We start from the raw sequence: 144,179 nt of genomic DNA on the forward strand, positions 1-144,179 counted from the left end.
AGTTAGGAGTGTTCAAATCAAGAAAATGATAAGGGTGCCCATACTTTTGCACCGGTCAAATTTTGTTTAATTGCAGATTGCACATTTTCTGTTAGTACAATATACCTCATTTGAATCCAGAAATATAATTGAGTCCATCAGTTATTAGATATATGAAACTGAAATAGCTGTTGCAAAAACCAAAATTGTTATAAAGAAAAAAGGTTAACATTAATAGGGGTGCCCAAACTTTAACATATGACTGTATAATTGAAACCGATTACTTCTTTGCAATGTTGATATTATCTCTATCTCCAACACACAAGATTTTAGTATATAACTTATATATTTTTTTTAAATTTGATTTTTACCATCAGGTCTGTTTACAATTTTTTTTGCTTTGGTTTCCTAAGGTCTGGATCACACTTCCGTTTTTTTAAATTCGTCCAAATCTCTTTTCCTTTCTCCATATGTCAACCTTCACTACCTACTCCCCCCCCTTTTCACTTGTCTTTCAACCCAATTTAAATACTGATAACCTAAATAAAAGTATTTTAAAAACTTACGGGCTCAGCTTCAGGAGATGGCTGCAGCGGCGGGCTTGCGTGTTCAGCAGGGGCTGGTGGTGCTGCAGGTGGTGATGGGGCTGGTGCCGCTGCATGTGCCGCTGTTGGAAAAAAATTAATACTGAGCGCTATACCACTTCATCTTGAGTTGTGCAATTTCACATGTGCCAATGTAAAGTTTTGTTTTTTTTTCAAACTGTAAACCCTGACGTAAAAAAAAAAAATCCTCTTTTTAATGACGCCGCCGGCCAATGAGAGCGCAGCAGTGACCACCAATCGGTGCTTGGGGGGCGTTGTAAATGAAACGCTGAAGCACGCCCACCGAGGTCTGAATCGCTTTCAGTTAAGTAATGTGAAAGGTACTCAACGACCAACGAGGTCGCTATGCAGATCGCTGATCTGTCTAGAGTCGTTGATGAGATTGGACTGTTTGAAAGCTATCTAGCGATCATGTTACGACGCACCAGCGATCTATGCCTGGTCGGATCGCTATCGTTATCGCTGGTGCGTCGCTATGTGTAAAAGGCCCTTTAGTGTGAAACCCCCTTAAGACCCAAAGTCAGAATCATTCATACCCAACTCCTTTAAGCAAGTTTTTAAAGTTAATCTGTTTGACAGTCAGCTCTGTAATGCATCAGTGCAAAGATGGCTGTTAGTCAGTGCTCCAGGCATGCCTGCCTGAATGAAAGCTCTGGGAAGAAATAAAGTTAATTTTCTCCTGGGTGTAGCGCTTTCCGTACTGTGGCTGGGTGCCTTCATAATGCTATTAATCTGCAAATTAACACAATACCTGGAGGCTATTAGCATTATCGGACTTAACATGTTCCTTTAAAAACAGAACTAAACTTACTAGAGTCTCGTCAATGGGGACAAGATGTAAATCCTGAATTACACACACCAGGCGCATGTGAGAATGCAAATCCTCACCATATTGTTTGACACTAAGCGTGTAGTAGAAGAAGAAACACCCCGTGAAGATTTCATTATTGCTCAGATATACTGAATTAATGCATTCCTTATGTGTTGATGCTTGATTCAACTGTCAATGTATTATTGTTGCATTATGATACAAAAAAAGTTGAAAATGATATTGACATATTAAAGCGCACAGAGGGGGTACTACTTAGCCAAGCCCTGTAACAGGGAGGAATATCAGGAAGCAAAATAGGAATTTTGCTAGTTTTAGTCTGCTAGGGCTCATTCAGATGTACATTTTTCGCATACAATTTCTGTCCTTTTCAAGGACAAAACTTGTAATTAGTATAATCTATGGGGCCGCTCATACGTCCAACTTTTTTTTTTTGCAGAGACATGCTCGATATTGATACAAGTGTTGACTCAAAATTGCCAGAGCAAGTCCATGAGTCTGTGAAATAAATAGGACAGCAGTCATATGCCATATGAGTGCTGTCAGTTTTTTACAGACTACTAGATTGTAGAATATCTTTTGTTTGTCTGTCATCCTACAAAAATTGATAGAATGCAGACCAAACTGATGAAAATCAGATGAAACTCTGAAACAAAATCATACTTGAAAAAAAATGGACATTTGAATAAGCCCTTAGTTGAAGATAGAGGGAAGGCAGTCACGTGTGTAGTAATGGAATAAGCTACAATCCAAGTGTTTGTGGAAAAGGAGGTAGACATGCAACCCCTGGCAAAAATTATGTAATCAACGGCCTTGGAGGATGATCATTCAGTTGTTTAAAATTTTGTAGAAAAAAAGCAGATCACAGACATGGCACAAAACTAAAGTCATTTCAAGTGGCAACTTAATGGCTTTCAGAAACACTAAAAGAAATTAAGAACAAAAAATGTGGTAATCAGTAATGGTTACTTTTTTTAGACCAAGCAGAGGGGAAAAATTATAGTCACTCAATTCTGTGGGAAAAAAATATGGAATCACCCTCTAAATTTTCATTCCCAAAACTAACACCTGCATCAAATTAGATCTGTTCGTTAGTCTGCATCTAAAAAGGAGTGATCACACCTTGGAGAGCTGTTGCACCAAGTGGACATGAATCATGGCTCCAACACGAGAGATGTCAATTGAAAAAAAGGAGAGGATTATCAAACTCTTAAAAGAGGGTAAATCATCACGCAATGTTGCAAAAGATGTTGGTTGTTCACAGTCAGCTGTGTCTAAAATCTGGACGAAATACAAACAACATGGGGAGGTTGTTAAAGGCAAACATACTGGTAGACCAAGGAAGACATCAAAGTGTCAAGACCGGAAACTTAAAGCAATATATCTCCAAAACAGGAAATGCACAACAAAACAAATGAGGAACGAATGGGAGGAAACTGGAGTCAACATCTGTGACAGAACTGTAAGAAACAGCCTAAAGGAAATGGGATTTACATACAGAAAAGCTAAATGAAAGCCATCATTAACACCTAAACAGAAAAAAACAAGGTTACAATGGGCTAAGGAAAAGCAATTGTGGACTGTTGATGACTGGATGAAAATCATATTCATTGATGAATCATGAATCTGCATTGGGCATGGTGATGATGCTGGAACTTTTGTTTGGTGCCATTCCAATGAGATTTATAAAGATGACTCCCTGAAGAGAACATGCAAATTTCCACAGTCATTGATGATATGGGGCTGCATGTCAGGTAAAGGCACTGGGGAGAAGGCTGTCATTACATCTTCTAAATGCACAAGTTTATGTTGATATTTTGGACACTTTTCTTATCAGATCAATTGAAAGAATGTTTGGGGATGATGAAATCATTTTTCAAGATGATAATGCATCCTGCCATAGAGCAAAAACTGTGAAAACATTCCTTGAAAAAAGACACATTTGGTCAATGTAATGGGCTGCAAATAGTCTGGATCTCAATCCAATTGAAAATCTTTGGTGGAAGTTGAAGAAAATGGTCCCTGACAAGGCTCCAACCTGCAAAGCTGAACTGGCAACAGCAATCAGAGAACGTTGGAGCCAGATTGATGAAGAGTACTGTTTGACACTCATTAAGTCCATGCCTCAGAGACTGTAAGCTGTTATAAAAGCCAGAGGTGGTGCAACAAAATACTAGTGATGTGTTGGATAGAGTTGAGCGAAACGGGTCGAAAAAATTCAAAAGTCGCCGACTTTTGGCAAAGTCGGGTTTCATGAAACGAAACCCGACCCTAGGATGAGGTCGGCCACGAGGTCGGCGACTTACGCGCCAAAGTCGCATTTCAAAAGTTTGTTTTGCGCTCTTTTTCAGCCAATCAGGATCCACGGACACTGTGGGCAACGTGATGACCTAGGCACGGGTCACCACCATCTTTCAGAAGGGCATGCAAGTGATTGGCTTGCTTTGGTGGGCGTCACAGGGGGTATAAAAGGGCGTGCACGCCGACCGCCATCTTACTTCTGCCGATCTTAGTATAGGGAGAGGTTGCTGCTGATTCTGTAGGGAGAGCGTTAGGCAGGGAAGAAGACAAAAAAACTGCTTCTGCTGCTAGCGATTTGGCCTGCACAACACATAAGTCACTGTGTGTGCAGTGCAAGGGGAGGCTATATTGTGGTGTATCAGTGGTGTTGGTTGTTGGGCTGCCTTTTAAGGCTTCCTGACACGCTGGCATTGCTGTTTACCCACTGCTCCGCAAACTGCTTTTTTAAAAGCAATCCAATCTCCCTTATCCTCTAGTCACTTTTGTCACAGCTGTGCCATCGAGCGTGTCACATAGCGCTCAGATATCAGTGGGCCTCACACAATCCACAAGTGTCCAGTGTCCAAAAGTGTGCGCAGAGATTCAAAATCTCCATTATCCTCTCGTCACTTTGGTCACAGGCAGCTGTGCCATCGAGCGTGTCACATAGCGCTCAGATATCAGTGGGCCTCACACAATCCACAAGTGTCCAGTGTCCAAAAGTGTGCGCAGAGATTCAAAGTCTCCATTATCCTCTCGTCACTTTGGTCACAGGCAGCTGTGCCATCGAGCGTGTCACATAGCGCTCAGATATCAGTGGGCCTCACACAATCCACAAGTGTCCAGTGTCCAAAAGTGTGCGCAGAGATTCAAAATCTTCATTATCCTCTCGTCACTTTGGTCACAGGCAGCTGTGCCATCGAGCGTGTCACATAGCGCTCAGATATCAGTGGGCCTCACACAATCCACAAGTGTCCAGTGTCCAAAAGTGTGCGCAGAGATTCAAAATCTCCATTATCCTCTCGTCACTTTGGTCACAGGCAGCTGTGCCATCGAGCGTGTCACATAGCACTCAGATATCAGTGGGCCTCACACAATCCAAAAGTGTCCACTGTCCACAAGTGTGTGCAGAAATTCTAAATCTCCCCTGTCCTATAGACACCTTGTACCTTGTTTTACATTACTATATAGTTTGTTGGATTTTGTCTACATTTCTACCAAAAATGAGGAAGGCTGGTGGAAGAGGCCGTGGAATTGGGCGGGGGTTGGCAGCTGGTAATGATGGTGTTGGTGGTGGATCTGATGGTAGTGGCAAGAGCAAAATAGGACCGAATGCAGGAGGTGCTGACCCTGCGTCATCGTCTGGCTACATAAGGCCTCGAATGCTTAGTTTTCTAGGAGTTGGCAAACCGCTTTTAAAGGCAGAGCTTCAGGAAAAAGTTTTGTCTTACATTGCTGACTCAGCCTCCAGCTCTATCGCCTCCTCTTCTTCAGTTGTAAAAAGTAAAAGCACTGAGTCGTCATTGGAGGCTCATGTTCATGAACCACACCTTTCCTTGTGTCCTTCACCCCAACCAAGATTGAAGGATGACGCAGGCCATACTACTGATTACTCCATGGAGCTGTTTTCACATACCATGCCTGGATTATCAAGTGAAATGGTGAATTACCCAGGCCAAGATGAATCTGACATGGAGTGCACTGATGCACAGCCGCTGATGGATGATTCTGCTGGTACATTCACTCAGAGCACTACATTGTCCTCGCAGTGTACAGAGCCAGATTTTGACCCTGATGAGACTCAGGTGCCCCTTCCCGCACACTATACCACCATACACGGTGACACAGAGAAAGGTGCACATGACATAGAAGAGGAGGTGATGGATGACCCAGTTGTTGACCCAGATTGGCATCCATTGGGGGAAGAGGGTGCTGCTTCCAATAGCTCAGATGAGGAGCATCCACAGCAGACATCGACATCGCAACAGCTGTTATCTGGCAGGCCCGGAGCACTCCAAAGACAGGTTCCAAACATCAAAAGAGTTGCTGGACAGCTTGTCCAGAGGGTCAAAAGATCACAGCGTGCTAGGCCGCAAAATGTCTGCCAAAGTAGGAAGAGTGCAGTGTGGCACTTTTTTGAACAAAATCCTCATGATCAGGCCAAGGTTATCTGTAAGAAGTGCGCAAAGACCTTTAGCCGAGGGAAAAATCTGAAAAATTTGAATACCAGTTGCATGCTTATACATTTAACCAGCATGCACTTGCAAGCGTGGACACAACACCAAACCTCAAGTGCCACATGTGCAACTGATCACAACGAAGGTAGTCAGCAACGCTACATTGTTTCCCCCACTGTAAGCCCACCGGTTAGCACAGCAGCAAATGTTGAGGTGTCGTTGCAAGACCACAGCAGTCAGGGAATCCCACTGTTATATCAACGAAAGACTGATTCTAGGCCATCAGAAAGAACACCAACTCCATGACCATCATCAACCCTCTCTCAGTCCGCCCTGTCCACCGCTACTTCCACCATATGCAGCTCTCAAGTCCAGCTCACCCTCCCAGACACTATGAGTAGGTCAAGAAAGTACTCAGTCTCTCATCCGCGTACACTGGGTTTGAACGCCCACATTGCCAAACTAATCTCGTTTGAGATGATGCCCTTTCGGTTGGTGGAAAGCACAGCTTTCCGCGAACTCATGGCCTATGCAGTACCATGCTATGACCTACCCAGTCGCCACTTCTTCTCTCACAAAGCCATCCCAGCCCTCCACCATCATGTGAAAGACCGCATTGTCCATGCACTCAAGCAGTCAGTGAGCGGAAAGGTGCACCTCACAACTGATGCATGGTCCAGTCGGCATGGCCAGGGCCGTTACGTGTCCATCACTACGCACTGGGTTAATGTGGTGGATGCAGGGTCCACAGGGGACAGCGGTGGTGGGACAGTGCTGCCTAGCCCACGGCATAGGAAACAGTTGGCTGTAGGCGTTCGACCCTCCTCCTCCTCCTCCTCCTCCAGAAGCGAAAGCTCGTCCACAGAGCGCAGTCGTACGAGCACTCCATCTGCAGCTGCCACTGTTGCACACGATGTGTCCCCCTATCGAGCAGCTAGTGGAAAGCGTCAGCAGGCTGTGTTGCAGATGATGTGTTTGGGCGACAGACACACCTCCGAGGTGCTGGCCGAGTACTTGAAGCGACAAACTGAGTCATGGCTGGGCAGTGTACATCTTGAGGCAGGCAAGGTAGTTAGTGATAACGGCCGTAATTTTGTGGCAGCCATAGCCCTTTCAAAACTCAGCCACATACCTTGCTTGGCTCACACCTTGAACCTGGTGGTGCAGTGCTTCCTCAAAAATTATCCGGAGTTAACAGCCCTGCTCCAGAAGGTGCGAAGACTGTGCGCGCACATCCGCCGGTCGCCTGTCCACTCCGTTCGTATGCAGAAGCTCTAGCGATTGCTCCACCTTCCCAACCACCGCCTCATTATCGACATTGCAACAAGGTGGAACTCCACCCTGCACATGGTGGAGCGGCTGTGCGAGCAGAGGCAGGCCATAATGCATTTGTGGGAGGATACATGGCCAGGCACTTTGAGAGCAGACATGGAGTTGACAGGCGTGCAGTGGTCGAAGCTGAAAGACCTTTGTAAAGTCCTTCAGTGTTTTGAGGAATGCACACGGCTGGTAAGCGCAAACGACGCCATCCTAAGCATGAGCATCCCACTTATGCGTCTGCTCATGCAAACTTTGACGCACCTTAAGGAGCAGGCGTCTGCAGCCAATGTTGATGAGGAGGAAGAGGAGGAGGGAATCCTTGATGACATTCAGCCATTGTCTGCCCAGGGACCTCTCCTGGACGAGGTGGAGGAAGAAGAGGAGGAGGATGATGGGGATGATTACTTAGGGGAGGAGGATGCATCTCGTGGGGCAAGTGAAAATGTTGGCGTGGCAAGGTCTGGTACAGGGTTTGTGCGTGACTGGAGGGATGTGGATTTGCCAGAAAGTGCTCCTCCACCCAGCACTCGCAGTGCATCATTGACACCGGGAACATTGGCCCACGTCAGATTATGCCTTGCGGATCCTAAAAAGGGACCCCCGCATTGCCAAAATGATGAACGATGACGACTACTGGTTGGCCAGCATCCTGGATCCACGCTATAAAGGCAAATTACAAAACATCATGCCACAGGAGAACCTTGACCTAATATTGGCTAATAAACAAGCAACTCTGGTAAATCGGTTGCTTGAGGCATTCCCAGCACACAGCAGCGGTGATGGTTCTCACACGAGCCGTACGGGCCGGGGGCAGCTTGGCAGAGGTGTTCGTGGTGCACACAGCAGAAGTGGCGTTGGAGACAGGGGTTTCATGACAATGTTGTGGACTGATTTTTCAAATACCGCTCACACAACTGGTAATACTGCATCGATGGAAAGTGACAGGAGACAGCAGTTGTCAACTATGGTTACAAACTACTTTTCCTCCCATATCGATGTTCTCCCACACAGGTCATTCCCCTTTGACTATTGGGCCGCTAAACTGGACACCTGGCCTGAATTGGCCCAATATGCCTTACAGGAGCTCGCTTGCCCAGCTGCAAGTGTGCTATCGGAAAGAGTCTTCAGTGCAGCTGGATCAATCCTGACAGAAAAAAGGACCCGTCTGTCAACCCAAAATGTGGATGATCTAACCTTCATTAAAATGAACCACGCATGGGTTTCCAAGGATTTTGTCCCACCTTCCCCTGATGACACATAGGGTGACAGAAAAATGGCTTGCTTTGGTCCACCTCTTCCTGGTACTTCACCTATTTCGCCTTTTGCATCAGCTGAATGTCCAACATCAACATATGCCACTTTCTAAAACTCCCTAACTGTGCTGCCTCCCCCCCCATGGCCGGGGTCACCACCTACCGCACGACACCGTGCGAGTGCCGTTGCCCTGGACAGGTGGGTAGGCCGACTCTTGGGCGCAGGCACTGGCACAGGGTCCCTCATAGTGCAATCAAGTGTCTCTGACGGTGGTGGTGCACACCCGCCGTCAGACACACCGCTGTACTATGAGGGGCCCAGTGCCAGTACCGACGCCCACGAGTGGGCCCCCCTTGCTTGGGCAGGGCCCCAGCATTTGCAATCTTTACCTCTCCCTGCTCCTCCGCTGTGTAATCTGGGCCGTCAAATCCATACTGTGCCTGACACCGTCTGAGCCTGCCTCCTGAGACATATATTTTGAATGTGTACGCTATCCATACATGTTATCCAGGGATACGGTACCCTTTCTAACCTTTGTGCAATCACGTGCAATCCATACTGGGCCTAACACCGTCTGAGCCTGCCTCATGCTGTATAGACATATATTTTGAATGTGTATGCTATCCATACATGTTATCCAGGGATACGGTACCCTTTCTAACCTTTGTGCAATCACGTGCAATCCATACTGGGCCTAACACCGTCTGAGCCTGCCTCCTGAGACATATATTTTGAATGTGTACGCTATCCATACATGTTATCCAGGGATACGGTACCCTTTCTAACCTTTGTGCAATCACGTGCAATCCATACTGGGCCTAACACCGTCTGAGCCTGCCTCCTGAGACATATATTTTGAATGTGTATGCTATCCATACATGTTATCCAGGGATACGGTACCCTTTCTAACCTTTGTGCAATCACGTGCAATCCATACTGGGCCTAACACCGTCTGAGCCTGCCTCATGCTGTATAGACATATATTTTGAATGTGTATGCTATCCATACATGTTATCCAGGGATACTGTACCCTTTCTAACCTTTGTGCAATCACGTGCAATCCATACTGGGCCTAACACCGTCTGAGCCTGCCTCATGCTGTATAGACATATATTTTGAATGTGTACGCTACCCATACATGTTATCCAGGGATACGGTACCCTTTCTAACCTCTGTGCAATCATGTGCAATCCATACTGGGCGTGAGAACGGCTGGCGAGCTGTTAAGCAAGCTACAGCACCTGTCCAGACAAGTACAGGGATTCCCTAGTGAGGAGACTTATTTGATTGTTTTCAATGTTGGGACAGCAATTTTTGGGGAGCACTATACTCTGGAGAATGATAGATGGGGCCCAACATACACTGGAACATTCCAAAGGTGGACATCAGACACTGGAGCAGCATTTACAGGGCCCATTATACACTAGAGCATTAGAAATGGGGCCCATTATGTTTGGAGCATTATTTGGGCCCATAAGACAGTGGAGCTTCATCCATGGGGACCAACATATACTGTAGCATTATGTGGAGCTCATCATATACTGTTTCAAACATTATATGGGACCAATGATTCTGTATGGAGAAATAGATGGGCCTCGTCATGAGATGTAAAAAGTGAGGTATTTTTCATTGTACTATACCGCTATTTATCTGCCGTATCGGAGCATGATGAGTTGTGGTATGTGTTAAAGGGGCGCTCTTTCGCCCAGGGCACATGAAAACCTGCAGCCAGCCCTCCCCCCCCACAACTTTAGCCAAATAACCCCCATTTTTCAGTGCGTAACTTGTATTATGAAGTTAATTAAGGTTGACAAGCTTAAGTAAGAAGAATTGATGCTTTTGGCATTCAAATGGGCACTGTAGGTGTGTTTCCTGTCCTCCTCTCACTGCCGACTTTTATTCCCCATTGACTTACATTGGGTTTCGTGTTTCGGGACGACCCCGACTTTTCCCTATAATCGGACGATCTTGCTCGACCCGACTTTTGGAAAAGTCGGGTTTCACGAAACGAAACGCGACCCTAAAAAACCAAAAGTCGCTCAACTCTAGTGTTGGAGTGATTTTTTGTTTCTTTGTTTGTTTTTCATGATTCCATAATTGTTTTACCACAGAATTAAGTGTCTCCATAATATTTCCCCTATGCTTGGTCTAAAAAAGTAACCATTACTGACTACCACATTTTTTTATCTTGATTTCTTTTAGTGCTTCTTGAAGCCAGAAAGTTGCTATTTGAATTGACTTTAGTTTTGTGCCATGTCTGTGATCTGCTTGTTTATGACAAAATTAAATAACTGAATGAACATCCTCCAAGGCCGGTGATTACATAATGTTTGCCAGGAGTTGTAGAGCTGACAAGATGGTAACTGGGTAGTGCCCATGAGAATTCTGAACAAGGAACCGAAAGGCAAGCTCAGCTAAGATAGTATAGAGCTCAAGGTCTAAAAGATGTTGATTAGTGGTGACCCTGATATAACAAAATGGAATAAATGAAAGAAGACGGAATGTTGGCCAGATCTCTAAACTATAGTAAAGGAAGACTTGCCTTGCCAGGCTTCCCTGAAGTGAGCTGTGATAAGAAAAAAAGCAAGTTAGAAATGGATGGACCTATCCATATGTGCTGTAAAATTGATATATTTCTCACACGATATGTGCCGCTATCTGTAACTACAAAGTGTGTGCCTTTGTGTAAAGCAACAGATGTAAAGGTTAAGCGTAATGCCAGCTACCTAATGTAATGTTCCATGTATTACACCCGTAATCTCCAGTTCATTTTTATATTATGGAGTCATTACTTCCTTACTAAGCTATGGAGTCCTAGTTTACGGTACCATCAAGGAACATGTGGTTTGGAGGAAAAATCTTTAAAAAGGACATTGACACACACCCATGGATCCATTTCACTAGTGTATGGGGGTCGCTGCAGAACATCTCGGCCCTGGCAATCCTTACAACATATTGACATCCTTTGCCAATAAATCACCAGACCTCTTCATGCAAGGTATCACAAACACCTCAATACGCAATGCCCCAAAATAAAACAATAGAAAAGGCTACTCTGAATAATGAAAATGTGATCTCACAAGAATTTCTCTACCTACTACTTTCAGAATGCATAATAACCGAGTTAACAGATGAAAATATATTGGGCTCTTGGCGTCTGATCTCACCTTCTTCTTGCAATATTTCACCCCCGTACACCAAAAAACTCTTCATTACATTCCTTAACTGCTAAATTTATAGGCTTTTATCTCTGGAGAGGCATGTTTGATAAATATTAGGTCTAGGTTCCAGCAAAGGAAGGTCGCCTTGTCATGTCTGGTGGGCTTGAGACACTGAGTCACTTCTCATGGCCAAGCCATGAGTCTGGATAGTCAAGTAGTCCGAGGTCAGAAGCCAGGAGGATACATCATAAACAGAAGGAAGCAACAAAGACATAGTCAGGTAACATTCCAAGGTCAGAATACCAGGAGGATAGTGGATCAGAGCTTAAAGGGTTAAATAGACGGATGGTCAGAACAAAGTCCAAGGTCAGGCAATGAAAGAAGATCTACAAACAGGACGCAAAGCCTAGAGAGACAAACCACACACTAGCTGAATGTATGTCTGGCAGAGGTCTTGGAGAAACAGCCCAGTCAAGTAGCCTGAAGATCACTTGGGACAACAAACACCTGGAGACAGCCAATGCCTCCCAGTCTCAGATTGGATGACTGAGCTGTGAATCAATACACTTACAGATCAGCACATCCCATCACCAGACTATACGACTGAGCTGTCAAAGTACTTACAGCTTTAACACTCCAGTGTACCAGATTAGACTGCTGTGGACCAATAAACTTTGGGCGGCACTTTAAGTTTAATGTTTCTAGATGACAGCCAAACATTATCCCAAATTTTATAAACAGGACCCACTGAAAGTCTTTTATCGGCCTTAAGTTGTTGGCAAATCTGAGTATTCCCAATATTCCTTTGAACCTCCCTCCAGATATCCCCAAGTGTCTGTACGGTGACCTCCACCACAGATCCTAGAAAATTCACCAAAATGGGAATGAAAACCATAATTACAGAAAAAATGCTGATGTTACAGTAGACTGATTTATTCAACTGTTAAAAGCAAACTCAAAGAGATGTAAAAACGAATTGTAGTCCTCCTGCTGAGCCAACACTAAGGACCTTAAAATTTGCTCCAAAGATTGATTAGTCCTTACAGTCTGACCGTTGGTTTCAGGGTGGTAAGCAAATGAAAATGCAAGTCAATCCCAAGTTTACTACAAAACGCTCTTCATAATTTAGCGACAAATTGTACTTCCCTATCTGACACAATGTTAAGAGGAAAGCTTGCAACATAAGAAACAAACAACCTGGAGAGTGTCTCTGCATTAGGTAATCCAGACAAAGGAACAACTACCACCCAAATAACAGTTTTCCCACCAGACAGAGGCAAACTAATAAAATCCATGGACAACTGAGTCCATGGTCTTTCTGGAATTGACAATGGAGACAATTTCCTGGCTGGCTAGCTATGATTGTCTTTAGCGCATGCGCAGATGCCACAAATAGATACAAAATCTTTAATATCATTTTATATGGATGGCCACCAAAAAAGTCTAGCAATGGCTTTCCATGTAGCAGTAACCCCAGGATGACCACTCAAGATGAAATCCTGAAATTCCTGTAACACCCGCAATCTTAGGTGAACAGGCACAAATAATTTGGACTCTGGAGTAGCGGAAGGAGCCAATGAATGAATTTTACAAATTGCCTCTTTCAATTCTGAGGTCACTCACCATAGAAAATCACAATACCCTGAGGAGTAATGGAGGATGGAGGTTCTGGAAGAGAAATTGAATTGAGACTATGAGATAATGCATCAGCTTTCACATTCTTAGATACCGGTCTAAATGTAATTGTAAAATTAAACCTAAAGAAAAACAAGGACCATCTGGCTTGTCTAAGGGTCCCATTTCACTTAGTGACGCACCAGCGATCCCGACAACGATACGACCTGGTAGGGATCACTGGTGCGTTGCTAAATGATCGCTAGTAAGCTGCCAAAAAGGCAGATCTCTTCAGCGATGCAGCAACGATCCAGCGATCAAATACAGCGATGCATGCTGGCCAGCAGGACGCCGACGAGAAAAAAATGGCCCAGGACATTCCTGCACGATCAACGATATCCAGCAGGGGGGCCGGTCGCTGCTGCATGTCACATGTAGGGAGATCGCAGCTGAGATCAAAATCGGTGCCGCATTCACGATCTCGCTATGTGAGACAGAGCTTTAAGAATTCATTTTTTAGATGATTCAATGTAAGCTAGATTCCTGTGATCAGTGATCACTGTAACTAGATGAACCGCCCACTCCAAAAAAATGGCCAAATTCATAATCTCTTTCGGCCAGTGAAAAATTTTTAGAAAAAAAAATACAAGGAAGCAGGTACGTCAGAATTTTGGGCCCGTGTGATAAAACTGCCCCCACTCTGACCTCTGAAGCATCCACATCCACAATGAACGGTTCTTGGAGATCAGGTTGGATTAGAATGGGAGCAGATATGAAACACTTAATTTTTCGAAAGCCCTGATAACACCCAGCGATCAAATCTTGAGATTCACTCCCTTACTAAGAGGTTTAGCAAACTGGGAAAAATCCTTGATAAATTTCCTATAATAGTTATTGAATCCCAGAAAACATTGCAAAGCCTTAAAGGGGTTGTCTGGGCTTTTCACATAATCTCAGTACATATCTGGGCCTCAGAATTATGACAATAAGTAATTTACTTTCTGTCACTAGTTTGGATGGTTGGCTAGATATTCTGAACAGAACGTCCAAGGGGGGTGTGTTATGGCATTGAATGAGAACTGGTCGTAACCTCCTACTCTACTCCAAACATGCCCTCTATAGCAACAACCCCACCCTCCATAGCTACAGGCCCTCCCCGTCCACATGAAGAAGCCCTCATCACACAGTAACAAATCCTCCCCCTCTAGCAGCCTCACTGCAGAGAGCAGACCACCCAGCTGGTCCTCCCCCAGAAACACACTGAACACTGATCTATGGAAAGTGAAAGTAGTGAGGAGGGAAAATCCTTAAACTTACTTATTGTCATAATCTCAGTACATATCTGGGCTGCATAATTATGTGAAAAGCCCGGACAACTCCTTTAAGAATACGAGATTGAACCCAATCAACTATTTCCTGCACCTTTCAAGGGTCCACCTTAAACCCTTCTGCTGACAAGATAAACTCCAAAAATGAAATTTCCTGAACACAAAAAAAGCACATTTCTCTAATTTAGCAAACAAAAAGTTCTATATCAATCTCTGTAACACAACATGGACATTTTTCTGGTGAGAGTCCAAATCTGGTGGGAAAATTAGAATATCATTCAGATAAATCCCAAACCTTTCTTCCAATGCCTCAGAGAAAATATCATTCATAAAAATTTGAAACACAGCAGGTGCAGTGGATAATCCAACTGGTATGACAAATTTTTAAAAAGACCCTCTGACATTAAAAATGACGTTTTTCACTCATCATATCTTCTTGATACGTATCAAATTGTTAACCCCTCTAAGATCACAATTAGAAAAGACCCTCAGCCCCAGAAGTTGATTATATAGGTCAGGGATGAGTGGAAGTGGGTGTTTTTAACTGTGATTTTGTTTAGTTCTCAGAAATTGAGCCAAGGACAGAGACCCTAATTTTTTTTAGCAAAGAAAAATCTGGCAGCTACAGGGGAGGAGGAAGGACGGATATGACCCTTTTGTGAACTTCCATTAACATATTTCATGGCGATCCATTCAGGCCCCGAAAAATTGTAAAGGTGAGCTTTAGGCAATTTATTGCTAGTAATAAGATCAATAGCACAATCATGAGGAGAATCGGGAGGTAGTATCTCCACCACTTCAGGTATCCTGGCAGACCCTTCAGACTAGCGGAGCATATTTGTACACTTTTTAGGCATTTCTTGGAAAAACTGTGTCTCCATTTATCAATCTCCTTCGGACACCAATCAATAACAGGATTGTGAATCTGCAACCATGAAATCTAAAGTACCAACCCAGCAGGTTAACTATCCAACACAAAACAGGAGATGGATTCAGAGTGGAGTGCTTACACTTGGAGAGTGAAATCCATTCTTACCCTCTTGACCAAATTCCAGTCTAACAGTGTCGTGTCAAGGGAGAAGATTTGAATTGGACTTTCTAAACTGTCCCTAACCCTAATTTCAAAACCGGTCCCGAATCAATAAAGTTAGCAGCAGACCCAAAAACAAAAAATGTCAGTGTTGATAACACCTGGTTCTTGAAAGATAGCAACGTATTTATCAGTACTTTATCAGAGGAAGAAAAAGGTACCCGGAAATCTGGGTGATCTCCTCAGCTGTAACCCAGGCTAGGACGTTCTCCCGATGGTTTGCTAGCCTGAGGACAAGTTGGAAAATGTCCAGAGAGACCACAGTACAGAGTTCGAGATCTTGTCTACACCTTTTCTGCACAACACGAAGACTGAAAACTCCAACCTCCAATGGCTTCACCTAGGGTACATGGACTTGCTCCGGGGAAGTATTACGGGCAGCCTGCTGTTCATCACGTCTCTCATGAATTCTGCAGTCCATTCGTATGATCTGGGTCATGGTCTCCATCAGAGAAGAAAGGGTGACATGAAGGACCAAAGTATCCTTATGGGTTTTGGAAAGTTCTTTGTGGAACTGGCACCTGAGAGATGCATTGTTCCACAGAACTTCAGTGGACCACTGCTGGAACTTAGTACAGTAGTCCTCAGCTGTGCGACCCCATGTGCTAAGTTCATGGTCTTAGCCTCAGCGACTTGCAACATGTTAGTTTCATCATATATCAGACCTAAACTGTCAAAAAAGCATTCACAGAAAACCATTCTGGGGCTTGTGGGGACAAAGAAAATGCCCAGGTCTGAGGACCTCCTTGCAGTAGGAACATGATTATTTCCTCATGCTAGAACTTCTTCCTTGACAACCGGCGGCGCTGGGTAAAAAATAACTTACAGCTCTCCCTGAATACCCTAAACTGGTCTTTCTCTCACAAAAATTTAGCAGGAAGGGCCATTACAGGTTTGGTCGAGACCAACTGTACATCAAAGGGTACTAATGTTTCAGCCACTGCCGCCATTAGAGGATTATAGTGGGTCTTCATCAATTTAATTTTCTGTCCCTGTAACTGATATTGCGATGACCCCAGACTCAGGCATTCCTTAGCCAGATCCTGAGTTATCTGCATCAAATTCGTCACCTGGTTAGAGTGCGCATGAACAGGTTCCAATCTTGCAAAAAATAGAAACGTATTTGCCAGACATAATGTCTAAGGGGTTAAACAAACAGATGATCAGTACGAGGTCCAAGGTAAGGAAATTAAAGATCTACAAACAGAGCGCAAGGCTCAGAGAGACAAACCACACACTAGCTGATTGTACAACTGGCAGAGGTCTGGGAGAAACAACCTAGTTAAGTAGCCTGGCAATCACCTGGGACAATGAACAACTGGAGACAGCTACTGCCTCTCAGTCTCAGATTAGACAGTCAAGCTGTCAATCAACAAACTGACAGCTCTGCAATCCCCTCGCCAGACTGGACGACTGAGCTGTCAATCAAAGTACAGACAGCTTCAGCAGACCCCGTACTAGATTGGACTGCTGAGCTGTCAGTAACTGCATCTCAGACACACTGACGGGTAGAACCGTGAGAGGGCTTTCATCAGTTGGCCAATTTAAGTGCTAAGTACTGTGACAGAGTCACTGGTGAAGTGATGAAGGGGAGGTACCTGTCACTGCGGATGATCGCGTCAGTGATGTAAAACCAGGATAGTTTCCTCCAGCACACTGCATGTTGGGATGGTTTATATAAAATTATATGATGGGCTGGTTTTAGTGGACCTCCATAGAGCGGGTGGGAGGAGGTCCACATATCTCCACCTGCAGTGTGCTTACAGGACTCTTGTGATGTCAGAATCATGTGATCAGTCACAAGGTCTGGGCTTAAATGGCTGACTGACAGAGCTTCCAGTGTTGAGTGGTTGCCTGGAGAGATAGGACTCCAGGAAGTTGTGTGCTCAATCTGAACCATGGACATTGCTGCCTGTATTATTTAAGTGGAAAAAGCTAATGTAATACCACATTTAGCCCATTATCAAAGGAGGCACGGTCTCTGGATGGAAACACCATATTTTGCTACTGTTAAACAATCTTTCTAAACTTCTAGTTGTGTGAAATTTCCTAACTTACCGCGAGGTCAGGAAGTAAGTACATATGGTCATAGAAAAAGCTGGGTACGCCAAGCTTGTGTTAAAGCTAAGATTTTTGCAGTTTTATTTTTATATTTAGCTTGTGTTAAAGCTAAGGTTTTTGCAGTTTTATCTTTATATTTCAAGCTGCAATATTGACTTCTTCTGCAGCTTTGCCCAACCAGGCCCTTCTCTCTTTAAATTTCCCATAGCTTTTTCTCGGGTGCTCGGGTTCGCTGGCGCTGCTGTGAGAAGCAGGAGGATGGATTGCATCGGCAGATGTGTTTCTATGACAGGTAACCTGATCACACAGCCCCATCTGTCTCATTCTCTTCAATTCACACATCATGAAGAAGGGAAAATAAAATATCAAAGATTTCGGAGAGATCTTACTTTCTACTAGAAAAAAAAACATACATGATTGGCCTGCGGAGCTTGTTAAGCAAAGCAGAATATGGAGAGAGACGATCATTTACATAGGTTCCCACATAATTAAGATTTTAAACTTTGTTTAATGAGAGAATCTCAACACCAGTCTTGGCAATGATTCCTAAAAACATCCCAAATGGAGTCTTACTGTAAAAATAAAAGCATCAAATACCAGTCAGATTACGGAAATACTGCTGAAAAGCGGAGGGCAAAAGCGCTCTTTCTCAGGGTATTTTTCAGATAACGTCTATTTCAGGTCGGCAAACTGGCCAAGTTTTTCAAAAAGAAGGCAAATCAGGAAACTCTGGCTTTTTTTCCCTTGAACTGTCTTTTCAGTGTTTTTATTTTGTTAATTTCTTGGGCACTTATTCAATAATTTTGAAAACTGTTGAGTTTTCCAGTATTTTTGTGGCATCGTTTTTACTGCCGTTTTCCAGACGTTTTTCAACTTCATTCAACAATATACTGTAGAAACCGCGAACACTTTTTTTTCCAAGCAAAAGCACCGAAATAACGCTTAAAAATCAGGATGTCTTCTGACTGAGCCTTCCCAATTACTTCTATGATAACATACAGACAGGGTTGGACTTGCTCAATGGAGGATTGGAGGATTCTCCGGTAGACCCAGGCATTGGCACATGCTGGCACAGAAGAAGACACGTGTATGTCAGCAATCTGTGACATAAAAATCCTTGATGACGGAACAGCACTCTGTTCCTTACTACTAGTGAGCGCCAGTCTGCTGGGAGGAGTCTTGTTTGTGTGCTCTGTTCCCCGGCTGTAGAGTGTGCTCTCCCTTTCCGCTTCCTCACCCACCTCGCAGGAGCAGTGTAGGAGCAAAGGAAGATAGGCTGGCAGGGGATCCTCTGTTTGTCATTGATGTACCAGGGAGCAGCCTAACAGTGAGTAAATGGGTGGCCTTTATTCAGGGTTATATGGGGAAAAGGGGCTAAGTCACTTAGGGATTAATGATGACCTTATTCCCTCATTTCTCCTAAACCATTGACTGCACTCCCTCCCCCTGTGTCACCCTTAACAAACTGTGCTCTTCCCCATTTATCACCCCAGATGGACTATGCCCCCTCACCTTTTATCATCCCTAACGGACTGCGTTCCCTCCTGCGAAACCACTGACTAATTGCGCTCTTATCCCTGTTTCAACCCTGACTTACCAAGCCCCTCTCCCTGTATTACCCCTGACTGACTGAGCCCCCTCTCCCTGTATCACCCTTGACTGACTGAGCCCCCTCTCCTTGTATCATCCCTGACTGACTTACTTCCCTCTCCCTGTTTCACCCCTGACTGACTGAATCCCCTCTCCCTGTAAAACCCCTGACTGACTGCGCCCCTCCCAATGTATCACTGTTGGAATAGTTTTGGTGAAACAACTCCATTCCTGTCTATGAGTTTTTAGTTGCTAGATTTGTATGCCGTTTATAAAGTTAGAACAAAAAAAAACTCCCAGAGGCTCACACAGGGAGAGCATGTGACTATATTTCCTGTTTTTTCTGTGTCTGTGTTTGAGAGAAGCAGTCTGCTGTAGATGCTGCACAGATAGGAGACACACAAAAGATTTATTTCTGATCTATTAGGCTTATCATATATTGTTCCTGATTGCTCCTGAATAAAGAAGCTCTGTTGTCACACGCTTGGAGAGTATCCTGAATAATCCGCTGCCAACAATCACCCCTTACTGACTGAGCCCCTTCTCAATGTACTAGCCCTGACTGACTGAGTTCCCTCTCCCTGTATCATCCCTGACTGACTGTGCCCCCTCCCAATGTATCACTCCTGACGGACTGTGCCCCCTCTCCCTGTATCACTCCTGACTGACTGAGCACCCTTCCAATGTATCACCCCTGACTGACTGTGTCCCTTCCCAATGTATAACCCCTGACCAACTGAGACCCCTCTCCCTGTATAACCCCTGACTGACTGAGCCCCCTCTCTCTGTATCTCCCCTTAATAACTAAAAGTTTTCTTCCCCCATGCCATGACTAATAAAATGAGGCTCTTCATAAAACGTTATTGCCTTATGTAGGGGCAGAGAGATTTCTGTATAATGTGTGTGGGGGGATCATGGGGGAAAGCTATTTGGACATCATTGTAGTGTCATACAGTAGTGATTTATGGCCTCCTCCACTATTATTGGGTACGGTAACAGAATCTATTTGCAACATAATTTCGACAATGGAAATCCCACAGTAGTAATATTCATACAGATATTGTGCAGATATTGCTGAATTTACTGCTACACAATGGTGAACCTTTACCACTGACCTGATCCTTTGTATTGCAGAGGATGAAATCGGTGGTGACTATCCACAGCATACATTGACACATTGTTCATGTCAAATCTGCATCATTGGCCAATTCCCTCCATGTATTTTCTCAGCGTATGGTTGAGATGTCATAAAATCTTACACATTGCTCTAGTGGTATATAACATTGGTTTAGTGGGTAATAAACACCAGGGGACATTTATCATTGAGTTTACACCAAAATGTGGGTGCCAGCTCTTTCTATAACATTAAGAAGTGTAATATTGTATATTATACCCTGACATTAGCATGTTTTACCACACAACAAACGGTCTTGTATTTATTTATATGTAGCTAGATAGTGGGCCCCAAGAATGATTTTCTCTGGTGGTCATGTAGGAATAATGGAGGTGATTTTCCTTTCCATGATATCTCAAATGGTCAATTGTATTTTATATTAATGCATATTGTCAAGGGTAGCACCCACTGGGGCCCCAGTCTAGCCTCAGTAGGGTTAACTGGAATGGCTGGCCCAGTTTGGGGAGGGGGACCTGAGAGTTAGTGTGAAATTAAAGAAGTGATAGTACAGTTGGGGAGAGTAGTGTGAAGTGACAGCAGTAGTCTCACGTACAGTAATAGGCTGCTAGAGACAATGTGGGCCAAATACTCAGGGCAGTGGTTAAATGTATTTTATAGTAACACATATTGTCAAGGGCAGGCCCGGATTGGTAATCTGCCCAACCGGGCATTTTCCCGCTGGGCCGCGATGTTTTCCATCACAGTGGGCTGCGGGCCGGTGATGCCCACTGATCCGGCTACTGGCCAGTTTTTCTGGCCACCGGCCCTTTAAATCTGTGGGCACGAGGGTTGCGACTAGAATGGAGTTGAGAGCATGAGGTAATGATGTCACCGGAAGGGGCGGGACTAGCACCGTCTAGATTGGAGTTGATTTTTTTGTGATCCTCGTCATTTTAGCCACTCCAATCTAGACAGCACTAGTCCTGCCCCTTCCAGTGACATCACTACCTCATAAAATCAACTCCGTTCTAGTCGCTACTGTCCCAGAAGTGGAGCTGCTGCTGCTGCCAAACAGATCTCTGTGCTGGCAGCTCTGTGACTGTCTGCTGGAGATCTGTGCCCCTCAACTAAGTGCCCCCCTGTGATCTATATGTCCCCCTGTGATCTCTGTGGCCCCCCAACTAAGTGCCTCCCAGCTATGTGCCCCCCATGACCTCTATGGCCCCAACTATGTGCCCCCCCTGTAATCTCTGTGGCCCCAGCTATGAGCCCCCCCGTAATTTGTGCCCCATAGCGATATGTCCCCCTGTGATCCCTGTGCCTTTCATGATCTCTTTTCCCCTGTGATTTCTGTGCCCTCCAGTTATGTGCCCCGCGTGTGATCTCTGTGGCCCAAGCTATGTACCCCCCCGTGATATCTCTGGCCCCAGGTACGTGCCCCCCTGTGATCTCTGTAGCTCCAGCTATGAGGCCCCCCTGTAATCTGTGCCCCATAGCTATATGTCCCCCTGTGATCCCTGTGCCCCCCATGATCTCTGTTCCCCCTGTGATTTCTGTGCCTTCCAGTTATGTGCGCCGCGTGTGATCTCTGTGACCCCAGCTATGTGCCCGCCTGTGATCTCTCTGTCCCCAGCTATGTGCCCCCCGTGATCTCTGTGGCTCCAGCTATGTGCCCCCCCTGTGACGTCTATGGCCCCAGCTATGTGCCCCCTGTGATCTCTGTGGCTCCAGACATGTGCCCCTATGTGTCCCCCGTGATCTCTGTGGCCCTAGCTATGTGCCCCCCTGTGATCTCTGTGGCCCCAGATATGTGCCCCCCTGTGATCTCTGTGGCCCTAGCTATGTGCCCCCCTGTAATCTGTGCTCCATAGCTATATGTCCCCCTCTGATCCTTGTGTCCCCCATGATCTCTGTTCCCCCTGTGATTTCTGTGCCCTCCAGTTATGTGACCCCCATGTGATCTCTGTGGCCCCAGCTATGAGACCACGGTGTGATCTCTGTGGCCCCAGCTATGTGACCCCCTGTGATCTCTGTGGCCCCAGCTGTGTGCCCCCGGTGTGATCTCTGTGGCCCCAGCTATGTGACCCCCCATGTGATCTCTGTGGCCCCAGCTATGTGACCCCCTGTGATTTCAGTGGCCCCAGCTATGTGCACCCCTGTGATTCCTGTGCCCCCTATGTGCCCCCCTGTGATATTTGTGCCCCTGTGATCTCTGTCCCCTCCAGCTATGTGCCCCACCAGCTATGTGCCCCTCTTTGATCTCTGTGCCCTCCAGCTTTGTGCCCTCCTGTGATTTCTGTGTCTCCCCAGTGATCTATGTGCCTCCCCAGCGATGCCTGTCCTCGCCAGTGCTGTATATCCCCCTTTTTTGTTTCCTGCTCTACTCACTGTCCAAGCCAGGGACCCACTCCTGTGCACGCCCAACGATGGACGCACCTCAGCTGTTCATCCTCCCCCATCTCAGGGACCTGGGTGAGTCCCAATATGGAAACTTTGTTTTATGTATGTACAGCACTTGCACCTGTATACTGTATATACATTATATAGGTGATACTGGCTGCTAAATCTGGGTATACTCACAGTATCACCTATATAATGTATATACAGCAGTCTATATACATTATATAGGGGATACTGTGACTTATAAATGCAATATATGGGTGATACTACTGTAGATATGTTACATAGGTGATACTGCACCTATACACACCAGTCACAGTATCACCTATATAATGTATATACAGCGCTCACCTATATGATATATGCAACATAATATAGTACATAGTATAATGCTGTCTTAATATAGTGTATAATGTAGAGTTGTTTGTATATACGAGTATATAGTATAGAATGTACAGAGGTTTATATAGTATGTTACTGTGTATATAGTATATAGTGTGGAATCCACACTATATACACTGGCACATCTCTACACTATATACTATATAAACAGCTCCACTCTATATTCCTTAACACAGTATATATTGTGGAGCTGTATATACTTCTCCTATCCTCAGATAAGTTGTGAAAAAAGTGGCGGACTCTTTATTAACCCATGTGGCAACGTTTCAGATCCATAACATAACCTTTCTCTGCTGTGGAACTGAAATGTTGCCACATGGGCTCATAAAGAGTCCACCCCTCCCCGCTTGCTCAGGGCCCAGGCACTTGGGATACTTACCTCTTCCCGCTCCTCCACTGCGGCGTCTTCTGACTGTGACGTTTCAGGTCAGAGGGTACAATGATGTCATGTCTGTGCTCCCTCTGCCTGAACAGTCACAGAGAGCCGGGAAATGCCGAAGTTTAGTAGTCCGGAGCAGAGCAGCGGCCAGCAAGGAGAGGTGAGGATTTAATTTTTTTATGCTTTGACCAATATATGGGGCCCATCATAGACTGTAGCATCATATGGGGCCCAACATACCCCGAAGCATCATATGGGGCACATTATATATGGAGCATCATATGGGGTCCAGTATATATGAAGCATCATATGGGGCCCAGTATATATAGAGCATCATATGGGGCCCAGTATATATAGAGCATCATATGGGGCCCAGTATATTTGGAGCATCACAAGGGGGCCAGTATATATGGAGCATCATATGGGGCCCAGTTTATATGGAGCATCATATGGGGCCCAGTATATATAGAGCATCATATGGGGCCCATTATATATGGAGCATCATATGGGGCCCATTATATATGGAGTATCATATGAAGATTAATATGGGGCCCATTCTGTTTTGATAAATATATAGGGCTCATCACATACTGTATGGAGCAAGGTATGGGGCTCATTTTAACTGTATGGAGTATTATATGGGGCACATTATACTGTTTGGAGCATTATATGGGGCTCATTATACGCATGGAGCAATATATGAGGATCATTATTCTGTATGGAGCATTATATGGTGCTCATTATACTATATGAGCAATATATGGGGCTCATGGAGCAATATATGGGGTTCATTATACTGTATGGAGCACTATATGGTACCCAAAATACTGTGTGGAGCAATATATGGGGCTCATTACTGTATGGAACAATATATAGGGCATGTTATTCTGTATGGAGAGCTATATGGTGCTCACAATACTGTATGGAGGACTATGTGGTGCCCATAATACTGTATGGAGCAATATATGGGGCTCATTATACTGTATGGGGCAATATATGGGGCTCATTCTGTATGGAGCAATATGTGGGGCTCATTATTCTGTATGGAGGGCTATGTGGTGCCCATAATACTGTATGTAGAAATATATGGGGCACATTATGCTGTGTGGGGCAATATATGGGGCTCATTATTGTTTGGAGCAATATATGGGGCATGCTATTCTGTATGGAGAGCTATGTGGTGCCCACAATACTGTATAGAGTACTATGTGGTGCCCATAATACTGTATGGAGCAATATATGGGGCTCATTATACTGTATGGAGCAATATATGGGGCTCATTATACTGTATGGAGCAATATATGGGGCTCATTATTTTGTATGGAGCAATATATAGGGCATGTTATTCTGTATGGAGAGCTATGTGGTGCCCACAATACTGTATGGAGAAATATATGGGGCTCGTTAAACTGTATGGAGCAATACATGGGGCTCATTATACTGTATGGAGCAGAATATGGGGCTCATTATACTGTATGGAACAATACATTGGGATCATTTTACTGTATGGAGCACAATGTGGTACCCATGCTGTATGGAGACATTATATGGGGCTTATTATTCTGTATGGAGCAATATATGGGGCTCATTATACTGTATGGAGCAATATATGGGGCTTGTTATTCTGTATGGAGCGCTATGTGGTGCCCACAATACTGTATGGCGGACTATGTGATGCCCATAATATTGTGTGAAGCAATATATGGGGCTTATTATTTTGTATGTAGCAATATATGGGGCTCATTCTGTATGGAGCAATATATGGGGCTCATTATTTTGTATGGAGGGCTATGTGGTGCCCATAATACTGTATGGAGAAATATATGGGGCTCATTATTCTGTATGGAGCAATATATGGGGCATGTTATTCTGTATGGAGCACTATGTGGTGCCCATAATACTGTGTGGAGCAATATATGGGGCTCATACTGTATGGAGCAATATATGGGGCTCATTATACTGTATGGAGCAATATATGGGGCTCATTCTGTATGGAGCAATGTATAGGGCATGTTATTCTGTATGGAGAGCTATGTGGTGCCCACAATACTGTATGGAGGACTATGTAGTGCCCATAATAATGTATGGAGAAATACTGTATATGGGGCTCATTAAACTGTATGGAGCAATACATAGGGCTCATTATACTGCATGGAGCAGTATATGGGGCTCATTATACTGTATGGAACAATACATGGGGCTCATTTTACTGTATGGAGCACAATGTGGTACCCATAATACTGTACGGAGCATTATATGGGGCTTATTTTTCTGTATGGAGCAATATACGGGGCTCATTATTCTATATGGAGCAATATATGTTGCTCATTATTCTGTATGGAGCAATATATGGGGCTCATTATACTGTATGGAACAATATATGGGGCTTGTTATTCTGTATGGAGCGCTATGTGATGCCCACAATACTGTATGGATGACTATGTGGTGCCCATAATATTGTATGGAGCAATATATGGGGCTTATTATTCTGTATGTGGCAATATATGGGGTTCATTCTGTATGGAGCAATATATGGGACTCATTATTCTGTATGGAGGGCTATGTGGTGCCCATAATACTGTAAGGAGAAATATATGGGGCTCATTATACTGTATTGGGCAATATATGGGGCTCATTATTCTGTATAGAGCAATATTTGGGGCTCATTATTCTATATGGAGGGCTATGTGGTGCCCATAATACTGTATGGAGAAACATATGGGGCTCATTTTACTGTATTGGGCAATATATGGGGCTCATTATTCTGTATGGAGCAATATATGGGGCATGTTATTCTGTATGGAGCACTGTGTGGTGCCCATAATACTGTATGGAGCAATATATGGGGCTCATTATACTGTATGGAGCAATACATGGGGCTCATTATACTGTATGGAGCAATATATGGGGCTCATTATACTGTATGGAGCAATATATGGGGCTCATTATTCTGTATGGAGCAATATATAAGGCATGTTATTCTGTATGGAGAGCCATGTGGTGCCCACAATACTATATGGAGGACTATGTGGTGCCCATAATAATGTATGGAGAAATATATGGGGCTCATTAAACTGTATGGAGCAATACATGGGGCTCATTATACTGTATGGAGCAGTATATGGGGCTCATTATACTTTATAGAACAATACATGGGGCTCATTTTACTGTATGGAGCACAATGTGGTACCCATAATACTGTATGGAGCATTATATGGGGCTTATTATTCTGTATGGAGCAATATATTGGGCTCATTATTCTATATGGAGCAATATACAGTTGTGGCCAAAAGTATTGACACCCCTGCAATTCTGTCAGATAATACTCAGTTTCTTCCTGAAAATGATTGCAAACACAAATTCTTTGGTATTATTATCTTCATTTAATTTGTCTTAAATGAAAAAACACAAAAGAGAATGAAGCAAAAACCAAAACATTGATCATTTCACACAAAACTCCAAAAATGGGCCAGACAAAAGTATTGGCACCCTCAGCCTAATACTTGGTTGCACAACCTTTAGCCAAAATAACTGCGACCAACCTCTTCCGTTAACCATCATTGAGTTTCTTTCAATCCTCTCCTGGAATTTTAGACCATTCTTCTTTGGTAAACTGCTCCAGGTCCCTGATATTTGAAGGGTGCCTTCTCCAAACTGCCATTTTTAGATCTCTCCACAGGTGTTCTATGGGATTCAGGTCTGGACTCATTGCTGGTCACTTTAGAAGTCTCCAGTGCTTTCTCTCAAACCATTTTCTAGTGCTTTTAGAAGTGTGTTTTGGGTCATTGTCCTGCTGGAAGACCCATGACCCCTGAGGGAGACCCAGCTTTCTCACACTGGGCCCTACATTATGCTGCAAAATTTGTTGGTAGTCTTCAGACTACATAATGCCATGCACACGGTCAAGCAGTCCAGTGCCAGGGGCAGCAAAGCAACCCCAAAACATCAGGGAACCTCCGCCATGTTTGACTGTAGAGACCGTGTTTTATTCTTTGAATGCCTCTTTTTTTCTCCTGTAAACTCTATGTTGATGCCTTTGCCCAAAAAGCTCTACTTTTGTCTCATCTGACCAGAGAACATTCTTCCAAAACGTTTTAGGCTTTTTCAGGTAAGTTTTGGCAAACTCCAGCCTGGCTTTTTTATGTCTCGGGGTAAGAAGTGGGGTCTTCCTGGGTCTCCTATCATACAGTCCCTTTTCATTCAGATGCTGACGGATAGTTCGGGTTGACACTGTTGTACCCTCGAACTGCACGGCAGCTTGAACTTGTTTGGATGTTAGTCGTGGTTCTTTATCCAACATCCGCACAATCTTGCATTGAAATCTCTTGTCAATTTTTCTTTTCCGTCCACATCTAGGGAGGTTAGCCACAGTGCCATGGGCTTTAAACTTCTTGATGACACTGCGCACGTTAGACACAGGAACATTCAGGTCTTTGGAGATGGACTTGTAGCCTTGAGATTGCTCATGCTTCCTCAAAATTTGGTTTCTCAAGTCCTCAGACATTTCTTTGGTCTTCTTTCTTTTCTCCATGCTCAATGTGGTACACACAAGGACACAGGACAGAGGTTGAGTCAACTTTAATCCATGTCAACTGGCTGCAAGTGTGATTTAGTTATTGCCAACACCTGTTAGGTGCCACAGGTAAGTTACAGGTGCTGTTAATTACACAAATTAGAGAAGCATCACATGATTTTTCGAACAGTGCCAATACTTTTGTCCACCCTCTTTTTTATGTTTGGTGTGGAATTATATCCAATTTGGCTTTAGGACAATTCTTTTTGTGTTTTTTCATTTAAGACAAATTAAATGAAGATAATAATACCAAAGAATTTGTGTTTGCAATCATTTTTAGGAAGAAACTGAGTATTATCTGACAGAATTGCAGGGGTGTCAATACTTTTGGCCACAACTGTATGTTGCTCATTATTCTGTATGGAGCAATATATGGGGCTCATTATACTGTATGGAGCAATATATGGGGCTTGTTATTCTGTATGGAGCGCTATGTGGTGCCCACAATACTGTATGGCAGACTATGTGGTGCCCACAATACTGTATGGCAGACTATGTGGTGCCCATAATATTGTATGGAGCAATATATGGGGCTCATTCTGTATGGAGCAATATATGGGGCTCATTATTCTGTATGGAGGGCTATGTGGTGCCCATAATACTGTATGAGGAAATATATGGGGCTCATTATACTGTATGGGGCAATATATGGGGCTCATTATTCTGTATGGAGGGCTATGTGGTGCCCATAATACTGTATGGAGCAATATATGGGGCTCATTATACTGTATGGAGCAATATATGGGGTTCATTATTCTTTTTGGGTGGGTTATGTGGTGCCCATAATACTGTATGGAGGACTATAGTGTCTGATTTATGACCTATTGTAGAATGTACAATAGTTATCACTCATGAAATGTAAGAAGTTAAATCTTTTGAATTGTATACTTATATTTTTCTGCTGTATCTGTGCATTAGGAATTGTGGTATTTGTAAAAGGGGCCAACTGAGACTTTCACCCGGGGCCCACAAAAACCTGGAGTCAGCCCTGTATCTACTACACAGTACCACTTCTCCTGTCCTGTTGTCGAAGAGGCGACATTGGACTTTGGGAGGGTCAATGTTGGTTTAGTATTTTCAATATTACTATGGCCAAATAAATAAATAACCTTTATTTTTATATAGCGCTACCAAATTCGGCAGTGCTGTCCCCGATGGGGCTCACAATCTAAATTCCCTAAATGTCTTTGGAATGTGGGAGGAAACCGGAGTACCCAGAGGAAACCCACGCAAACACAGGGAGAACATACAAACTCCTTGCAGATGTTGTCCTTGGTAGGATTCAAACCCAGGACTTCAGCGCTGCAAGGCTGCAGTGCTATCCACTGAGCCACCGTGCTGCCAAATAAAAATAAAATATTGGAAAAGCTGTTCAAATGGATTATCCCAAGTAATCTTCTCTCCTCCGGATAGGGTATAACTTTCCAATTGCTGGAGATCCAACTGCTGGGACCCTCTTGATCCTGAAAATCGGAGCTCTGTAGAGCACCATGAAATTGCAGCTGTGGTCGAACATATGCACTGTGGCGGCAATCACATGTGGCTCTTCAAATATCTCCTTTTAGGAGAGAGAGGGGCACGACAGAGCAAAGTAACATTCACTGATCGGGGTGAGGAGTGTTATAGTTTGTGGGTTGGTGGGGTTTGTGTGGCAGGGCTGCTTTTTTGTCTCAGTCCGGCCCTGGTCAAGGGTAACACCCACTGGTACCGCAGTGTAGCCTAGCTAAGGTTAACTGTAACGGCCAGCCCAGTTTTGGGAGGGGGAACTGAAAGTTAGTGTGAAGTTCAGCAAGTGACAGTTCATTTGGGGAGAGTAGTGTGAAGTGACAGCAGCAGTCTCACGTTAAGGCTGATAGAGACAACGTGGGCCCAATACTCAGGGCAGTGGATTACCAAAAATGCCCTTTTGCACAATTCCATCTACCAGCCTGGGGGAACCTCAAGATTGATGTTGGGGGCCTTGGGTGCACTCCGCCAGTGAAGCTACAGGGAAAGATCAACTCAAACTCTAAAAGGGGGAGGTGATGCAATCTAGATGCATTGCTAGTGGTGGGGAATTCCTAGTGCTAGGGAAGATAGCAAGAGGGACACTCCACCCATACTGAGAATCAGGGCTGAAGTTGTGTCCGGTAACCTGTGGGAAAGATGACACCCCATTGGGCATTATCCTATATGCCTGTCTGTAAAGACTGACGTTTGTCCAGTAAAAGTTTGACTGTTTTTAAAAAACCTGTGTCCCCTGGATTGATTGCTGACAAGGTTCCAGAAGAGGAAAGCCTGGAGCCAATGTAGGCCTGCACGAAAGTAGTGTGTGATACACCCCATACCTCAGCACACCGAGACAGGGACACGTGTTGCCTTTAGAGTGCCAGAGTGAGTGGGAGCAGCAGCTCACCCACAACTACCATGTTCGGGCACTTTACCGGTCCAAGGTAATCCAGTTTTAAACTGCATACAAAGCATCTTCAGAGTGGAGAACACCTTAAGAATAGACCGCTCACTATTTTTATCAGCCTGGTATCTTTGGAAACCTAAAGCATTTTAGAGTGGTTTCACATTAGCGTTTCAGGGCGCAGCAACGGCCTGCGCATGGCCACAGCTAAGCCCCGCCCCTGCCACACCTCCTCCGTTAGCTCCGCCTACGGGCGCATGACGCTGCATGCTTCCTGCGTCCCCTATCTTTATCACTGGGGACGCAGGCCGTACACAGTATGCGTTTGGCGGCGCATGTGTCCTTTTGACGGTGCGCTGACCAGCGCCAAACGCAACCTGTTGCAATTTGGTTGCGCTCAGCGCACCGTCAAAAGGACGCATGCGCCGCCAAATGCATACTGCGCACGGCCTGCGTCCCCAGTGATAAAGATAGGGGATGCAGGACGCATGCAGCGTCATGTGCCTGTAGGCGGAACTACTGGAGGCACGGCAGGGGGCGGGGCTTAGCGGCGGCCGTGCGCAAGCCGTTGCTGCGCCCTGAAATGCTAATGTGAAACCACCCTAAGAGATTTATTTTGTTAGCTGCTAAGTGATTGGCAAAAATGACATAACAGTGTGATTCTACAGGTGAGTACGATTAAGGCAAAACCAAATTTGCAAAAAATGTTGTTTTATTTAGTGGTGACAAAAATTAGATGTTTATAGAAGTCCAAGTGTGGTAAAGTTTTTCAGTTGATGGAGCTGTGTGGAGGCTTGCATGTTGCAATGCGAACGAAACGTTTTTTTTTTGTACCAATTTGGGGCATCTACAAACTCTCCATTCCTTTTTTTTTTTATATTTTTTAGGGATGTGTAGTGAGTGAAAAAACACAATTCTGACATTTTGATCTTTTTCTCTTAACAATGTCTACAGTAACAATTTATTAATATTATATTTTGATAAACCAGACTTTTGTACATATGTTGATACCAAATATAGTCATTTTTTTGTTTCTTAATTTCATTATTTTTAATGCAGAAATAATGGGGGGATTTCATTCTTTTATATTTTTAATGCTTTTTTTGCTTTTTTAACTTTACTTTTTTAGCTTATTTACAGTGGGGAAAAAAGTATTTAGTCAGCCATCAATTGTGCAAATTCTCCCACAAAGGCCGGGATCACACATGCGAGAAACACGGCCAAGTCTCGCATGTTAATACCCGCCACTGCCGCCGACACTCAGATCGGCGCGTGCGGCTGCATAGCAATGCATATAGCTGCACGCTCCGCTCCCGAGTGACGGCGACAGTGCCAGGTAATAAAATGCGAGACTCGGCCATGTTTCTCGCATGTGTGATCCTGGCCTTAAAAAGATGAGAGAGGCCTGTAATTGACATCATAAGTTGACCAAACTATGAGAGTCAGAATGAGAAAACAAATCCAGGAAATCACCTTGATTTGGCAAGATTTATTTTTCAAATTATGATGGAAAATAAGTATTTGGTCATTAACAAAAGTTCATCTCAAAATTGTATTATATATCCTTTGTTGGCAATGACAGAGTTCAAATGCTTTCTGTAAGTCTTCACAAGAAGGCACACACTATTAGTGATATGTTGGCCCATTCCTCCATGCACATCTCCTCTAGAGCAGTAATGTTTTGGGCCTGTCGCTGGGCAACACAGACTTTCAAAGGTTTTCTATGGGGTTGAGATCTGGAGACTGGCTAGGCCACTCCAGGACCTTCATATGCTTCTTACGAAGCCACTCCTTCATTGCCCTGGCGGTGTGCTTGGGATCATTATCATGCTGAAAGATGCATCCACTTTTCATCTTCAATGCCCTTGATAATGGGGGGAGGTTTGCACTCAAAATCTCACGATACATGGCCCCATTCATTCTTTCATGCACACAGATCAATCTTCCTGGTCCCTTTGCAGAGAAACAGCCCCAAAGCATGATGTTGCCACCCCCCATGCTTCACAGTAGGTATGGTGTTCTTTGGATGCAACTCAGCATTCTGACTCCTCCAAACACAATGAGTTTTGTTTTTACCAAATAGTTCTACTTTGGTTTCATCAGACCATATGACATTCTCCCAATACTCTTCTGGAAAATCCAATTACTCTCTAGCAAACTTCAGATGGGCCCTGATATGCACCTGCTTAAGCAGGGGGACATGCCTGGCACTGCAGGATCCTAGTGGGTAGTGTGTTACTGATGGTAGCCTTTGTTACTATGGTCCCAGCTCTAGGCAGTCCACTCACTAGGTCCCCCGTGTGGTTCTGGGATTTTAGCTCACTGTTCTTGTGATAATTTTGACCCCATGGGGTGAGATCTTATGTGGATGCCCAGATCGAGGGAGATTATCAGTGGTCTTGTATGTCTTCCATTTTCTTATTATTGCTCCCACAGTTGATTTCATCAGACCAAGCAGCTTGCCTATTGCAGAGTCAGTCTTCCCAGCCTGGTGCAGGGCTACAATTTTGTTTCTGGTGTCCTTTGACAGCTCTTTGATCTTCACCATAGTGGAATTTAAAGTGTAACTATTTGAGGTTGTGGACAGGGGTCTTTCATACTGAAAACAAGTTCAAACAGGTGCCATTACTACAGGTAATGAGTGGAGGACAGAGAAGCCTCTTAAAGATGAAGTTACAGGTCTGTGAGAGCCAGAACCTTGCAGGTTTTTAGGTGACCAAATACTTATTCTCCACCATAATTTGCAAAATAAATCTTGCCAAATGAGACAAGGAGATTTCTGGATTTGTTTTCTTATTTTGACTCTCGTAGATGTGGTCTATTTATGATGTAAATTCCAGGCCTCTCATCTTTTCAAGTGGGAGAACTTGCACAATTTGTGGCTGACTAAATACTTTTCCCCCCACTGTACCTAACTTGAAACTTTGATCTTCCGATCGATTATACTATATACTGCAATACCACAGAATTGCAGCACATAGTGAAAATTACTATCTCCTATGAAGATAAGTCTGTTGCTTAGCTTCACAATAGTACCAACACGGCAGTGAAGGGGACAGCAAAAATTATAATTAGAAAAATGAAAAATGTCTTACTTACTAAATTCCCTACTAGTTCAGTAGCAATACATTGATGGTCACTAATGATATGTTACCTCAGGAATGGCAACAAACACTGGGAACCACTGGAGCATCAGCACAACGGATGCAGATGAATGACTTTTTTTCTGCTGTTTTTAACATGTCAAGAATTCATGTAAAAAAGTCTCTTGAAGAAGCATTAGAGTATTTTCACAAAACTTGCTTAAATCATCCCTTACAGATGTCCAGTTTTCACTGCAAATATGGTGGCTTTAACCCTATATAGTTTAATATTATACATCTCTTCAGTCCAACCAACTCCTGTCCTAAAGGCATCCGCCCAGGCGATTAGTCACCACATCTTTCCTTCCCTGTTCTGGCCCACTGCTATGATGCACAGTGGCTGTGGATAACATGGTCTGCAGTGATTTAACGTTACGTGGCTGCCGAGCTGTCTGGGCCTATAGCCCATGTGGACACTTGGGCACCCTGGCCCCGTCTGACCTAACTTCCTAGAAACTCCTGTCTTACCACCCGGCAGCCTCTCCTACACTTAAACCTCTATAACCATCCTATACACTATACCTACAGTGCACACTAGTATGCCCCCATCTAGTGGCCCACAAAGGAACTACAACTACCCTTGCTATAAGAACTATATACTAAGGAGCCCTCCTCTAATGTCCCAAAAGAAAGCACCTTGCTTTCCCTAAACTGTACATGAGCATTAGTACACATCACATATATTATACCCAGTATTATACTAAAGGAACACAACACAATATAATACAGTTATCTGAAGAATGGTAACACATGTATGAATGTGGCAGTACCATAAATGTGAGCGATAATACATCTTACCATGTAGCAGAACCGCAAATATTTCATAGACATTACCAACATTAGAATATGTAAACAACAAATGGAAGACAATTAGAGGAAGGGAAGCAGGGAGGTAATTCTACTCCCTTACAGCTCTATAGAGAACGGGGCTCATATAATGTTCCATACAGAATGAGCCCCATATAATGTTTCATAGAAAATGAGCTCCCATACACACGTGGTCAAAATTGTTGATACCCCCCGTTTAATGACAGAAAAACCCACAATGGTGACAGAAATAACTTGAATCTGACAAAAGTAATAACAAATAAAAAAATCTATGAAAATGAACAAATGAAAGTCAGACGTTGCTTTTCATTCATGCTTCCACAGAATTTAAAAAAAAATGGGGAATGGGGCTCTGCAATAGTGATGTTTGTTCACAAATGAACCAACACAAAGAGCTGACTCCCTGATGTAAACGATGGGAGTCAGCACCCCAATGAGAGCCACCAAATTCTGTTAATGGCTCTCACTGGGCGTAAGGTTGCAATAATCGGGGGACAAACCCCTGCTCACTCAAACATTCCTCCCCCCACTCATCAAATTAATTGGCTGGCTGCAAGTGGCCATGATTTCAACTGCGGGTGGGCAGAGTTTCAGCCGCATTAACGTCATCTTAAATATGTGTTTACTTGGGATTCATTTAGGATCCAAAAGAGCCGGCTCTTTTTGTTGAGCAGAGCCAAATAAGCCATATCACCAGAAACAGCCAGACTACCCATCACTGCTTTGCAGCCCCATCCAGAACGGAATGGAGGGGCACATTCTTAATGGACACAAGGATTTGCAGAAATTGTGTAGCCGTTTACAATAAGTAAATCATTTGTGATTACTTTCTAATGTTACAAAGAGGCTGTGACTTTTATGAAATTGTTAGCAACCATACCTCTGACACGAGTGCCACTTGAGGCCCGAGCCTAAGGATGGGCCATGGCACTCATGAGCCAGTATTGTGCAAGTCTCAAGTTTTTTCATTTTTTTTTTTTTTAAACCGTGCTTTTATGGCATTTTTGACACTGTGATTCTTGTCTCTTCTTTGTATCTCATCTACTATATAATTGCCAATCAGCTATCCCACAATCCACCGCAGCCGGGAGCTGTGACAGAGCCGAACGCCATATTGGAACACCCAAGCTGGGACGTATCTACTGCGGTCGCAGCGGTCATAGGGGCCCGGAGTGCTTAAGGGCCCGATCGCGGAGCTGCAGCCGCTCATTGGCTGTGCAGCTCCGTGGCTGCTAGGCTGGAATTGGCCTGACGTGATGGCTGCTCTGTGCTCACAGGATCTGTGATGAGGTCACAGGAGGGGAGGGGTCAGGGTTCACATGATCAGGGGCCTCGGTGTCTGCAGGACTCTGCTGTGCTGGTTGTGGAGAAGTTTGTGTGGGGTCAGGAGGGGTTTACAGGGTGGATGTAGCAGAGCCGTGCGTGTACAAGGTGTACAGTACGGAGTGCGTACAAAGTGAATGGAGCACAGCCACGTGTCTATGTGTACGGAGTGGAGCCGTGTGTGTACAAGATGTACGGAGCGGAGACTTGTGTGTACGAGGTGTACAGAGCGGAGTTGCATGTGTACGGGGTGTGCAGAGCACAGCTGTATGTGTACGAGGTGTATGGAGCAGAGCCGTGTGTGTACGAGGTGTATGGAGTGTATGGAGCGGAGCGGTTTGTGTACAAGGTGTAAGAGCAGAGCCATGTGTGTATGAAGTGTGTGGAGCGCAGCCGTGTGTGTTTATGAGGTGAGCAGAGCCATGTGTGTACGAAGTGGGGTCGCGTATGTGTGAAGTGTACGGAGCGGAGCTGCGTGTGTACGAGGTGGACGGAGAGGAGCCGCGTGTGTACGAGGTGGACGGAGAGGAGCCGCGTGTGTTATGAATGGGTCACCGAGGAGGAAAACAAGACCAAGCCAAGTAACAGAAAACCAGAGAGGTTGGTAACTACGCGGATTGCAGACCCCTGATCCTAACCACACAACTAACAGCAGCCGTGGAGCGTACCTACGATGATTCTAAATGCCTCATCACAGCCGGAGGACTAAATAAGCCTAAAGCAAGAAAAAGGGAAATCTAAAACTGCCCCAGAGCAGACCCCAAAGGAATAGACAGCCCCCACACATATATTGACGGTGAGACAATGTGAAAACACAAATACAGGTAGGAAAATAGGCTGAGCAACCGATGGGGCCCACACTAGCTGGAAAGGACAGGAAAGGAAAGATACTGTCTGCAATCACGCCAAAAAACCCTGCAAAAATGTCCAACACTTCTGATAGTAAAAAATACCCTGAAGTCACTAGACTTCTCCCACTATATAAGCACTCTGGCATATTCTGAGAACAGAGCAAAAAGAGGCCAATCTAATAAGGGACAAAAAGCAAACTGGCACATACAGTGACATAAGAGTGGAAATTCAGCACAGCTCCAGCTGGGGCTGGCTGACCGCACAAAAAACGGAATAAACCAAACCAAATCAAATGTGAACATTAGCAAAGACAGCTTAGCTTGAGAAGTCAGGAACTGAGCTGGAAGCTAAGACCTCAGGAGGCAGGAAAAAATCACCAACATGGGAATAGGGAGTCGGCTATCTTAAATCCAGTCTGAGACTTCAGATGTCCAATCCTCTTCCTCATTATCAGGTGGCAGGTCTCTGTTAATTAGATCAGCTTCACTACCTCCTGCCACCACCAGAGGGAGCCTGGAAAAAGAACTCACAACTCCTCTGTCAGCACAACCAGCTCCCTCACCAGAAACCAGAGGCAGACCAGAAAATGAGTTCACAACAGTACCCCCCCTTGAGGAGGGGTCACCGAACCCTCATCCACGCCACCAGGCGATCAAGATGGGCCCGGTGAAAAGCATGAACCAATCTATTGGCATGAATGTCAGAGGCAGAGACCCAAGAATTATCCTCCTGGCCAAAACCCTTCCATTTGAGCAAATACTGGAGTCTCCGTCTAGCCAAACAAGAATCCAATATTTTCTCTACCTCATATTCCACATTGCCTTCAACCAATAATGGGTCAGGAGGCGCAGCCACAGGAACTACTGGCTCAACAAACCTCTTCAACAGAGATTTGTGAAATACATTATGGCTCTTAAGCATAACTGGAAGAGCCAATCGAAAAGAAACAGGATTAAGAATCTCCAAGATCTTATAAGGTCCAATGAATCTTGGCTTGAACTTTGGAGACGCAACCTTCATAGAGATATTCTTTGACGACAACCAAACCATATCACCCACTTTAAACCAGGGACCAATGGTCCTATGCCGGTTGGAAAACCGCTGGGCCTTTTCCTGAGAGAGTGACAACTTATCCTCCACTTGGTCCCAAATCTGCTGCATTCTCTCTACCACAGTGTCCACACCTGGGCAGGCTGAAGATTCCACTTGCCCTGAAGAAAATCGAGGATGAAACCCAAAGTTAAAGAAAAAGGGCGACATCAAAGTGGCAGAACTAGCTCTAATGTTTAGCGCAAATTCGGCCAAGGGAAAAAATGAGACCCAGTCATCCTGATCAGCAGATATAAAACATCTCAAATAGGACTCCAAAGTCTGGTTTGTTTTCTCAGTCTGCCCATTGGTCTGAGGATGAAACGCAGAGGAGATAGATAACTGAATTCCCAGATTGGAACAAAAAGCTTTCCAGAATCTGGAAACAAACTGGACTCCTCTGTCCGACACAATGTTCTCAGGAATCCCATGCAACCGAACCATCTGTTGTAAAAACAAGGGCACCAACTCTGAGGAAGATGGCAACTTTGGGAGTGGTACAAGATGGACCATCTTAGAAAATCTATCACAAATCACCCAGATAAGTCATTCTCTGAGAGACAGGAAGATCAGAAATAAAATCCATTGAGATATGGGTCCATGGCCTCTTGGGCACCGGCAGGGGCATCAACAACCCACTAGAACGAGAACAGGGTTTAGACCGAGAACAAGTCCCACAGGACTGCACAAAATTCCTGACATCACGAGATAAGGCAGGCCACTAAAAAGACAGACTCACCAAATCTCTGGTACCAAAAATACCTGGATGACCAGCCAATGCGGAGGAATGAACTTCAGACATCACTCTCTTCCTCCACTGGTCAGGAACATACAATTTTCCCATAGGACAACGCTCTGGTTTATCCTCCTGAAATTCCTCCAGGGCGCGTCTCAAATCGGGCGAAATGGCAGAAAGAACTACCCCCTCACCTAGGATGGTAGTAGGCTAGGTCACAATAAGAGAATCAGCAAAGAAACTCCTAGAAAGGGCGTCTGCCTTAACATTCTTAGTGCACCGGAAGAAAAGATACCACAAAAATAAAACGCGTGAAAAACAAGGCCCACTTAGCCTGTCTAGGATTCAAGCATTTGTCCGACTCCAGATAAATCAAATTCTTGTGGTCAGTGAGGACCACAACTTGATATCTAGCTCCCTCCAACCAATGTCTCCACTCTTTGAATGCCCATTTCATGGCCAACAATTCCCGATTCCCCACATCATAGTTGCATTCAGATGGGGAGAACTTTCGAGAAAAGAAGGCACAGGGATTCATTTTAGAAGTCACAGGATCTTTTTGGGACAAAACAGCTCCCGCACCAATCTCAGAAGCATCTACCTCCACCTGAAATGGAAGTGAGACATCAGGTTGCCGTAAAACCGGAGCAGAAGTGAATCTCCACTTAAGTTCCTGAAATGCCGAGACAGCCTCTGGAGACCAATTCAGCACATCAGCGCCCTTCTTGGTCAGATCAGTTAGTGGTTTGACAATAACAGAAAAATTACCTATAAATTTACGATAGAAATTAGCAAAACCCAAAAACTTCTGGAGAGCCTTCAAAGAAGTGGGCTGAACCCAATCATAAATGGCCTGTACCTTGGACGGGTCCATTTCAATAGCTGACTGAGTCCAAATAAATCCCAAAAATGAAATCCTCTGTACACCAGAGGCATTTCGATCCCTTAATAAACATGGAATTCTCCCTCAAAATCCGGAACACAGTTCGGACATGTTCCACATGAGAATCCCAATCACTGGAAAAGATCAAAATATCAGCCAGATAGATGATCAAAAGCTTATCCACAAAGTCCCGGAAAATATCATTCATAAAGGATTGGAAGACAGAAGGGGCATTAGTGAGCCCAAAAGGCATCACCAGGTACTCAAAATGTCCCTCCGGAGTATTAAATGCCGTCTTCCATTCATTTCCGTGCTTGATGCGAATAAGATTATACGCCCCCCTGAGGTCAAGCTTAGTAAACCAGCAGGCACTTTTAACTCTGGAGAATAAATCAGACATCAGGGGTAACGGGTAGTGATATTTAACCGTCATCTTGTTAAGGGAACGATAGTCAATACAAGGTCTTAATGAACCATCTTTCTTGGCCACAAAAAAAACCCAGCACCTAAGGGTGAAGAGGATGGTCTAATATGACCCTTCTCCAACGACTCCTTAATATAGGATCGCATAGCATCATGTTCGAGTACTGATAAGCTGAAAAGCCGACCCTTGGGAAATTTACACCCAGGCATCAACTCAATTGCACAGTCATAACTCCTATGAGGAGACAAAGACGAAGACTTACTATCACTAAATACATCAGAAAAATCAGCCAAATAATCAGGAATATCATGAGACTGAGGAGAGGTGGAGAAAACAGGAGTGTCTCTAAGAACACACTGACAACCCCTACTCACCACAGACACAGATTTCCAATCCAAAACTGGATTATGAGTTTGCAACCAGGGAAAACCCAGAACAATAGTATCATGCAAATTGTGCAGCACCAAAAATTTACAATTTTCTTGGTGGTCTGGGGCAACTCGCATTATCACCTAGGTCCAAAACTGAGGTTTATGCTCCGCCAAAGGAGTAGCATCAATACCCCTCAAAGGAATAGGCATCCACAGAGGTATCATAGGAAAACCACAACGTTTAGCAAAGTCCAAATCCATCAGATTCAAAGCTGCTCCTGAATCTTCAAAAGCCTTAAAATGCGGAAAAATGTGGATAAGGAGCAGATCAGAGAAATTGCCAAAAAAAACTTATTGTGAGACTTTAGGAGGTACTCCTGAAGTGGACCCACTGGACCGTGGCAACGAACCTCCCACAGGTGAGCTGACCAGGTGGACCACCCCCTATACAGTTATTGTTAGGGGCAGACCCGCGGGGAACTATCACCACTGCAGCTAGTACCCAGGGAAGGACACAGGAGTCACAACGGGAGGCCGGAGAGGCTGGCAGAGGACCACCCAAGGACAGGAACACGGATGGCGGACAGGACTGGAAACACGGACAAGATGGCAGGGTCCAGGCACGGACTGGAGGACACAGCTGGGAGACCAGAACAGGACGGGATGGAGCCACGGACTCCCAGGTCCTAGGAGAGAGGAAAGCTGAGAGAACGGATAAGGTACACGCAGGGAAGCGGAGGCTGCAGGCAGGGACACGCTCAGTGGGACGTGGGGCCAGAATCACTTGATAGGCACAAATGATAATCAGGCACCGCTAGGAGGGAGAGGCGGCCTGATATAGGGAAAGAGCCAGAGACTTCCGGGTCATGACCACCCCGGAGCAGAGTGAGGAGAGCACGCACTCTCAGGGAGGAAGGAGGGCGTGCGCACTCCTGAACACATTTTGAGCGCGCACCCGTCGAGGAGCAGGAAGCCAGGCAGGAGCGCTCACCCGTCAGAGAGCAGGAGACAGAGCAGGAGCGCGCGATGGGTAAGTGTGCTGGGGAGCTGGGAGCAGCAGTGAGACCTGGGGCGGCCACGGCAGCAGCGTGGGAGCCAGTGGCGACAGCGGCAGTGACCGGGACGGCCGCGGCAGTGGTGTGGGACCCCTCCGCAGACTGGAAAGAAACTTAACCAAGATTCAAGGAGCCTAGACATTCTCCCGAGGCTCCCAGGATCTCTCCTCGGGACCAAAGCCTTTCCAATCACCCAGGATAAAGGTCCTCCCTCTTTGCTTCTTCATGGCCAAAATGTCTTTAACCTCAAACACATCATCAGTGGAGACAGGTGGAGGTGAATGGATAGTAGAGGCATGGAACCGATTGAGGATGACAGGTTTTAAAAGGGACACGTGAAAGGAATTAGGGATGCGGGGCGAGGCTAGAAGCCGCAGTTTGTAAGAGACATCGTTGATGCAAGCCAAGACCTCAAAGGGTCCAATGTACCGGGGTCCCAGTTTATGCAAAGGGATCTTTAGGCAAATGAACTTGGAAGATAACCAAACCTTATCACCCGGATGATATAATGGGGAATCCAAGCGCCTCTTGTCTGCATGTCTTTTCACCCTGTCACGTGCTAACTCGAGAGCGGTCTTGGTCTCCTGCCAGATCCTGGAGAAATCCCCGGCCAGAAGATCAGCCGCCGGTACACCCGAGACAAGAGGAACCAGTAGGGGTATGCCTGGATGTTGCCCATAGACGACAAAAAAAGGTGACTTGGCAGAAGATTCGCTGATGTGATTGTTATAGGCGAATTCAGCGCACGGGAGTAAGTCAGACCAGTCATTCTGGTGGGCATTAGAAAAATGCCGGAGATAGTTCACCAAATTCTGGTTAGTCCGTTCTGCTTGACCATTGGACTGTGGGTGGTACGATGAGAAGTCAAGTGTGAAACCATAGACCGGCATAGGGCTCTCCAAAATCGAGAGGTGAACTGGACTCCTCTGTCCGAAACAATATGCTGGGCAATCCATGGAGACGGAAGATATGATGGATGAAAACTTTCACCAAGTCAGGCGCTGAGGGTAACTCAGGGAGAGAGAAGAAGTGTGCCATCTTGGAGAATCTGTCTACCACCACAAGGATGACAGTGCAGTCTGCAGACTTAGGTAGATCGATAATAAAATCCATGGCAACGTGTTGCCAGGGAGCCGAAGGAACTGGGAGCGGGTGTAGAAGACCAGAGGGCAGCTGCCTAGGAACCTTGTTTTTGGCACAGGATGGACAAGAGTCGACAAAACTTCGGACATCCTGGAGAAGAGTAGACCACCAGTAGTAGCGGGACACAAGAACAAGCGTCTTCTTAAGGCCGACATGACCTGCAAGTTTGGAGGCATGCCCCCAGTGTAAGACCCGCCTCCGGTCTTTCTCTGGCACGAAAGTTTTACCAGGAGGTGGCGAAATTAATGTGACAGGTGCCACCGTGATGAGCCTGGAAGGGTCCAAGATGTGCGTGGGTTCTTTCTCAATATCTGCAGACAAGAAAGACCTGGACAAAGCGTTAGCCTTGAGGTTCTTTTTGCCGGGACGGAAGTGAAGGTCAAAATCAAATCGGCCGAAGAACAGGGACCACCTGGCCTGCCGAGGGTTGAGTCTCTGTGCCGATCGAATGTAAGCTAGGTTCTTATGGTCCGTGTAGATTGTAAACGGATGTACGGCTCCCTCCAATAAGTACCTCCACTCCTCCAGGGCTAACTTGATGGCCAGTAGTTCCCTGTCTCCAATGGAATAGTTCCTTTCTGAAGTGGAGAATGTCTTGGAAAAGAAACCGCATGTAACAAGCCGACCGGAGGGGAATTTCTGAGAAAGCACTGCTCCGGCCCCGGTTGCCGAAGCATCAACCTTGAGGATGAAAGGTTTATTAGCTTCTGGGCGATGGAGCACGGGTGCCATGGCAAAGGCTTGTTTTAGAGACAAGAAGGCATTCTCGGCCTCGGATGGTCAGATGTGAGAATTAGCTCCCTTGCGGATCAAGGAGGAGATGGGACAGGTCAAAGAGGAAAAATGAGGAATGAACTGCCGGTAGTAATTTGCGAAGCCAAGAAATCGCTGAATTGCCTTAATGCCGTGGGGGCATGGCCAGTTGAGCACGGCTGACACTTTCTCTGGGTCCATGCGTAAGCCTGAGTCGAAGATGATGTAGCCTAGGAACGGAAGGGAGGACTGTTCAAAGGCGCACTTCTCCAGCTTAGCATACAGATGATTCTCCCTCAGGCGCAATAGTACTTGACAGACATTTCTCCTGTGGGCGGACAGGTCAGGAGAGAAGACGAGGATATCGTCCAGATATACTACCACACTGGAGTACAGAATGTCACGGAAAATGTAATTTACAAATTCCTGGAATACGGCAGGAGCGTTGCACAAACCGAAGGGCATGACCAGATATTCATAGTGCCCATCCCTGGTGTTGAAAGCGGTCTTCCATTCATCTCTGGAGCGAATACGGATGAGATTGTAGGCTCCATGGAGGTCTAGTTTGGTAAAGATTCGCGTCCCTCGCAGCCGATCGAATAACTCAGGAATGAGAGGTAGCGGATACTTGTTCTTGATTGTGATTTCATTAAGACCCCGGTAGTCGATACAAGGACGAAGAGACCCATTTTTCTTCTTGACAAAGAAGAAACCTGCTCCAGCGGGTGAAGACGACTTCCGGATAAAGCCTCTGGCCAAATTTTCCCGGACGTACTCGGTCATGGCTTGGGATTCAAGGGGATTCAGAGGATAAATTCGACCCCTGGGTGGAGTAGAACCTGGAACAAGATCGATCGGACTATCATATGGCCGGTGCGGGGGAAGACTCTCTGCCTCCTTCTTGTTGAAGACGTCGGCGAAGGCCCAATAGGCCGAAGGCAAACCTGCAGGCTGCATGGCAAGTGGCAAAGTTTTGAGAGGCTGCACAGGAAGGAGGCACTTAGTCAGGCAGGACTGACCCCAACGAAGAATGTCTCCAGATCGCCAATCCAGGACAGGCTCATGTATCCTTAACCAAGGAAGACCTAAAAGACACGTATGGGATAATGAAGGTAGTACGAAGAAGGCTATCTTCTCTCGGTGCAAGGCTCCAATCTGTAACTCCACCTCTTCGGTGACCAATGTAACGGTCTCGCGCAAGGGAGCACCGTCGACTGAAGCTAACTGCCGGGGAACCTTCAATGACCTGACAGGTATCCGCAATTTTTTTACCACCTCGAGTTGGATGAAGTTCCTTGCTGCCCCTGAATCAATATAGGCCACCTCAGAAAAATGCTTAGATCCCAGGATCAACCAGACAGAGAGGGTCAAGGGTAGAGAGGTATCACTGACACCTAGGGAGGCCTCTCTTACCTGTCCTAGGCATAGGCGTTTTCCGGCCTCAACGGACAGGAACGCAGGAGATGAGTGGCGCTGCCACAATAGAGGCAGAGACCTTGTGTGAGTCTTTCCTGGTGACACTGCTCCGCTGGTTTGAGTCGGTCCACCTGCATGGGCTCCGGTGCTGAAGCCGTGGTGGAAAATCGCGGACGAGGAGGACTGCATGGAGAGGAAGACGAACGAGGAAGTCTTCTCTCCCTGGCGGCTTCACGGGAACGCTCCTGGAAACGTAGGTCGATACGCGTTGCCACAGAAATGAGGTCATCCAAGGATGTAGGTGTGTCTCGCCTAGCCAACTCGTCTTTAATTCGAGCGGACAAACCGCGCCAAAAAGCTCCTACCAGAGCCTCGTTGTTCCATCCTAGCTCGGAGGACAACGTACGGAACTGGATGGCGTACTGCCCCACAGAGAGAGTACCCTGGCGGAATTGAACAAGGACTCGGTGGTTGAGACCAGGCGACCGGGCTCGTCGAAGACTTTACGAAAAGTCTCCAGAAAGGTTGCAAGCTGGGAGACCAAAGGATCGTATCGCTCCCACAAGGGATTTACCCAGGCCAGCGCCTCACCCTCCAAGTGGGATACCACAAAGGCTACTTTGGCTCGGTCGGTGGGGTACTGCTGAGGCGACAATTCGAAATGCAGCTGACATTGGTTAAGGAACCCCGACACAGCTTGGGATCTCCGCTATAGCGCGGAGGTTTAGCCAAACGGCGTGAAGGATGCGGAACCGCCGCCTGAACCGGGACTGCAGCTGTGGGTGAGGGCCTGAGTGTCGCGCTGCTGGGCGAGCTCCTGCTGGAGACCGGCGATTTGAGAGGCACTCCCCGGATCTGAGGCCTGCAAAGACGACAGATGGGACTCCATGGATTTGAGGAACAACATTATCCTCGCCTGATTTTCCCGGAGGAGCAAAAGTTCCTTTTGGATCGGGGTCGGGGTACCAGCGGGATCCATGGCTTGATTATTCTGTGAGACTTTAGGAGGTACTCCTTGAGTGGACCCGCTGGACCGTGGCAACGAACCTCCCACGGGCGAGCTGACCAGGTGGACCACCCCCTATACAGGGAGTGTTAGGGGCAGACCCGTGGGGAACTATCATCACGGCAGCTGGTACCCAGGGATGGACACAGGAGTCACAATGGGAGGCCGGAGAGGCTGGCGGAGGACCACCCAAGGACAGGAACACGGATGACAGACAGGACTGGAAACACAGACAAGACGGCAGGGTCCAGGCATGGACTGGAGGACACAGCTGGGAGACCAGAACAGGACGGGATGGAGCCACGGACTCCCAGGTCCTAGGAGAGAGGAAAGCGGAGAGAGCGGATAAGGTACACGCAGGGAAACGGAGGCTGCAGGCAGGGACACGCTCAGTGGGACGTGGGGCCAGAATCACTTGATAGGCACAAATGATAATCAGGCACCGCCAGGAGGGAGAGGCGGCCTGATATAGGGAATGAGCCAGGGACTTCCGGGTCATGACCCCCCCAGAGCAGAGTGAGGAGAGCGCGTGCCCTCAGGGAGGACGGAGGGCGCGTGCACTCCTGAACACAGTGTGAGTGCGCACCCGTCGAGGAGCAGGAAGCCAGGCAGGAGCGTGCGCCCGTCGGAGAGCAGGAGACAGAGCAGGAGCGCGCAATGGGTAAGTGTGCCGGGGAGCAGTGGTGAGACCTGAGGTGGCCACGGCAGCGGCGTGTGCGCCAGCGGGGACAGCGGCAGTGACCGGGACGGCCGCGGCAGCGGCGTGGGAGCCAGTGGTGGCCACCGCGGTGTGACACTTAGGTTGTACACTGCCCACAGCAAATGTGTGTGCAAATTGTTTCTCTCATTTAGAAAAAAACACAGCTTATTACGCTTTCTAAACTCCTGGCGTCCCTAGACAAAACCCTATCACATTGCATAGGTTCAGACGTTTGTTCAAAAGGTGGCAACGCCTCTCGAGTAGTTTTACGTTCACATAAGCGCCGATCAACTTGAATGGCTAATGACGTAGAATCATGAAGATCAGCGGGAACAGGAAATCCCACCCTCATATCTTTTCTGTCTCTGATAAACCCTTCCGAAAGAGAGCTGCCAATGCACCATCATTCCATGTAGTAAGGACCGCCCACTTTTGGAATTTTTGACAGTATAACTCTGCAGAATCCTGACCCTGGTTCAATGCCAATAGGGTTTTCTCAGCTTGATCAATAGCATTAGGTTCATCATACAACAACCCTAAGGCTGAAAAAATGCATCCACATTAGTCAGAATAGGATTTTCAGGTGTCAGAGAAAAAGCCAAATCCTGAGGATCGCCGCGTAGCAAGGAGATGACAATTTTAACCTGCTGCACAGAGCTCCCCGATGAGTTACGTTTCAAGGCAAGAAATAATTTACAATTATTCTTAAAATTCAAAAATTTAGACCGATCCCCAGAAAACACATCAGGAGTAGGGATTTTTGGTTCAACAGCATGTGACTGAGCAAGATAGGGGGAAATTCCCCGCACTTCAGCAGCGAGCTGCTCCACATGATCAGACAATTGCTTAATCTCCATTAGAAAAAAAATCTTCCTACGGCCCCAGAGAAAAAGAGGAAAAAATACATATAAAAAAAAATTCTGACACTTTTTTTTTTTAACAACTTTTTCCTGCTTTTGAGTTCCCTAGAATCTGTGGTATGGCTGGTGATTCTGTTATGAATGGGTCACCGAGGAGGAAAACAAGACCAAGCCAAGTCACAGAAAACCAGAGAGGTTGGTAACTACGCAGATTGCAGACCCCCTGATCCTAACCACACAACTAACAGCAGCTGTGGAGCGTACCTACGCTGATTCTAGACGCCTCGTCACAGCCGGAGGACTAAATAAGCCTAAAGCAAGAAAAGGGGAAATCTAAAACTGCCCCAGAGCAGACCCCAAAGGAATAGACAGCCCCCACACATGTATTGACGGTGAGACAAGATGAAAACACAAACACAGGTAGGAAAACAGGCTGAGCAAACAATGGGGCCCACACTAGCTAGAAAGGACAGGAAAGGAAAGATACTGTCTGCAATCACGCCAAAAAATCCTGCAAAAATGTCCAACACTTCTGATAGCAAAAAATACCCTGAAGTCACTAGACTTCTCCCACTATATCAGCACTCTGGCATATTCTGAGAACAGAGCAAAAAGAAGCCAATCTAATAAGGGACAAAAAGCAAACTAGCACATACAGTGACAAAAAAGTGTGGAAATTCAGCACAGCCCCAGCCGGGGCTGGCTGACCACACAAAAAACTGAATAGACCAAACCAAATCAAATGTGAACATTAGCAAAGACAACTTAGCTTGAGAAGGCAGGAACTGAGCTGGAAACTAAGACCTCAGGAGGCAGGAAAAAATCACCAACATGGGAATAGGGAGTCGGCTGTCTTAAATCCAGTCTGAGACTTCATATATCCAATCCTCTTCCTCATTATCAGGTGGCAGGTCTCTGTTAATTAGATCAGCTTCGCTACCTCCTGCCACCACCAGAGGGAGCCCGGAAAGAGAACTCACAACTCCTCTGTCAGCACAACCAGCTCCCTCACCAGAAGCCAGAGGCAGACCAGAAAATGAGTTCACAACACGCGTTTGTGCGAGGTGGATGGAGCAGAGCCGATTGTGAACGAGGTGGATGGAGCAGAGCTGCATGTGTACGAGATGGACGGAGCAGAGCCGCGTGTGTATGAGGTGGATGGAGCAGATCTGCGTGTGTACAAGGTGGACAGAGCAGAGCTGCGTGTGTACGAGGTGGACGGAGCTGAGCCGTGTGTGTACGAGGTGGATGGAGAGGAGCCGCGTGTGTACGAGGTGGATGGAGAGGAGCCGCATGTGTACGAGGTGTACGGAGCAGAGCTGCATGTGTACGAGGTGGACGGAGCTGAGCCGCATGTGTACGAGGTGGATGGAGAGGAGCCGCCTGTGTATGAGGTGAACGGAGAGGAGCCGCGTGTGTACGAGGTGGATGGAGCAGAACTGTCGTGTGTACGAGGTGGACAGAGCTGAGCCGTGTGTGTACGAGGTGGACGGAGAGGAGCCACGTGTGTACGAGGTGTACAGAGCAGAGAAGTGCGTGTATTTTGGCATGGAGGGCCCCATTTGAAAGTTCGCACTGGGGCCCATAACTTTGTCGTTATGCCATTGCACCCCAGTTATGGGTATTCCGATATGGCGGCCGGGATTCATATACCCCACCACGCCGGCTGAGCCAGTGAGCGTTGCCACGCAGGATTTGAATCCCCCACCAAGCCACGCCCCTGGCCTCAGCCAATGACCGGTGCGGGATTCAAATCCCCACCAAAGCCACGAGGCTCCGCTCATTGGCTGAGTGGGGGATTACTTACTTACATACTTACCTGACCGGGAGGAACGTTGCCGCGGCGCTTCTCTTCTCACCGGAGACCGGGGCAGGAGTGCGGTGTCAGAATCGCTCATGCGCATAGTGCTATCAGGCGCCATTTTACTGAAGACACATTTGCAATATGGCGCCGGACAACACGGTATGGGCATGTGTGTACTCCGGCGCTCCTCCTCCAGCAGAATGGAACAGTGCTGGAGCACAGGGAAGAAAGGTGAGCATAAATGTTTTTTTTTGGATGTGTGCAGTTTATTAGGGGTGAGAGGACCCTACATATCAGGATACGGGGGTGAAAGGTAGCATGCATACCAGGATAGGGGGTGAGGGGACCATGCATACCAGCATTGGGGGGTGAGGGGACCATGCATACCAGGATAGGGGGGTGAGGGGACCATGCATACCAGGATAGGGGGGTGAGAGGGCCATGCATACCAGGAGCATACCAGGATTGGGGGGTGAGGGGACCATGCATACCAGGATAGGGGGGTGAGAGGACCATGCATACCAGGATAGGGGGGTAAGAGGACCATGCATACCAGGATAGGGGGGTAAGAGGACCATGCATACCAGGATAGGGGGGTGAGGGGACCATGTATACCAGGAAAGGGGGGTGAGGGGACCATGCATATCAGGATAGGGGGGTGAGAGGACCATGCATACCTGGATAGGGGGGTGAGAGGGCCATGCATACCAGGAAAGGTGGGTGAGGGGACCATGCATACCAGGATAGGTGGGTCTGAGGACCATGCATACCAGGATAGGGGGGTGAGGGGACCAAGCATACCAGGAAAGGGGGATGAGAGGACCATGTATATCAGGATAGGGGGTGAGAGGATCATGCATACCAGGAAAGGGGGGTGAGGGGATCATGCATACCAGGAAAGGGGGGTGAGGGGACCATGCATACCAGGATTGGGGGGTGAGAGGACCATACATATCAGGATAGGGGGGTGAGAGGGCCATGCATGCATTCAAATCCGCTCATTGGCTGAGCTGCCCGCCGGCGGATGTTCACTTCACCGCACTCCCGATGCAATAGCATCGGGCCTATTTCTACTGTTTTACATAAATCGGCTTTGATTATGATACTTCCTCTTATTGGGCTTTGACAAAACTTTATTAATACAGTCATGTGCGAATATGCATGCGTTTTTTGATGCATTTCTGCCAAGGAAGCGCACTAAAAACATGTGCTTTTTTACTTGCGGATTTTCTGAATATAATGCAAGTCTGTGGGGAAAAACCGCACATAAAACAGAGTGACATGTTGTATATTTGAAACACTCACCGCAGGTCAGTTTACACTGAGTAAAATAAATGCACAGGAGGCAGGAGATTTCTTTAAATCCCAACCATTTTGACACATTGAAAATTTGCAGTGTCAAAAAATCACCAGCACTCATCGCGGGCACACAGCCTAAAAGGGCTAAAAAGTAAAAATGAAAATAAAAAAATTAAAAAGTATTAAAGTTTAATATTACCATCGTCTTTTCCCCCCTTCAAAAATAAACTAATACAATTTTTTTAAAATAAGCTAATTGTGCCAAAAAAGTCAGATCTATCAAAGTATACAATTATTTAAACTGTAGATATCGAAAAGAAAAAAAATCAGAGTTGCCATTTTTCGGTTGCTGCACTTCACAAAAAAATGCAAAAAGCAATCATATGTGCCCCATATAAATCAGTAAAAATATCAGCTTTGAGAGCAAGAAAACCCAATTTCCCATAGCTCCATCAATGAAAAATTTAAAAAGCTCCATTGACGGCTAATTGTGACACATACAATTTTTTTTTTTAAATATTCTGATTTTTGTTTTCACTACAAAAAGATTGGCATTGCCATAATCATGCTGACCTGACAGGTTATTTTTTTGCCACAGAATGAACTCTGTAAAAACAAAAACCCCCATAAAATGGTTATATTGGCTCATAGATATCCTTAAATAGGAGCAGAGCTGAATTTATATGAAAATGAACAATACATGAGCTCAGCTCTACCTGGACTCATAAATTATTCATTTTAAATATTTGGATTATACAGTTGTTGCAAAAGTTTAAGTACACCAGCCTCATCAGGTCAAAGTGATCAATGTTAATAAAGTATGCAGTCTGTATTGTGAAATCCGATGACAGATAGGTGACCAATTCTCATAAGATGAAGGTCAGATAAAAAAATATATTATCCACGTCAAATAGTTTTAGTTGCTTAGTGATATGCAGCATTAAATAACACCCAAAGTTGAACGCCCAAAAACAGAACATGGTGCTCATCATTGAGATGGGGTTGGCTGAAGCTTCTCACCAAAGACGATTTGAGAAAGTCATCTTTTAGTCAGCTTTTTCAAAGTGGTGAAATTGCCTGTCACATTTATAAAGCCCATCTGTCTGTTTACACCCGAAAAAGTTTTGTATGAACAAGGGTAGGTGGTAGCTTTCACATTTGGAAGGTGTAGGAAAAGCCAAATCTCACTTTTTGGCAAGCAAAGATAAAGGCTTTTAAGAAACACACCCATACATGAGCCATAGCGAGAAGACAGATGTCCTGTTAATATTCTCCAAGAATTAGGGCTGGGAATTTACTCTAGTCACTGACTATGAAATCCATTCCAAAAAAAACAAGTAAAACAATTGTGACTTTTAGCAAGACGGCTAAGTAATGAGGCCTCATCTGTCTGCTACATACAGTGGAGAAGTGCTAATATAATAATAGAATGGCAGACGTAATTATGATAGAGAGATAGAGAGATAATAGACAGACAGATAGATAGATAGCTAGATAGATAGATAGATAGATAGATAATATGCATAGATACAGTGGGTACGGAAAGTATTCAGACCCCTTTAAATTTTTCACTCTTTGTTTCATTGCAGCCATTTGGTAAATTAAAAAAAGTTCATTTTTTTCTCATTAATGTACACTCTGCACCCCATCTTGACTGAAAATGTAGAAATTTTTGCAAATTTATTAAAATAGAAAAACTGAAATATCACATGGTCATAAGTATTCAGACCCTTTGTTTAGCATTGAGTAGAAGCACAATTTTGAGCTAGTACAGCCTGGAGTCTTCTTGGGAATGATGCAACAAGTTTTTTACACCTGGATTTGGGGATCCTCTGCCATGTTAAATCGCGGTGTGTCCACTAATTAGCATCACAGGTGTCTATAATTTTGGAATCAGTGAGTGGGTCTGTATAGAGGCATACAGATACTCACTGTGCTGTTTGGTGACATGGTGTGTATCATACTCAACATGGACCAGAGGAAGCGAAGGAAAGAGTTGTCTCAGGAGATTAGAAAGAAAATTATAGACAAACATCTTAAAGGCAAAAGTTATAAGACCGTCTCCAAGCAGCTTGATGTTCCTGTGACTACAGTTGCACATATTATTCAGAAACTTAAGCTCCATGGGACTGTAGCCAACCTCCCTGGACGTGGCCGCAGGAGGAAAATTGATGACAAATCAAAGAGACGGATAATACGAAAGATAATAAAAGAGCCCAGAAAAACTTTCAAACAGATTAAAGGTGAACTTCAACCTCAAGGAACATCAGTGTCAGATCGCACCATCCGTCGTTGTATGAGCCAAAGTGGACTATATGGGAGATGACCAAAGAGGGCACCATTGTTGAAAAAAAATCATAAAAAAGCCAGACTAGAATTTGCCAAACTACGTGTTGACAAACCACAAAGCTTCTGGGAGAATGTCCTATGGACAGATGAGGCAAAAATGGAACCTCAGACCTCAGCGCCATCACCTTATCTTCTGGAAGACAAAACTCCCATTTTTCAGAGCCGATATCAATGCCCAGAAAAAAAGACACGTAGTTGGCCCCTCCATCTTACCAGGAGCCATTGATACCCCAAAAAGCCTAGCAACCCATTCCATGGTCCAAAAATAGATCTACACAGTGGGAAATCCTTAGGGTCGAAAAGGCAAAAAATTGTCTAAATAGTGCATGGATTCAAAACCTGAAAAATTGTGGACTACTCACTCCAAAAAGGTGCTAAATGCTTCAAACAATGAGGAAAGAGAGAACATCCCTTCAGTAAGCAGTGATCAACAAAATATCCCTCGTCCCAATTACCACACACTGTCAGGATGAACAGGCAACAATCTAAAGGCCAATTCCACATCTGTTTTAGCCTTTAAATTGTCTTTTCCAAGCCCCTAATCCACTTTGTAACCTCATCAAAGGACATGTATACCACAGAACAAAGCTCTGGATCAATACCATCATTAACTGACAAACCCGGAGAACAGGAAAGATGATGAATCAGCTGAAACTTGCTTGGCTCCTTTTTAGGGACAATTCCTATTGAAGAAATTACTGTATCTGACAGCAAAGGAGTACCACTAGCCCAGACATCAGATTCAGGACAACCTCCTTTGCCAGCTTCTCTGATACCACCGCTGAATTCTGATACACGGAGTTTAATTTCTTAAGAAGGCAAAGAATTTTAAATGGGGGTCAGAATCCTAAAATCCACATCGAAACCCATTGTCAACAAATCCATTTTCTCCCGATCGATAAACCCTATTTTGATAAGGGAGCTTTGCAGTTAACTTCACCGGAGTTACTATCAAGTCTCTGACTTCCCCATTGGCTGGTAGAACCATCCCCCCTTGAAAGGAATGGCTGAACTTAGTTGGCGCCATCAACTGCAACCAAAGGTCAATGTCCTTTTGGTTCCAAGGTATGGCCAGCAAATGGCTTTCCTCTGATGAAACTGTTTGTCATATCTCAACCATGTATGATGTGACATGCAGAAATAGTGCTAACTGATGTTGCTTCAAAAGCATCCAGCAACTAGAGTGGTTAACACAGTCACAAAAGACAGGGAGTGGTTAGGATATCCCCAGGGGGATTGTTGGCAACTTGTTTACATTTTGGCAGCAGCCAAAAGGGATGAGTGGTGTATGATCTGTCTCTAAAATATGTTCAGGCAAGTGAACCATAGGTACCCAGGATTCCATTACAGAGTGGAGCTGAGCTAATCCCTAAACTGCTACTGGAGAAAGTCTATCAGGAGCAGGAAGATAAGTATGATAAGAAGTTGTGTTAAGCCCCCTTCACACATAGCGATATCGCTAGCGATATCGCTAAAGCGTCACCGATTTTGTGACGCAACAGCGATATCGGTAGCGATCTCGCTACATGTGACACTTACCTCCGACCCGGCTCCCTGCTGGATATCGCTGATCGCGCGAAAACGGGATGGTCCATTTCTCGTCGTCGGCTTCCTGCTGGCGCCGATGAGCGACTCCATGGACGTGGGCGGAAGACGTCGCACTCGCTGCGTGTGACAGGTAAGTATCGACTGCCGACCGCTGCTGCATCGCTGGTGAGATCTGCCTGTTTGGCAGCTCACTAGTGACCATTTAGCGATGCGCCAGCGATACTGACCTGGTCGTATCGTTGTCGGGATCGCTGGTGCATCACTAAATGTAAAGGGGCCTTTACAGGGATAATCTCCCTCAGCGAACCCTCCCCCTTCCTCCATATCACTATGCTAGAAGAAATGCTGTATACTGCTGTGCCTGGGTAGAGTCTTGATCTGTGCTGAACTGTGCTAACAAAAGAGACTGTTAGTCAATGTGCCTCTAAGAAGCAGCTGTACTGATATAAAGCCTGTGCTTAAGAGGCTTGAATTGTACTGAATGTGCTGTGACATTAAACTACACCGTTCATCTGTTCAAGAGGACTCTATCAATTGTATCTGTGTGAGCAAGTGGATCCTTCTTGTGCCTGAGGAAGCTGCAGTACATGGTCATCCTGAGTAAGAGTTCCCCTAGAGTTCCAAAGAATTCATGAGACCTGTTCCGCCCCTATCTGAACCGATCAGCATGCACGTAACAATGACCCCATGCACCTTGTGTGCCTCACCAACGGAATTCATATCTCAAAAGGGGGGGAAATGATTTTCAAGCGCTTTCTCACCAATAACATTAGCTAAGATCGCAAAAGCTTGCAACTAGTTAGTAAAAGTTTGTGAGATCAAGTACCGTCTGAGCTTCTCTTCCTGTTCCTTTTTTATATCATCCTTTTTCCACTTATCTAAATAAAAAAATTTCCAGCGGTAACAGGGAAAACATTTCAACATATTAATCTTTCTAAATTTTTTTCCCTTACCTCTTTTTAAGGTGAACACCCAGGGGACCTTTAAAGTAATCATTTCTCCCGGTGCCCTATCGATCAAATGAATGGGAGGGAAGGCCACTGTCCTTTGGATCATTAATGCCACAGAGCGCCTGTGGAGAATGGAGCTGTAGATGGGAGTTGACCATTGTTTTGCCGGTGCCGAGGACACCCTGCCAAGCATAACACATTGTCCGAACCTGGCATGCCCTGCATCAGGGAAAGGTCATAAGAGGGTGCAAGAGCGGCCCACCCTACAGCACCATCGAAACAACAGCCTGCCATTAATATGACATGTTCTATAGAATTAGCAGCCACAGGCACTACCCTCGTTGCGGGTTGAGGCCTACTAACTGCTGCTGAAAATCAGCCGTGTGCTTGGATTTCTCCCATGCCGAGGCCTGACAGAGTGTCTCGTGTGCAGCACAATCAGCCTGAAGGATGCAAGCCCTCAGCTGTCCTCAGATGCTCCAGGAGCAGGTCAACTGATGCCATTGGAGGTACAAAATGAGGGGTTTGGGCACTACTACTAAGGGCCCAGAGAGCGGGAGAATGAGTAGCTCTGCCTCCAACCAGCCTTATGAAGTCTAACAGTCACCTCACCCCTCCCTCATGAAACTTAACTCTACCTCCTTCCTAAACCTTCATCATACCAGCCTTTGTTCACTACCCAGTCCTGGGGCTTCAGTCTTTCTATATACAAAGATAAAGTTTTTTATTTTGTTCCCCTGACTTTTAAAGGTCTCTGGTGGAGGGACCAATTTTCTAATCATGGAAACTATATTAGTTAATTTTCCAACATACTCACTCATTGCTGTACTGTCTCCACAAGGGCTTCCAAATTTTATACTACTGGTGTCTCATTAGATAAATCAGGGTGATGTATTTGTGTCACCAGAAAGTCCAAGGTGATTCTTGGCCATCACCATACAGACAAAGTTGATGAGTGAGCCTCACCAAACAGATCATGGTGATGACTAGGTTTCTCCAAATAAACCAACATGAAGAATGGGTCTCACCAGAAAGTCTAAGGTGATTCTATCTTGGGCACCAATTAACAGACAAAGTTTATCAGTGTATCTCACTAAAACAGATCATGGTAAAGATTAGGTCTCTCCAAACAAACCAACATAAATAATGGGTCTTACCAAAAAGTCCAAGGTGATTCTTGGGCACCACCAAACAGACCATGGAGATGACTGTGCATCGCAAAACAGATCATGGTGATGACTAGATTCTCCAAACTATCTAATGTGAAGAATGGATCTCACCAGAAAGTCAAATGTTGTTATTCTTGGGCCTCACCAAATAGACCAAGTGTCATGTCCACCATGTCTGCCATGTCTGCCATGTCTGTTATGCTGCAAGATGCCTGGAGCAGTGTGCACACACGCCTTACCTCATAGCTGCACGCTGTTGCTGGGTAATCATCCATCTCTGTCTGACTCTGCAATCTGCTGTATTCCTGAACCCCTTATGTGACCTTTCCTACGCTCCAGCCCTGCCCCGACTCTGCAATCCGCTGTATTCCTAAACCCCTGATCATGTGACTTTTCCTATGCTCCAGCCCTGCTCTGACTCTGCAATCTGCTGTATTCCTGGAACTCCTGATCATGTGACTTTCTCTATGGTTCTACCTAGGCTGTTCTAGCTATGCACTCTATGATCCTGGAGGATCTGAACCCAAGGTCGCTCCCTGGTCCTGACCCGGAAGTACTGGTGCTATGGTGCTATATCAAACCGCCCCTCCCTATGGTCAGGGCCTGAGTATTGTGTTGCTTCCCTGCATAGCTGCTTGGTCTGCTGGGTCACTCCCTCTATTCTGTGCCCCTGCACTCTGCCCTGTCGTGCGTCTCTGCACATGCTCCGTGCTTGTACTTCGTCTCTTGTCCCGTGCCTTGTCTTATGTTTGTCCGTTGTGCTATGTTTCGTCCTTGTCCTGCTTGGACTTGTTGTCCTTCCGTTGTTCTCTGCCTTGCCTGTTTCTGCCATGTCTTGCCTTCGCTATACTCTGCCTTGTGTTCCTTCCTATGTTCTCGGTCTTTGCTTGTTCTACCTCGCTCTCTTCCTATGGTGCTCTGTAGTGCCTCCTGGCACACGCACCATTCCTCCTCTCTTACATTTTGTGCTCTCTTGCACATTTCTATGTCTAGTCCCAAGGCTCTGCCTTGGCCCGGCTCTGGGTTTCGGCCTACGCTCCGCTGCTAGACTCTTTCCTCTGGTGCTCTCTAGCACACTCCCTGACTAGTCCCAAGGTTCTGCCTTGGCCCAGCTCTGGGCTTCGGCCTACGCTCCGCTGCTAGCTCTATGTCTCATTTCCTGGCTAGTCCCAAGGCTCTTCCTTGGCCCGGCTCTGGGCTTCGGCCTACGCTCCGCTGCTAGCTCTATGTCTCGTTTCCTGGCTAGTCCCAAGGCTCTTCCTTGGCCCAGCTCTGGGCTTCGGCCTACGATCCGCTGCTAGCTCTGTTCTCTCTCTGACCTGAGTTGTATTCTGCCTTGCTGTGTTGTGCCTCCTGGCACCCTCTTCTTTCCTGTACTCTCTCTAACCCCGCTCTGTGCTTCAGTCTAGGTTCCGCTCCTTGCTTTGTCTTTTCCTTGCCCTGTCTGGTTTTCCCTTCCCCCTGTCTTGTTGTCTCAGTACCGACCGGTTGGTCATTTCATACAGGACAGGCATACGTGACAGATTGTCCCTTGTCCGCCTCCTGTGCCTTAGTAGTGCCGCGTGCTTGTGTCTCAGCCGTGTGCACTGGCCAGTGAGGCGTGTCTCCTGCCTCAAACCCTGGCGTGGCTCCTAGCACGCACCCTGCCTCGAACCCTGGTGTGGCTCCTAGCACGCACCCTGCCTCGAACCCTGGCGTGGCTCCTAGCACGCACCCTGCCTCGAACCCTGGTGTGGCTCCTAGCACGCACCCTGCCTCGAACCCTGGTGTGGCTCCTAGCACGCACCCTGCCTCGAACCCTGGTGTGGCTCCTAGAACGCACCCTGCCTCGAACCCTGGCGTGGCTCCTAGCACGCACCCTGCCTCGAACCCTGGTGTGGCTCCTAGCATGCACCCTGCCTCAAACCCTGGTGTGGCTCCTAGCATGCACCCTGCCTCGAATCCTAGCGTGGCTCCTAGAATGCATCCTGCCTTGAACCCTGGCTTGCCTACCGGATTCCCGAAACCTTCAGACCGCTGCCAGAGGTCCGGAACCAGATGACTGCGGTCTGATGTCCGGAGCTGATTTCCGCAGCCTGATGCCTGGATCCTGTCGGTTTGCCAGTAGTCCGTAGTCCAATGCCATGGCACCCTGCCTTGGACCGTGGCGTGTCTTCTAGCATGCACCCTGCTTGGACCCTGGCATGTCTTCTTGCACGCACCTTGTCTTGGACTCTAGCGTGTCCTAGCACGCATCCCTCCTAGGAACTCTGGTGTGACCCTGCCCTGGACCCTGGTTTGTTTTTCGAGCACGTGTTATTTCTGGAACATTTGGCGTGCCCTTGCACGCACCTTGCCGTGTGTCACTGTTTTTGCCCTGCACCTGATTCTCTGTTAATGCCTGGTATCTGATTAAAGTGTGTAACCACGTTTGCTGAAGAAACCCTGTGGCTTCGCTTATGTTTCATACCCTGTTCGTCCTGTTGCTAGGCACTCAATAGAGTCTCCCCGAGTAGGCCGTCTGGTCCAGCTGCCATGGTGGCTCACCCCCTTGGTCTTGCCCCTGACACTCCCTGTACAGGGGGTGGATTCTCACTAGGTCAGCTCGCCCTAGGTGGGTGGGTGCCACGGCCCAGAGGGTCCACTCAAAAAATCGGCTCAGCAAAAGCTGAGTCCGTCACACCAAGGAGATGACTGTGGTTTATTAAACAGTTTAAGGTGATGATTGGGCTTCACCAGAAAAGCCAAAGAGATTAATGGGCCTCACCAGACAGACCAGGATGATGGCAAGGTCTCAATAAACAGACCAAAGTGATGACTGTGCCTCACTAACCAAACCAAAGTGATGCATGGGCCTTTTAAGATAGATAAGGGCAATTCCTGGACCTAACCAAACTGATCAAGGTGATGACTAGACCTCAGCAAACAAAGCAAGGTGATGCTTGGGTTTCATCATAAAGTCCAAGAAGATCCATGGTTAAAAAAATAAACACAAGTCACTGTTTAATAAAACCATCTTTATTTTGGATACTATTTCTCAGTTCAGGGAGCTAGTTACTGAATGTATGTGTTGTTGTTGACATTGCTCAGTTCTGGGTTTGGTATGTATCACTTTTGTAAGTTTTAGGCCGGTGTCAGACAACAGTATGAAAAATCAACTGTCATGGAGTGACTGGCCCAGTGTGACACAAACCAACAATTGGTCGGTCACCAAACAATACAGGAACACAACGCCGATGGAATAAGGGAGAAGGAGAGCCTGACAATATGGAATCAGGGACGATCACCTCCTTGAGCTCCAACCTGAGCCTGTCCCTGATCTCACCTAACCCCCTATGCAGGTCCTTCCCCCTGCCGACATCAGTATGCCTCGACCCTAAACGGTCACCTTAAACTGCCCTTGGTAGCTCACTGGCCGGCATAGGACGCTAGCCTAGCCACTACTGATAAGAAACACAGGGGGAGGGGAACAGACACAGAAGGGACGAGGTAGCAATAATACAGCACTTAGCTTATATGCATCGCTGCAAACCTCCACACCGCAGATATCATTAGCAACAGGACTCTTAACACCAAACATGGTAGACACCGGAGAGCTACTCCTGCTAGGTTGGTCTCCAGAAAGGACCTGTATCACCAACAGTCAGTTGATGCATGAGGTGACCTTTTAAAGGATGTGAGAGTGGTCACCAAACATCAGCAAACCCAGCAGCAATGCAATTACACCAGCATGCCAGCGGGGTGAAAAAACTGACATTAACCCCCGATGGCCTGAAATGAAAAAGTTTCAAACTGAGAGGAACCAGAGTTGCCACAAATCCAAACATGGATCGTGACATGGGTTTCATTCAGAAAATTTAGACGATTTTCATCTGTATTGTCATCCATGTGTCAGGTTTTTTTTTATATCCGTGTGACATTTGTATCACATCCATTTTTATACATCACCAGTTTATAATGTACACCATCAAATGCAATTTTTTAACTTCACAATTGCAATGTGTTTGTAAGCATCGTATGCTTCACGGGTGATTTGTATGAGATCCATTTTGTTATGTGCACTCATAGACTTGAATAGGCGAGTTTCATCCAAAAAATGAAAGAGACTAGTGCTACAATTTTTTCTTGCCAGTCCTTGTGAACAAACTATCATCTGAATAGCCTTATTGATTTGAGTGTGGGATCAGATTTTTACTAGGACAACACATGTCTGAACAAGACCTAAAACTAATATAAAACTACATCCACTTGTATCGGTTTAGTCAGCATCAGTCTGCGGAATCTAAAAAAAAAATTATATTTAAGTCTTTAAAAAGGATCCAGATGCTAGAATCTGATTAACACAGTTTTTTTTTTTGCTTCCTACTAAAGGATAGAAGGTAAAATGCCCTCAAAAAATCATTTTGTGTATTAGTTTATATCAGCGACAAGGAAAAAAATGCTTTTGAGTAAAAAATCCGATCGATAAAAAATAAAATTAAAATGAAGAAACTAACTATGTATTATTTCTTCCCCCTGAAACTAATGGAATATAAGAAGTTTTAAAGCAGACTGACAATTGGATAACCTATTTGGATTTGATGTGAAAACAACATCCCACCCGACTCACCAACGTGCGGTGGTTAATGTAGCCTAAAGCGCAATACATATAGGAACAACCAGTTAGTGAAGAATAAGCTAAATTTATAGTAATCAATGGTAATTATAGCAACATTTCCAGTAAACATGCAAAATGATTCCCATACCCCACTGTTACATTCACACCGGACTTGCTATCTGTGTATAGGAGGATGATTTAAAACCACATAGTCTCAGTTAGGCGTTTTGCGCTGAACTTAGGTCACGGATGGTGATTGGATAATGGTATTTGATTGTACTGTAAGTCAGAGAAGAGAACCGTGGCATTGTCACCAAGGATCTCCCAGGGAATGTGAATACATTCTAATGAACCATAAAACTATAGAAATGTTATGGATTGCTATACTGTAGCTTCAATCAATGAGCATCTCCTGCTGTGATTATTGGTGGACTGATGGGCATCCCGACTCGAATTCACAACCCCGAGGATCAGAAGGGAAATAAAGGAACATCAGTGTCAGGGACCATTCATCTTTACTTCCATTGTGGAGGAAAATGCTATATAATGTATTCAATTGCAACACCACTATTCTCTAATAACATTTTGACCCCCATGAATTGAGGCCATCCAGTGATTGGAGTTGAGTTCCAAGGATGCCAGGTGAATTATGGATAAGATCTTGAGTGCAATCAGCGCTGATACTGTTATCCTGTATTATTTCATTTTTTTGTTTTTTTTAAGTGCAAATGGCAGTATGATGTGGGGTGGTATTTGAGGGGTTAAATAGGCAACATTTTACTCTTGTTTTATTTAGTGTTTGCTAATAAGGGAAAAGAACAATGAATATTTCAAACAATGCAATGCAGATAGAATATACTATCTACGCCGACATTCTTATACATAGGGAGAGGGATATTGACCCGGTGACTTAACAACTTGCCTAGGGTTCTGTGATATTAGCATTCCTGCGCTTTCCTCCTACATAACGCAGCTTCAGCTCATGGAGCCAATGGGAAAGCCACTTTCTTCTTCACATTACTATCATTTTAGTTAATTAATTGAGCCCCTGGAAGAGTCTCAGTGTAAATATCATTTTAGCAGTTTAATAACAGCGCTGACTCACTTTGGACTCCCTCTGATGCCTCGCACTGCGGATTTCTCGTTGGCAAGTACGCCACCTACTGGTCCAATGCTCACAACGCAGGAGATATTGATTTTAGGAGTATGAGACAAAAGGATCGACTTCATTGTTGGTCATTGATATTCAAGAGATTTCTTTCTCCCTGGTGAAATATTGAGAATTCCAAGATGTGATTGTGATACAACAGAAGGATTCACCGAATATAGAAACAATACCATCAACTGCTAATTAGGATTTTTTTTTATTATTTAGCTTATCATAAGGTTTATCCTTTTCCATCACGTTATTTTTATACATTAAGAATCTGTAAAATAAAAAGGAACTATATTAAGAATATTGTATATTTCACTAATGACAGAGATCATATCATCTTTCCTGTCTACCTATTTCATGCTACACTGATAGAAATAATGATCTGAAATTATAGGGATTTTCACAATGGAACATAACCGTCATTCAGTGACTAAGATTTCACCAAGCTTGCCAAGGCACAATTGGGAGGATTTGTCAAGTTGCAGTGAAAACAAAAAGTTTTGATTTTTCTTTTTTGTCGTTTTATGCTTTTTCTCATAAAGTGATCAGAAAAGTGGGAAAAAGTTTAGGAGAGGATATTCATGGGCTGAATAATTTGATATAATTTATACCAAAAACTTGCATAAATTCTAGAACAAATTTACAACAGACAAAGATGAGCCAAATTTTGCTAGGCATTAGAGATGACCGACTTTGCCTTTTTCCGGGTCGAGTCGGGTTTCATGAAATCCGACTTTCACAAAAGTCCGGTCGAACGAAATCGGCCGATTATCGTGAAAAGTCGAAGGCCAACTGAAACACGAAACCCAATGCAAGTCAATGGGGAAGAAAAGTCGGCAGTGAGTGGAGGACAGGAAACACACCTAGAGTTCCCATTTTAATGCCAAAAACATCAATTCTTATTCCTTAAGCTTGTCAACCTTAATTTACTTTATAATAATAGTTAGGCATTGAAAACTGGGGGTTATTTGGCTAAAGTTGGGGGGGGTAGGGCTGGCTCCAGATTTTCGTGGGCCCAGGGCCAAAGAGTGTCAAAGGGCTCCTATAACACATGCCACAATTCATGATCCTCTGATACGGCAGAGAAAGAGCGGTATAGTACAATGAAAAATACTTTACTTCTTACATCACATGACTGATATCCATTTTAAATTCTCCAATAGCTCCAAAAACGGACAGTATATTACTCGATACAGTTATTATGGCCACCGCACAGTGCGCTATACAGAGTCATGAGGCCCATATATTTCTCCATACAGAATCATTGGTCCCATATAATGTTTGAAAAGTATATGATGAGCTCCACATAATGCTACAGTATATGTTGGTCCCCATGGATGAAGCTCCACTGTCTTATGGGCCCAAATAATGCTCCATATATAATGGGCCCCATTTCTAATGCTCCAGTGTATAATGGGCCTTCTAAATGCTGCTCCAGTGTCTGATGTCCACCTTTGGAATACTCCAGTGTATGGTGGGCCCCATATATCATTCTCCAGAGTACAGTGCTCCCCAAAAATTTCTCCCAACCTTTAAAACAATTAAATAAGTCTCCTCGCTAGGGAATCCCTGTACTAGTCTGGACTCCTCGTTGTCCCTTCCATCTCTCTGCACTTGGACTGTTTAGGCAGAGGGTGTACAGACATGATGTCATCGCGCTCTCTGACCAGAATGTCACTGTCAGGAAACGCGGAAGACGTAACGGCGTTGGAGCAGGGAGAGGTAAGTATTTCAACTTTGCAAGTGCTGTGATCCTGAGCAAGCAGGGGGGTCCACTCGTTGGCAACAGCACTGACACAGGGCCCCTCATAGTACAGCGGTGTGTCTGACGGCGGGTGGAGGGCCCTCCCACCGGCAGAGACACTTTTGCGTACTATGAGGGGCCATGTGCCAGTGCCGTCGCCCATGAGTATGCCCCCCCACCTGCTCAAGGAACCTGCACTTTCATCTGCATCTTCCTCTTTGTCACCTTGTAAGGTGGTATAGTATGCGGGAAGGGGAACCTGAGTTTCCTCTGGGTCAGATTCTGGCTGTGTAGAGTGCGAGGGGAATGTAGTGGTCTGGGTCAATGTACCAGCAGAATCATCTAGCAGTGGCTGGGCATCAGTGCACTTGTGGCGCCCCCAGGAGTACGGTCGCCACAGTGGCATTACCTTCCTCCTAGGGAGTGTGATGCATGCTTGGGAGCAACGAAGGATCTCTCTAGCAGTTAAACCAACACACAACACAGTTCGCACTCCAGGCCAGCAGGGAGAGTTCTGAACATGACTGCTGAGGAGCTGCTTCCTGTGGTCGGGAGGAGGGAAGTTAGGGCAGTCTGTGAAGGGAAGGGGATGTGTGTGGATGTGAGAAGGGGAGCTGGAGGATGAGCAGAGTTAAGGCTCACTCCTAGCTGGAGCGCATGGTCCGGATTCTGGTCTCTGAGTTTGTAGGGACACTGACGGTCCTGCAGCAGAAACCGGAGGAAGTAGCAGCCGTAAATGCTCTGTTCCCAACTAAGGCTCGGAGGCCCCAGCAGTGACTTGTGTGAGCCAGATGGAAAAGGCTACGGCTTCCTGCCATACGAGAAGTTTCAAAAGAGAGTCAACAGGGGGAACTTCAGTGAACTCAGTACTGCGAGTACCTCAGATAAGCGCTAGAACAGAGGTCACACTACCTATCTGCAGAGAGTGACAATTCCTAATTTGCTTCCAGGCTGACCAATTCCTTCTCCATCTGTACTCTGGGTCCTGTACGGCACTTACCAAGTACAGATAAAGGAACTGCACGACTGTGTCTGTCATCTTTCTCCTGCGCCTGGCGCACGGCTCTCCTACATCCTGCACTGCACCTTCTACCAACTCTTTCATCTGCCCTGCGACTACGGCCCTATCTCTGCAGGGCTTCTACATCTTAGCTGCACCACAACATCTGTCCCAGAGAAGCGACACTGCAGCGCTGGTCAATCTGATCAGAAACCACAGGTGACGTCACGTATCATTCACCTATAAACATTATTCACCCCTTTGCATGGACGCCCAGGTCACCACCACCGCGACACATCCCTCTGAGACACCGGCCCGGTACCGATTAATCCCACTGCCCTGGCTGGCCACCCACACTCCATGTCAGATTCATCTTGGACTGGGGAATTCACGATTTGACTTGATAACCCAGGCATGGTATGTGTGAAAGAGCTACATGGACTAATGTGAAGTGTGGCCTGTTGCATCATTCACTTTTGGTGGGGGTGAAGGACACAAGGAAAGGGGTTCTTACTGACCAAGAGCCAGCACTTGATGACTCAGTGCTTGCATTTTTGAAACTTCAGAAGAGGAGGGCAAATTTGCTGGAGTCTGTTTCTGTAAGCCAAAACCAGTTCCTGATGCTTCGGCTTTAAAAAGCGGCTAACCTACTCCCAGAAAAGGTAGCCTTCCAGACGTTCCGGAGCCAGACCATGATGCAGGCTCAACACCTCCTGCCTTAGCTGCTATTGTGCCTTTGCCACTACCAGCAGTACACCCAGTAAGTGCAGGTCCATCGGAATTCCGGAATTAGGCCTAATCGGCATTCCAGAAAGAATGTGAAAAAATTAAGTGTACAAACCACAGGTGCTGTAGCTTGCTTAACAGCTGGGCTCCTCTGCTGAGTAGCACACAGTTCTTACATAAACAGGCGGCATAGCTTGGTTCATGGGTGGGCAACTCTGCTGAGTAGCTGACAGTGCTTACATAGACAGGCGGCATAGCTAGGTTCACGGGTGGGCTCCTCTGCTGAGCAGTAGACACAGGTACTAGGCCCAAAGTATTCACTGGGCTAAATGGAGTTAAAAAATGGTTCTTACATAAACAGGCAGCACAGCTTGGTTCACGGTTGGGCTCCTCTGCTGAGTAGCAGACACAGTTACCAGGCCCAAAGTATTAACTGGGCTAAATTCAGTCAAAAACTGGTTCTTTCATAAACAGGTGGCATAGCTAGGTTCACAGGTGGGCTCCTCTTCTGAGTAGCAGACAGTGCTACAAGGCCCAAAAGGATTTTCTGGACAAGATGCAGTAAAAAATTATTAGAAACACACACGGTGTAGCTCCTTGACAGGTGCACTACACCGCTGGCTACCAGACACCACTACTATGCCATGAAACTGTCTATTAACATTGAAAACCATTATTAATGTGAAAATAAAGTTACGCTTTTGGTGAACGAACAGTTCTCGAACAGCCGAATTTTAAGCAAAGTGTTCGAGTTCGACGAACGGCTCCAACACCGCCCAAAACAGCTCGAATTTGAACTTGGCGGACAGATCAACTAAAACACCGCTCATCTCTAATCAGGAGGCAGACTCAGACGGTCTCAGGCCCAGTATGGATTCGACAAGATTGTATAAAGTTGAGAAAGGGTACAGTATCACCGGATAACAGGTATATATGTAGCATAGTTTACACATTAAAAATCTATGTCTATATATCAGGAGGCAGACTCAGACAGTCTCAGGCTCAGTATGGATTCGACAAGATTGTAGAAAGTTGAGAAAGGGTACAGTGTCATCGGATAACAGGTATATATGTAGCATAGTTTACACATTAAAAATCTATGTCTATATATATGGAGGCAGACTCAGATGGTCTCACGCCCAGTATGGATTCGACAAGATTGTAGAAAGTTGAGAAAGGGTACAGTATCACCGGATAACAGGTATATATGTAGCATAGTTTACACATTAAAAATCTATGTGTATATATCAGGAGGCACACTCAGACGGTCTCAGGCCCAGTATGGATTTGACAAGATTGTAGAAAGTTTGACAAAGGGTACAGTATCACTGGATACCAGGTATATATAGCATAGTTTAAACACTAAAAATCTCAGTGTAAATTTCTGGAGTCTGACAAAGACACTCACAGCCTCAGTATGGATTAGGCAAGAATTTAAAAAGTAGAAAAAGGGTAATGTATTCGAAGTGTACACCAGTATACACTGTTCATACAATCTTCATATATATTTCAGTCTCAGTAAGACAGTCCAGACTCTCCGCAAGAGGAAACAAGATGGATACAAGTACAGAAGGAAAGTCGAGTGATTGCAGAAATTTTGGAATTACTAATCACGGGAAAAACTCCCTGGAGAATTCTCAGAGGCGATGCTGACCCTCAATTACTTTGTCTGTGGAGACAGCGAAAACAGTTCTTGTGAAGAAAGGTTTGCTGTATCGCAGTACCGGGGATCCCATCACCGTTACTCACCTCCATCAAATTGTGATCACAGGGAGAGATATAGACATTGTCCTCACTGCCTATCATGATCTGTCAGGTAACTTTGGAGTGCAAAAGACAGAGGCCACAGGCTGTAGGCGATTCTATTGGATTGGCATGAGAGGACTCATTTAAAAATGTGTGCAGGAATGTCACACGTCTGTGAGTCGGAAAACCGTGAAAGCTGATGATAAACCACCACTGCATCTCATTGTGAGTCGACGTCCATAACAAATGGAAGCCATTGATCATCTGAAGAAAGAGCCCAGCAGGATAGGGCATAGCTACGTCTTAACCATCATCTATCAATTCACCAAATTTGTATTGGCAGTCCCAGTGAAGGATTTAACAGCTCAGGCTACACAGCGGTGGAGCAGGAAGAGGTAAGTATTGCAAGTGCTGGGGCCCTGAGCAAGCAGGGGGGGCCCTCTCGTGGGTGGCGGTACTGGCACAGGGCCCCTCATAGTACACCGGTGTGTCTGACGGCAGGTGTGCACCCCCACGGTCAGAGACACTTGATTGTACTATGAGGGACCCTGTGCCAGTGCCGTCGCCCAAGAGCGGGCCCACCCTCCTGTCCATGACAACGGCACTCGCAAGGGTGCGTGCGCCAGGTGGTGACCCCAGCCCTGGAGGGGAGGCAGCCCAGTTAGGGAGGTTGAAAAAATGACATGTTGATGTTGGACATTCAGCAGCTGAAAATGGAGGAATTGGAAAAGTCCGAGGAAGAGTAGGACAAAAGCGAGCCATTTTTCTGGCAACCTACGTGTCAGCAGGGGAAGGTGGGACAAAATCCTTTGAAACCCATGCATGGTTCATCTTAATGAAGGTTAGATTTTGGGTCGACAGACGGGTCCTTTTTTCTGTCAGGATTGATCCAGCAGCACTGAAGACTCTTTCGAATAGAACACTAGCAGCAGGGCAAGCGAGCTCCTGTAAGGCATATCGTGCCAATTCAGGCCAGGTATCCAGTTTACAGGCCCAATAGTCAAAGAGGAATGATCTGTGAGGGAGAACATCGATATGGGAGGAGAAGTAGTTTGTAACCATAGTTGACAACTGCTGTCCCCTGTCACTTTCAATCGATGCAGTATTACCAGTCGTGTGAGCGGTACTTGAAAAATCAGTCCACAACATTGTCATGAAACCCCTGTGTCCAATGCCACTTCGGCTGTGTGCACCACGAACACCTCTTCCATGTTGCCCCCTACGGCTTGTGGGAGAACCATCACCGCCGCTGTTTGCTGGGAATGCCTCAAACAAACGGTTTACCAGAGTTGCTTGTTTGTTAGCCAATATTAGCTCTAGGTTCTCCAGTGGCATGATGTTTTGAAATTTGCCTTTATAGCATGGATCCAGGATGCTGGCCAACCAGTAGTCGTCATCATTCATCATTTTGGCAATGCGGGGGTCCCTTTTTAGAATCTGCAAGGCATAATCACACATGTGGGCCAATGATCCAGGTGTCAATGATGCACTGTGAATGCTGGGTGGAGGAGCACTTTCTGGCAAATCAACATCCCTCCAGTCACGCACAAACCCTGTACCTGACCTTGCCACGCCAACATTTTCTCTTGCCCCCTGAGAAGCATCCTCCTCCCCTAAATAACCATCCCCATCATCCTCCCCCTCCTCCTCTTCTTCCTCCACCTCGTCCAGGAGAGTTTCCTGAGCAGACAATGGCTGACTGTCATCAAGGCTTCCCTCCTCCTCTTCCTCCTCGGCTGCCGACGCCTGCTCCTTAATGTGCGTCAAAGTTTGCATGAGCAGATGCATAAGTGGGATGCTCATGCTTATGATGGTGTCGTCTGCGCTTACCAGCCGTGTGCCTTCCTCAAAACACTGAAGGACTTTACAGAGGTCTTTCAGCTTCGACCACTACACACCAGACAACTCCCTGTCTGCCCTCAAACTGCCTGCCCGTGTATCCTCCCACAAATGCATTACAGCCTGCCTCTGTTCGCACAGCCTCTGAACCATGTGCAGGGTGGAGTTCCACCTTGTTGCAACGTCGATAATTAAGTGGAGCAATCGCTGCAGCTTCTGCATACGACTGGAATGTACGGGCGACCGACGGATGTGCAAGCACAGTCTTCGCACCTTATGGAGCAGGGCTGTTAACTCCGGATAATTATTAAGGAAGCACTGCACCACCAGGTTCAAGGTGTGAGCCAGGCAAGGTATGTGTCTGAGTTTTGAAAGGGCTATGGCTGCCACAAAATTCCGGCTGTTATCACTAACTACCTTGCCTGCCTCAAGATGTAGACTGCCCAGCCATGACTCAGTTTGTCGCTGCAAGTAGTCGGCCAGTACCTCCGCGGTGTGTCTGTTGTCGCCCAAACACATCATCTTCAACACAGCCTACTGACGCTTACCACTAGCTGTTCGATAGTGGGACACCTCATGTGCAACACTGGCAGCTGCGGGTGGAGTGCTCGTGCGACTGCACTCTGTGGACGAGCTTTCACTTCTGGAGGAGGAGGAGGGTCGAACGCCTGCAGCCAACTGTTTCCTATACCGTGGGCTAGGCAGCACTGTCCCACCGCCGCTGTCCCCTGTGGACCCTGCATCCACCACATTAACCCAGTGCGCAATGATGGACACGTAATGGCCCTGGCCATGCCTACTGGGCCATGCATCTGTTGTGAAGTACACCTTTCCACTCACTGATTGCTTGAGTGCATGGACAATGCGGTCTTTCACATGCAGGTGGAGGGCTGGGATGGCTTTTCGAGAAAAGAAGTGCTGACTGGGTAGGTCATAGCGTGGTACTGCGTTGGCCATGAGCTCACGGAAAGCTTCGCTTTCAACCAACTGGTAGGGCATCATCTCTAACTAGATTAGTTTGGCAATGTGGGCGTTCAAACACTGTGTACGCGGATGAGAGGATGAGTAGTTTCTTGTCCTACTGAGAGTCTCTGGTAGGGTGAGCTGGACTTGAGAGCTGCATATGGCAGAACTAGCGGTGGACATGGCGGACTGAGAGAGGGTTGGTGATGGTGTTGGTGGTCTTGTTGATGGCCTAGATTCAGTCTTTCGCAGCAATAACATTGTGATTCCCTGACTGCTTTGGCCTCGCGACGACACCTCAACATTTGCTGCTGGTGGTGTGCTAACCGGTGGGCTTACAGTGGGGGAAGCGATGTAGCGTTGCTGACTACCTTCATTCGGAGCAGGTGCACATCTGGTACGTGAGGTTTGGTAGTCCGTCCACGCTTGCAAGTGCATGGTGGTTAAATGTCTAAGCATGCAACTGGTATTCAAATTTCTCAGATTTTTCCTTTGCCTGATCATTAGGATTTTGTTCAAAAAAGTGCCACACTGCACTCTTCCTACTATGGAAGACATTTTGAGGCCTTGCACGCTGTGCTAATTTGACCGTCTGGCCAAGCTGTCCTGCAACTCTTTGGGTTTTTGTAAACCGTTTTTGGACTGCTACAGGCCTGCCAGATAACAGCTGTTGCGATGTCGATGCCTGCTGCGGATCCTCCTCCTCCTCTTCTGAGCTATTAGCAGCAGCACCCTCTTCCCCCCAATGGATGCCAATCTGGGTCAACAACTGGGTCATCCATCACCTCCTCTTCAATTTCATGTGCACCTTCCTCTGTGTCACTGTGTAAGGTGGTATAGTATGCGGGATGGGGCACCTGAGTTTCATCAGGGTCAGATTCTGGCTCAGTACACTGCGAGGACAATGTAGTGCTCTGAGTGAATGTACCAGCAGAAAAATCTAGCAGTGGCTGTGCATCAGTGTACTCCATGTCCGATTCATCTTGGACTGGGGAATTCATGATTTGACTTGATAACCCAGGCATAGTATGTGAAAACAGCTCCATGGAGGAATCTGTAGTGTGGCCTGCCGCATCCTTCACTTTTGGTAGGGGTGAAGAACACAAGGAAAGGTGTTATTCCTGACCAGGAGCCTCCACTGACGACTCAGTGCTTTTATTTTTTGAAACTTCAGAAGAGGAGACGATAGAGCTGGAGGCTGTGTGAGCAATGTAAGCCAAAACTTGTTCCTGAAGCTCTGGCCTTAAAAGCGATTTGCCTACTCCCAGAAAAGGGAGCCTTCGAGGCCTTGTGGAGCCAGACGATGACAAAGGCTCAACACCTCCTGCCTTAGGTGCTATTGTGCTTTTGCCACTACCAGCAGATGCACCACCACCACCAACATCATCAGTACCAGCTGGCAAACCCCGCCCACTTCCACAGCCTCTTCCACCATACTTCCTCATTTTTTGAAAAATGTACCCAAAATACCACCAGCTATATGGTACTCTAAAACAAGGTACAAGGTGTATATAGTATTGGGGAGAATTGGAATCTCCCTAGAGATTTTAAGAGGCTGAACTATTATCTCAGGCCCAATTTAGATTACACCTCAATTTAACAGGCTGAAATTGGCTGGTGTATGACAAAGTACAAGGTGTATATAGTATTGTGGAGAATTTGAGTCTCCCTAGAGATTTTAGGAGGCTGAACTATTATCACAGGCCCATTATAGATTACACCTCAATTTAACAGGCTGAAATTGGCTGGTGTATGACAAAGGACAAGGTGTATATAGTATTGTGGAGAATTTGAATCTCCCTAGAGATTTTAGGAGGCTGAACTATTATCTCAGGCCCATTATAGATTACACCTCAATTTAACAGTCTGAAACTGGCTGGTGTATGACAAAGTACAAGGTGTATATAGTATTGGGGAGAATTTGAATCTCCCTAGAGATTTTAGGAGGCTGACAATGATGCTCTCAGTCCAAGTATGGCAGCAGGCAGCCTAATAAGCAGGACTGCTGCACACAAAAGTGTGGAAAAATGAACGCTTGGTAACTGTGCAGAAAAGAGGAAGAAAAGTATTTTTGCTTTTAAAAAAGCAGTTTGCACAGCAGTGTGCACACAGCAATGCAGCTATCAGGGAACCTTATAAGGCAGCCTAATAACCAACAGAGCTGATGCACAAAAAACATAGCCTCCCCTGTCACTGCACACAAACTGTTGTGTTGTACAGTGGAAATTGCTAACAGCAGAAGCAGTTTTTTTGTTCTTCTTCCCTGCCTAATGCTCTCCCTTATTCAGAATCAGCAACTGCAACCTCTCCCTAATGCTAATATCGGCAGAAGTAAGATGGCGGTCGGTGTGCACGCCCTTTTATAGCCCCTGTGACGCCACACAAAGCAAGCCAATCACTCGCATGCCCTTCTCAAAGATGGTGGTGACCGATGCCCATGTCATCGCTTTGCCCACAGTGTGCGTCCTCCATCATTGACTGAAAAAGGGCGCTGGAAGCATCATTTGAAACGCGACTTTGGCGCTTTGGTCACCGACCTCGTGGCCAACCTCACGCTATGGTCGGGTTTCATTTCATGAAACCTGACTTCAGGGAAAGTCGTCGACTTATGAATTTGACTGACCCATTTCGCTCAACTCTAGATATAAGGCATCAGACACACATGTATGACTCTGGCTAAGCACAACCTATATATCCAGACATCCACAGTTAGATGAAAACCGCAATGACCCACATGTATTAGGGCTTAATACTACCAGGACAGTTTCACCATGTCAGCCAGCTAAACCAAAACTACCTATTGAAAGTAATCCATGAAGAGAGCCACAAGGGCCTTTACCTGGATCCTAGCAGAGTGCTGTGCACATGGAGTGGGAGTCTCGTCCTTCTGACCCGATGCGCACGTTTCTCCCTGCTTCCTCGGGAAGTCTGTTGTTCTTTTTTCTTGCACCTTCTTTGTAACATGATTCATTACATTTTTATATTTTTGATTTAATAAAAGTGATTTTATTATTGAGTTATTTTTCTCTTTTTTGGGTCTTTGCTATATTGTAGCATTGAGATCTGGTTTTCTATTGTTGGTAATGTGACACTAGTCAATTTTCATGTCCATGCTTTGAGTCAGAGTGGTCAAGGAGTCCAAGGTCAGAAGCCAGGAGGGTACGTTATTAACAGAAGGAAGAGACAAAAGCGTAGTCAGGTAACGTTCCGAGGTCAGAGTACCAGGAGGGTAATGGATAAGAACTGAAGGGGGTGAAACATGCGGATGGTCAGATTGAAGTCCAAAGTCCGGCAACAGATCCATCAAACTAAACATAAGGCACAGGAGAGCAGAGCGCACAAACCTCACAAGATGAATGTATGTCTGGCAGTGGTCTGGGAGAAGCTGCTAGTTAAGTAGGCATTGCAATTACCCGAGATGGTGAACACCTGAGACAGTCGACTCCTCCCCGTCACAGATTGGCTAGTCGAGCTGTCAATCAACAAACTGACAGCTCAGCACACCCCTGTACCGGATTGGATGGCCGAGCTCTCAATAAATGCATCCCTTACACCCTGAGGGGTGGAACCGTGACATTTATGAAATGTGTTTTACACCATTTTTAATAGTTAGAATTTTTTAATATGCACAGTGTCTTGTGATTTATTATTGTTAGCACATACGTGTAGTAATAGATTACTGTTACTAATGTAATTAGAAAATTACGGTATGTACTTACATAATTATAGTAGTTTTGCCAATGTACAATACAGTATTGCCAGTTTACCGTTTCTGATAATATAAGAGTCCCCCATGATTTTTAATGTGCTGTGATACCAAAAATGGCCTGTGGACAAGAGCGGTGCAATTTTTGTTATTGTGACCAATATTAATGCACTTCAGAACAGGTAATTAATACACAGAAAAAAAAACAAAAAGTCATTTATTTACTAGTCCTTATAGCGGAATGCTTCTCAAATTTTCATAGACATAGTGGAGGAAAAGTAACACCTTTTGTTTTCCATTGGACCTCCAAGAAATTAGAGGTGATCCCTGCCTTTTGCAACTAGTGCACTGCAGACTAATGTTGGTGACAAGCTGATGATCTTTTTCTAATAAACCAGAACAAAAAGTCGTTATTAATTAAGTATTATAAGAATCTTCGGTTTTGATTGATGAAAAATGTTTACCATTTTCAGTATTACAATTTCCATAAATTCCACGGAGTTTAATAGAAAAGGTCATCCATGCAAGCACTCCATATTTCTTTTCTCTTTCCATTCACAGCTGTCTAAATTATAGGTAGCAGGAAGTGGGGTTTGTTATTGGCCCCAACAATTTACTATTTTTCATCCTGTTCAGTTAATAAATGGTTTAACGGAACTTATTAGTAGCACTTCCCTTGTGTAAGAACAGGTGGTATGGGATAGGGTAGTATAAAATATTTTGAAACATGCAAAATACGCTGCATCATTGTAGCAGTACTGGAACGACACCGCTGGGCAGGACTCAAATACGGTACAGTAGACTAGGAGGAGGCAGAAACGACACCGCCTTTACTGATAAACCGATAGACTGAGGATTATTATTAAAGAAGCCTGCTCTAAACCCTAACACAGTTGAACAGCGGTGTACACTCACAGTTCTGTAGCTTAGAAGAAAGTCTGGTAGCTGCTGCTTGGTCCTGATGTAGTGGAGCCGAGTTTGTTGTGTTGAGCTCTTCCTTCAGGTTAACCGATCTGTTTTCTTCTAAGTCTTGTTCCCACTTCAATGCTGAGGGATTACTGGTACCACAGCATTATTTTCTCTCTTAGGTTGCAGATGTTCCAGGAGAACTACCCTGATTGCACGATGTGACTCGCGATGTGATTCTTTCCTACAGACACGATCCTGGTGATCGATCCTGCAGTAACAGTGAACTATCCTGCGGTAACAGTGAATTATCTTCTCCCTAAAAAAATTTAGTTTGTTGATAGGACAGAGTTATAATCCTGCCTGTCTCTCACAGACACTAGACTCCTTCTGCACTTCCTGATCCAATCCACTTTTTGCTTCTTGTCCAAAACCAACACACAGCAAGCTGCAGGGGAGAAATAACTAGCCCAAGTGCACACAAGTCAGAAGGGAGCATTGTCTCTTAAAATCACAGTCATGAATTTAAGTCATGAAGATTCAAGCTGTGACCATTGTGGGTTTTTCTGTCATTAAACGAAGGGTACCGACAATTTTGACCACGCATGTATGAGTGCTGATCGTGGAGTGGTGCTGGACTTTTTGGGTACGAGAGTTGAAGAATTTTGTGAACTGTCAAATTTTGTGAACTGTCCACTTTTTAATGTGGAGCACTTTGTATGTGGCACAGCTTTCTATGCGGGACTTAGGATGACACCATATGTGGCACAGTTTTATGGGTACCTTCAGGCAGGCCCGGATTGGCAATATAACCAACCGGGCATTTTCCCGCTGGGCCGCTGTCACGTGGGCCGCGGGTGGCCGCTTGCCAGCTGCTGCGGCCACTGTGGCTCCTGCCGCCGGCCCTCTGCGGGCATGGCGGTGATAGTTTCCAAGTTCCTCCCGCACTGCAGGGAGATAAGTCGCCACGCCCCCCCCACACACCCCATCCTCGCCTTAGCATGAGACCCCCCTCCCCCCCGCAGCCACTCACAGCGTCGCTCTCGCTTGCCTGCTCGCTCTGTTCGCAGGACCTGTGATGAGGTCACAGGAGGGGAGGAGTCAGGGGGTCACATGATCAGGAGCCTTTGTCCAGACCCCCGATCATGTCACCCCCTGACTCCGCCCCTCCTGTGACCTCATCACAGGTCCTGTGCGCTCAGCCTTGCCTCTACAGTCTGCAAGACTCTGCTTTGCTGTTGTCATGGTGCTGGTTGAGGTAAGTATGTGTGGGGTCAGGATTTACAGTGTGGATGTAGCAGAGCTGTGTGTGTATGAGGTGTACGGAGCGGAGCCGCGTGTGTACGAGGTGTACGGAGCGGAGCCATGTGTGTACGAGGTGTACGGAGCGGAGCCGCGTGTGTACGAGGTGTACGGAGCGGAGCTGCGTGTGTACGAGGTGTACGGAGCGGAGCCGCGTGTGTGCGAGGTGTACGGAGAGGAGCCGCGTGTGTGCGAGGTGTACGGAGAGGAGCCGCGTGTGTGCGAGGTGTACGGAGAGGAGCCGCGTGTGTGCGAGGTGTACGGAGCGGAGCCGCGTGTGTGCGAGGTGTACGGAGCGGAGCCGCGTGTGTGCGAGGTGTACGGAGAGGAGCCGCGTGTGTGCGAGGTGTACGGAGAGGAGCCGCGTGTGTGCGAGGTGTACGGAGAGGAGCCGCGTGTGTGCGAGGTGTACGGAGAGGAGCCGTGTGTACGAGGTGTACGGAGCGGAGCTACACGTGTACGAGGTGGACAGAGCGGAGCCGTGTGTGTGTATGAGGTGTACGGAGCGGAGCCGTGTGTGTACGGAGTGGAGCCATATGTGTACGGGATGTACGGAGCGGAGCCAAGTGTGTACAAAGCATACAAAGCGTGCTTTTCCCACGGACACAGGAGTACATGACGGAGCCCCGAGGAGCATTTTAAAACACACACATGACGTTCCACCTGAAGTGATGTGCTGGAAGCTGACCGGAAATGAGATAATTTCTTGAGGAGATTGTGACGGAACCAGGAATGCTTCAGATCCATCACCGTGTCCTCCTCCGACAGCGCGGACAGCAGGATCGCCTTGGAATCGGGGATGCCGGCCATGTGAGCGGATCTTGATAGGTCCTGCACCGGGAGGCTCAGGTGGGCACTACAATGGGAGCCGGGCTGCTATAGTATCTTTGTAGAATCTTTCTTTATTTCTTTCTCTCTTTTTCTTTCTCTCTCTGTTCTTTTTTTCTCTCTCTGTTCTTTCTTCCCCTCTTTCTTTCTTTTTCTTTCCTCTCTTTCTCTCTGTTCTTTCTTTCTTTTCTTTACTTCTTTCTTTCTCTCTCTGTTTTTCTCTGTCTCTCTCTGTTCTTTCTTTCTTTCCCCTCTTTCTTTCTCTCTCTGTTCTTTCTCTGTCTCTCACTGTTCTTTCTTTGTCTCTCACTGTTCTTTCTTTCTTTCCCCTTTCTTTCTCTCTCTGTTCTTTCTCTGTCTCTCACTGTTCTTTCTCTCTCTCTCTGTTCTTTCTTTCCCCTCTTTCTTTCTCTCTCTGTTCTTTCTCTGTCTCTCACTGTTCTTTCTTTGTCTCTCACTGTTCTTTCTTTCTTTCCCCTTTCTTTCTCGCTCTCTTTGTTTTCTTTTTTCTCTCTCTCTCTGTTTTCTCTCTTCCTTAGTGCCAGTCAGTGTGCCCATAATGCCAGCCACTGTGCCCTCAGTACCAGTCAGTGTGATCAGCAGTGCTAAATGGGTGCGATTAGGTGTGGACATGGGTGTGACTAGTTGTGAAATGGGTGTGGCTGGGCGTGGCCAAAATTTGCAGCGGCGCGCTGCGCGCGACGCAGTCTTTGTCCATCTTTCCCTTCTTCAAAAGTTGGGGGGTATGATAGGGGCAGCTATGACCAGGGGGTCTGGTTGCCCAATAGAGAGCAGTTCTGCCAGGAATTCTGTCACCGTGCATACAAAAGGGGACAGAGATTTGGGAGGAGTACTGTACCTAAAAGCAATAAATAGGACTGAGCTGAAATACTGGGCACAGCTGTGACTACATGTTATATAGTCGTGTTAATCTCCTCTCACTTCTTGTAGCCTACAAGTGTACAAAGATATTATATAGTCACCATGTGACTAGTGGGCCTGTGTAACTTCAAATGCCAGGGCTGAATTTTAGTCCCAGTCCGGCCCTGCCTTCAGGGTAAAACTATTTGACATAATTTTACATGAGAACTTGGGGGCACTGTCTACACTACTACAATTTTTAATTGTGGCACTTTGTGAGACATTTTATTATTGTGCTGTTTATTTGAAAGTGCTTGCCATAAGGTAAGTCATCAGTTTCAGATCAGTGGGGGTCGGACACATGACACCTCCACTGCTCAACTGTTATACTGTTATAAGCTCTGGATGTAAACACATTTCACAGAGCTGCAATGCACAGATTCATTTATAATCTGTAGGGCTACTGCCAGGTACTGCAGAAAAACTCCAGATCTTCAATACCCAGTAGTAACAACTGCAAATTAAATGAAGCTGCACATCAGTAAAAAATAAACTTGGCCTCCACCAGAGGTTATAAGAGCTGACCAGTGGGGATGCCCAGTGTCGGACCATACAATTCGAATCTATGGATAGATCATCAATATCTTCTGACCGAACAAGCGCTTTAAGTCATTTTATGGGGTATTATCGATATCGCACACACTTAAAAGGGGACACTTTATAACCTAGTACCTGTATCTGTAGGATGCTCCTTACTGTGAGACACCGTGTGTAATGCCAGTTAGTGTCGGTTATCTTCCTTTAGTACAAAACCTAGAATAAAAACAAAATGAGAGAAACCTGCAGTAAGTAAATAAATAAACAGTAATAGTACATGTAAATAACATAGGGTACTTAGTTGACCCTATTTTAATCAAAAGAGCATAAAAGCCATCACACCGCGTCATGGTGCACCCAGTCAGAATGGACTCTAACTCTTGCACTTCACTAAGTGTCAACAGATGTCAAAATAGACGAGAAAGAGCAGGACCCAAAACTGACTGTTTTGCACCTGTCTGTGGAAAGCCATATAGACAAGATGCACAGCCCAAAAATGAGGGGTGTTACACCTCTCTATGTACATCGTACAAAAAGCTAAAGCAAAACCAAATGGGCCAGCACTTATGTTGGTATAAGTGCAGTAGGTAGGTGCACATTCACACTGTGGTCATTTAACAGATAAAAACAAAATGAGCAAATACCCATTGGGTTTGCTTCTTTTTCTGCAGTACAGTATTTACAGAAGTGGTAATATTGGTATTTATTGGATTTATTCACCAATTTTTTTCTACTATATGGTTACTTTCTGTTGGTATTTGATAACAGTATAAAGGTATTTTTGAGTTATGGAAAAGCAATTACAGAACTGACCTTTCTTCCCTTTGCTCATAAGTAGAGATGAGCAAATCAATCAAAATTCAAATTTTCCTGTTCTCACAGTTTTACCCAAGAAATTCTATTTGCAAAGAAAATATTCTCCAGTAATTGACTGTCCCTTATTATGCACTGAAGTTTCTCAAGACCTCACAGCATAATATATGTAAGATGTAAAAAATGAAAAAAAACAAACTCACTTTACAGCTCACCGCTCTGGCTGCTGGGCTCCTCACCATGAGCTGATCCTTGCTGCATCTTCTTATCTTCGGCTCACGCTGAGATACTCAGGTCTATTCACACTGGGCTAGAGATCCCGTTTCATTTAGCGATGCACCAGCGATCCCGACAACGATACGACCTGGTCAGGATCGCTGGTGCATCGCTAAATGATCGCTAGTGAGCTGCCAAACAGGCAGATCTCACCAGTGATGCAGCAGTGGTCGGCGGTCGATACTTACCTGTCACACGCAGTGAGGGTGACGTCTTCCGCCCACGTCCATGGAGTCTCTCGTCAGCGTCAGCAGGAAGCCGACGAAGAGAAATGGACCATCCCGTTCTTGCGCGATCAGCGATATCCAGCGGGGAGCCGGGTCGGAGGTGTCACATGTAGCGAGATCGCTACCAATATCGCTGTTGCATCACAAAATCAGTGACGCTTTTGCGATATCGCTAGCTATCTCGCTATGTGTGAAGGGGGTTTAGGACTTCCAGTTCTGATGACACCTAGCTGATTTCTGCACAAGTGCACATATGATCACAATGTCATTGCATTATGCTGTGCACAGTGACTTTGTGCATGCAGGGATTTCAGCACTCACCGATGTGATAAGGAGACATGATTATTCCAGGGTGGGTCATATTGAGGAGAGGAGGGGTCAGAGAGGTGAATAGTGAGGGGAGTATGACTATTTTTGTATTTGCTAACCATTTGTTGGTTCATTGCCGCTATCGTCCATAATTTAGCTGAATCTGCCCTGAAGCAAAGTAAAAAAAAAAATCTGCATTTTGGTAAATGAAGATTTTTTAAATATTCAAGCAGAATTCAATTACACTTGAGATATTTGATCATCTCTACTCTTGACTAGGGATGATCGGACCCATGGATATTCTCGTTCATCAGGTACCAGAACTCTACCTAAACTTGATCTCAAACCCCATAGAAGTCAATGGGGACCTTAACCCTTTCTCTCTCTGCATTTGAACTCTGAACTCTAAAACAGACTTCCAGAAGAAGTCCGTGTTCGTAATTCAACACCGGACACTAGGTGTCTAGTGTGAACCCCAAACTTTGCAGTTTGGGTTCGCTCATCTCTACTCTTGATGCACCATATCCCAAGTAGTGTGGCACTAGATAACCAGCTTTGAAAATAAATATTATTTTGTAATACTCTGTGCTTCTCACAAAATTAGAATATCAACAAAAAGTTAATTTATTTCAGTTCTTCAATACAAAAAGTGAAACTCATATATCAGATAGATGATCTCTTTCAAGTGTTTATTTCTGTTAATGTTGATGATTATGGCTTACAGCCAATGAAGACCCCAAAGTCAGTATCTCAGTAAATTAGAACACTTTATAACACCAGCTTGAAAAATGATTTTAAAATCCGAAATGTTGGCCTACTGAAATGTATGTTCAGTGAATACACTCAATGCTTAGTCGGGGTTACTTTGGCATCAATTACTGCATCAATGTCGCCTGGCATGAAGGCGTTTAGTCTGTGGCACTGCTGAGGTGTTATGGAAGCCCAGGTTGATTTTATAGCAGCCTTCAGCTCGTCTGCATTGTTAGGTCTGTTGTCTCTCATCTTCCTCTTGACCATACCCCATAGATTCTCTGGTGAGTTTGCTGTCCGATCAAGCACAGTGATACTGTGCCATGATCTGTCAAAATGCATCGGTCACTAGTCCTCTTGGGCTTTCATACGTGTCCACTACATGTTCTTTTAATGTAGCTACAATAAACGAGAAGTTTTATCTGACCACGCTGGAAAACTTCTTCTTCTGGTGTTAAGGTCAGGCGCATTTGCTGACCAGTCAAGCACAGCGATACTGTTGCTTTTCAACCTGGTATTGGTATTTTTGGCAGTGTGGACAGCTGCCAAGACCTGCTGGAGAATTACATTTTCATCTCCTTCACTGTGTCAAGCCACTCATAACCAATAGACAATACCAGAAGCATCTTACCTGGACCAAGAAGAAAAAGAACTGGACTGTTGCTCAGTGGTTCAAGGTGTTTTCAGATGAAAGTAAATTTTGCATGCAGAGTCTGGAGGAAGAGTGGAGAGGCACACAATCCAAGCTGCTTGAGGTCTAGTATGAAGTTTCCATAAACAGTGATGGTTTGGGGAACAGCCAGAACCAATAATGCAGACAAGCTGAAGGCTGCTATCAAAGCAACCTGGGCTTCCATAACACCTCAGCAGTGCCACAGACTGATCGCCTCCATGTTACACCACATTGATGCAGTAATTGATGCAAAAGGAGCCCCGACAAAGTATTGAGTGCGTTTACTAAACCATAGATTAGAATAGAACCATAGAACCAGGATTCTGCCGATCAAGTAACTGAACCTGTGTCCAGGACATAGATTCAGTTACTCTATTGCCATGCGAGCCCGCATGGCAATAGTTAAAGCCGCTAGCCAATCGGAGGCTGGCAACTGATGTCAGCGCGCATGCCACTGGCGTATGATATCATTGTCAGTCGCCGGTTAAGTGCGCGCTTTCAGGATGGGGTGAACATCGCTTTCCGCTGGAGCGCGGCAAGGTAAGGAGAAAGGTTTTTTTTTTTTAATTAGTATTGAAAGCCAGCAGGATTGGAGAAACTGGGGGCAGGATCGGAGATACTGGGGGCATTATTGGAGATACTGGGGGCATGATTGGAGATACTAAGGGCATGATTGGAGACACTGGGGGCATGATTGGAGACATTTGGGTCATGAATGGAGACACTGGGGGCAGGATTGGAGACACAGGGGGCAGGATTGGAGACACGGGGGACATGATTGGAGACACGGGGGCTGGATGAAAGACATGGGGGCATGATTGGAGACACGGAGACAGGCTTGGAGACACAGGGGCAGGATTGGAGACACTGGGGCAGGATTGGAGACACTCGGGGCATGATTGGAGATACTAAGGGCATGATTGGAGACACTGGGGGCATGATTGGAGACATTTGGGTCATGAATGGAGACACTGGGGGCAGGATTGGAGACACAGGGGGCAGGATTGGAGACACGGGGGACATGATTGGAGACACGGGGGCTGGATGAAAGACATGGGGGCATGATTGGAGACACGGAGACAGGCTTGGAGACACAGGGGCAGGATTGGAGACACTGGGGCAGGATTGGAGACACTCGGGGCATGATTGGAGAAACTGGGGGCGTGATTGCAAACACTGGGGGCAGGATTGGAGACACGGGGGTATGATTGGAAACATGGGGGCAGGATTGGAGATGCAGGGGCAGGACTGGAGACACTGGGGAAGGATTGGAGACACTGGGGTAGGATTGATGACACAGGGGGCAGGATTGGAGACACAGGGGGAAAGATGAAAGACACAGGGGGCAGGATTGCAGACAAAAGGGCATGATTGGAGACAATGGGGGCATGCTCAGAGACACTGGGGGCATGATTGGAGACACGGGGCAGAATGGAGACATGGGGGCAGGATGAAAGACATGGGGGCAGGATTGGAGACACAGGGGGCAGGATTGGAGACACAGGGGGCAGGATTGAAGACACTGGGGGCAGGATTGGAGATACAGGGGCAGGATTGGAGACACGGGGCAGGATGGAGACATTGTGCGGGATGGAGACAGATGGGGCAGTATCATGGGGCAGGATTGGAGACATGGGGCAGGATGAAAGACATGGGGGTAGGATTGGAGACACGGGGCAGGATTGAGACATGGTGTAGGATTAACAAGTATATTGTGGCACTACTGCGTTGGTGCACAAAAGAAGGTTCCCACACCAGTGTAAATAATGAAAGAAATTTTTGGCACTCAACTTGTCGCAAAGTGAAGATTTTATTTGCAGTCTCAAATTTAGACGTTTCGGCTTATACAAACAAGCCTTCATCAGTATGCTGCAAATCAGATACAGGTATAGAATACAAGTCTAATGCTACATAATGTACAATCAATAAGGTTCAAACATCAAGTAAATACCAAAATAAATATTCAAAAAAGTGCAATAGTGATGGGAGGGATGGGTTGAGGTATGAGGGATTAGGGGAAAAAAAGGAAAAAAGCGGAAGTATTGTAACCTACCCAGACTGCTCTCTTGGAAAGATTTGCAATGTATCTAGAGTAAACAGTATATTTATGTAAGATAATCGTATCAATTGTGTAGATGAGAAAGCGTAAACTAATCTTATATTCGTTACTACTCACTTAATATCTAGTCACCACTATATTGATGGTGGGGATAGTGCGATCCTTATTAAAGATTATCCTTGCGTTTATCTTGAAAAGATATAATGAAATAAAGTAAAAACAAAGAAAAATGTCCACAAAAAAGTGCTGCCATATGGTTGCACCTTGATAAAGTGCTAAGTGTATATAAGATACCAACCGGCAATAATTTGTGGCTGGACTAGCAGGAAGTAATTCCATAAGAGGTCTGTAGATCAAAACAAAGGATGAGAGGAATTCACTCAATATGCTCAGAAATACATAATCATCATATCCCATATGTACCCACTCACTTGGTGTTAAGCCTGTTATCGCTTAGGACTCAATGCTGCATAGGATCAGGTATGTCACTCTGAGTGATGTAGCTGTATGGGACGATATATATAGTGCATGAGGGGTTAAGTCTCCCTGTAAACTATTCACATGCCTGAATGCACGCAGAGGAGATGTGCTTACCGTTAGTGGGTGGCGGCGTAATGTGTCCTGGAAAACGCGGTATTCACCGCTTGTAGCCTGGGTGTACAAGGCCCATGATGTGATTGCTAAATAGGCGGTGTGCGGGACAGCCTCAGATTGACTGGGCTGCGTCACCGGAAGTGACGTTGCCGCCCCTGTGAACATGAGATCAGGCATAAAGAAATAGAGGGGCGTGTTGTGGGAGGTAACGCTGGACTGCACAGCGATTAACCATGTGTGTAACAGCTTTCATGCTGTCAGGGTTCCTATATTGAGAGGGAGCTTGTAGGAGGAAGAGAAGAGGGAACGCTCATGTATCAATCAGATTGAGTGGAGGCTATGTGTGAAAGACATGAACTGTGTATGAAATAATGGTGAATAAATGGTAAATAACTAATAAATTAGTCATTGGGGATGATATGAAAGTGTCACACATGTATTGTACAATGATTAAACCAGTGGTGAAGGGGAATAAATTAAAGCTTCCTGTTACAAAGTGAGGAGGGATATATCTATTAATATTATAGAAATAAAGGACCCAATTGAGTACAGGAATCAAAAGGTAGTCTAGATATGCTGATAAGTAAAAGAATTAGCTTGAAGGAGGCAGGGAGGGAGAGTCCGAGGGAGAAACAAGGACAATCGGTGACAATTGCGTGTAGTTCAAAATCGACGACTCTGTAAAATTAAGAAAATATGTTAGTAATCCTGTAATGATAACATGACTCATTGACAAAAATAATAACCATCTAATTTCTACAAAATTGTGAAGAAGTATAGTCTTAGACCCATCATATGAAAGATAATAAATCATACTCTCTATTGAGACCTCTCGGTGTGAGAGTTTGTAATTCATGTATCCAGAAGGCCTCTCTTCTTTTCAAGAGTTGGATACGATTACCACCCCTCCGAGGAAAGGGTACGTGCTCAATAACACAAAATTTCAATTGAGGGATGGTGTGCCCAGCTGTAATAAAATGATATGGTAGGGGTAATAGTGTATTGCCACACCTGATTGTGGATTTATGCTTACTTATGCGGTCCCTGATAGACTGGGTGGTTTCACCAATGTACAAAAGACCGCAAGGGCATTTGATCAGGTATATCACATGCGATGTGTCGCAAGTGGAGTAGTCTTTAATTTTGTACCGTTTACCAGAGTGTGGGTGGTGAAAATAATCCCCTTTTAATACATTGCTGCATTGATTGCAATGAAGGCACGGATAAGTCCCTGTTTTGGGTGTGGAAAGAAATCTTTGTGTTGTTGACCTCACTCCTGGGCCTATATCTGCTTTAATCAGGGTGTCCCTAATGTTTCTGGGGCGTTTATAGCATGGTAGAAAGTTATGCTGAAATTCTGTGACCTCTGGATGAGCCTCCTTAAGGATGCCCCAATGTCTCCGTATGGAACGGTGTAAGATCTGTACATACGGGTGATATGTATGAACGAAGGGTAGGCGTCCTGAGACTCCACTGCGGTTTGGGGCCGGGGGTTGTCGTGCTTGATCAAGTAAACTTGAAGGATAGCCCCTCGAGCGAAATTTCTTATGCATCTCATTTAACCTAATATGGCTAACTAACGGATCAGAAACAATCCGTTCAACCCTCTTGAATTGTGATATTGGTATGGATTTTTTGGTGGAGGGAGGGTGTAAGCTCTTGTAGAGCAACAGACTATTCCGGTCTGTGGTTTTGATGTGTAGGTCAGTGCTCAAATGTCCCTCCACACTCTTGATAACTTTAGTGTCCAAGAAACTCACCACCTGTAAATCCCTAGTCATGGTAAAGGCTAGACCTGGCCAGGCCATATTCAATTTATTATAGAATATGTCTAATGTATCAGCCGACCCTGTCCAAATGCAAAAAATGTCATCTATAAATCTTTTCCATAGTCTACAGTGGGTTTTAAAAAGAGGGTCAGAGTAGACAATATCCTCTTCAAATGTTGCCATAAATGTATTTGCATAAGGGGGCGCGACATTGGACCCCATCGCAGTCCCCTTGGTCTGTAGATAGAATGTATCGCCAAAGAGGAAATAATTTCTGGTGAGAACGAGGGTCAATAATTCAATACAGAAGTCAATCATATCTCTATCCAACTCAGATCTCAGTAAGCTTCTCTTTACGCAATCAATCCCCAATTCATGTGGAATTGATGTGTATAAATCTTTTACATCAAAGGAGACTAGAAAAGAGTCCCCAGGGACAGGACCCAAATTTCGTAGAGTTTTAAGAAAATCCCCTGTGTCTAATAGAAAAGAAGCTGCTTGTCTAGTGAGAGGGGTTAGAATTTTTTCCAAAAGTATTGATAGTGGTGATAAAATGGAATCTGTTGACGCCACTATGGGTCGGCCCGGAGGACACTCCAATCTCTTATGGATTTTAGGAAGGATGTAAAATACTGGAGTGATGGGATCTGTTTTGATCAAAAAGTCACGTGTCTTAATATCAATTATGCCTCGTGTAGTGTAATCTGTGACTACAGAATATATGCAGTCCCTGATACTCCTCATTGGATCATGAGGAAGGACTGCATAAACAGAGCTGTCATTTAATTGGCGCAACACTTCATGCATGTAATCCTGTTTGTCCATTACAACTATTGCTCCCCCTTTATCAGCAGGTTTAATGATGATATTGTGATCTTGACGAAGTGCCTCCAAAGCCTGGAAGTCCACCGTGTCAAGATTGGGGGAGACGTGAAGATCGCCTCTCTCAATGCCTTGACGTAATTTTAGGAATGCCTTATCGATAAATTCAATAAAAGATTCGACCGCATGCGAGGCCGATGGTGGCCGATAGGTGCTCTTGTTACGGAGTCCCAAGCGATCAATTGAAATAAGGCATGGAGTCATGGGTTGAGGTCTGGGTATCTCCTTGTCCTTATTTGCAAAATGAACCAGTAGTCTGATGCGGCGGTAGAATCGCTGCAGATCCATGTCCATTTGAAATGTACTAAATTTGAAAGAAGGGCAGTAGGACAAACCCCTCTGGAGCAGATTATTTTCTGCTATGCTAAGGGACCTGGAGGAGATGTTGACCACTAGGGATTCCATACCTGGGATCTCATTATCCTGTTCGTATCTGGATCTCTTCCTCCGTTGGCTGCGGCGAACTCTCTTCTGCGTGGACGTCTTCTTCGCTGGTCTAAAAAATACGAGGAGCGGTATTCTCTTCTATCGGTTTCAGAACCCGATGTAGATGGATCATTCGAGGATTGTTGCTCAAGCCTAGAGGAGGTGGAACGAGAGGTAATGTTATAGCGCCAGTGATAAACCCTATTGTTATTGTAGTCATCTGTGTCCCGTTGGAACTTAATCCTCTTTCTCTGTTCGGTGTCTCGTTTATGTTGGTCAATAATCCCTTTAAGTTTATCCTTAAGGGTGGTGAGTTCTTCGGATGTACTAGAAGAAGCCAATTGTGACTCTATATTTTTTATATTGTCACGGCTCTTGTTAATGGATGTCTGCAGGTACTCGACAGTAAGAGTCATCAAATCAAAGGAGCATTTGTTTAATATCTGCTCGAATTTCTGGCAGAAGTCAGCGGAATCACTAAAAAGTGTCGGCCTTAACGGGACCCGTAGTCCTCTTGGAATGCGTTGGACTCGGAGATACTCTGATAGTGTTGCACAGTGTAGCTCAAGATTCGTCTGGTGTCTTAATTCACGCTCAAGGTCTTTCCCTCTCGTCTCCTTGGGTGGGACTTTGAGAAAATCACTAGAAAAACTAAGCTTGGACAAAATTGCATTAGTTTCTTCTTGGTTGTATGAGAAGGTAAGGGAGGACATAGTAGCCAGCGGCACACGTAAGGGTGAGTAAATCAACAAGTATATCGTGGCACTACTGCGTTGGTGCACAAAAGAAGGTTCCCACACCAGTGTAAATAATGAAAGAAATTTTTGGCACTCAACTTGTCGCAAAGTGAAGATTTTATTTGCAGTCTCAAATTTAGACGTTTCGGCTTATACAAACAAGCCTTCATCAGTATGCTGCAAATCAGATACAGGTATAGAATACAAGTCAAATGCTACATAATGTACAATCAATAAGGTTCAAACATCAAGTAAATACCAAAATAAATATTCAAAAAAGTGCAATAGTGATGGGAGGGATGGGTTGAGGTATGAGGGATTAGGGAAAAAAAGGAAAAAAGCGGAAGTATTGTAACCTACCCAGACTGCTCTCTTGGAAAGATTTGCAATGTATCTAGAGTAAACAGTATATTTATGTAAGATAATCGTATCAATTGTGTAGATGAGAAAGCGTAAACTAATCTTATATTCGTTACTACTCACTTAATATCTAGTCACCACTATATTGATAGTGGGGATAGTGCGATCCTTATTAAAGATTATCCTTGCGTTTATCTTGAAAAGATATAATGAAATAAAGTAAAAAGATAAACGCAAGGATAATCTTTAATAAGGATCGCACTATCCCCACCATCAATATAGTGGTGACTAAATATTAAGCACTTGTAAGGAGAGCTTTAAACTAGAACAACATGGGAAGGGAAGCAAAAGACCAGAAAAAGCCATACACCTGACAAATGCTACTGAGAACTCTGCTATTAGAAGTGGAAAGGAAGAACAAAGACGAAAGAATCTAATTAAAAAAAATATTGGAGAAAGAGAAACCAATCACAAACTAAAATGTTTCTATACTAATGCACAAAGCATGGGCAACAAACAAGGAGAATTGGAACTACTAACACAGGAAAAGAAATATGATGTCATTGGAATCACTGAAACTTGGTGGGACAATACACATGATTGGAATACAAAACTAGAAGGATACAACTTATTTGCAAGAAACAGACTTGATAAACGAGGAGGGGGTGTCGCATTGTATGTTAGAAATGCGTATATCTGCACAGAGATTGAAGCTTCAGAGACTGGGAGTTCTGTGGAAACTGTTTGGGTAAGAATACAAGGACAGAACAATGGAAAGGACACCATTGTAGGCATTTACTACAGGCCGCCTGTGCAAGCTGAAGATATGGATGAACTCTTTATGCATCAAATGGCCAAGTTCTCCAAAAAATATGACATAGTTGTCATGGGAGATTTCAACTATCCAGACATTTGTTGGGAATCTCTCTCAGGCAAAACTAACAGGTCAAGGAAATTCTTATCCTCTCTTGCTGACAACTTTATCTTCCAAAAGGTAAAGGAGAAAACAAGGGGAACTGCTACCTTGGATCTAATCCTTATAAACAGGGAGGAAATGGTTGAGGAGGTAACAGTGGCTGGGACCCTAGGAGGTAGCGACCATGCTATTTTAGAATTTTGGATAACTAGAGGCGGAAGACCTGTGAAGACTCAGACGTCAAGGTTAGATTTCAGAAAGGCAGATTTTAAGGGATTCAGAAAGAGAATTGGAGGGATCCAATGGCTGGATATCCTTAAAGACAAAAATGTCCAGGAAGGATGGGAAATCTTGAAAAATGAAATTCTCAAAGCACAGTTGTTAACAATTCCGAAAAGAGGGAAGAATAGGAAGCATTTAAGGAAACCAGGATGGATGAACACAGAACCTAAGCACATGCTAAAAAGGAAGCAAAAAATGATTATAAAATGAAAAGAAGGAGGCATATCTAAAGAAGAATATAATGCTGTCTGCAGAACCTGCAAGGCACAAATCAGATTACTAAAGCTGAAAATGAATTGAGGCTTGCAAGAGATGTCAAAAGCAATAATAAAGGATTTTGGGGATATGTCAAAAGTAAAAGAAAAGTCAAAGATGCTATAGGATTTTTACAGGATGAAAATGATGAAATGGTAAGACAGGATGTTGAGAAGGCTGAACTTTTAAATTCCTATTTTGCATCTGTTTTCTCTCAGAAAGGAAATGTAACATCAACTGTTATTCACTGTCCTATTAAGGGAATAGAAGAATCCAGGATATCTATAAACAGAAAGATAGTGAGGAAACACTTAGCTAACCTAAATGTATTCAAGTCTCCAGGTCCAGATGAATTACACCCCAGAGTACTGAAGGAGATAGCAGAAGAAATTTTTGAACCCCTCTCCATAATCTTTGAAAATTCTTGGAGAACAGGAGAAGTGCCAGAAGACTGGAGAAGAGCAAATGTTGTTCCTATCTTCAAAAAGGGGAAGAAGGTGGACCCAGGCAACTATAGGCCGGTGAGTCTGACTTCTATACCAGGAAAGATCTTTGAACAAATTATTAAACAACATGTATGTCAATACCTGGATAAGAATGAAGTGATTAAACAGAGTCAGCATGGGTTTGTAACTAATAAGTCATGTCAGACTAATTTAATTTCCTTCTATGATGGTATTACTGATTGGGTGGATCAAGGAAATGCTGTAGATATAGTATATCTTGACTTCAGCAAAGCATTTGACAAAGTCTCTCATACAATCCTTATTGAAAAAATGACTAAGTATGGAATGGACAAGGCAACTGTTAGGTGGATTCATAACTGGCTTAGTGATCGGACCCAAAGAGTGGTCGTAAATGGCTGCACATCCAGTTGGAAGAATGTCTCAAGTGGGGTACCACAGGGCTCTGTCCTGGGCCCTGTATTGTTCAACATCTTTATCAACGATTTAGATGAAGGAATTGAGGGTAAACTGATTAAATTTGCTGATGACACAAAGCTAGGAGGGATAGCTAATACTAGAGAAGAGAGAGAGAGGATTCAAAAAGATTTAAATAAACTGGAGAAGTGGGCAGCAACTAACAGAATGGTTTTTAACAGGGAGAAATGCAAAGTACTACATCTGGGCAATAAAAATGAAAAAAGCATATATAGAATGGGAGGAATAGGGCTAAGTGACAGCACATGTGAAAAAGACTTGGGTATACTAATAGATCACAGACTGAATATGAGTCAACAGTGTGATGCAGCAGCAAAAAAGGCAAATGCAATTCTAGGATGTATTAACAGAAGCATACAGTCTAGATCACGTGAAGTAATTATTTCCCTCTACTCCTCTTTGGTCAGACCTAGTGTTGAGCATTCCGATACCGCAAGTATCGGGTATCGGCCGATACTTGCTGTATCGGAATTCCGATACCGACTTCCGATATTTTTTCAATATCGGAATTCGGCATCGGAATCGGAAGTTCAAAGTTGATTGACAGACTGACGTCATCATGATGCGCGGTGTGTGCGCATCATGATGCGCCGTCATTTCGGGCCTTCCGGGGGTCTCTGCCGGCCTGCCGGGGGGCTGTGTGGACTGCCCGGGGTCTGTACCGGCCTGCCGGGGGGCTGTGCCGGCCTGCCGGTGGTCTGTGCACCCCGTGGGGGTCTGTACCGGCCTGCCGGGGGGCTGTGCCGGCCCGCCGGGGGGCTGTGCACCCTGTGGGGGTCTGTACCGGCCTGCCGGGGGGCTGTGCCGGCCTGCCGGGGGGCTGTGCTGATGTCCGGGGGTCTGTGCAAGCATCGTTCGATGGGACTACAAGTCCCATCGGGCGATGCCTGCTACCATGACAGTGATTGACACATTAGCCAATGATGGGACAGTAGTAGTCCCATCATCCGGCTAATGTGTTAAATGTTAAAAAAAAAAAAAAAATACTACATACATACTACATACATACTACATGCTACATACATACTACATGCATGCTATATACATGCTACATGCATGCTACATACATACTACATGCATACTACATACATACTACATACATACTACATGCTACATACATACTACATATATACTACATGCATGCTACATACATACTACATACATACTACATATATACTACATGCATGCTACATACATACTACATATATACTACATGCATACTACATACATACTGCATGCTACATGCATGCTACATACATACTACATACATACTACATGCTACATACATACCACATATATACTACATACATGCTACATACATACTACATACATACTACATGCATGCTACATACATACTACATGCATGCTACATACATACTACATGCTACATACATACCACATACATACTACATACATACTACATACATACTACATACATACTACATGCTACATACATACTACATATATACTACATGCATGCTACATACATGCTACATACATACTACATATATACTACATGCATGCTACATACATACTACATATATACTACATGCATGCTACATACATACTGCATGCTACATGCATGCTACATACATACTACATACATACTACATGCTACATACATACCACATATATACTACATACATACAATACATTCATACAATACATACATAGACATACAGTACATATAACATAGAGTAACATACTTACCAATACTTGTCACATTGTTCCCCGAAGCCATTGTCTTTTCCGGAATAAATATTAACATAACAAACCACAAAAATACTCACCCACGATCCGAAGCAGTCCACGAGTGTGTCCCACGACGATCTTGGGTAGAGAACTGCAGCATCAGATGATGCTGCCGTTCTCTACGGGCTGTAGGAATCCAATGACGGAAGGTAGGTATCCTTCCGCACTGTATTCCTCCGCCACTTAAAAAAAAAAAAGTCCCTAGTCTCACTTTATGCCATTGCTGCGTGGGAAATTCCCACACAGCAATGGCATAAAGTGAGACTAGGGACTTTTTTTTTTTTTTAAGTGGCGGAGGAATACAGTGCGGAAGGATACCTACCTTCCGTCATTGGATTCCTGCAGCCCGTAGAGAACGGCAGCAACAGCTGATGCTGCAGTTCTCTACCCAAGATCGTCGTGGGACACACTCGTGGACTGCTTCGGATCGTGGGTGAGTATTTTTGTGGTTTGTTATGTTAATATTTATTCCGTAGATGACAATGGCTTCGGGGAACAATGTGACAAGTATTGGTAAGTATGTTACTCTATGTTATATGTACTGTATGTCTATGTATGTATTGTATGAATGTATTGTATGTATGTAGTATATATGTGGTATGTATGTAGCATGTAGTATGTATGTAGTATGTATGTAGCATGCATGTAGTATGTATGTAGTATGTATGTAGCATGCATGTAGTATGTATGTAGTATGTAGCATGTAGTATGTATGTAGCATGTAGTATGTATGTAGCATGCATGTAGTATATATGTGTTATGTATGTAGCATGTAGCATGCATGTAGCATGCATGTAGTATGTATGTAGTATGTATGTAGTATATATGTGGTATGTATGTAGCATGTAGTATGTATGTAGTATATATGTGGTATGTATGTAGCATGCATGTAGTATGTATGTAGTATGTATGTAGCATGCATGTAGTATATATGTAGTATGTAGCATGTAGTATGTATGTAGCATGTAGTATGTATGTAGCATGCATGTAGTATATATGTGTTATGTATGTAGCATGTAGCATGCATGTAGCATGCATGTAGTATGTATGTAGTATGTATGTAGTATATATGTGGTATGTATGTAGCATGTAGTATGTATGTAGCATGCAGTATGTATGTAGCATGCATGTAGTATATATGTAGTATGTATGTTGCATGTAGTATTTATGTAGTATGAATGTAGCATGTATGTAGTATGTAGTATGAATGTAGCATGTATGTAGTATGCATGTTGTATGTATGTAGCATGTAATTTTTTTTTTTTTTTTTTACATTTAACACATTAGCCGGATGATGGGACTACTACTGTCCCATCATTGGCTAATGTGTCAATCACTGTCATGGTAGCAGGCATCGCCCGATGGGACTTGTAGTCCCATCGGACGATGCCTGCACAGACCCCCGAAGCCTGCACAGCCCCCCGGCAGGCCGGCACAGCCCCCCGGCAGGCCGGCACAGCCCCCCGGAGCCTGCACAGCCCCCCGGCAGGCCGGCACAGCCCCCCGGCAGGCCGGCACAGCCCACCGGAGCCTGCACAGACCACCGGCAGGCCGGCACAGCCCCCCGGCAGGCCGGCACAGCCCCCCGGCAGGCCGGCACAGACCACCGGAGCCTGCACAGACCCCCTGGCAGGCCGGCACAGCCCCCCGAAAGGCCCGTACAGACCCCAGAGAGGCTGTACAAGGGCAGGAAAGGGTTTTTCTTATTCCGATACCGGAAGTCCCATAGACTTGAATGGGACTTCCGGTATCGGAATCGGCGATACCGATACTTTTTTTAAAGATCGGCCGATACCATCCGATACGATACTTTGAAGTATCGGACGGTATCGCTCAACTCTAGTCAGACCTCATCTGGAATATTGTGTCCAATTTTGGGCACCACATTTTAAAAAAGACATCAACAAACTGGAGCAAGTTCAGAAAAGAGCGACCAGAATGGTGACCGGTCTGCAAACCCTGTCTTATGAGGAAAGGTTGCAGGATTTGGGAATGTTTAGTTTGCAAAAGAGAAGACTGAGAGGAGACTTAATAGCTGTCTACAAATATCTAAAGGGCTGTCACATTGTAGAAGGATCAACTTTATTCTCATTTGCACAAGGAAAGACTAGAAGCAATGGGATGAAGCTGAATGGGAGGAGACACAGATTAGATATTAGAAAAAACTTTTTGACAGTTAGAGTGATCAATGAGTGGAACAGGCTGCCACGAGAAGTGGTGAGTTCTCCTTCAATGGAAGTCTTCAAACAGAGGCTGGACAGACATCTAACTGGGATGATTTAGCGAATCCTGCTTTGAGCAGGGGGTTGGACCAGATGGCCCAGGAGGTCCCTTCCAACTCTACGATTCTATGATTCTATGATTCTAAGTGAGTAGTAACGAATATAAGATTAGTTTACGCTTTCTCATCTACACAATTGATACGATTATCTTACATAAATATACTGTTTACTCTAGATACATTGCAAATCTTTCAAGAGAGCAGTCTGGGTAGGTTACAATACTTCCACTTTTTTCCTTTTTTTTCCCTAATCCCTCATACCTCAACCCATCACTATTGCACTTTTTTGAATATTTATTTTGGTATTTACTTGATGTTTGAACCTTATTGATTGTACATTATGTAGCATTTGACTTGTATTCTATACCTGTATCTGATTTGCAGCATACTGATGAAGGCTTGTTTGTATAAGCCGAAACGTCTAAATTTGAGACTGCAAATAAAATCTTCACTTTGCGACAAGTTGAGTGCCAAAAATTTCTTTCATTATTTACACTGGTGTGGGAACCTTCTTTTGTGCACCAACGCAGTAGTGCCACGATATACTTGTTGATTTACTCACCCTTACGTGTGCACGCTGGCTACTATGTCCTCCCTTACCTTCTCATACAACCAAGAAGAAACTAATGCAATTTTGTCCAAGCTTAGTTTTTCTAGTGATTTTCTCAAAGTCCCACCCAAGGAGACGAGAGGGAAAGACCTTGAGCGTGAATTAAGACACCAGACGAATCTTGAGCTACACTGTGCAACACTATCAGAGTATCTCCGAGTCCAACGCATTCCAAGAGGACTACGGGTCCCGTTAAGGCCGACACTTTTTAGTGATTCCGCTGACTTCTGCCAGAAATTCGAGCGGATATTAAACAAATGCTCCTTTGATTTGATGACTCTTACTGTCGAGCACCTGCAGACATCCATTAACAAGAGCCGTGACAATATAAAAAATATAGAGTCACAATTGGCTTCTTCTAGTACATCCGAAGAACTCACCACCCTTAAGGATAAACTTAAAGGGATTATTGACCAACATAAACGAGACACCGAACAGAGAAAGAGGATTAAGTTCCAACGGGACACAGATGACTACAATAACAATAGGGTTTATCACTGGCGCTATAACATTACCTCTCGTTCCACCTCCTCTAGGCTTGAGCAACAATCCTCGAATGATCCATCTACATCGGGTTCTGAAACCGATAGAAGGGAATACCGCTCCTCGTATTTTTTAGACCAGCGAAGAAGACGTCCACGCAGAAGAGAGTTCGCCGCAGCCAACGGAGGAAGAGATCCAGATACGAACAGGATAACGAGATCCCAGGTATGGAATCCCTAGTGGTCAACATCTCCTCCAGGTCCCTTAGCATAGCAGAAAATAATCTGCTCCAGAGGGGTTTGTCCTACTGCCCTTCTTTCAAATTTAGTACATTTCAAATGGACATGGATCTGCAGCGATTCTACCGCCGCATCAGACTACTGGTTCCTTTTGCAAATAAGGACAAGGAGATACCCAGACCTCAACCCATGACTCCATGCCTTATTTCAATTGATCGCTTGGGACTCCGTAACAAGAGCACCTATCGGCCACCATCGGCCTCGCATGCGGTCGAATCTTTTATTGAATTTATCGATAAGGCATTCCTAAAATTACGTCAAGGCATTGAGAGAGGCGATCTTCACGTCTCCCCCAATCTTGACACGGTGGACTTCCAGGCTTTGGAGGCACTTCGTCAAGATCACAATATCATCATTAAACCTGCTGATAAAGGGGGAGCAATAGTTGTAATGGACAAACAGGATTACATGCATGAAGTGTTGCGCCAATTAAATGACAGCTCTGTTTATGCAGTCCTTCCTCATGATCCAATGAGGAGTATCAGGGACTGCATATATTCTGTAGTCACAGATTACACTACACGAGGCATAATTGATATTAAGACACGTGACTTTTTGATCAAAACAGATCCCATCACTCCAGTATTTTACATCCTTCCTAAAATCCATAAGAGATTGGAGTGTCCTCCGGGCCGACCCATAGTGGCGTCAACAGATTCCATTTTATCACCACTATCAATACTTTTGGAAAAAATTCTAACCCCTCTCACTAGACAAGCAGCTTCTTTTCTATTAGACACAGGGGATTTTCTTAAAACTCTACGAAATTTGGGTCCTGTCCCTGGGGACTCTTTTCTAGTCTCCTTTGATGTAAAAGATTTATACACATCAATTCCACATGAATTGGGGATTGATTGCGTAAAGAGACGCTTACTGAGATCTGAGTTGGATAGAGATATGATTGACTTCTGTATTGAATTATTGACCCTCGTTCTCACCAGAAATTATTTCCTCTTTGGCGATACATTCTATCTACAGACCAAGGGGACTGCGATGGGGTCCAATGTCGCGCCCCCTTATGCAAATACATTTATGGCAACATTTGAAGAGGATATTGTCTACTCTGACCCTCTTTTTAAAACCCACTGTAGACTATGGAAAAGATTTATAGATGACATTTTTTGCATTTGGACAGGGTCGGCTGATACATTAGACATATTCTATAATAAATTGAATATGGCCTGGCCAGGTCTAACCTTTACCATGACTAGGGATTTACAGGTGGTGAGTTTCTTGGACACTAAGGTTATCAAGAGTGTGGAGGGACATTTGAGCACTGACCTACACATCAAAACCACAGACCGGAATAGTCTGTTGCACTACAAGAGCTTACACCCTCCCTCCACCAAAAAATCCATACCAATATCACAATTCAAGAGGGTTGAACGGATTGTTTCTGATCCGTCAGTTAGCCATATTAGGTTAAATGAGATGCATAAGAAATTTCGCTCGAGGGGCTATCCTTCAAGTTTACTTGATCAAGCACGACAACCCCCGGCCCCAAACCGCAGTGGAGTCTCAGGACGCCTACCCTTCGTTCATACATATCACCCGTATGAACAGATCTTACACCGTTCCATATGGAGACATTGGGGCATCCTTAAGGAGGCTCATCCAGAGGTCAAGAATTTCAGCATAACTTTCTACCATGCTATAAACGCCCCAGAAACATTAGGGACACCCTGATTAAAGCAGATATAGGCCCAGGAGTGAGGTCAACAACACAAAGATTTCTTTCCACACCCAAAACAGGGACTTATCCGTGCCTTCATTGCAATCAATGCAGCAATGTATTAAAAGGGGATTATTTTCACCACCCACACTCTGGTAAACGGTACAAAATTAAAGACTACTCCACTTGCGACACATCGCATGTGATATACCTGATCAAATGCCCTTGCGGTCTTTTGTACATTGGTGAAACCACCCAGTCTATCAGGGACCGCATAAGTAAGCATAAATCCACAATCAGGTGTGGCAATACACTATTACCCCTACCATATCATTTTATTACAGCTGGGCACACCATCCCTCAATTGAAATTTTGTGTTATTGAGCACGTACCCTTTCCTCGGAGGGGTGGTAATCGTATCCAACTCTTGAAAAGAAGAGAGGCCTTCTGGATACATGAATTACAAACTCTCACACCGAGAGGTCTCAATAGAGAGTATGATTTATTATCTTTCATATGATGGGTCTAAGACTATACTTCTTCACAATTTTGTAGAAATTGCCACAAATTATTGCCGGTTGGTATCTTATATACACTTAGCACTTTATCAAGGTGCAACCATATGGCAGCACTTTTTTGTGGACATTTTTCTTTGTTTTTACTTTATTTCATTATATCTTTTCAAGATAAACGCAAGGATAATCTTTAATAAGGATCGCACTATCCCCACCATCAATATAGTGGTGACTAGATATTAAGTGAGTAGTAACGAATATAAGATTAGTTTACGCTTTCTCATCTACACAATTGATACGATTATCTTACATAAATATACTGTTTACTCTAGATACATTGCAAATCTTTCCAAGAGAGCAGTCTGGGTAGGTTACAATACTTCCGCTTTTTTCCTTTTTTTTCCCTAATCCCTCATACCTCAACCCATCCCTCCCATCACTATTGCACTTTTTTGAATATTTATTTTGGTATTTACTTGATGTTTGAACCTTATTGATTGTACATTATGTAGCATTTGACTTGTATTCTATACCTGTATCTGATTTGCAGCATACTGATGAAGGCTTGTTTGTATAAGCCGAAACGTCTAAATTTGAGACTGCAAATAAAATCTTCACTTTGCAACAAGTTGAGTGCCAAAAATTTCTTTCATTATCATGGTGTAGGATTGAGACAGATGGGGCAGGATCATGGGGCAGGATAGAGACACGGGGCTGGATGAAAGACATGGGGGCAGGATTGGAGACAAGGGAGACAGGCTTGGAGACAGATGGGGCAGGATTGGAGGCAGATGGGGTTGGAGGCAGATGGGGCAGGGTTGTAGATAGATCATGCAGGATCATAGGGCAGGATGAATACGATGGAGACAGATGGGGCAGGATGGGGAGATCATATGGGGCAGAATGGATACTCATGAGGGCAGGATGAGAGAACATACAGTATGGCTGAAGCCAGGAATGAGACACACGGGGGTCAGAATGGGGGATATTATTACCATAGGGGCTAATTAAGGGATATAATTACTGCAGTGATGTATTTATTTTATTTTTTGAGTATATTGTTTTAAATGGGGCCCAGTCCTGTTACTGTGCAGAGTAATACTATGTTGCCTTTTTTCTTCATGTGATGTAATGTAGAAGTTGGGAAAAAAATAAGTAATGTGTTTTACAAGCAGAGTTCTAGATGACTGTTTTAAGTCCTGCAGAGATAAGCAGAGATAAGCCCTGCCTGGAAGAAGTGATGGCGGTCTGTGCTGGATGAAAGATGAAAAGCGAAGATGAAGGACTTCACCTAGAGATACCACTGGTGAGTCAGCGTGTTAATAATAATCTTTATTTATAATAATAATCTTTATTTATATAGCGCCAATATATTCCGCAGTGCTTTACAGTTTAACAGTTTCAAAACACAAGTCAAAAGTAACAACATTAACAATACAATAATTAAAGCAAAATAAGATGAAATAAGATGACCCTGCTCGTGAGAGCTTACAATCTACAATGAGGTGGGGGAGATAAAAAGTACAGGTGTGTATTTACAGTGATGTATTTACAATAATGGTCCAGCCATCTTGAGGGAGTGAGGGATGGATGGAGATAGTGAATGGGCTACTCATGCACACTTACGCATAGAATGATTTTGATTAGTGAACGTGATAGGCCGCTCTGAACAAATGTGTTTGAGGGAGCGCCTAAAACTATGCAAATTGTGGATAGTCCTAATTTCTTGAGGTAGAGCATTCCAGAGGATTGGCGCAGCGCGGGAGAAGTCTTGGAGTCAGGAGTGGGAGGTACGGATTAGTGCAGAGGTTAGTCAAAAGTCGTTTGCAGAGCGCAGAGGTCAGTTAGGCCGATAGACAGAAATGAGGGAGGAGATGTAGGGGGGTGCTGCACTGTGGAGAGCTTTGTGGGTGAGAACAAGTACTTTGAATTGGATCCTATAATGAATGGGCAGCCAATGTAAGGACTGGGGAAGAGCAGACGCGTCCGAGTACCGATTAGCAAGATAGATGACCCTGGCTGCTGCATTAAGTATGTATGTTACTTATACACTGACACTATACACTGTATACTATATACAGAGGTCCTGTGTATAATGTCACCAGTGATCACTGTATTACCTATACATTATATGCAGAGCTCCTGTGTATAATGACAATGATCACTGTATTACCTGTACACAGACATACATACTAAGTACATATCTCCTATGTATAATGGCACTTATGGTGATAGTATTGTGTTTATTTTATTACTGAAGAATATTGTAGTATTCAGTCACTATGTGGTGGTAATATGTGGTCTGGACATGGTGTTGCGGTATTTGTCCCTTGTATGTGCTATTATTTGGTCACTTTGTGGTGGTAATATGTGGTCTCGTCATGGTGCGGTGGTATTGTTCCTTGTATGTGATATTATTTGGTCACTGTGTTGGTAATATGTGGTCTGTTCATGGTGTGGTGGTATTTGTTCCTTTATGTGATATTCGGTCACTGTGGTGGTAATATGTGGTCTTGACATGGTGTGGTGGTATTTGTTCCCTGTATGTAGTATTATAGGCCACTATGTGGTGGTAATATTGTGTATGGTCATGGTGTAGCGGTATTTGTCCCTTGTTTGTGATTTTATTGGTCATTTTTAAAATTGAAAAATAAATCAAAATATACCTAAACTGTATTGCATATTTTAACAAATATTTAATAGGTTACAGTAGATTAGAGCTCGGCCAAAAGTGTCTACCGTTTTGTGGTTGCAGTTTAAAAAATCTTTTGGCCAGAACAAAAGCTGCCGGCTATATGTGTGATCTGGTGATGGGAACTGTTAATGTGTGATTGGTGAGAAGTGGAGTTTTTCCAAGAGAGAGCCTTTTAAACATATCCTAAATCCTCTCTTATCAGATTCCTTTTTTCCTGTGCTGACTACATGCAACATCTTTGTTGCAAAACTAAATACCAGAAATGTTTTCTCTTGCTTGTTTGCTCGTGCATGGTACAATATGTCAAAAATGAGGATGCAATTATCACATTTTGCAAACAGATCATCACTTGCATTTTATTTCAAAAGATTAGACCCCATCTGAAAAATAACTATTGTACATGAAAACAAAGATGGAAAAATGGCAGCATGGATGAAAAATATTATATTTTCTACTGTGTTGTAATTACTATTATTTTATGTTAATGACATTAAGTAATACGCCATCCTTTTATTCGATAAGGAGCTCTTCCATATTGTAATTCTACCAGTGGAAGTAATAAATGATACAATGTTTGGGAATAAATATCCTCTTCTGTATCATGGACAATTCCTTGCGCCACCGCCCCTGTGTTTCCCAAGCGGTCCTATAGGGGACACCGGTGTCGGCAGTCTCCCCCAGCGATTCACCTGTCGTTGCGGCTGTCTGTCGCAGCATGCACTCAGGCATGTTTGGCTATGTCTGTTTATAGCATCTGTCAGCCGATACACAAGAAACAAAAAGACTCATGAAAACTGATCTGCTCCTTTTTGCTGAATATTTAATGCTGGCTGCACCTAAGAAAAGGCGCACACATCTTTTCTTTTTCTTTTTTTTTTCCCATGCTTGTCTTCTTGCCCTCTTTAATTTTCCCTTGGGAAGGATGGGTTTCAGCCTTGGTTGCTTGAAGAGCCCATTTACTCGGAAAAAGATCTTTAATAACCCCCTGTTTTGGCGTTCTTCCTGTCTCTGCAAGAGTACATTTATTTCATCCTAGCCACCTTCTAGCAGACTTTTGTGTATATATTTTCAGGGAAATTTGATTGCTTGTATAGATTTTTAAATCAGTTTTTCGGATCAAGTTCAGAAATATGTAAACTGTTTTCCTTGTTGCGAGCAACTCTGTAATGAGTCTCTTTCAATGGCATCGGGTGATCTCCAAGCAAGGCCTAAGCAGATTAAAGCAGGCAGTAATTGGAAAGCAAGTAACCTTTCCAAGACCAATTGCAAGAAATTTAAGCCTCTTTCCAAATGTTTATTAAATTGAGGCCATATTCACACTTATTGTGGTCTGAAATATGAACCAGTATTTTCTGTCCTGGGGTGACTGACTTTATAGAACGTTAATGTACTCATAATGTACAATATTGTATGGCTGTTGTAGATGGGCAGAAGTGGTGATTACATTTGGATTGAATAAACTGCATTAAAAGAGCGTTCTTCCCCCAGCAACGGCCGATGGAACAAGAAATACACTTAAAACATTCTGCTTCTTCTGGCTCACCGCATATAACCCATTCCATGCTGGGCTGATCAGCTTTACAGAAAAAGACTGGTACATAGGAAATAATGGCTCGCCTCGGCCAACCCTGGGAATTTCAGCCCACCGGCAATTCTGCGTCTCTCTCTTTACTATTACACGTAAAATAGTTGCACCATTCCAAATTAATACATAGTTTCTCCATGCTTTTTTACATTTACTTTTTGTCTAATATGCATGTTTGTAACGCACAGGTTGCTGACCTAGACTTGAGATAATGAGATAATCACCTTTATTACGCACATGCAGAGATAAGACCGGGCTTCATATGCAGGCAGCGATGGCTCAGAATATTGGTATTATTATTCTTTATATGGTAAGAACAGGTTCTTCAGAATTGTTACAAAATAGCAAATATATAAAATTACTGGTTTTGATTTAAAAGCAAAAAAAAAAAAACACGTGCAAATAGAACCTTATGGAAAGACGTAGTTAATACCAAAGGGTTTGAAGAATTAGTTGGGTAGAAAGGCGAAATGAGCAATTGTATGTACATAGTACTATATAATATGATGATTGCAATAGGATAAGAGAATAAACATTTTGATGGGAGGATGAGGAGGAAAAGGAGGAGGAGGAAGAGGAGGGCTTCTTTATCTCATTCTACAGCCAAACAGACAATGCAATGCAGAATCTATAGAAGACAAAAGTGCAACATTTTTACTGAAACCTCATGATTTTTAGCTAAGTAAGGGAAATAAAAACTGTCTACATGAGTGGAGAACACGTTAATTGTCCAGTTTGGCAAGACAGCCATGACATAACAACCTATTGGGCAATGTCCTGCAGTTTGAGGAAATGTAATTGTAAATTTTATTGGATGGGTCAGTTGCACTGCCGCAGATTTTAACATGATCTAGTAAACAGTTGCTTTAACCATCGTTTTTTTTTCCTGATTTTGGACTTGTTGCTGGATAGTCTTTCTTCTATAACTTGGACAACTTACTTACCACCGACTTAGGTCTTCCTTCATGCACCGACCATGGAACATGTCCATTACTAAAGATCACATTAAGGCCGGGAATCACACTAGTGTATGGCCTCCGATGCGGCCTGCCAATGACACTCTGCTCCAGCTTTGCTGTGACCGTGAGCCAAATGTTGATGGTGTGTGCACCAATCCTCTAGCATAAGAGAATCGGAGCACAGGTGTGGAGGAGACGGAGCAAGTAATTCCTCCATCTCTTCCATTGCCGTCGTCTGCTGGAATCACACTGCATTTGGGTGACATCAGAGTGCAGTGCGATGTTTCACACGCATCCTATTTTCTGATGCAATCACAGCATGCTGCTATTGTTTTCGCATGCCAAATCGGCATGAGAAAATAATCAATTTCATCACAAGTGTGAGCGAGCCCTAAGGGTGAGCTGAAAACTACCTCAACTCAGGCAAACCTGCTGAGTTTTTTCAAGCAGAAGGCGCTTCAGGAAACTGTGTAGCTTGTTTTCCTGAAGCATTTTTTGTATCATTTTTTTGGTCGTCTCCTTAGTCTTTCTCCAACAGTTTTGGCTTTTGGCAGTTTTGGGGGGGATTTATCATTCTTTTGACGGGCTTTTCAGGCATTTTCCATGGCGGAATCCACCTGGAAAAGACTTTGTGTTCACATACCCTTATATTATCACATTTTTAGACAATGTAAACTGAGGATAGTCATAAAATGCTCTCGATTTATTACAATGGCTCTTGCTGTTTGAAAAAGCTGCAGCATATTTAACCTGTCTAGATTGAGGTTAGAAATGTGCACCAAAATTTTGGCACATTTTTGGTCACATCCCTTTCCAGCGAACCTTTTTCTCTTTGTCCTGTTAATCAAAGTAAGGATTCAGTCAGACGTCCGTATAATAAGTGCACGGACTGGCCGGTGGCTATCCTGACATGAGCGTGGCAGCTGCATAGAAATACATACTATCATGTTCGGCCAGGAGCGCCGGCGGCCAGTCCGTGCAATGTGAAGAGATCATCCTCCGTGTTATAAAGCTGTGTGACTGTGCTCTTAGAGTCTAAAACAAATGAGAAATATATTGTAAGACCATTTTTTAGCGCTTTTTATAGTCGTTGTGCTCAATATCTCAATCAGCCCTAGACAGGGTTGACAATGCAGTGATGTAATAAAAAATTCACTAAAATATCTGATATTTGTATTTTCAAAAATAGCACATCTCCTCTAATTGCTGCACAGGTAAATAATTGATCCACATAATATGGCATATTTTCTTCACATTATGATCTGAATCAAGGACCAAGCAAGATTTTCTTGTATAGTTCAACTAGAGACATCCAGTAGATGAGCGTTAATAAATTGACCCAGGGGTATGGAGAGGTGTTACAGAGCCCCTGCACCTCAGTGTCATTCAACAGTAGAAAAATGTCTTTAGAAGATTTTATCTGTTTCTGTATCTAATTCTCCTTATTAGTCCTAATATTAATAGAGGTGTGTGTGATATCTTTCTTAAGCACAGCATGCCCGAGGCTCCGTCCTTCCCAGCAGTTCCATATCAGATCCTATTAACATCACATGTCACTGCTTAATTACATTATTACAAGTGAAGAAATTGCAGCGAATCTCTAATTGGACTTGCTAAGATATGACCCAGCACCAGATTTGACTTAAAATTTATATTGTCACAAGACGTTTATACCATCAATCCTTTCAGATGTTATTACTGTTTATGGAACATGCAGACACCATCCTAAATATCATATTTTAATATAATCATATTTGTATTCACAAAGAAATCTGTTCTGGTAATAGCCAATTTGTTCTCATAAGAATATATTAGAAACCAGAAATTTGTCAAATTTGCAAAGTAGGTGCAAGAAATCTCACTGTCAGGTGCTGGATTCAAGCCTTTAGCTATTCTGATTTCCTACGCATGGGAGTCATACTTCAAATTTATTGTTCTTTGGAGAATCAGTATAACATTATCATTGGTTCAGTTTATATAGGAGCTTTATTTACAGCCTGCTACTACTACTATTAGGTTGGAGTCACACACCGTATAAAAATACGGTCCGTACTGTACGGCTGTAATACGCAGAAATGATAGTGATCCGTATGTCATCCGTTGTCAGGGTGTGGCCGCGTATTTTGCCCATGTAAGCATCCGTAAGTAATCCGTATGGGCTCCGTATGCCGTTTTTTTCTCACAGGCTAGCAAAATGGACATATAATGGATCCCTATGACAGGTTAAAACCCAAACGAAAGAATAGATATATACACATAGAATACATATATATACTGTGTATAAATACAGTTGTGCCAAAAGTATTGACACCCCTGCAATTCTGTCAGATAATACTCAGTTTCTTCCTGAAAATGATAGCAAACACAAATTCTTTGGTATTATTATCTTCATTTAATTTGTCTTAAATGCAAAAACACAAAAGAGAATGAAGCAAAAAGCAAAACATTGATCATTTCACACAAAAGTCCAAAAATGGGCCAGACAAAAGTATTGGCACCCTCAGCCTAATACTTGGTTGCACAACCTTTAGCCAAAATAACTGCGTCCAACCGCTTCCGATGAGTTTCAATGAGTTTCTTACAATGCTCTGCTGGAATTTTAGACCATTCTTCTTTGGCAAACTGCTCCAGGTCCCTGATATTTGAAGGGTGCTTTCTCCAAACTGCCATTTTTAGATCACTCCACAGGTGTTCTATGGGATTCAGGTCTGGACTCATTGCTGGCCACCTTAGAAGTCTCTAGTGCTTTCTCTCAAACCATTTTCTAGTGGTTTTTGAAGTGTGTTTTTGGTCATTGTCCTGCTGGAAGACCCATGACCTCTGAGGGAGACTCAGCTTTCTCACACTGGGCCCTACATTATGCTGCAAAATTTGTTGGTAGTTTTCAGACTTCATAATGCCATGCACACAGTCAAGCAGTCCAGTGCCAGAGGCAGCAAAGCAACCCCAAAACATCAGGGTACCTCCGCCATGTTTGACTGTAGGGACCGTGTTCTTTTCTTTGAATGCCTCTTTTTTTCTCCTGTAAACTCTATGTTGATGCCTTTGCCCAAAAAGCTCTACTTTTGTCTCATCTGACTAGAGAACATTCTTCCAAAATGTTTTAGGCTTTTTCAGGTAAGTTTTGGCAATCTCCAGCCTGGCTTTTTTATGTCTCGGAGTAAGAAGTGGAGTCTTCCTGGGTCTCCTACCATACAGTCCCTTTTCATTCAGACGCCGACGGATAGCACGGGTTGACACTGTTGTACCCTCGGACTGCAGGGCAGCTTGAACTTGTTTGGATGTTAGTCGAGGTTCTTTATCCAACATCCGCACAATCTTGTGTTAAAATCTCTTGTCAAGTTTTCTTTTCCATCCACATCTAGGGAGGTTAGCCACAGTGCCATGGGCTTTAAACTTCTTGATGACACTGTGCACGGTAGACACAGGAACATTCTGGTCTTTGGAGATGGACTTGTAGCCTTCAGATTGCTCATGCTTTCTCACAATTTGGTTTCTCAAGTCCTCAGACAGTTCTTTGGTCTTTTTTCTTTTCTCCATGCTCAATGTGGTACACACAAGGACACAGGACAGAGGTTGAGTCAACTTTAATCCATGTCAACTGGCTGCAAGTGTGATTTAGTTATTGCCAACACCTGTTAGATGCCACAGTTAAGTTACAGGTGCTGTTAATTACACAAATTAGAGAAGCATCACATGATTTTTTTGAACAGTGCCAATACTTTTGTCCACCCTCTTTTTTATGTTTGGTGTGGAATTATATCCAATTTGGCTTTAGGACAATTCTTTTTGTGTTTTTTCATTTAAGACAAATTAAACAAAGATAATAATACCAAAGAACTTGTGTTTGCAATCATTTTCATGAAGAAACTGAGTATTATCTGACAGAATTGCAGGAGTGTCAATACTTTTGGCCACAACTGTATATATATATATATATATATATATATTTACATTTCATAGAGTTCTACATAGCAGAATAGCCGCTAATTCAATTGCTGGCTTCTGTAAAATCATTCCAAAACCCGATATGAAATGACACATGGTTTACATACAGTAATCCATTTCATTTCATGTATTTTTTTAGCTGTCCCTGACTAATAATTAAAGTAGGGTTTGTGTGTAAAATTTGGGACGTCTAGGTGTTTAATTAAGGGGTTAATTTTTTGGACAAAAATGAGTGGGCTCCCGTGGCAAAATCACAACCAGAGAGGTAAAGCAGGTGAGTGAGGGCAGATTTTAATAGCCTTGAGAGAGACCATTATTTTTGCCCGCTCTGGCTGCAAAAATCTGCCCCCAGACACAGCAGAAATGGTGCATCTATAAGATGCGCCTTTTCTGGCACTTATCCTCTCTATTCCCATTGCCCTGTAGTGGTGGCTAATGAGTTAATATTAATGGCTTAATGTCATCTTGCAATTGGAAGGTGACATTAAGCCGATTAATAATGGAGAGGTGTCAATTAGACACTTATCCATTATTAATCCTAGACTATTAAAGGGTTAAAAAAACACAAACAGACATTATTTAAAAATTATTTTAATGAAATAAAGACACCAAGTTTTTGACAAGATTTATTGCTCTGGTAATCCAAAAATAAACCATCGACCTGTAACAAAAAATCAGCCATATCTTTACCTCTCTGCAGCTCAGTCAGGTCCCCCGCTGCAATCCATCAGAAAGGGTTAAGTGGTTTACACAGGGACCGGTGCTAATGCGACCAGCCATGTAAACCACTGCCAGAATGAATTATTTCATCTCTGTGCAGCCTTCCTGGCTGCCCTGAGAGAAACTAATTACCGTGGGAAAGTTTCTGCATTTTTTCCACGCTCATCAGTTCACCTCAGGTCAGCCAGGGGACTCCACGCAGCCTCACTGACATCACTGGCTGACCTGAGGTGAACTAATGAGCGTGGGAAAAAATGCAGAAACTTTCCCACGGTAATTAGTTCATCTCACATTTTGCACATTTTTTCACCGTATACTGCTTGGTGAATATACGTCTTGCAAGGGGTAGTATGCCCATAATCTTTATACAATGATTTTATGTGTATTTCTTCAATATATGCATAAATAATTAGTAGATTGTATCTATTGATATCCATTTTAATACCTGATTTTTATCTGATTGTAACAAATATTATATTCTATATTGGAACATATGGTAGTTGTGTTGTCTCTTGTGTGTTGGTTCTACTGAATAGACTGTTAGAATTTGTATTATGCAAAAAAAAAAGCAGCTAAGTAAAGAAAAATGAGTGGCCATCATTACTTTAAGAAATGAAGGTCAGTCAGTCTGAAAAATTGGGATAACTTTGAAAGTGTCCCCAAGTGCAGTGGCAAAAACCATCAAGAGCTACAAAGACACTTGCTCACATGAGGACCGCCCCAGGAAAGGAAGACCAAGAGTCACCTCTGCTGTGGAGGATAAGTTCATCCGAGTCACCAGCCTCAGAAATCGCAGGTTAACAGCAGCTCAGATTAGAGACCAGGTCAATGCCACACAGAGTTCTAGCAGCAGACACATCTCTACAACATCTGTTAAGAGGAGACTTTGTGCAGCAGGCCTTCATGGTAAAATAGCTGCTAAGGACAGGCAACAAGCAGAAGAGACTTGTTTAGGCTAAAGAACACAAGGAATGGACATTAGACCAGTGGAAATCTGTGCTTTGGTCTGATGAGTCCAAATTTGAGATCTTTGGTTACAACCACCGTGTCTTTGTGCGACTCAGAAAAAGTGAACGGATGGACTCTACATGCCTGGTACCCACCGTGAAGCATGGAGGAGGAGGTGTGATGGTGTGGGGGTGCTTTGCTGGTGACACTGTTGGGGATTTATTCAAAATTGAAGGCATTTTGAACCAGCATGGCTACCACAGCATCTTGTAGAGGCATGCTATTCCATCCGGTTTGCGTTTAGTTGGACCATTATTTATTTTTCAACAGGACAATGACCCCAAACACACCTCCAGGCTGTGTAAGGGCTATTTGACCAAGAAGGAGAGTGATGGGGTGCTACGCCAGATGACCTGGCCTCCACAGTCACCAGACTTGAACCCAATCGAGATGGTTTGGGGTGAGCTGGACCACAGAGTGAAGGCAAAAGGGCCAACAAGTGCTAAGCATCTCTAGGAACTCCTTCAAGACTGTTGGAAGACCATTTCCGGTGACTACCTCTTGAAGCTCATCAAGAGAATGCCAAGAGTGTGCAAAGCAGTAATCAAAGCAAAAGGTGGCTACTTTGAAGAACCTAGAATATAAGACATATTTTCAGTTGTTTCACACTTTTTTTTTGTTAATTATATAATTCCACATGTGTTAATTCATAGTTTTGATTCCTTCAGAGTGAATCTACAATTTTCATAGTCATGAAAATAAAGAAAACTATTTGAATGAGAAGGTGTGTTCAAACTTTTGGTTTGTACTGTGTGTATATATATATATATATATATATATATTAATACTGTATATACTGTCTATATATGTATTCTATGTGTATATAGCTATTCTTTCGTTTCTTTATTAAACCTGTCAGTGTGATTTTACTGTATCGCACACTGAATTGCCGGCTTTTCTAAAGGACACTGGGTGCGTATTTCTCGCAAGTCACACATCTGGTCCGTGTGTAGGATAGGTGAGGACTGAGGAGCGATCCTACAGGAATGGGGGGTGACCTATTTCTCACCACCAACAGACACGAGACTGAGACAAGGGTTATATTCAACAAGTCCGTTTTTATTGGCCACCTCTCTGACGACCACCGCCATGCATCACAGGAATTTCACAGTCCTTTTGTTCACAGACCTGGGTACCTTCACTTCTTATTTTTACCATCGTGGCGTTCTTTGTGGCTCTTCTCACTATGGCTGCCCTAGGCCAATCCCCCACAGTGCTTCACCATTCCAAGTACGCCATCCGCTCAGTACCCCTCAGACCATCTCCGTCTGTGGCTGCTGTCCTCTGGACCACCCCCCGTGACCTTCTCGACTGTTAGTTTCTCTCTGGAGGCTTTCTTACGTCTCTCCCTCTACAGCAGAACCTCCTTACTAGTGAGCTCCCCTGGCTGACTGAACTTTCCAGAACCTTCCCTCAACCTCTTATACTCCCAGTCCTGGTGGCTCCGCCCACTATCACCTGACAGGTAATTCGACCAATGGCAGTTACACAGTCACCCTCCTACACTCCCCACTGCCCCATAATGCTCAAACTACAACACGGCACCTTTTTCTCTTAATCTCAGTGCTTTTGTACCTGCACTGCGCTACCCCTCTGCCTCTTACTACAGGCAGATCTATCCGTCAGTTCATCTTCCCTACACTGTGTGTAATGCATTTTTTTGCGCACCCATAGACTTGCATTGGCATACTACGGGCATAGAATGCTGACAATCGCAGCATGCTGCGATTGGCACAGACCGTAAAATATACGCGAGAAATATACGGCTGATGTGAGCTACCCCATGGAGAATCATTAGTCCGTGTGCAATGCGTGTTTTTAATGCCTCTCACTCATCAGTAATTCTCTCTAGTGTGATGCCGGCCTTACTCTTACGGTACTACCACTTCTAGTAAGTTCATTGGAAAAGTAATCCAGTGTATCAGTAAGGGAACAAAGACTGCAGTTATATCATTGATGATCCTACATTTGGGTTTCCCAAAGACATTCTCATCCTGTCTATGTAGATTCGTGTTTCCCCAACTGCAGTCCTCAGGGGCCCCCATCAAATTATGTTTTCAGGATTTCCCTAGTATTGCACAGGTGAGAGAACCTGTGGCAATGTCTGATGCCTTGGTAATAATTCCATCACATGTGCAATACTAAAGAAATCCTGAAAAACATGATCTGTGGGGGGCCCTGAAGACTGGAGTTTGGGAAATACTGATGTAGATCTAATAACATATGATCTTTTTTTAAGGTAAACGTTTTGTAAGGGTAAATTTACATGGGGCTTTTCGTCATGTATTTTGGAGTGAATTCTACTTAAACACTATTTGAATATTCAGCCTATTTATTCCAAAGGAAAAACATGGCTATTGTGGGTTTTTTTCTGTTTTATTTTTCCATGCTCCATTAAACTACTTAATCAATTGAAATGCCCCATGAACAAATTAGCACTAAAACATAAAAAAATACTCAAAAAGCTTAATTTCTAAGCATTTAAAAGTGGATTTTTCAGGAAAAAATAAAACGCTTTGTGAAGATAACCTAATAAGCCTAGAAACTACAACCTGCTTCCCTGGCTTGTACTTATCTATCATAAACAAAAGTCTAGATAGTAAATGCCAAAGTGTACAAACTTTGTACATTATGATCTGTTAGTTCCTGCTACTATCACATTTTAAGTCTCGGGTAGTGTTCTTGATGTACGTTGCTGAGTAACATGACAGTGCAGTAATTAACTTTTAGGACTTGCTCAAACGAGCGTATACATTGGACGAGTGCCATTTGATGTTTTATCGGATAGCACTGCAGATCTATGATTTTTTTTCTCATGCCGATTTGGCATTAGAAAAAAGTCACAGCATGCTGCGAGTGACTCCACAAGTCAGATCCCATGCACCCATTCAAGTTTATGGGTGTATGTCATCTGAGTGCAGTCCGATTTACGTGGACATAGACAATGGAGAAGATAGTACCTAGTATCACGCTACTTACCTTCACGCAACCTCTGATCCTCACAAGATCTTCTCCTCTACTCCCCTGGTATCTCCTCTTCCTACAATAGCATACAAGATTTCTCCTGGTAAAATGATACTCGGCACAAACTCGGACGGAGTTTGAGCCAAAGGTCATTTACATAATCAAGCTGATTCTCTTGCACAAGAGAATTATCACTCGTGTGACCCTGGCCTTAAAGCAGTTGTCTTGGACCCAAATAGAGTTGGCTTATTCTCAGGATAGGCCATGATTGTCATCTCTCCTTAGGATTTCATTTGTATTCTGGAAAAAGGTGAAACCTTCTTCCTGACAGAGTGGACAAATCTCAATAATTTCCAGCAACACATCTCAGATCTTCCCAGAAAGCTATTATAGTAGGGATATACCATCCATCGTTAAAGAGGACCTTTCACTACTTTTGGCAAGTTAAAAAAAGAAAACACCAACAAAGAAGCTCAAAACCAGCTTTTTCACTGTGATCTTGTAAGACTGATGTTTATAACCTTATCACATTGAGATCTCTTCACTCCTGGCGCTTACTGTCATTACAGGTAACACTCTAGATCTATCCCAGGTATGAAGAAATAATGCCCCCATACCTGAGATAGATCTAAAGCATTGTATGTAAAGGTACTGTCACACTTATTGATGCACCAGTGATCCCGATCAGCGATATGACGCGGTCAGGATCGCTGGTACATCGCTAAGTGGTCACTAGTGAGCTGCCACACAGGCAGATCTCACCAGCGACATAGCAGGGGTCGGGGGTCGCTACTTACCTGTCAGACGAGGCGATCCTGACGTCCTCCCGCCCGCGTCCACGCGTCGCTCGTCGGCGCCACAGGAAGCCCAGCAGGAAGCTGACGACGAGAAACGGTCCAGGATGTTCTCGCGCGATCAGCGATAACCAGCGGGGGAGCGGTTGGAGGTAACTATCAGACATAGCGATATCGCTAGCAATATCGCTATAACGTCACAAAACCAGTGACTAGAGTTGAGCGATACCAGCCGATACTTGAAAATATCGGATCGGAATGGATCGGCCGATCTTAAAAAAAAGTATCGGTATCGCCGATTCCGATACCGGGAACCAATGCAAGTCAATGGGGCCAAAATATCGGAATTAAAAAAAAACCTTTTTTTCCTTGTAGGTTAATTCTACATGAAGAAAAACAACTAAGAATAATGTAGAATATATTGTGGGAGGTGGAGGAGACATTAAAGCCATAGAGGTTTAGCCCAATCAAATGGAATAGCAGGAATTAAACTTTTTTTTTAAAGACGTTAGGAGTTACAAAGATATTGACTATGTTAGCCTCATTTATATTTTGCCAGACATGTATGTCTTCTTCTTCTTTCTTCTTTCTTCTTCTTCTTCCTTTTTTTACCTTCTTCTTCTTCCTCCTTTTTTTACATTCTTCTACTTCCTTTTTTACATTCTTCTTCTTATTCCTTTTTTTACATTCTTCTTCTTCCTTTTTTTAAATTCTTCTACTTCCTTTTTTTACATTCTTCTTCTTCTTCCTTTTCTTACATTCTTCATATTCTTCTTATTCAACAATTATTATTCTACATATTCAACTTCTTCATCTTCTTCCTATTCTTCTTCATCATATTCTTGTTTGTGTCAGGCATTCCTGTAGTTGTTATCTAGAAAAGTTAGAAGTTTACACCTTCCGTTCTGCCTGTCACAAAAGATTTACAACAGGATTTGTCCGCGTTCAGTTTGGCCTGCAGCAGCAGGCCTTTTCCAGGGGCACCACGAGGAGGAACGGACTCACCCCCATACACTGCTTAGTCTTCTTCTGCTTATAAATAAGATAATATCATTTGCTCAGAGTATTAGTCTTATGCTTAATGTTCTTCTGCATTGTTTTTTTATGCTTCTTTGTCTTCTCTCTCTTGTTGTTCTGCATCTTGGTGGTTGTCTTCCTGTTCTTTGTCCTCTTGAACCAGCTGACGGTACTGGCACCCGTAGGGGCAGCAGAAGGAACAAGAGCCAATGGCACTACCGAGGACCAGCTGACGGTGCTGGAACCCGGTTACTAAGCAGGAGGTACCTGTGCTACAAAGCACTACCAAGGACCAGCAGACGTTGCCGGAACTCGGATACCGAGATGGAGGCACCTAGGCCAAAGGCTCTGACGAGAACCAGCTGACGGTGCTGGAACCCGGAGGGGTAGCATAAGCTGCAAGAGCAAATGGAAATAGCGAGGACCAGCTGACAGTGCTGGCACCCGGAGGGGCAGCAGAAGGAATAAGAGCCAATGGCACAACCGAGGACCAGCTGACGGTGCTGGAACCCGGTTACTAAGCAGGAGGTACCTGTGCTACAAAGCACTACCAAGGACCAGCAGACGTTGCCGGAACTCGGATACCGAGATGGAGGCACCTAGGCCAAAGGATCTGACGAGAACCAGCTGACGGTGCTGGAACCCGGAGGGGTAGCAGAAGTTACCCCTGAAAAGCAAAGTTGGCATGCCGCAAGCTGGCCGCAGTTACCGAATCACACAGTCCTACAGGTGGTGCTTGTCCTACTGGCACTACGGAACAAGCTTTTCTTACCAGAACCCGCAGTCCACATAGGAAGCACCTAAACTGCTGGCACCCTAGCCTCGGCTAACCCAACCGCAACACGACATGGCAACTTGGGGTGGCAAACTGACATTGACACTTCCCGGAAACAGCAGGCAGGGCTGGAACCAAGCTGGGCAGGAGGGAGTACCCGTGCCAAAGTCAGTTATGAGCAGCAACTGGCGATGTTGGAGCCCAGGGACAAGCACTTAGCAGGCTGAGGCCTGATGTGCTGTCAACTGGGAGGCAGCAGGACAGATTGCCATCAAAACAGCAGGGGAACAGCTGACGTTACTGAACCCCACAAACACAGGAGCTAGTGTTTTACTCTGTGAAGACGGCACTTCCGAGCAACAACTGGCTGTGTTGAAGCCCAGGGACAAGCAAGGAGCAGGCTGAGGCTGCATTGAAGAAATTTTAAGATCGGTTGTAGACTTCTACTAATTTTAACCAAGCTCCACTTAGGCCTGTGGCTTCACTGATTTTCGTATTTCCCCTGTCCTCCAACCCCGCCAGTTACAGCTCCGAAGTGGCGTCTGCACAATCCACACTTGTTCCTGTGTTACTGGTGTTCAGTCCGGTCAGTTAATCCCCTGATGTGTGTCCGGCAATGTCGCCTGCTCTGTCCACATTCCCATAACTAGTTATGGGAATGTGGACAGAGCAGGCGACATTGCCGGACACACATCAGGGGATTAACTGACCGGACTGAACACCTGTAACACAGGAACAAGTGTGGATTGTGCAGACGCCACTTCGGAGCTGTAACTGGCAGGGTTGGAGGACAGGGGAAATACGAGAGACATTGGAGCCAGAGGCCTAAGTGGAGCACGGTTAAAAATCAGTAGTGGTACGACTGTGTAGGCAGCAGGAGACTTTGCCATCCACACAGCAGGGGATCAGCTGACGTTACTGAACCCCACTGAGACACGGGAGCAAGTGTCTCTTTCCGTGTGGACGGCACTTCCGAGCTACAACTGGCTGTGTTGAAGCCCAGGAAATAGGAGGGTGTAGGCAGAGGCCTACTGTCTTTGGAATGTGGTGACAGCAGGAGAGACTGCCATCCACACAGCAGGGGATCAGCTGACGTTACTGAACCCCACTGAGACACGGGAGCAAGTGTCTCTTTCCGTGTGGACGGCACTTCCGAGCTACAACTGGCTGTGTTGAAGCCCAGGAAATAGGAGGGTGTAGGCAGAGGCCTACTGTATTTGGAATGTGGAGACAGCAGGAGAGACTGCCATCCACACAGCAGGGGATCAGCTGACGTTACTGAACCCCACTGAGACACGGGAGCAAGTATCTCTTTCCGTGTGGACGGCACTTCCGAGCTACAACTGGCTGTGTTGAAGCCCAGGAAATAGGAGGGTGTAGACAGAGGCCTACTGTATTTGGAATGTGGTGACAGCAGGAGAGACTGCCAGCCACACAGCAGGGGATCAGCTGACGTTACTGAACCCCACTGAGACACGGGAGCAAGTGTCTCTTTCCGTGTGGACGGCACTTCCGAGCTACAACTGGCTGTGTTGAAGCCCAGGAAATAGGAGGGTGTAGGCAGAGGCCTACTGTATTTGGAATGTGGAGACAGCAGGAGAGACTGCCATCCACACAGCAGGGGATCAGCTGACGTTACTGAACCCCACTGAGACACGGGAGCAAGTATCTCTTTCCGTGTGGACGGCACTTCCGAGCTACAACTGGCTGTGTTGAAGCCCAGGAAATAGGAGGGTGTAGGCAGAGGCCTACTGTATTTGGAATGTGGTGACAGCAGGAGAGACTGCCATCCACACAGCAGGGGATCAGCTGACGTTACTGAACCCCACTGAGACACGGGAGCAAGTGTCTCTTTCCGTGTGGACGGCACTTCCGAGCTACAACTGGCTGTGTTGAAGCCCAGGAAATAGGAGGGTGTAGGCAGAGGCCTACTGTATTTGGAATGTGGAGACAGCAGGAGAGACTGCCATCCACACAGCAGGGGATCAGCTGACGTTACTGAACCCCACTGAGACACGGGAGCAAGTATCTCTTTCCGTGTGGACGGCACTTCCGAGCTACAATTGGCTGTGTTGAAGCCCAGGAAATAGGAGGGTGTAGGCAGAGGCCTACTTTATTTGGAATGTGGTGACAGCAGGAGAGACTGCCATCCACACAGCAGGGGATCAGCTGACGTTACTGAACCCCACTGAGACACGGGAGCAAGTGTCTCTTTCCGTGTGGACGGCACTTCCGAGCTACAACTGGCTGTGTTGAAGCCCAGGAAATAGGAGGGTGTAGGCAGAGGCCTACTGTATTTGGAATGTGGAGACAGCAGGAGAGACTGCCATCCACACAGCAGGGGATCAGCTGACGTTACTGAACCCCACTGAGACACGGGAGCAAGTATCTCTTTCCGTGTGGACGGCACTTCCGAGCTACAACTGGCTGTGTTGAAGCCCAGGAAATAGGAGGGTGTAGGCAGAGGCCTACTGTCTTTGGAATGCGGAGACAGCAGGAGAGACTGCCACTCCACAGCAGGGGAACAGCTGGCAGTGCTGAACCCCACTAACACTCGAACGAATGTGTTTGGCTCTGTGGAGATGACACTTCTGAACACCAACTGACGCTGTTGGAGCCCAGGATCAGGCGTGGAGCAGGCTGGCGCCTACTGGATTTTGGCAGGTGTAGGCAGCAGGAGACTTGCCATCTCCACAGCAGGGGAACAGCTGGCAGTGCTGAACCCCACTAACACTCGAACGAATGTGTTTGGCTCTGTGGAGACCACACTTCTGAACACCAACTGATGCTGTTGGAGCCCAGGATTAGGCGAGGAGCAGGCTGGGGCCTGTTGCTTTTGGCAGGTGAAGGCAGCAGGAGACTTGCCATCTCCACAGCAGGGGAACAGCTTGCAGTGCTGAACCCCACTAACACTTGAACGAATGTGTTTGGCTCTGTGGAGACGACACTTCTGAACACCAACTGACGCTGTTGGAGCCCAGGATTAGGCGAGGAGCAGGCTGGGGCCTGTTGCTTTTGGCAGGTGAAGGCAGCAGGAGATTTGCCATCTCCACAGCAGGGGAACAGCTGGCAGTGCTGAACCCCACTAACACTCAAACGAATGTGTTTGGCTCTGTGGAGATGACACTTCTGAACACCAACTGACGCTGTTGGAGCCCAGGATTAGGCGTGGAGCAGGCTGGGGCCTACTGGATTTTGGCAGGTGTAGGCAGCAGGAGACTTGCCATCTCCACAGCAGGGGAACAGCTGGCAGTGCTGAACCCCACTAACACTTGAACGAATGTGTTTGGCTCTGTGGAGACGCCACTTCTGAACACCAACTGACGCTGTTGGAGCCCAGGATTAGGCGAGGAGCAGGCTGGGACCTGTTGCTTTTGGCAGGTGAAGGCAGCAGGAGACTTGCCATCTCCACAGCAGGGGAACAGCTGGCAGTGCTGAACCCCACTAACACTCGAACGAATGTGTTTGGCTCTGTGGAGATGACACTTCTGAACACCAACTGACGCTGTTGGAGCCCAGGATCAGGCGTGGAGCAGGCTGGGGCCTACTGGATTTTGGCAGGTGTAGGCAGCAGGAGACTTGCCATCTCCACAGCAGGGGAACAGCTGGCAGTGCTGAACCCCACTAACACTCGAACGAATGTGTTTGGCTCTGTGGAGACGACACTTCTGAACACCATCTGACGCTGTTGGAGCCCAGGATTAGGCGAGGAGCAGGCTGGGGCCTGTTGCTTTTGGCAGGTGAAGGCAGCAGGAGACTTGCCATTTCCACAGCAGGGGAACAGCTGGCAGTGCTGAACCCCACTAACACTTGAACGAATGTGTTTGGCTCTGTGGAGACGACACTTCTGAACACCAAATGACACTGTTGGAGCCCAGGATTACGCATGCCGCATGCAGAGGCCAATGGGCAGCGGTTTTTATGGAGGTTGTTGACTACTACTGATTCTAACCATGCTCCACTTAGGCCTCTGGCTCCACTGTCTCTACTATTTACCCTGGCCTCCAACCCCGCCAGCAACATCTCTGAAGTGGCGTCAGCACAATCTACACTTGTTCCTGTGTTACTGGTGCTCAGTCCCGTCAGTTGATCCCCTGATGTTTGTCCGGCAAGTTCGCCAGCTCTGTCCTCATTCCCACTACTGGTTATGGGAATGTGGACAGAGCAGGAGACCTTGCCGGACACACATCAGGGAATAAACTGATGGGACTGAGCCACAGGAACACAGGAACAAGTGTAGATTGTGCTGACGCAACTTCAGAGATGTAGATGGCGGGGTTGGAGGTCAGGGGAAATAGTAGAGACAGTGGAGCCAGAGACCTAAGTTGGGCACGGTTAAAAATCAGTAGTGGTTTGAATGTTGATGGAGCTGGTGACTTTGCCGTCCACACAGCAGGGGATCAGCTGGCGTTACTGAACCCCACTAACACAGGAGCTAGTGTGTTTCTCTGTGCAGACGACACATCTGAGCGACAACTGGCTGTGTTGAAGCACAGGGATTATAGTTCAGGTGGTAGAAAAATGAACACACCAGCAGACCTGGATACAGTTGCCAACCACTAATTTAGTGTGTAAGAGGAATGGCAAAGTGTTTGGAGATCCAGGCCTTGTTCATTTTCAGAAAAGTCAGCCGGTCAACATTATCGGAAGATAGTCGCGTGCGACGGTCTGTTAGTACACCACCTGCGGCACTAAAGACACGTTCCGATAATACACTGGCAGCAGGGCAAGCCAGCACCTCCAATGCATACTGGCTAAGCTCTGGCCATGTATCCAGCTTAGAGACCAAAAACTTGAAGGGGGAAGAGCCATCTGGGAGTACAGTGACAGGGCAAGACATGTAGTCTGACACCATCTGACGGAAGCGTTGCCTCCTGCTGACTCGAGGCGTCGCTGATGGTGTAGACAATTGTGGTGGACACACAAAACTTTGCCACATTTGGGCCATAGTGGTCTTGCCTTGTGCTGCGGCGCTGCCTCTGCTCCCTCTTTGTGCAGAGTTTCCTCCACTGCCTCGACGCACAGAGCTGCTTTGTAAAGCACTAGCAACAATGCTGTCGGGTGGAATGGAAAACATTATGGACTGCACCAGTGACTCTTCGTACTCCCGCAGTTTATGCTCCCGGTTCAACGTTGGTATGAGCCTTTGTACGCTGTCCCGGTAGCGAGGATCTAGGAGGGTGTACACCCAATAATCAGCCGAGAAGAGAATGTGGGCGATGCGGCGGTCGTTTCTCAGGCACTGCAGCATGAAATCAACCATGTGCTGCAGACTCCCAAACTGCCAAAGAACCGCTGTCCCCTGTTTGAGGCGTGACCTCGGCCTGCTCTGCATCACCCCACCCTCGCTGTACATACTGAGTAGAGGTTTGTGTACCTCCCTCCTCTGGAGAGATGTCTTCCTCCTCCATCGACTCCTCCTCATCCTCCTCACAAAGTGTCCCCTGCCTAGGCCTTTGTGAGGAAACACGTAGCACAGACTGTCCAGAAGCAGATGGCATTTGGGACTCCTCATCCTCCACCTCTTCCGAAACCTCATACCTTAGTGCTTGCAGTGTTTGTTGAAGCAGGCAGATAAGGGGGACAGTCATGCTGACTAGTGCATCATCTGCACTCGCCATCCGCGTGGATTCATCGAAGGCACGCAAAACGAGGCAGATGTCCTTCATAGAGGCCCACTCAATGGTGCTGAAGTGTGAACGGCGCACAGTGTGACTTGTTTGCTCCTGCTGCAGCTGGTACTCCATGACTGCTGCCTGCTGCTCACACAACCGCTCCAACATATGTAACGTTGAATTCCACCGGGTGGGTAGGTCACATATGATGCGATGTTCCGGAAGGCCAAATCGTCGCTGCAGAGCAGCGAGGCGCGATCTTGCCGTGCTGGAACGCCGCAAGTGAGCGCACTCTATGCGGACCTTGTGCAACAGTGCATCAAGATCCGGATAGTCCCTCAGAAAGCTCTGCACGACCAAGTTAAGCACATGTGCCAGACATGGGATGTGTGTGAGGTTGCCTAGGCCAAGAGCTGCCACCAGATTTCGGCCATTGTCACACACTACCAAGCCCGGCTGGAGATTCGCTGGCCCAAACCACACATCGCTCTCCAGCTTGATAGCATTCCAGAGCTCCTGCGCTGTGTGGCTTCGATTCCCCAAAGAAATTAATTTGAGTACAGCCTGTTGACGTTTGGCCATGGCTGTGCTCATATCAGTCGTAACAGGCTCCTGCTCTGCTGTTTCTGGGGAACTTGAGTAGGAGGAGGAGTCTATGTGTACAGACTGGAGTCCTGCAATCCGTGGCGTTGGAAGAACACGTACAGCGCCACTCTCCAGATCTGTACCCGGCTCCACAACATTGACCCAGTGGGCAGTGAGGGAAAGGTATTGTCCCTGTCCATGGTTACTGGTCCACGCATCGGTGGTCAGGTGGACCTTGCTACTAACGGCGTTTAGTAGCGCATGTTTTATTTTGCCCTCAACATGTTTCTGCAGGACAGGGACGGCTCGCCTGCTGAAATAAAAGCGGCTGGGCACGTTGTATTGGGGGACTGCCAATGCCATTAAGTCCCAGAAGGTGTCAGTGTCCACCAGCCTGAATGACAGCATTTCAACTGCCAGAAGTTTGGCAATGCCAGCATTCAGAGACTGTGCTCGGGGATGGTTTGCCGAGTAAGGGCGCCTTTTATCCCATGCCTGTGCTACCGATGGCTGTGATGGATGGGAACGTGCTGCTATGGGTGGAATCTGACAGGGTCTCCGGACAAAAGTGGCAGAGGTTCTTCCTTGGCGATCCTGTGAGGAAGCCGAACCAGCAGTGTGTGAGCTGGAGGAAGAGGCCCCAACACGAACTGAAGAGGTGGTAGGTGGTGCTGTACGTTGGCCTACGTCTTCAGGGTGTCTCTGCAACTCCAACTCGTGCTTGGTGCGCACATGTTTCCACATATTTGTGGTATTGAGGTTGCTGACATTTCTCCCTCTTTTGACTATCTGATGACACAGCTTGCATTTGACAAAGCAAATGTCATCTGCAACTGTGTCAAAAAAGGACCACGCACTGCAAGTCTTGGGAGCGCCCGTTTTGCCTTTGGAATGAGGAATGCTCCTAACGGGTGCCGAAGTGGAGGGTACAGGCAACCAAGTCTTCCCCCTCCCTCTGCCTCCTGTTTTGGCCGGTAGGGGAATCTCTTCCTCCGAGCTGCTCCCACCACCTTCCTGTTCCTCACGCCATGATGGGTCAAGGACCTCATCATCTTCCCTCCCCTCTTCAAACAGCTGCTTCTCCGGGGTTGTCTCGCCAGCACCGTACGCACCAGAAAGTGGCAACTGAGTCTCGTCATCATCTGATGCGTACTGAGGTGTGCTGACCATAGGCACTGGCCCACTCGCCTCTTCAGATTCAGAGGGACAAAGAAGTTGCGCATCACTGCATACTCCCTCTTCTTCACATTCAGGAATGCTGCTTGGCTGGCCCCCTCTTTCCAAGCCAACAGATTCCGAGAACAGAAGTAGAGACTGTGATGGCTCCTGTCCATGTCTCTCTGACTGCCTGGGCACTTTGGCAGGTGGTGAAGAGACAGATGGTTGCTCTTCGGTGCTCTGGTCCTGAGAGGCTGTGGAAGTAATTGAAGTCGATGCGTTAGCTGCCATCCATCCGACAACAGCTTCAATTTGTTCCTCCCGCAGCAGTGGGGTACGTTTGAGGTCCTACAAAGCTGCGCATAAAGGACTGTTGCCTGCTAAAACTGGGGGATGCTGATCCACTGGTGCCCGCAGCAGGCCCAGAATCCCCACGTCCTCTACCTGCAGAATCCCCACGTCCTCTCCCTGCAGAATCCCCACGTCCTCTCCCTGCTGAAACTCCACGCCCACGCCCACGCGCCTTACTCCCTGCCTTCTTCATCTTGCCAGACTGCTTAAGATAGGCAGAAAAGTACAACGGGGGGCCTTAGTGTGCTTATTCCTGAACAGCTGGTTACAGGTACAAGAAACACTAATTTTATGAAGTGTGTGTGTGTGGACTACACTTTAATAGGAGCTGATGTGGCCTACACAAGTTCCAAATGTAGTGTTTGGTGAACTTTTTTTGTGGTTTCTTTGTTGGAAACAAACTCAAAGTATGTGAACAAAGAATTGAAACTGATAGTATCACCAACTTTGTGGAGCTATTACAATGCAGGCAGGTAACCTACAATGCAAAAGATGAGGCTCCAAAAAAATTGGGTAATACTAATCTGGCTGCGCCGGCAGGGCACAAGCCAGAAAAAAAGGCTCCTCTATCTACTCCTATATAGTGTTTGCATCCAACCAATGTTGATGGATACGGATGGATGCACACTAATAGGAGAAGAAAAAATGAGCTGCATTCAAAGACAAATATGTGTGAGGCAGTGACGCACGTTGAGCGTCCTACAACCAGACGTAGCTGCAGGACACTCTACTCAGCGTGAGCTGCACTCACACACAGTCAGAGACCTCTCAGACAGCCATCAACAGTGCAGCTAAGTGGGCACTGGCACTGACAGGCTGCAGAAAGGCTCCGCTGTGTACTCCTATATAGTGTTTGCAACCACCGTAGATGGAGACGGATGGATGCACACTAATAGAAGAAAAAATGAGCTGCACTCAAATAAAAATATGTGTGAGGCACTGACGCACGCTGAGCGTCCTACAGCCAGATGTAGCTGCAGGACACACTACTCAGCGTGAGCTGCACTCACACACAGTCAGAGACCTCTCAGACAGCCGTGAACAGTGCAGCAAAGTGGACACTAGCACTGAAAGGCTGCAGAAAGGCTCCGCTGTCTACTACTAGTGTTTGCAACCAACGTATATGGATACGGATGGAAGCACACTAGATTGAAATTATGTAAAAAATGCAGCTCAAAAAATAAAAGATGTATGAGGCAGCAGTGATCACACTGGGTGGCCTACAGCCTGACGTGGCTGCAGGACCCACTCCACAGCGTGAGCTGCACTCACACAGCCCTTGCAGACAGCTGTGAACACTGCTGCTAGGGCAAAGAAGGCTACAGTGGTGGTTTATGTAGCCTGGGTAAAGCACTAGATGTTTGGTGGAATCGCTATTTCTAACTGTCCCTCACAGTCTTCTACAGCAGCCTGTCCCTAACTGAATTCACAGCAGAGCGAACCAGAAATGGCGGCTGCGGTGGCTTTTATAGTGCATCATGACATCATTTCGGCAGCCAATCACAGCCATGCCAATAGTTAACATGCCTACATGCCTAACAGGATGTGCCCACACTTCGGAGGATTCCCATTGGCTTAATCAAAGCAAGCAGGCTCATAGCATGATGGGAACTTCCGATTCCGGAATCCGATATGACAAAAGTATCGGAAGTCAGTATCGGAATTCCGATACCGCTAATATCGGCTGATACCCGATACTTGCGGTATCGGAATGCTCAACACTACCAGTGACATTATAGTGATATTGCTAGCGATATCGCTTAGTGTGACAGGCCCTTAACTAACACTGCTGGCTCAATGATCTTCCTCACTGATCCCTGCTGCAGCTCTCTTCTTCCAGGGCTGTCATGTTATTATATATAACGCTCTGGAATTATTCCAGGCATTGAGGAATGATGCCCTGATATCTGGGAGAGATCCTGAGCATTGTATGTAACAACCACTGCTTGCATAATCATCTTCATCACTGCTTCACGCTGCTGCTCTCCTCTGTCAGCACTGTCATGTCATTATGTGCAACACTCTGGATTTATTCCAGGGATTGAGAAATAATGCACCAAAATCTGGAATAGATCCTGACCAATATATGTGACAAACGCTGCTCGCATGATCATATTCATCACTGCTCCCCGCAGCAGCTTTCCTCTCCCAGCACTGTTACATCATCACATCCAACACTCTGAATCTATCCCAGATATTTAGAAATCATTCCTCAATATCTGGGATAGAGCCAGAGAGTTCTATGTGATAAACATTGCTCACAAGATCATATTCATCACTGCAGCTCTCCTCTGTAATGACAGTGACAATGCTGGGAGAGAAGAGCTGTAGAGGGGAGCAGTAATGAAGATTGTAATAAATATGGACACATCAATCTTACACGATCACAGAGAAAAACCTTGTTTTGACCTTCTCTGGAGGCATTTTCTTTTTTTCCCCTGTACGACACTGTCTTCTTATGATTGGTCAAACTGGTTGAAAAAGTAAACATTCCCAGAGAAAAAATATCTGTTTAATAATCCTTTGATTAATGGGGAAAATAGCATATTAGGGAAGTTAAACTTAAGAAAACAATATTTCTGCAACGGGAAAGAGAAATAAAAAAAATTAAAAGTTTGTTATTCACTTTATAATGAGGTAGTAGGCAGATTAACATGCCAAAAAGTGGTGAAAGGTCCAATGAGCATTTTTTCTTAGAAAGGTTTCATAAACAATGTATTAGATCCTTCTTTTAAGATCTTATGAGGTATAAATGCACAATACATAATAGATCTATTACATACATCCAGATGTGTGTACACACGAGTATACTAAACATGTCATATTATTTTACCATGCACAGAATCACATTCATTTGAAATGCTGACACTAATGCATCCATGGTGTTCAAATCTGAAAACTCTCTCGTCTCACCCTGCCAGCAGAATAGCTACACTTATAGAAAAAGCATTCGGTCTGCCCTAAGGAAAAATACAGCTAACAATGCTCATTTTCTCTTATGCTTTTGTTGTATTGTTTTCAGATTACATATCATAAGCAATCTAGTTATCTACATGGTAAGTGTTTCTGCATTATGTGCAAACATAAAGGCAGGAAAATGTATTAAGATTTTAGTGTCAGCATAGTATACGGACAGTAACTATGGAAACGCCAGAGTTCAAAGAGTAAGGATATATTCTGCCTGCTAATGCTTTTTGCTACTATATCGTCATTGTTATTTTAGTTATACACAATATATTTTGTGGTCCTGCATAGAGACAATCACAAATATGCATGAGTCGCGTAATGGGTCAGAGCAAATCATTAGCAAAATCATTTCCTGCCACGGTTAATCAATAAAGTAAGGCACAGATTATATGTATACGTACACACACTGCTCAAAAAAATAAAGGGAACACAAACAACAGAATATAACTCCAAGTAAATTAAACTTCTGTGAAATCAAACTGTCCACTTAGGAAGCAACACTGATTGATGATCAATTTCACATGCTGTTGTGCAAATGGAATAGATAACAGATGGAAACTATTGGCAATTATCAAGACACCCTCAATAAAGGAGTGGTTCTGCAGGTGGGGACCACAGACCACATCTCAGTACCAATGCTTTCTGGCTGATGTTTTGGTCCCTTTTGAATGTTGGTTGTGCTTTCACACTCTTGGTAGCATGAGACGGACTCTACAACCCACACAAGTGGTTCAGGTAGTGCAGCTCATCCAGGATGGCACATCAATGCAAGCTGTGGCAAGGTTTGCTGTGTCTGTCAGCGTAGTGTCCAGAGGCTGGAGGCACTACCAGGAGACAGGCCAGTACACCAATAGACATGGAGGGGGCCGTAGGAGGTCAACAACCCAGCAGCAGGACCGCTACCTCCGCCTTTGTGCAAGGAGGAACAGGAGGAGCACTGCCAGTGCCCTGCAAAATGACCTCCAGCAGGCCACAGTTGTGCATGTGTCTGCTCAAACGGTTAGAAACCGAGTCCATGAGGATGGTCTGAGTGCCCGACGTCCATAGATGGGGGTTGTACTCACAGCCCAACACCGTGCAGGACGGTTGGCATTTGCCACATAACCCCAGGATTGGCAAATTCGCCACTGGCGCCCTGTGCTCTTCACAGATGAAAGTAGGTTTACACTGAACATATGTGACAGACGTGACAGAGTCTGGAGATGTCGTGGAGAGGGATCTGCTGCCTGTAACATCCTTCAGCATGACCGATTTGGCAGTGGGTCAGTAATGGTGTGGGGTGGCATTTCTTTGGAGGGCCACACAGCCCTCCATGTGCTCACCAGAGGTAGCCTGACTGCCATTAGGTACCGAGATGAGATCCTCAGACCCCTTGTGAGACCATATGCTGGTGCGGTTGGCCCTGGGTTCCTCATAATGAAGGACAATGCCAGACCTCATGTGGCTGGAGTGTGTCAGCAGTTCCTGCAAGATGAAGGCATTGAAGCTATGGACTGGCCCGCCCGTTCCCAAGACCTGAATCCGATTGAGCACATTTGGGACATTATGTCTTGCTCTATCCATCAATGTCACGTTGCACCACAGACTGTCCAGGAGTTGCCAGATGCTTTAGTCCATGACAGGGAGGAGATACCTCAGGAGACCATTCGCCACCTCATCAGGAGCATGCCCAGGCGTTGTACAGTAGGGAGGTCATATAGGCACGTGGAGGCCACATACACTACTGAGCCTCATTTTGACTTGTTTTAAGGACATTACATTTCACTTTAATTTTATGTGTGACTCCAAATCCAGGCCTCCATTGGTTAATAAATTTGATTTCCATTGATGATTTTTGTGTGATTTTGTTGTCAGCACATTCAACTTTGTACAGAAAAAAGTATTCAATGAGAATGAATATTTCATATATTCAGATCTAGGATGTGTTATTTGAGTGTTCCCTTTATGTTTTTGAGCAGTGTATATATATATATATATATATATACATATACATATAGCTCTGGCAAAAATTAAGAGACCACTTCCAGACGTTCAGTTTGTCTGATTTTTCTCTTTATAGGTATATTTTTGAGTAAAATATAAATGGTTCTTTTAGTCTACAAACTTCTGACAACATGTCTCCGAATTTCCAAGCAATAAATTTTGTTTTTTTTCTGCAAAGGAGAAATGGTCAAAAATCAAAATAAAAGAAAAAAACATGCTTTCAGACCTCAAATAATGCTAAGAAAACAAGTTCATAGTCATTTAGAAACAACAATACTAATGTTTTAACTCGGGAAGAGTTCAGAAAAATCAATATTTTGTGGAATAACCATGATTTTTAAAAACAGCTTTCATGCGTCTTGGCATGCTTGCCACCAGTCTTTCACACTGCTTCTAGCACAAAAATTTAAACAGTTCTTCTTTGTTTGATGGCTTGTGACTATCCATCATCCTCTTGATTACATTCCAGAGGTTTTCAATGGGGTTCAGGTCTGGAGAATGGGCTGCTCATGACAGGGTTTTGATGTGGTGGTCTCTTAATTTTTGTCAGAGCTGTGTATGTATATGTATAGATATATATACACGCCATGGACTTCTATAGCCCCATCCTGGATCTGCCCCATCCACCTTTCCTACAACCCCTACCCAACATCCCTACAGTCCTTATCCCCATTCCCTTCTGTACACTTGCTTTGGCAAAACTAATGTGTATTTAGTCCTGCCAATAAAGATTCTTTGAATTTGAATTTATATACACACACACACACATTTTCTACATCTTTTTTGTATGTTGTGCAGTATTGTACTTGTATTATAATAAATGCATATTACCACTCAGCGTCGGACTAGGGTGCCAAGGGCCCACCAGTAACCAACTCCAAGCCCCACTTTTCAGCTAAATGTAACATTATCTTCAATCACAAATCTCTGATTGCAAATCTCGTATTTGTTGAGTCCAGTTGGGTAGTTGGACTGATGGGGTGGGGATGTGCCCAATTCTGGAGAAACAGCCATTTCAGGAATTTCAGGAGCCCCAGAGTCTTCAGGCATCTGCTCTTATTCTGGGCCTACTTGTGGTGGTTCAGGACATTCTTCTTCTTCACAATCACTAATGACTAGTGTTGAGCGATACCTTCTGATATCGGGAAATATCGGATCGGATCGGACCGATACCCCAAAAATATCGGCTATCGCCGATTCCGATACCGGAAACCAATGCAAGTCAATGGGACACAAATATCGAAATGAAAATAAATCCTTACTTTCCTTGTAGGTTAATTCTACATGAAGGAAAACAACTAAGAATAATGTAGAATGTATTGGGGGAGGTGGAGGAGACATTAAAGGCATAGAGGTTTAGCCCAATCAAATGGAAAAGCAGGAATTAATTTTTTTCTTCAGGGTCGTCGTCTTTAGGGTCGTCGTCAGGGAGATCCAGAGTGATTACCAAAAACCATTTCAAAAAGCTTGAACTTGGAAATGTAGCAGGTATAAGAAAGCTGAGGAACTGCTGAGAACCAGCTGACGGTACTGGAACCTGGATGGGTAGCCAAAGGTACAAGAGCCAATGGAAATACCGAGGACCAGCTGATGGTACTGGAATCCGGTTAATAAGCAGGAGGTACCTGTGCCAGAAAGCACTACCAAGGGCCAGCAGACGTTGGTGGAACTCGGATACCGAGAAGGAGGCACCTAAGCCAAAGGCTCTGCCTGGAACCAGCTGACGTTACTGGAACCCAGGGGGACATATTCAAGATTGACTTCCAAAGAACCAGCTAATGGTACTGGAACTCAGATAGGCAGCAGAAGGTACACATGAAAAAAAAAGTAACAAGGCCGCGAGCCGGCCGGAGTTACCGAAACCCACAGTCCTACAGGGGGAGCTTGTCCTATTGGCACTACGGAACCAGCCTTCATTGCCAGATCCCGCAGCCCACATAGGAAGCACCTAAACTGCAGGCACCATAGAGTCGGCTAACCCGACCGCAACACGACAGGACAACGTATTGGAGGCAAAGTGACGTTGACACTACCCGGAAACAGCTGGCGTGCTGAAACCAGGCTGGGCAGGAGGGATTACCCATGCCAAAGACACTTCTGAGCAGCAACTGGCGGTGTTGGAGCCCAGGGACTACAGTAGAAACAGAGTGTAGCCAGAGGCCTAATTGGAGCAAGTTTAATTTCTGTAGTAGTGTGAATGTGGACAGAGCAGGTGAAATTGCTGGACATACAGCAGGGGATCAGCTGACGTTACTGAACCCCAATATCACTGGAGCATGTGTTGACTGTGCAGACGGCACCACTGAGCAGCAACTGGCGGTGTTGGAGCCCAGGGATTACAGGAGAAACAAAGTGTAGCCAGAGTCCTAATTGGAGCAAGTTTAATATCTGTAGGTGAGTGTGGTCGGAGCAGGAGAAATTGCCGGACACACAGCAGGGGATCAGCTGACGTTACTGAACCCCAATAACACAGGAACAAGTATTGACTGTGCAGACAGCACTTCTGAGCAGCAACTGGCGGTGTTGGAGCCCAGGGATTACAGTTCAGGTGGTAGAAACATGAACACAACAGGAGACCTGGATACTGTTGCCAACCAATTATTTAATCTGGAAGAGGACTGGCAAATTCCGGCGAGATCCAGGCCTTGATAATTTTCAGAAAAGTAAGCCGGTCAACATTATCGGAGGATAGTCGCATGCGACGGTCTGTTAGTACACCACCTGCGGCACTAAAGACACGTTCCGATAATACACTAGCAGCAGGGCAAGCCAGCACCTTCAATGCATACTGGCTAAGCTCTGGCCATGTATCCAGCTTAGAGACTCAAAATTTGAAGGGGGAAGAGCCGTGTGGGAGAACAGTGAGAGGGCAAGACATGTAGTCTGTCACCATCTGATGGAAACGTTGCCTCCTGCTGACTGGAGCCATCTGTGATGGTGTAGACATTTGTGGCGGGGACACAAAACTATGCCACATTTGGGCCATACTGGTCTTGCCTTGTGCTGAGGCGCTGCTTCTGCTCCCTCTTTGTGCAGAGCTATCTCCACTGCCTCGACGCACTGAGCTGCTTTGTAAAGCACTAGCAGCACTGCTCTCGGGTGGAATGGAGAACATGATGGAATGCACCAGTGTGTCTTGGTACTCCCGCATTTTATGCTCCTGGTTCAATGGTGTTATGAGGCTTTGTAAGTTGTCCCGGTAGCGAGGATCTAGGAGGGTGTACACCCAATAATCAGCCGTGTTGAGAATGTGGGAGATGCAGCGGTCGTTTCTCAGGCACTGCAGCATGAAATCAACAATGTGCTGCAGACTGCCAACTGGCCAAGAAACGCTGTCCCCTGCTTGAGGCGTCATCTCTGCCTGCTCTGCATCACCCCACCCTCGCTCTACATACTGACTACTAGAGCATTGTGTACCTCCCTCCTCTGGACAGATGTCTTCCTCCTCCATTGACTCCTCCTCATCCTCCTCACAAAGTGTCCCCTGCCTAGGCCTTTGTGAGGAACCACGTTGCGCAGACTGTCCAGAAGCAGATGGCATTTGTGACACCTCCTCCCTTAGTGCTTGCAGTGTTTTTTCAAGCAGGCAGATAAGGGGGATAGTCATGCTGACTAGTGCATCATCTGCACTCGACATCCGCGTGGAATCATAGAAGTCACGCAAAACGTGGCAGATGTCCTTCATAGAGGCCCACTCAGTGGTGGTGAAGTGTGAACGGTGCGCAGTGCAACTTGTTTGTGCCTGATGCAGCTGGTACTCCATTACTGCTGCCTGCTGCTCACACAACATCTCCAACATATGTAACATTGAATTCCACCTGGTGGGTAGGTCACATATGATGCGATGTTCCGGAAGGCGGAATAGGCGCTGCAGAGCTGCAATGCGCGATCTTGCCATGCTGGAATGCCGCAAGTGAGCGCACTCTATGAGGACCTTGTGCAGCAGTGCATCAAGATCCGGATAGTCCCTCAAAAAACTCTGCACGACCAAGTTGAGCACATGTGCCAGACATGGGATGTGAGTGAGATTGCCTAGGCCCAGAGCTGCCACCAGATTTCGGCCATTGTCACACACTACCATGCCTGGCTGGAGATTCGCTGGCACAAACCACACGTCGCTCTCCTGCTTGATGGCATTCCAGAGCTCCTGCGCTGTGTGGCTTTGATTCCCGAAAGAAATTAATTTCAATATGGCCTGTTGACGTTTGGCCACGGCTGTGCTCATATCGGTCGTAACAGGTAAGCGTTCACAGGTCCATGTGGCGGTAGACTGTGACGGCTCCTGCAGCGCTGATTCAGAGGAACTGGAGTATGAGGAGGAGTCAATGTGCACAGACTGGATTCCTGCAATCCTTGGAGTTGGCAGAACACGTACAGCGCCACTCTCAAGATCTGTACCTGGTTCCACAACATTTACCCAATGGGCAGTGAGGGAAAGATATCGTCCCTGTCCATGGTTACTGGTCCACGCATCGGTGGTCAGGTGGACCTTGCTACTGACGGCGTTTAGTAGTGCATGTTTAATTTTTCCCTCCACATGCTTTTGCAGGGCAGGGACGGCTTGCCTGCTGAAATAAAAGTGGCTGGGCACTTTGTATTGTGGGACTGCCAATGCCATGAAGTTAAGGAAGGTGTCAGTCTCCACCAGCCTGAATGAGAGCATTTCAAGGGACAGTAGTTTTGCAATGCCAGCATTCAGAGCCTGTGCTCGGGGGTGGTTTGCCGAGTATGGGCGCCTTTTCTCCCATGCCTGTGCTACCGATAGCTGTAGACTGGCCTGGGAGTGTGAGGCTGACAGGGAACGTGGTGCTGTACAACAGTGCCAGAGGTTCTTCCATGGCGATCCTGTGTGGAAGCCGAACCAGCTGTGTTTGAGCTGGAGGAAGAGGCTACAACATGAGCTGAAGAGGTGGTAGGTGGTGCTGTAGGTTGGCCTACGTCTTCAATGTGTCTTTGTAACTCCACCACGTGCTTGGTCCGCACATGTTTCCACATATTTGTAGTATTGAGGTTGCTGACACTTTTCCCTGTTTTCACTTTCTGATTACACAGCTTGCACTTGACAAAGCAAATGTCATCTGCAACTGTGTCAAAAAAGGACCAGGCACTGCAAGTCTTGGGAGCGCCTGTTTGGGGTTTTGGAAGAGGCATGCTCCTAATGGGTGCTGAAGTGGAGGCTACAGGCAACCGAGTCTGCCCCCTCACTCTCCCTCCTTTTTTGGCCGTTCGGGGAATCTCTTCCTCAGAGCTACTCCCTCCACCTTCCTGTACCTCACGCCATGATGGGTCAAGGACCTCATCATCTACACTACCCTCTTCAAACGACTGCTTCTCCTGGGTAGTCTCGACAGCACAGTACACACCAAAAAGTGGCACCTGAGTCTCATCATCAGATGCATACTGAGGTGTGCTGACCATAGGCACTGGCCCACCCGCCTCTTCAGATTCAGAGAGGCAAAGCTGTCGCGCATCACTGCATACTACCTCTTCTTCAAATTCTCGAATGCTGATTTGCTGGCCCCCTTTTTCCAAGCCAACAGATTCAGAGAACAGAAGTTGAGATGGCTCCTGTCCAGGGCTCTCTGACTGCCTGGGCAATTTGGCAGGTGGTGAAGAGACAGATGGTTGCTCTTAAGTGCTCTGGCCCTGAGAGGATCTGGAACTAATTGAAGTCGATGCGTTAGCTGTCATCCATCCGACAGCGGCTTCAATTTGTTCGTCCCGCAGCAGTGGGGTATGGCGAGCTCCTACAAAGCTGTGCATAAAGGACTGTTCCGTGGTAAAACTGGGGGATGCTGAGTCACTGGTGCCTACAGCAGGCACAGAATCCCCACGTCCTCTCCCTGCAGAAACTCCACGCCCACGAGCACGTGCCTTACTCCCTGCCTTCTTCATCTTGGTACACTGATAAAGATAGGCAGAAAAGTACTAAGGGCTTTGTGTGCTTATTCCTGAACAGCTGCTAACAGGTATAAGAAACACTAATTTTATAAAGTGTGGACTAGACTTTAATATGAGCTAATGTGGCCTACACAACTGTAAAGTGGAGTGTTTGGTGAACTTTACTAACTTTTTTTTTTCACAAAAAGACACTGGATGTGCCCAAAGATGTAAAACTGATAGTATCACAAACTTTTTGTAGCTATTACAATGCAGGAAGGTAACCTACAATGCAATAGATGAGACTCCAAAAAATAGGCTAATACTAATCTGGCTGGGGCTGCAGGGCACAAGCCAGCAGAAAGGCTCCTATCTACTCCTTTATAGTGTTTGCAAATATTCTAGCTGGATACAGATGGAACCACACTAATAGGAGAAATCTGGAAAAATGAGCAGCACTAATGCAAAAAAGGACAATGTATGAGGCAGTGACGCACGCTGAGTGGACTACAACCGGAGGTGGCTGCAGAACACACTACAGTGTGAGCTGCACTCACACACAGAGACCTCGCAGACAGCCGTGAACATTGCTGCAAGGCAAAAGAAAGCTTCTCACACAACGGTTGCTAAAGTAGCCTGGGTAAAGCACAATAAAGCAAATCGCTAGCTCAAACTGTCCCTCAGAGTAAGAATAGCAGCATCCTGAATGGCGGCGGCGGCTTTTATAGTGCATCATGACATCATTTCAGCAGCCAATCACAGCCATGCCATTAGTTAACATGCCTAACATGCATAACAGGATGTGCCCACACTTCTTAGGATTCCTCATTGGCTGAATAAAATCAAACTGGCTCATTACATTATGGGAACTTCCGATTCCGGTATTCGATATTCTAAAGGTATCGGAACTCAGTATCGGAACTCCGATACCACGAATATCGGCCGATACCCGATATTGCAGTATCGGAATGCTCAACACTACTAATGACTGAAGGACAGTTCTCAGAAACACTGGGTTTCTCTTTCTCTCATGCGGGGTCTCTTGACACGCATGGACGTAGCATGTTTCAATACATAACATGAGTAGAAGCATTTTCTTCTCCTTCAGGCTGGACTTCGTAGATGGGCCCTTCAGAGTTGACTCGTCGATTCACATGAGTGTTTTCTATCATCAGTAATCCAGTTTGTCTCTAGGGAATTTTTCACATACTAACACCCGATCTCCGGCCTGTAGAGCTGTCGCCCGTAGATGAGCCATCTCCAAATGTTCCAACTCTTGAAACCTGGTCTGCACCAGATGATGTAGTGTCTGTAGTCAATGGTGATGTTCTCGTACCCAGGTGGACACCCCCGTCTGTGGGTAGTCCTTCTCTGGGTCAAGTTCCAGCTCTGTGATCTCCTTTTCCTGGCCTGTCGAAGAATAGGGTGTAAGGAGTGTACCCAGTGGTGTGATGTACTCCGTTATTGTATACCCACACCAACTCTGCTACGAATTCTGGGCAGCTCACCTTATGGTCCTCCTCCAATGTTCTCAACATCTCGATGAGAGTTCGGTTGAATCGGTCACACACTCCATTGCCCTGAGGGTGGTAAGGCATTGTCCAAGATTTCTCAATTTGATGCAAACGGTGCAGCTCCTCCATTTCTCATCCCAAAAAGCAGGCACCCTGGTCTGAGTGAATTCTCTTCGGACAACCGCACACATGGATGAAGTTCTTACAGATGGCATGAGCTGCGAATTCTGCAGTCTGGTCCCAAGTCAAAGTCACGATGGCAAATTTGATGAAATGATACGTCATTACCAAGCATTGTTCGTACCCTTGATGGGCTGAACCTATTGTCAAACTGTCGATCATAAACACTTCTAATGGGGCCGAGATCACAAAAGTTTGTGTGGCTCTCTCTGCTCCGGAGGTTTGGACAGTTCACAGCTCCTACAGTGCCAGCATACTTCTTCGACTACCGTCTTCAGCAAGGGATGGTAAACCAGTTTCTGTAGCCAATGAAAGGTCTTCTCTTGACCGAAGTGAGCCCCTCTCTCATATACTTCTGTGGCCACTTGATGCAACAGCATTTCAGGGATCATGACTTGCCAAGTGACTGACAGGGCCCGCTGCAATTGAATCTTCCGATACAACAGTCCATCTCTCAGGTGAAGCCTCTCCCATTGTCGAAGGATTTGAATTGTCCCAGGAGACAAGGTCTCTCTCCCATTCCAGCAGGGCAATTGCTTGAGAGCCACCCACTGTTGAATTTGTGCAAGCTCTCCATCTTCCTGTTGAACCCGAAACCCACTCGTCACGGGGCTGTCCCAATACATTCTCCCGGTGCTCTGCTTGTACTTGTTCCTGCATAACTGCTAATGTCCAGGCAGAACCTTGAAACTCGGGAACTTCTTCCGCCTCAAGTTCTTCATCTCAGTTAGTGCCGGGCTTATCGTGCGTCACTCTGGATAGGGCATCTGTATGAGTATTTTCGGCTCCCCGTCTGTAGGCAATTTTGTCCCAGTATCTGGCCATCCTAGCCACCCAATGCTGCTCCAGGGCCCTAACTTTGTGTTTTCCAGGTGGGCCAGTGGGTTGTTGTTGGTGAGCACCAGCACTTCAGACCTGGACAGGTATTCCGCAAACTTCTCCATCATAGCCCACAATAATGCTAACAGCTCTAACTTGAACGAGCTGTAGTTGTCTGGATTCCATTCGGAGTCATGGAGAGAACGACTTGCATAAGCAATCACCTGCTCTTTTCCGTCTTGAATCTGCGACAACACAGCTCTGAGTCCATGCAGGCTCCCATTACTATGGAGAATGAAAGGTTGAGAGAAGTCAGCACAGGACAGGACTGAGGCGTCTGTCAGAGCCACTTTCAAGGCTTAAAACCCTTTCTCTTGGTGCTCTCCCCACTGTATTTCCCGGTTTTTAGCTCCAGATGGCACTCCTTTCAGCAGCTCTAATAACGGTTCACGATGCGGGTGAAGTCTTTTACGAACCGCCAATAGTACCCGGTAAACCCCAAAAGGCTTGAACATCCTTCACGGTCTCTGGGATGGGCCAATCCCATACTGCCGCAATCATCTCACTGGACAGCCTTATGCCTTCTGCAGAGACCACATGTCCTAGGTACTCGATCTGAGTGCGAAGCAGATGACACTTGGGAGGATTTACTTTCAGCCCATGTTTCTAGAGCCGGCTTAGTACTTGTTCTAGACATTGTAGATGTTCCTCTAACGTAACAGCATACACAATTATATCATCAAGGTAGATGAGCGTGAGTGTTTAGATCAACCAAACACTTCTCCATGAGTCGCTGAAAAGTACCAGGAGCAGTCGCTGAACAGTACCAGGAGCATTAGCCAGCAAGAACGGCATCCGGTTGAACTCATACAAGCCCATGGGTAATATAAAGGCCGTCTTCACTTGGTCATGCTCTGACATCAGCACTTGCCAATAACCACTGGCCAGGTCTAACATGGAGAAGTATCTTGCATTTCCCAATGCGGACAAGGATTCTTCAATACGCGCACAGTGCAGGCATTTAGTTTGCGATAGTCCACACAGAACCGCAGAGCGCCATCCTTTTTCCACACTAGGATGATGGGAACAGCCCACAGGCTTGGATGTTCCCGGATGACACCATTCTGTAACATCTGTGTGAGCATCCCTTTCACCTCCTGATACATTTGTGGTGGGATTTGGCGATAACGTTCTCTCACGGGCGCAGCATTACCTGTTGGGATCTCATGTGTGAGGGCAGTCGTGCAACCGAAATCATCCTTGTGCCGAGAGAACACGTCTTGATAGCGTCCCAGTAAGGCTTCAGCCTGCTGTACCTGCTGCAGTGTGAGCTCCATTAATTCAGCCCGCATCTGTTCCAAAATACGTCACCCCTTTTCTTGTTGTTGAGGTTCTGACGCCAGGGCTGTCTCCACAGCTACGGCCATGGGTCTTCCTTTTTCACCATCAACTGACCAGCCTGTGGTGGTATCAGCTCCTTTGGCATGCCTACAATTTGTGCTATTTCTCTCCTCTGGGGAAGTGTCAGGGTGTCCTCCCTCAAATTCACGCACCGTACGGGTACCATTCCATCATGTTCCGTAGCCAGTGCCGGGCAACCAGGAGACCTGGTGATAAGTTCTCCATGGCAGCTGGTTCTAGTTGTACCTCAACCCCCTCCAGTGGAGTGCAATCCCAGACAGGTAGAGAGAGCACAATTTGCCGTGGTGATATGACAAGATTGTTTGCAGCCAGAATAATCACTTTTCCCAGCACTTTTCCGCTACAGGAGGCCTCCTGTGCTTGAGCCGTATGGATCAACTGTGAAACATTTTTCCTTGGGGCGTCCGTGGGCTCCATTATTTGAGAAACACTTATGGAGACTCATTGATTAGAAGACTTCCAAACTCCATTAGCACATTCATTCCCAGTGTGACAGTATATCCACAGTCTGTGTCTCCCACGGTTAACACCACACCCTTGCGACCTAAGTCTTTGCCGAAGACCTTAATTTGCATCCATGCCACCCCTGCGACCGGGTTGGGTAGTTGATTGGCGGCCGTCAACTTTATCACCGGCCCCCACTCAGGCCTCATCGCTTCAGTGAAACGTCTTCTAAAATATGTCTCAGGCATCGTAGTTACTTGTGAGCCGATATCTACCAGGCAGCAGACGGCCCGACCATCCATCTCGGCCCAGACTAAAGGACACACTGAAACTAAATTGGTGGGACTTTTGGTTCTCCTTTCTGGCTGTTCTGGCTCCCGGCGGCTCCGAGGTTGGTGCTGAAGAGGTCGTCCTTGTTGTGGGCAAACCTGGGCCACATATCCCAGCTCTCCACAGAGATAGCATGTAGGGAATTCTTCCCGATGAGACGCTCTTCAACCCCGTCGCGGTTCTGAGAAAATTCTTCCCCCAGATGGGCCTGGCGAGGTCACCTTCTCTTTAGTTTTGGACAGGTCTTCCCACATAACTTGAATCTCCTTCTGCAAATCTTCCACCCATCCTGATTCAGCAATCAAATTCACAGACACCTCTCCACTGCGGACCTTCGCCGCCAGGAGTGTCACCCCCTGCTCTTGCATACGCGCCTTGCCTCCCACTTCTGTAAAGGTCATACGTGGGTTCACTCGCATACGCTCTCGCAGGGCCTGTTTCAGCAGCGCGTCTCTCATCCCAGTCACTAACTGGTCTCGCAGCACTATGTCAGTCGACCCTATTCCCACACCGTCTTTTCTGAATATGGCAGTGTTTATCTCCTGTAATACATTCATGTACTGCGTCACCGTCTCCCCTCTCTTTGAACCCAGCTAAATAGCCGCATGTGTAATTCCCCTACATCTGTGGGGTCCCCATGGGTCTCTTCCAGTATGCACAATACAAGTGCATCCCGCTCTCGGGGGGGTCGCAGCATAACTGAAACTCTCGCCTCTCCCTCCAAAGCCATCACGGCGTCCTCCGCCTGCAGGGCGCATTCTCATCATCCCTCGAAATGCTCAGTCCAGCTCCATAACATGGTATTATTCCCATTGAATTTCAGGAGGTTGTTTAACATTGCCCTCAGGGAGATGCTGGGCCTATGGCCCTCCCCAGACACTTGGTCTACCCCCTCCGTGTGGTAGACTGCATCCTGCCGACTATGCCAAGTGTGAGCAGGTGATAAGATGCAGTAATGGACCGGAGGCAGTGCAAGGGTCAACATGGGGTTTAATTTAACAAAGGATATGCCATGCAAGGAGAAAAGGAGGTAGGGTTGAATTAAGGAGGGAATTTAGAACTTGGGAAAACAGGTGATGGTAAATAAGGCAAAGAGTTCAGGGGTAATAGACTTATCAGTCCGATGACGTCAGAAGTTGGTTTTTTGGATGCAGGCGGTGGCATCAAGGCCGTCGCATGTAAGGGGTCCGGTGTGGTCCTGGAGAAGATGGCGTCCTGGATCCTGGTGGCGGTGGTGATTCCTCATGGTCCCGACGGGGATCCTTGGTCCAGAAGACGAAGAGCAGGCAAGGTTAAAGTCTTTCACCGTGACAGAGTCTAGGGATACTCGGCAGTTAAATGCGGGCTTATCAGGAAACAGTTCACAGTGGGTCACCCGGCTTCCCTGCCGGTACGTGCGTGCGTCTGTGCTCTGACCGCGGACCTTGTCACTCACAGTCAGCGGTATCGGCGGTGTCATCGGACACGGGGCAAGTCTCTGTTGACAGTCTCTAGTCATGTATCTGCGGCCCCTCAGACTTAGACCTGCTTCGTCTCGGTGCTCAGAGGCCGGAGTGCTGAAACTGTCCACCTGCGCGCTGTACGTTCCCGCCAAGACTGACTGGTTTTCCGCGCATCACGGCTTTTTTAGCTTAGCCGTGCCCCCTATCTCTGAGTGCAAAGGTCCATCCAGGGCCTTAAGCTTTCCCCCATGCAGCATAGGTGACATCCCCGACAGTTCAGGATCCGTCACGGAAAAGGTGCACCTGATCTGCTTCTTCTCCTTACACCACCAAGGTAATGATCTCTCCTCTTACCTTTTTGGATAATAATCTTGAAAATCCAAGTACATTCGTAAACTGGAGGTTATTGCCCATGAGGAATGAACTAAGATTCCTCAGGAATACTGCCAAAATGTCTGAATTTTCATCACACTTGCAACAGGTCATAACAGGCAGAGGGTGCTGTATCAAGAACTAAGCACTGTTGTCAAGAAGGGGATGAATAAGTCTGATACTGAAGTAATCATTACGTGTCATTTTGTGTTGAATTTTGAGAAAATACTTAGTTGTGTTGAGATATTAAAATTACTTTTCTTTGATTTATTTCAAACTGCAGAAAGTTTGTAAATTGTTCTTATAAAACCTAATCTGCAATGGGGGTTGAATCATTTTGATTGCAACTGTATGAAGAGATAATAAGAACATGCTAATGGAAAAAGAAGTAGCCCTAACTATCCTATTTAAGGAGGACACGGTATAAATGAAGCTCACATTTAGGAGCTTAGTAAACTATCAACAATCTAATACACCCAGACACATTTATGCCTTTAGATGATTATTTAAAAAAAACAGTTCCAAATAAATTAATTAGAGGAATAGAAATAAAGGCAAAAAGTATATGCAATAAAACAATTAATGTAAATAAAAAGAAAGACTTTCAGGTCATTGAGTGCTCCCCCCCTCTCCCGGGCGCCTGCAAAGCTCACAAAATCTGAAACAGCCAAACACGATATTTCAACAATCTGTTAAACACTGAAACCAGCCTGCGTTCTTCCATTAACACTGCAATCAATTTTAAACAGCCATTTAAAGCTGTTGTAATACTTGTAACATAATAGCAATAATATGGAGATGAGTTTTCCTGTGTTTTTTTTTATTCTTTTCTTTTTTTTTGCTATCTAGAAGAAAGTGATATGGAAGGATGTTACCGATCAACTAAAATTTTCATACATTTCTCTATATAACAGAATGTATAGTGCAAGTACTTTGCATTATATATTTACACATATTGTAGAAATATAGGTAAGGTTGACTTATAACGCAGTGACATGTTAGTGCATAGGCGGGCACACACTGTGGCGGTCCCCAGTGCAAGAACTATATATGGCCCCCACCTATCCCATAGGTCATCATAAAACACCTAATTATTTCTCTCTATCCACCAGTAATTGTGAGCCATGAAGTTTATTAGCTCATGCTCTTCACAATATAATTGATAGTAGGAAACTGCCTTAAAGATAACAATGGCCCCCTAACCTATTGGGCCTCTATGTAGTTGCACAGATTGCACTAATGGTGTGTTTTCCCCTGCATTAGTGACTACATCATTTTAGCTAATTTATCTAAGAAAATTATGATATATATATTAAACGTTGATGTGCTTCTATTTTAAGAAAATAAGTGCATGTGTGAGTCATGCCGAAGATTTCTGGAAATGTGAAGTCAAGACTCAACATAGTTATAAAAAAATATCAATAACAGAAGCAATCAACTGGAACAATAAAAGAATGAAACATGATGTTCTCATATTTATGTGTATTGTTATAAAAATAGAAATCTTTTTAAATTAAAATTTATCAGATTTATCATATTTTTCTAGAAAAAAAAATGTGATTTACATAGAAACTATTTTTTCTCGAATCTCAAATAACGTAAAGTCTCCAATTGTGTTTGACTCCCTTTTAAGCTCGTTAATGCAAATACAGACTTAGTAATGTCTCAACCTATATGTCTATGGTTAATCGAATAAAAAACTGTGGAAACCGACAGCCTGTTTAATAAAACACTGCAGCTCTCTTCCTTGGCGAATAGTACGGTACCCAACCCACAAGTACTCCCAGACTAGTTGTGAGAGCTGCCAGATATAGTTTTACTACCAATGGATCACATTTCTTGCCCGTAAAGCTTATGTTTTGATCTTGGCCTGTATCCGAACTATTATTTTGTCTTTTGATTTTGTACCTTGTCTGCCCTCCTGGTTTTGATCCAGCAGCCTGACCACTCCTGCCAGCCTGGGGAGTGACTAGTAACAGTCCTGCCCATGGTAGCCATTTTCAGAGCTGGTAGGCGACCACAGGCAGAGCCATCTTCTAATTTCCTTCTGAAGCACTTCTGCATTTCAGAAAAAAAACAAACTTTTATAGGCAGGCCAGGTAGTATATGACTCAGATTACTTATTCAAGAAGCCACTCCTTAGCAGACCTCCCCCTTTCCCACTCACGTAAACTGACAGGTCCCTTCTTATGCACATGTAAGCAGAAGGACAGGGCTAGAGGTACCTTTCTTGTGCCGGGTCCGGAACTGTCGGGGGCTGTCTCCTCTGTTGTCCGGGGGAAAGCTTAAAGAACCGGACCAACCTTTGCACTTGACAGCATGGGGCGTGTCTGAGGCTTAAAAGAAAAAGTGCACGTGGAAACAGGGAGACTTGGTGGGAACTGACAGCGCGCAGCAGGGGGAGGTGAGTGCTCCATCCCTCGAGCACCATAGCAGTGCAGGCCAGCGCTCCAGCAGCCTCGCTGCCACCCGCAGAGACTGTGAACAGAAATATACACAAAGTAAGGTGCCAAACGCTCCGGGCTTGTGAATACCGCGTGTGTGCCGCCTAAGAAATACCGGGTGTGTGACCGTGAAATGAATCCTGACCCCCCCCCCCGATGTCACGTTGGGCTCCAGCATTGTTGTGGCCTGTGCCTTACCCTCCACAGCACCCGCTGGACTGAGGATCTCACAGGAGACATCAGAGATTTACTGCCGCCAGGAGGACACAGCTCGTCGTTGTCTTCAGGACTACACCAGATTAACCCCATGCTGACCGTTGTTGGCACCAACACTTGTTTCGTGGATTCTACAGTCTGGAAGTCATCAGATTGGATCAGTTATACCTTAAGAACTGCTACCGTCATTTACCCCCCCCCCCCGCATTTTCCCAAATTGCATACCCTTTATTAACCACTACCTGTATTATCATTATCCCTGTTTAACTCTTTATCTTCCTGCGTGGAGTAGAGATCTGTTAAAGTTAAATATGTTAACCCTTGCTCTGTCTCCTGTCCGTCACTGCATCCCACAACCTGCTCACACACATGGGGAAAGACATGCTGAAAGAAGATGGACATAATTCCCAATGTTCCCTCTTGAGGAACATACATTGTTATATGGTGTAATGTGAATTGTGCGACACGTTAATAATGCATGTTGGTTGACAGTGGGGAAAATAAGAGTTAATGGTTGGGACTAGCCTAGAGTGGTGGGGTTAAGTTGAAGGAACAGAGACTGTTTCCTGTAAGAAGTCAGAGAGGACCAAGCGTGTGTAGAAAGAAGATCTAAGGTTTGATGTGAGCAGTGTCGAATGATGTGGGTGTCCGTAATGAGAGAGTACACAGAGATAAAGATAGCAAAATCCTAGCGGAGACCAAGAGAAAGAAGTAACCGAAGAAACAGAGTGATCAATCGGAGACATTGCCCTGGGTCACGACACCTAGCAGTATCACCCAGAATTTATAACGCCGGAATGTAACGGGTCTAGATGGGACAGAGTAAGTAAAACAAAGATAATGTGGGAGTTTCAGTGTCAGAGACAATGAAGATAAATACCAGCCATACTGGCAATATAGTTCCCTAGAGGGGAGAGAAGACGCAAAATGTTGGGTTGAGAATAGGATTTTTGCAAACTGAGCTGTAGCACTGAGCTGGGCTGTGGTGAACTGTGACTGGCTTGAGTAGAATGCCAGTCACACAGGTATGTGTGATGTAAAGTGTCTAGCTAACAGCCTATTGATGATGCCCATAGTATTAGCAGGCGGGCTGTCCAGCCCTATATATATGCACCCCTCAAAGACAGAAGCCGGAGTACACAAAGTCAACAAAAAGATGCCTAGCTGCATCCTGCAAAAAAAATGATAAAAAGTGCAATAAAAGATGAAAAAATTAATGCATATGATAAATACATTAAATGAGATATTGGTTCATATTTTGGCCAAAATAGATAAGCTCGCAACCCAATGTCAAGGGTCCTCATGTTTACGAGTCCTAACACTAATTTCAAAAACAGCTAACATAGAAAAATTAAAAAAATGCATACCATAAGGATACAGACTTCCTAAAAACTGTCCGATAACAAATGCGCTAGCAGAATGTAGCAGGCCCTCACTGGTAAAGGCAAGACAGCACAGGTGAAAACTGCAGATAAAAACAGCCACCCACACACCTAGCAAATTATGGAGGGGTTGGCTGCCTAGCAGAAAAATTGCACACAAATAGGGCTTGAGTAGAAATACTGTGACTTGTTAAGAAAATCATTTGATAACCCCACCAGTTCCACTTTCAAATTCTCAGTATACAACTACAATGACCAATGTTGTAGCATAAAGGGAACCTGTCACAATGAAAGTGAAAATGCTGTCTGAACTGAAGGGAGCATTATGTTATAGTGCAGGAAGTGTAGAGTATCTTAGAATGTTAGAGTTGGAAGGGACCTCAAGGTTCATTGTGTCCAACCCCCTGATCAAAGCAGGATTCACTAAACCAGGCTGATAGAAAGTAGAATGATCTATAGTTCTGTTGGAACCGATTGAAAAAGATTCAATACAGTATAACCTGTGCTTTATTCATCAAAATCTCTCTTTT

General features: G+C 45.4%; 1 long non-coding RNA gene across 1 annotated transcript; it reads right to left on the bottom strand.

Annotated features, from left to right (window-relative positions):
- Nucleotides 1–405: 405 nt before the first annotated feature.
- LOC141092039 (uncharacterized) lies at nucleotides 406–84,025 on the bottom strand. The gene is made up of 3 exons (XR_012232667.1): nucleotides 83,901–84,025; nucleotides 78,335–78,415; nucleotides 406–646 (listed from the first exon to the last, which is right to left on the bottom strand). It is a non-coding gene; the product is annotated as an uncharacterized lncRNA (long non-coding RNA).
- Nucleotides 84,026–144,179: the final 60,154 nt, after the last annotated feature.

Source organism: Dendrobates tinctorius, unplaced genomic scaffold (genome assembly GCF_039654945.1).
Source record: "Dendrobates tinctorius isolate UK_male_01 unplaced genomic scaffold, ASM3965494v1 ptg000057l, whole genome shotgun sequence".
Classification (NCBI taxonomy): Eukaryota; Metazoa; Chordata; class Amphibia; order Anura; family Dendrobatidae; genus Dendrobates; species Dendrobates tinctorius.